This window comes from Diadema setosum, chromosome 8, assembly GCF_964275005.1.
Source record: "Diadema setosum chromosome 8, eeDiaSeto1, whole genome shotgun sequence".
In the NCBI taxonomy this organism is placed as follows: domain Eukaryota; kingdom Metazoa; phylum Echinodermata; class Echinoidea; order Diadematoida; family Diadematidae; genus Diadema; species Diadema setosum.
Genome location: NC_092692.1, coordinates 12,009,028 through 12,123,008, shown reverse-complemented (window position 1 = coordinate 12,123,008; position 113,981 = coordinate 12,009,028). Strand labels below are relative to the sequence as shown.

Here is a 113,981-nt window from a genome sequence, read left to right as displayed (position 1 = left end):
TAAAGACAAAGGAGACTCGGAAATGCAGGACCAATACAATTCATATTGTTTCCTCATTTTCTTCCAACTATGTATATATGTTTTTTTCGGAACTATAACCAGGTACTGTAAAAGTGGAAATTTTCGCGGAGTTGAAATTTTCGCGCATTTCACGCAACCAGACACTAGCGCGAAAATAAAAGCACGCAAGTATTTTTGCTTGCTATATGTTCCTGTGCGTGATGTCTTGATCCGCGGAATTAAAAACACACGAAACTCTTCTGACCCGGCCAAGCGCGAAAAATTAGTCGCGCGAAAATATCCACTTTTACAGTAGCTATTGCAGCTAAATGTCTTCCACCAGATTATTTCAATATCAGACCAAGCTTTGTTGTCTCCCACTCTTACTTCTCAGTAATTTCTTATACTCTTTTATGGAAGTAACAATGCATAGGGTGATGAATGTAGACCTCTAGTCGGACTGTATGTGGGTAAAGAGTCACATAGGTATACTGGGAGAAAAGGGTTAAGAGAAGACTTTATGGTAATCAGATGATCAGTATGGACCAGCAGTCTGTGTAGATGAATCTATGTGGGAAAAATAAACATAGTCATCCTTTTTGTTATGTGTATTGACACATATTGTTTTATGTTTTGGTTATTTTCTGTGTATATTCAGCATATCTACTTAAAATTTGAGTATGCATATTTCAGTGTATGTTCAACATGTTTTATGTCTCTTTCTCAATATATATCTACATGTGTCTGCCTTGTTCATATAAGTTGGCACTGTGTCTTTGTCTATGAAATGGGAATTAATGCAATACACAGGGCGTTTGTGTTAGTAGCATTGTAGTGATGTTGTTGAAAATAGAATTGATGGTGTATACAGTCAGCCTTGCTTAAGTCAACCTCGCATAAGTTGAATAATCACCTACGTCGAAGGTCTTTTCAAATCCTCTTCTCTTTATGTTCTATTGATTTTAATCCCTCGTAAGTCAAATTTTCTCTAAGTCGAAGCTATTTCTCCAGTCCAAAGAGATTCGACTTGGGCAAGGAGAAAAGGTATAAAACCAAGTTCACAAGTTTGTCTGTTTTGTTATGTTATGTTTTGTTTTGTTTTGTGTTCATTCCAGACTTTGTGTTAAATGTATTTCATTCATTTAGGGATGTGACATAATGTCATAGTTTTGTCTTCCATTAAATACTGGTAAATGCTTTATATGAGGTCACAAAAGGTACATATGCAAGGTAATGATCTGAAATAATAGTATGAAATGCATAGATAAAGTACTTTGTCAACCAATGTCACTGTTCATAGGGTAGAGGTGCAGGGTGACAATTTCAAAGATAATTTTGAACATTAGTTATGTATTCTGTATGTTAATACTCACATCCTCAATTGGTTGCAAAGCATGTCATGGTGAAGCACTTTGGAGGGGCAGGATTGAGGTGGGCCAGAAGGGAAAAGTTTTATTACAATTTATAACTACTGTATACGGCAAATATTTCGTGAGTCTACATTTTCACGAATCGGGAATTCCCGACGATTTTGCGAGTGGTTAAAGTCGTGATGTGGAGTCCTGTACTTAACGGAGAAATGTACATGCATACGTCACATCCACATCAGGATCAGAGTCAATATTTTCGCACGTCTTTTATTTCGCAAATAGCACCTGGCCCGCGCAATTCACGAAAATAAAAACCTCGTGAAATATTCACTGTATACAGTATGTGTTTGTGATTCACAACAGAACACACATGGAGTGTAGGAACCTTAAAAAAAAAAAAGGCTTCTTGGACTGCTGCAGATCAGTGGAAGGAAATTAACATGTTGTTGCCAGAACTATTCAAATGATGCAGTGCCGGCAGTATTTATTTTTTTTTTCTTGGATAGATTCGATAGTACAATTTATTTATATTTTCACAGGTACCCGAGTTAGATGTGCTAGCCCATTGGGATAGGAGAAGATTTTTTTGTTTCTCCATTTTAGATAAGGGATGAAGAAAAGAATATAAATATGCAATACCTTCTGAATTTGATAGTAGTCCCACCCATACACATTTATGATGCAATTATACCTCTTGTGTCAAGACAAATAAGGGGTAGTCAGAAAATATTACCACGATGATCCATTATGGTGGATGATTAGGCATATGGAAATGCAGAACTATGGTTAAAGATAATTATCATGTCAACAGATGTGTTAGTCATGTAACACAAGTTTGTGTAATACATTGTTTGGTATTATCTTACTGTTTCCACTTACAGTGGCTGCAAAAAAAAAAATAAATAGATAAATAAAACTCTCTTTTTTAATTCATGTCACATACTTCAGCTTGTGTCCTTTAAGGTGGAAAGCTCATTGTAATTAGAAGAAAAAGAAAGAAAATCAGAAAAAAAAAGAACAAAAAGAGCTGATAAATGCAACTCTGTTTTTGTTGATTATTTATTGCAGTGATATTTTGAGGACAATTTCATTTGATGATATAACAGAGCAAGGCAACTGTTTATTTGGATTAGTCATGTTGCTTGATTTTACTGGCATAATATGCTCTAGATTAGGGCAATTTGTCAAATCAATTGCAATAATATGCTCTTGTTTGATAGTATCCTCAGGGCCCCACATTGTTGATATTAACATATCAGGGTCTCAGTGATCTTAGCTTTGTTCTGAACAGTTGATTATTTACATTTTTTTTCTTTTTTTTCTGGAGGGTGTATAAAACATGCAGGTATATCAGAACGGGTTCTGCGGCTGGAAGCCATGTACTGTAAATGCTTCTAACTTAGTTATGAGAATGTGGTTGAGGGCAGAATAGCTCAGTATGACGACTGCACTTTTTGGTCACAAAAATGTTTCTGTCAATAATGTCTTATCAAATATTTGATGTATATTTTCTGTGTATGAAGTCCACTGTAATGAGTGTAATGTCATCTGTCCTCCCTCTATTGGCTTATCAAATAAGCACAAGAATCATTAAATGTTATATGTTTTGTTTAATACAATCTTATTTACCATAATGTGTTTTACTCTTTTGACTCTGTCACTTTCAAAAAGGGGCCATTTTGCAAACAGCATTCAGTCAAGAGCTGCATAAAATGTACTGTAAAAGCTGTTATTTTCACATACAGATATTTTCGCGAGTGAGGTTGTCATAGACATTTTTGCAAAATGTTTTTGCGATTTTGACTCCATGGCTATTGTAAGTTTCTGCAGCCTCTGCAAATGCAGTTTGTTTGATACTCCTTGTCGTCACATTAGATATATGCAGGCATTTTTGCCAGTTATAATTTTGAAGTAACTGGTGGTTCAGATAAATTTGAAAATCAACTAGAATTATCACTGAAGGGGATTAATAGCCCCGCCCCTAGTGTTGCTTTATATAGTATGTGATGTCATGAGGGCAATGATGTTAATACCAAGTAAATTGCAAAAGGAAAAAAAAGAAGATGTAGGGAGCCTATACCTGGCATTGCATCAAAAATAGAAATAAGACAATTTTGTTAACCAATTACTTTTTACACTTGAATAAAGAAATTTATTAAGACTACTGTAATAAATAAAATATGAATTCCATTTTCACTTGTTATTTCATAATAGTAATGTTTGAATGTGTGAAAATATGCTGTACAACTGTGGTTCATTTTTATCTTTTTAAATCTTTTTTTTTCAATAATTATTATTAATGGTTTAAAAGACAACTACCATGACAGCGTATAGGCAAAATTGAGGTGGTGCCATAGGTCATATTGAGGTGGTGTACACAGTGACAATCATATCATTATCCAATAATTGTTTATCAAAAATAAGTGACATATGTAGAACAACATATAATTTGCTAAGTTTGCATTACATGTTGATAATGACATCTGATACTGATTTTTGATGATCGCATCAAGTAATGACTGATCACAATATCATTATCAGTTTTGTTAAAAATTATTAGCAGCAATATTGCCATCATTAGGCCCTGTTATACGCCTAAATATAATCTATGTCTTCACCATTTTTACTTTTATAAATCAGTGTTAATATATTGAAAAGAATACAGGAAATAGATTAATTTGCAGAGGCTCTTTTGAACACATGTAGTTAAAAAAAAAATAATAAAGCCAGAAGCTAAATACAGGTCTACCATTAATAGGCCTATACATGTACATGTATTACACTTTGGTCCATTGCACATCTGTGCAAGCTAGGTGAGAGAGAAAGAGGGGGGGGGGGGGATAATAAAGGAGAGATACAGATCGGAGAGAGAGAGAGGGAGGGAGGGAGGGACAGAAAATGGACTTGAGAGTATTGTTGAATTGGAATGTTGAAGGTGAACTGGGGTGGATTGTGTTTTGAGGTCACTGAACCGCAAGGATAAGGCTCTTTGGGCTGGGATACGGTAGGATGGGATCGGCATTCAGCTGATAAAAAATGTTGACACCAAGAAATGGTATACAGTCATGGGTACAATCATGGAAATACACTACACAGTAGCTCCATGGTACAATTCACCATGGAATGCTGAATAGTGTGGCTTTTTTTTTTGGGGGGGGGGGGGAGGGGATCGCAATCATACATCACATAACTCTTGCTTGGATAGGCTACTATAGTCTATAAAATAGGCCTACGAAAAAGCATAATTGGTATATTCCAGGCCTCTACAGCTCTCCGAGGGCATAGCATCATAAATTACACTTAATATTTTTTTTTTCTTTAGTTTGGATATTAACGAATTGCTTTGGCATGTGCTTTTGCAGTATATCACAGTCAGAAAAGAAGAAGATATGATAAAAGCCGCACCCCCAAAAGCCATACACAAATAGCAACGACACCTATAAAAGAGCGCATCCTTGAATCGTCATGGTTGGGTGCACCGACTCAGTAGCTTCTCCAATCAAATAGTTCACATTGATTCATCCGGCCTGTTTATCATGTGTGGGACGAATAACAATAGTGGGCTGAATTCGCTAACCACCTTGTGTATGGGTTTATTGAATGGTAGCCTTCGAATGCACGTTGGTGATTGCCGCTGACTGAATATGGCCTCTAAAATTAGGAAAGCTGGATGAGTGGGTAGTGGTAATAACCCCTCCAAGCTAGTCACTCGGAGTTCCTCAAAGGCCTTTAATAGGTGTGGGTACGGTACGTACACCAAAGACTGGTACCACCGGGTGCGGGTGGCGCCGTGCGCGCTGGTTTGGTTGTACTGCCACTGGTATGTGTTCTGCATTTTGCCGTTGGTGCGTGAGTTGTCTGCTAGCAAGCTTCTGGCTCATCCTGCGAAGGAGCGAGCCTAGCGAGGGACTTTTTTTTTCGATCATCGGGATGACAGCTGATTTTAACGATAGACGTGGAAACTTGTCCGACTTCAGCTGGTTGCGGCACTGAGAGTTTCAAAGTTTAAAGAAGCTGAAATGCCGTCTTTCTGGCGAAGCCTGAATGCAGGAGGGAGCAGCCAGCCGTGAACAGTCGTACCATGGCCATGTAACTCACTGAAACTTATTGTATTTGTAGGAGATTTCTGACTTTCGACGCATAACTTCTACACTGAACGACAACAACGTCCACAAGGTTCTTCATCTTGTCGCCAAAATTAAACGAACCTGCTCAGTTGCGTGCCACCCACTACCGCAGTTATGTTGATGTTGAAAGCCCTTCTTTTTGTTACGTCCGTGCTACCAGCTATATCACTGGTATGTGTTCAAACGAATGTGCAACAGTTGTTTACTGAAATCCTTATACTACAGACACTACTTAGTACTAATTGACATCCATGACCAAGTGTTTGTAACAGTTTCATAATGTGTGCATATGCCATGGTCAACAGTGTGTCTTTACTTTAGTTTAATATTAGATATGGTATGTAACCTAAGTTATATGGCTAGTTGTGATTAATTTTCAGTATAAATGTCTGCACAAGTTTGAATACAACTTTTTGTCCGTTTTAAAAAGAGAGACTGGTAGAAATTTCACAATTCAGAAATTTTCATATATTCTTCCATATGGAAACCATGAATATATTATTCAGAACTGTACAATAGTGTTTACATATTCTTTTTTCCGGGTGCTGTTCGTTATTCCGGAGGTTCGCTATTCCGAAGGTTCGTTAATCCGAAACACACAAATTCCCTATACCCAGAAGTTCGTTAATCTGAAAATGAAAAAGGGTTCGTTAATCCGAAAATGAAAAAGGGTTCATTAATCCGAACATTTGTGGCATTATTCCGAAGGTTCATCATTCCGTAGATTCGTTAATTCGAAAGTGAAATTCAGAATAACGAATCTTCGGACTAAAGAGCCTTCGGAATGACGATCGAACCTTCGGAATAACGAGCTGTAACCCTTTTTTTCCAGTTCTATATAAATTGATGTCCATCTAAGAATTGCAATTGGAACGTACTTGGAGAAGTCGTTCTAAAATCATATAGTTGTGTTATGTAGGGTGTGAGTTTGTATTTGTATTGCAATGCACATGTACATTGATGGAATGACTAGGCCTACGCCGTGCCCCCGCGAAGTTCAATTCATGCTGAATTATTGATATTCAGAACTGTTGCCTTAACAAATGAAGATTCAAAAATAATATCCTGCATAAAAGTTTTTTGAAGGTCAGTCTACATCATGGAGGTCAAATTCGACAAAAATATATGACAGACTTTAGTATGTCCTGTTATAAACTTGTATCTCAACATTACAATGTATGTTATCATGTTCACACGTACATGCTCAACTTCTGACATATTATGAAGGAGATGTTCATATGAGTCACTATTCGTGGAGCTAAATGGAAACCATGCATTGTTCTACCAATCAGGACACAGCCTGCAGTCATGTGACAGACAAGAACACCACTGTCTCCGTGACCCAGATTATGTACGACAACAATAAGTTCTTTGTGACGTGCGCCCTCGCCAGCAGATACCAGTACAGGGAAGAGCTTGAGGATGCCTTATCAGCACAATTTGCCACCACGGCCGGGATGGTAAAAACAGAGGTACAAATCATCTCTGAGCGTGGGGATTTTCTTGTGAAAAACAGATTGGAGAACTATTAATTATAAATGTACTACTTCTCTGGCAACAAATGAAATGCGTACAGCTATTGGCTGTTCTCTTACTATTTCTCAGGTAATTGCAAAAATATTAAAAGTTCCAAAATGTGTTGCAATTTTACCATGAGATTATGTATGGAAGTATTGTGTACAAGTTTTAGATTAGGGGATGTGTTCTAGTCATCTGACTAGGGCAGATACAGTGTATCATTGGATGTTGCTGGATAAGTGCTAAATGCTCCTTCTGAAATGTTTACATTGTTCTCAGAAAAATTCCATTTAAATGTCATTGCCATCCACTAAAGAACAGTTGCTGTAAGTAATGGCAGAGTTATCAGGTATGTCAGTCTTAAAGAGGTGGTATGGTATTGGTATTGATGAGGATTAAGCTTTCAACTTTTTGTGAGATACCAAGAAACCACTTGTGAAATGTTACAGAGCATATTACCATTCCTAGAGGAATTAAGCTTATTCAATGAAAATCTGTCTTGAAATGACAAAGATATAAAAAAAAAAAAAAAACCAGAGTAAAACAAACAATCCTAACAAAACGTGGGTCCCGCCTTTTTATGAGGATCTCTTTGGTTTTTTTTATATCTCAGCCATTTCAAAACCAATTTTCATCAAATAAACTTTTTTTTTTTTTTTTTATTTATTTATGTTTTATTGAAAAATTATTCAGAATCACAATATTTACAACAATCAACTTGATTAGAATTACGCAATCACTGAACAACGTAGAGGAATTGTAAAAAAGAACAAAAAAAAGGCAGAACATTAAGTTACCATATACAAATTAGATCTTGTTCAAGAGCGATAAGAAACTTTGAATTCCTCTTTGAATTTACATGCTCTTTCATATTTCTTGAGAGGTTTGTCATTATCTCACCAAAAAAGTTGAAAACCTGAAGCCAGGTCTCGAGCAAAATTTTATACTATCCCCTTAAGCTATGTTCACGCAAACAATATTTGTTCCTTTCTAGATTGAAACTCGGCTGATGAATACCAGGGAAGGAAGGACAAGATTATATGATGTGGTCATCGTCCAGTTCCAGAGCATCTCATCGCGCCCTTCGTTGCCGACGGCCAACCTCCCGCTGGGTTCGTCTCTCCTTGCTGACCTCATCATCAGCACAAGCTCAAACAACGAGGACCCCCTATCACTCCAGGGTGTTCTGGCAGAAGCTGCCGTTCTCCCCGATGCCTCCATTTTGTTCTCTGTGCTCACTATGCCTAGTACAGGTAAAAGACATGAGGAAAAACAGCAGAGCAAAACAAAACAGAACAAAGCAGGACAAAACTTGTGAATCTAATGATTTTTGTTTCCTGTATGAATTTTAAATGCCAATATTTGTTTGTGAAATTAATGTGCAAAATTTTTTTGCTGCTTTTTGAAAAGCAAGTGCAGTGTAATGAGTATGTAATTTCCAAGGTGGGAAATCCTAAATAGAGCATCTTGAGGCTTTAAGGATAATCTTATGTCTCAGTTTGTGGCTGTGGTTCTGACTAACATGTTTTAGCCCTGGACAAATTTATGGGATATAAAGTATTTGTTCAGAGCATAAAGTGTGACATGGTCTATTGAGCTGAATAAAGAATAAGGAAAAAGAGAAAAGAAAAAGAAGTGAATTTTGGTTACAATAATAAGCTTTTCTCAACACCAGATTATATACCGAGTATTTATTAATCTTTCTTGTGATGGAATACATGTTTGATGCACAGAGGTCACCTGTGGGTCATCTCGCTTGCGTTTACTTTGTGGTGCCTGACAAAACTTGTGGGGAATTCATACCTCATTCTTACAATTAAATATGTATCCAAGAAATCAAACATTCAAATATGTAGACAATTTAAGCAGAGTATTGTAACGACTTTATAGCAACTTAAGTGGATTGTGGAGCTTTGCAAGGCACAGTTGCATTGACATTAACTTGTGCATCAGCAAAAGTAACGCTTAAAGGTAGGGGATACCTTTTACAGACCTCCCAAAATGCAGCAAAACATTAAATATGAACCTCAGGGGACTTGTTTAGGCCACTGCTGAGAAATTTGGAAGTCAACAGTTATCTACAATTTGAATAATGCACAAAACTCAACTACTCAGTAGTTCTGTGTGTCAGCCACACTTAAGCCTTTTTGTTGCAGTCTTCTGTATTTTTTTTATCTATAAACACAAATCTAAAAGTATAAGAGCTGATGTAATCACATATAGAGTGTGTGGCAAGAATGTATATGGAAATGTTTGTAAGTTTTGATGAACTTTATTCACAAAATATACATGATGGACACACATGCAGTGCATGGGTCTGCAAAGGTAGCCTAGTAATGTACTGGAATTTACGGTGAGCCCCGAAAAAATTCAATTCAAAATCTAACGGTCAAAAAATGTACTAAATGTTACCTTCCACTTTCAATACTTTATGGGAGTTTCTAAAATAATACTCTCTTCAACATACCACTGTATTTATACAACTCTTCATTTAAGGCATGCAAATGGGATTCCCTACCTTTAACATGTTGAGGATGAGTCCCAAGTATACTCGGTCAAGCGTCTGTGGGAAATTATGCATGTTGTAGCAAAATCAAACTATCCTCAACAGGTTAAAAGACACCATGTATTTGTGCATGATGTATCAAGTTTTAGAGAACATCTTTTTCAAGATGTTTTTACCCTGGCATTAGTATTTCTTCCACCTGTTCCCTTTTGTAGTCAATGTATGCCTTCTGGAGGTCATTTATACATCCCAAGGCCGCCTGACCTGGCCCATCACAGAGGTGGACACCACCACCGGATCAGTGGAACTCTGCCCCTTGGGATTTGAGAGAGGTAAGTGACTAGGGGGCATAGCGGGCAGAGCTCATATTGCTCTACAAGGTCTTGTAGAGCAATATACAAGGCCTTATGGTTTTTATTCACAATGTATAAATTCTTTGTTTTTTTACTCAACTGCCCTATTGAAATCTATCTGGCATCAATCAATTTAAATAGGTCATACTGGTGTATGATTTTAGCATTTGGGAAAGTTAACCATTCTTACAGTGTTAGAGCAGAGTCAGTAGGTATGTGCATTTGATTTTCAAATATCGTCCACCTGATTATTTGACAGTATGGAAATTTTTGATGGCACTTGAAAGTGATATGAGTCACAGCTTTCATGGAGACTTATTTTCCTACTTTTACTGTTCCTAGCAAGTGAATTTATGACTGACATGTTCAGAGATGACTTGAAAATGCAGTGAGTCATGCTGGGTATCTGCTTTCTGTCCTTTTCCCTGGTAGCCGGTGAGTTTGGGATAGCTACCAGGTCTTGTGTCAGGGACTCTGCTGGGCATGCAGCCTGGGCTCAATTTGTGTGTGCAAACTGTGGGGAGGTGACAGAGGAAGGGGAGCTCCTGCAACTCAGTGATCAGGTTGGTTACCAGTCTCTTGTAGATCTTCCTTTCACACCCTGTCCACTTTGTCTAAGCATACTATGTCCTTTATCTGGATGCAGATCAACTCTGTGCAAGCGCTTTGAAGCACATTTTGAAAGCCTAATATCCCAATTATTTCAAGGTTGACTACTGTAAACACCATGGCCCGAATTCACGAAGGCGGTTTAAACTTAGACCATGGTACAAATTTAAACCATGGTCTAAAATAAGCGTTAAATGGGCGTACCAATACATGCGCGCATAAATGCACGTTTTTTTACTGGATGCCTGTTAGCGTACGCAATCTGTCAATCATATCTACGCAGAAGAAATTTACATAAACCATGGTTTAAATTTAGACCACCTTTGTGAATTCGGGCCCATATATTTAGCCAGTGTAATTTTTTTTTTTTGGAAATAGCAACTTCCTGACAATTTTGCATGTGGTTTGATTTGCAGTTGTGGAGTACAGTACTGAACAGAGAAATGTATGAATGCATGTCACATTTATGTCAGAATTAGAGTTAATATTTTTGCATGTCTTTAAATGCATGAATAGCACATGATTCATCAAATTCATGAAAATAAAAATCTCACAAAAATATTTGGTGTACACAGTACTTTCAGAATGTGGAATGTGACAGGAAAATTAAGGTTTTACTCTCTTTTATTTCCCTTTTCCACTAATCTCTGTTAACCCTATTCTAACTGGGCTATTTGAGACCAAGTTTTTACTGGGGGGGGGTCAATTTGACCCCCCCTTCAGATCTCGGCCGCCGATCGCGCGATCGCCGCAAAATTTTGCCTGAACATAGAGCCGGATGTCAACTACAAGATTACATGATCATACAATAAAAAAATTTTGATTTCATATTTTTTAATAAATTAATTATGCAAATTAACGCATGAAATCATATTTTCACCTATAACTCCATCAAAAAGACTGAAGGATTATTAAATTTATGTGTCAGAGTTCCTCAAGACACATCAAACAATTTTCTTGTAAAAAAATTGCGCAAATCAAAATCATTTTCTTTTGTTTTTATTGTTTAGTTAATTTCTTATGTATTTTATTGTTTTTTCGATCTTATGATTTCTATTGTTTTTTTGCCAAAATTTGTTGGAGGCACTTTTTCAAGCTTATCTACATTAGAATTGATTTATTTCAATGGTTAAAAGTTGAAATAATCTAATTTATATCAATTAAACAAAAAACCACAGTTTGCATTGGATTTGCACATGAAATCATGAATTTGAGCGGTTTTCGGGTTGACATGCATATGCAAAACATTGCATAACTTCAGAACGGTGTACCCGGACGTCGCAAATTTGGTCTCAAAATATGCGGGAGACTCAAATGAAAAAAGTCATGAAACGACGCGGCAAAATCTTTGCGCGTTGCGGAATCGTGGCGCGAAACGTCGAGGGGGGGGTCAATTTGACCCCCCCCCCAGTTAGAATAGGGTTAAGGTGGTATTGGTACATGTCAAGTGAGAAAAAAATACATTTCCTTTATTTAGTCATGTCATGTCAAATTTTGACAAAGTTTACCTCTGGTTTTTATGTGAAAAGTTGTCAGAAATTGATTTGCAGAGACGAACATTGCAGTTATCTCTATGGTCCATGCATGATTCGTAGTTCAAATGAATTACTTAAAGCCACTACTTGAGTGCTGATTCATTTCTGTGGTCTCTGCAGCCCTGTTCTAATTCAGCCTTCTTTGTGGCTGGAATGTAATCTGAGTATGAAAAGTATGAAAATGTACATTATGGAGAACCTGGTATCCGGCAGTAATCTCTGATACAAAGTTTTTTAGTCTGTATAGAAGTGAAATGATTGGTTCTGTGTATCAGTTTTGTTTTTAATGTTTTGCTCCCATTTCATGCAACAGCAATCATGTCATATGTATCGACACTTTTTTTTGTGTTACTCAGTTATCAATGATCAATCTTGGTTTTTTTTTTTTTGTCTGTGTGTATGTTTTGGATGGGCAGTTTTATTTCTAGTATGGTGTAACTCTGTACAGTACTTCTGACACCTATACTTGTTACTCAAATAAATGTACTTTTGATAATATGGGAGAAAGACTAGTACGAAACAGTATGCCAGCATTTATTTTTGTTTCCCTCTTTGTCGTTTTCAGATTACCTCCGGTGGCTCTGATGATGAGTCGGATCCCAACCTAGACATAGTGACCAGTGCCATCGCTCTGTTCAGCTCCTCTCCAGACATCTCCAGCATTGGAATCCTGGCAGTGACCAGGATTCTAGAGTCCCTGGCGAGGCTCAACAGTGTTTCTGCAGAGGTAATGGTCCGACAATGAGCCCTGTCTGTCCTGAGCGAAAGAACACATTGTGTAGTCCTTATTTAACGCACACACATGAAAAAAAAAAGAGAAAAGAAACAAAATGAAGCAAAAACTGGTGTTTTGGCTCAGTCGGTAGTGCATCTGCCTCCAGATGCAGAGAACCCGGTTCGATTCCTGAGTCTAACTGAGCAATGTTGTGTTTAATCTTACTGTCCCCTCTAGTCTCAAAGAGGCAAAACACTCTGTCCCTTGTGTAGGACATACATGTATGTAGAATGGAGGTCCCATGTGTGAGAGAGTCACAATTCATGCATGCAAAAGATCCCACTTCATTCATTCATTCATCACAAAGAGCAGGGTGCATAACTGGGTGAAGTGGTCCCGTCTCACGTCAAACTGGACCCCATGGAAGACTAGCTAGTGCAGATGAATATGAGCTATCTAGCCAAAGTTTCTAGTGAGAATTCAATGCTGTCAACCATAAATTACATTGTAAAAGTTTGTTAAAGTTTTATTTTCATTTCTTAGTGTGAAAACTGATAACACAAAATGATATATTTGTACAATTAATGCATACATGTAGGTGACGACCGAGGTTGGAACACTTGTGGATCTCACTCTTGACATTGACCTCGAGGTCATCGTGGAGGCCGAGAGCGAGTACAGGACCTCTTCCCGCATAAACAGTGCCCTCCGGGGCATCCTGGCAATAACAGCGCTGGAGGACAACCAGCAGAACTTCACAGTTTCAAACACAAATGTCGTCTTCGGAATTCAAAGGTTGAATGTGGACCGACTTCTGGAGTACCACTGGTACGGCACGAGTGTGTATCCCCCTTCGGTTGGCAATACGAGGACTCCCCCGGTGTTCCATGAAACGCCTACGCTTGACTATGATACCAGTGCTGAGGCATCACTGCACTTCCAATTTGATGAGTTACCCCCATCAGGTTAGTCTCACATCTCCATGTCCTGTCTCACATTAAAACTTTTAATTTGTTGTGCACATGAGAAGACCACAGCTTTGCACGTAGGAAGAAGTGTCAATCATTATCCTATACTTTGAACATAATTTAACTTATGGAATGTTCAGTGTGTAACAGTTGCATGTTTTCAGGAAACATTGATACTCAGTAAAATAAATACAAATTAGACAACCTCCATTTTGAAAAAAAGTGATTTTTCTTTCTTTTTTTTTTGGCATTTTTTGTTGTTGTCCAAAGCGAAGACAAGATTCAGCACAATGGCCCTGTCGAGTTGCCCATTGACACTCCAGCTTGAATTTCCAAATGGTCAACAACTTCTTTGATACAGTATCTGCTTCATTGTGCCACGGTCTTCTCTAGTCTGTGACATTCATATCAGGTTCATTTTTTTTTTTTTGGGGGGGGGATTTTCTCCATGAATAGAGTGACAGATAAACAGGTGTGGAGAATGGAGACAGTGCTTCAATTAGTTGAACATTGAAAGAGTAATCATAAGGATAAGATGCATGTGCATGTGGGGCAGCAGTAGGAGCAGATAGGATGGAGTAAAACAAGGATGAGATAGGGAGATTACTTGGGGAATGATGCTTGAGCAGGGGCAAACAGGATTATACAAATGTCTGTTTAAAATGGAGGGTGGGTGAGAGGAGTAATATTGATATGGCAGTTGCCTCTTTAACATAAACAGTACCAGTTATTGGAGAATAAAGAAAAAATACTGTGGACAAATGCCATATGACTCTTTAAATAACAATGCCTACTACGAGCAACCCAGTGTTACTTTATGTTGATGTAATGACTGAAATTTTCATTTTCTCCAATAAAGTTCTTGGTAATCCTCGCCTGACCTACATCTTCCATCCTGGTGACAAATTGTACCAGTCTTTTGGTGACCCAGCAACAGAGGGGGGCCAGTTCAGCGCCAACGGATGGATAACGTCTGTCGCCGTCGCGGGGATCCAGGGTTTACCGAGGGGTACTATAACAACCACAGGCAGACAAGTAAGTTGGATAGTCGTGTATCTTCCCTCTTGTGCCCACAAGTCATCCGTGCAGGGACTCTGGAACATGTATTTAGATTGGTGTAGGAGAGAAAGAAAGAACTGCATTACGAAGGTTTTCCCCCCGAAAGGATGTGAAGTTGTCATGGATACAGAGACCTCTGAAATAAGATAATCTCAAGCCGATTCAACTACAGCTCTCATCGTAGATCAGAAAGATGAACTTCAGCATTGCTTCGCTTTCTGTGTGGTTGCTCATTACATATTTTCAGCTATGCTTCTACTACTCAGTTTGTTTTATCTTTTTTTTTTTTTTTTCGATAATGTTGCCATATAAATACTTCAAATAAGTTTGTTGGTCTGGTTGCCTGTGTTGTGATTCATGAAATTAAATCTTGACATAACTACTGACAGACATATTATGTGGGCTGTATTCTTTCCTGTGCAGTGGTCCTTAAAGACTTAATAAAAGAAGTTTTCATTCTCTTTTTTAAGTCTCGTACTCTGATGCAAAGGTATGCAATGTGTTGTTGACCTCTCTTTCCAAATATACAGTATCATTCACCATCATATGCGATAGTCAAAAGTGCATTGTGATGCCTATTGGCAGATCTGCCAATGATGACTAGATATTTGTCCAAATTCATATATGCTAAATTCAGAGTTTGCCCATATGAAACTGTCACATACTAATATTCTTCCTTTATGCCTACATTTCTTGTATAACCTGACCATTGTGATTTTTGTTATGTTTATTGTGTGAGTTGTGGAGATCAGATCAGTTAGATTAGATTGAATTAGATTAAGTTAATCAAATGAGTTAAATTGAATTGAATTAAACCGAATTAAATTGAATTGAATTAAGTTAAATGAAATGAAATGAAATCATCCAATTGTTCACTCATCCAATCATCTAATCACCTAATCACTTGATCATTTTATGCTGTCATCAAATAATCAAGTCAAATACCCCTATGTACCTCACCAGAATGTACTGACTGTTGATGGCCCTGTATGCGGCACCTGGAATGCGACCTCCTATGAAGACCACGGCAGCTGGTCAGACACAGGCTGCCAGCAGCTCCCCCATGATCTCCCCCGAGGACTGGTAGTGTGCCAGTGTGACCATCTTGGTGCAGTTGCATTGGTCAGGGTAAGAACAACAGTGAATGCAGAGTATTTCTCAGCCTGGAAAAAAAAAAAAAAAAAAAAAAAAAAAAAAAAAAAAAAAAAAAAAAAAAAAAAAATTAATTAATAAAAAAAACCCCATACACACGCAAAAAAACACACACAAAGAAGACAGTCTATGCACTTTGCATGACATGTAATTGACCTCCAAATCAATGCATGCTCATTATTGTTTCATTTTAAGTATTTCGTCGCATACTGTATACGCCATATATTTCGCGAGTCTAAATTTTCACGAATCGGGACTTTCCGACAATTTTGCGAGTGGTTAGATTCGCGATCATGGAGTCCTGTACTGAACAGAGAAATGTATATGCGTACATCACATTCATATCAGCATTAGAGTCAATATTTTCGTGTGTTTTTAATTTCGCGAATAGCAGCTGACTCGCGAAATTCGCAAAAATAAAAACCTCGCAAAATATTCGGCGTATGCAGTATTTAAGATAAATTTTGAATGTCTCTTGGTTTTACAGGATGTGTCCGCTGACTTGATTACCCCACACCCTATCAGTGCCATCGTTTTCATTGGAGCTGCCTTGGCATTCTTGTCGGCATTTGGGTGCTCTGTGATATTCATCGCATGCAAGTGAGTATGTGATGAAAAACAAACAAGAGATGCCTAACAGCATTCCATCCAGCATTCTGTCCATTCCATCAGTTGTGTGCACTTACAGTATCAATTTTAGGCTTTAGTAACTTTAACTGCTGTAAACATTTGTTAGACATATCACAGCTTTTGGATCCAATGTGTGAAATTAGGTTGAAGCAAGATATGCATTATATTACTACCATTTTGACCATTCATATGTGTGTGATTGTGTGTGTTTGTATGTGTGCTTTTCATTTTCATTTGTTTGACTTATGACTGATACTTTTTTTTCCTCATATTAGTCAGATAAATCTGATATTTTTCTTTTTGATAACTATTGACTTCAAACACAAATTTGACATAGAGTGATATCATTGATATGTATGTATTTATTTCACATTTATGATAGCAACAAATTCCTTGATAGCTTTGATGTTTTGTTTTGTTTTTCAAAACAGACATTAAATTTTCACCCAATTAACAAGTTATATGCTTCTTTTTACTCTAGTCTGAGAAAATTGCTGAAATAGTATGAAATGAAATTCAACTGCATTGTGCAGTGTTCAGTTGTAGTTTAATGTAATCCTGCGACATCATTGTAATTGGTCACTGGAAAATCACTACTTGATGTAAAGATTGGTAAACTTCTGTATAAAAAACAGTTATCAGGTCTTGACTATGAGGTTTCTTCATGATACAACCCCTTTTCTGCGATAGAACAAGGCCATCAAGTGTCAACGTGCATGCTAACTGTAACTTTTTTTTTTTTTATTTCTTATTTTGATTTGTTCAGTAATGGTCCAGCTGAACCCTATTGTTTGAAGTAGTGTACTGTATTTGTATGTTTGAAGATAAACTGATTGGTCAGCATGAATGTAAAATTGAGTGCGAAGTTGTAGAATTTGAAATGTGGCAAACCTAAAAGAAGGACTGCCATAGGGGGATGGGTAGATTTGTTAAGATTTATGGATATTTTTTCTAGTTCATAGTGGTAAGAATCTCACCACATTTCACAGAAATTGCTTTTCACATGGTTGCTACATTGTTTGCTGAACATTATACTTCTGTCAATCCATTTAATCACATTGTTAGCAAAATGATAAATCCACAGGCAGTGTAGTCTAAATTGATGATCTGTTCAGAAATGCATAACCAATAATGAAGTTATAATGAGGTATCGTAATGCATATCATGTTATTAACCTTTTGAGGACGGTTTGATTGTGCTACAACACACATTTCCCGTAGACGCTTGCCCGAGTATACTCGGGACTCGTCCTCAACCGGTTAATATGGATTGAATTTACTTTGTTACAGGAAGCAATATTAGTAATAACATTTCATTAGATAATAAAATGAATTGAATTCATGTTTTCACAGGAAGCAATGATAATACATTTGTAGTACAGTTGAACCTCTCGTATCCGGACAAGTCGGGACCGGGGCTCATCCGGATAAGGGATTTGGCCAGATAGGGAGACTCAATGCTTTATACATGTACATATACATACACATGTACTGATGTAGCCCATTGTAGTACCGCATGTAGTAATGTGTATACTGCAACCTTTTCATTGTTACATTTGGGGATGTTTGGGGATGTTGAAATGTCTGGAGGTAAGCAATTTGGAAGGAAATTTGATGTAATATATGTTAATCATGTTGGAAGTAATATGTAATTCATGTGTGTTTGGGTAGGAGTTGTCAAGGAGTTGGGAATCCCCCTTTCCTCCCGTAATTATTTAAAAAAAATCACGGCGAGATTGCGTCCGTATAATAGAGAGATCTGGATAAAGGGAGGCCGGATAAGAGAGGTTCAACTGTATACGAAAATATGGACTGAATTTACTTTGCTACAGGAAGCAATGATAGTAATAGCATAAAATAATATGATAATAATATGGATTGAATTCATGTTTTTACAAGAAGCAATGATGACTGCATATTATTATGATAGGGTCGGTCAAATTTACTTTGTCACAGGAAACTACGCAGGAAACAGCTGTACCGCATAGAAGCTTCCTTCTGTCTGGCTGTGGCCCTTTTCTACCTGGTCTTTGCGGCTGGTGTGAGTGTGCCCTCTATGTCGTTGGGTTGCCTCATCGTCGCCGTCTTCCTCCACTACCTCTTGCTCGTGGCGGCGTGCTCCATGATTGCCGTGGCCTGGAAGTTCTACGACACGTCGTGGCAGAAGGCAGCCGAGTCAAAGTGGTTCGCCTTAAATCGGCTGTTATTGGCATGGGGTGAGCAAAGAAACAATGTTTGTATTTGTAGGTTATAGACTGATCCCATCTGTAAAATCTGCCATGACTGTGGTGTCCCATGCAGGCATGCATATGCAAATGCATGATATATATTGCAACTGGCTCACACTTGCTGCTATATAATGATGATAATATACACATTTGTATATAATGTATTCAGCATACGTGTGTGCGCTTGGGACACTGCAATAATGGCAGACTTTCTACCAGGTCAGATTGGTCTATAAGCTATAGTCCAGATCACGCTTTTAAGTGGTCTCATAAAGATAACTGCTGGTTTTTGGTTGTCACCCATGCCTACTAGAGCTCTCTCTCTCTCTCTCTCTCTCTCTGAAAAGGCTTCTCTTTTTCCTTGGGGAATTGTGGTCAACCTTTTTGATAGGAGCATTGACAGGGTACAATTCTTTGTTGACGTCGATCAAAACTTATCTCAATCTCTTTAATAGTAAAAAATCTGACTGTGCTAAAGTTTCTGGATTAGAAATTTGCTCAGCTGTTGTCAGTTCCTGTATTTACTTTTATAACCCTTTCTCTGCCAGGTACTTTGGGCAGTGTGTATTCTGCTACAGGTTTGCACTGTGCCAATGGGTACTCAGACTAATTAAGGGTTAAAAATTCGGTTTAGATGCTAGGTAATCAGAAAGAAAAAAAAGTAGAGAGAAGTTTTACCTACTAGAGAGAAGTACTACAACTCCCCCCCCCCCCACCAAATAAAAAGAAGAAAAAAGGAATGATAATGATAATGATGATTTCTTGGACAGTAAAGCAGATTAGTGCACAGATGTTTGTTGTTTTGAGAGTATGTAGTGTGTTTGTTTTAAAACCAGTCCTAGTGCACCAAGAGTTCAACTGCTCACTAATTTTTGCGACTGTGATCTGTTGATATAGATCAAAATGATGAATATGAATCACCACTTCAGACCACAGAAAATAAACTGGACAGCTCTCTTTGTTATTTAATGATAGGATGCAAGAAATAGCCGGCCAACATTCCTCCTCACTGTTCTCTTTTAAAGGTAGGAGATACCTTTTACAGAACTCCCAAAATGCAGCAAAATATTAAATATGAACCTCAGGGGACTTGTTTAGGCCACTGCTTAGAAATTTGGAAGTCAACAGTTATCTACAATTTGAATAATGCACAAAACTCAACTACTCAGTAGTTCTGTGTGTCAGCCACACTTAAGCCTTTCTGTTGCAGTCTTCTGTACTTTTTATCTATAAACACAAATCTAAAAGTATAAGAGCTGATGTAATAACATATAGAGTGTGTGGCAAGAATGTAATGTTTGTAAGTTTTGATGAACTTTATTCACAAAATATATATGATGGACACACATGCAGTGTATGTGTCTGCAAAGGTAGCCTAGTAATGTACGGGAATTTACGGTGAGCCCCGGAAAAAATTCAATTCAAAATCTAACGGTCAATAAAAATGTACTAAATGTTACCTTCCACTTTCAATACTTTATGGGAGTTTCTAAAATGATACTCTCTTTAACATACCACTGTGTTTATACAACTCTTCATTTAAGGCATGCAAATGGGATTCCCTACCTTTAAATGAATCATGTTGAAATGCCATTGTACTCGAAATAGTTTCTCTTTTTCTTGTCTTCATATTGTCAGGTGTGCCAATTTTCATTGTGGTAGTGTCAGCGGCCCCAAACCCTGAAGTCTATCACAATTCTATTCCACGGTATGTATTCTTTCAAGCAGGCAAGCTTTGTCTTCATTGGTAATGAAGTATAAAATAACTTTAGGCTTTTGATACACTAAAAATGTATTTCAGTTCCTTGTCCGTAGATATCAAAATATTGTATAGCTCAGAGTGAGTGCTTGTTAAAGATCTCCAATGTAACCAAAGGTTAATTTTGTTTTAATCATTTTTTCAGTCATAAATACAAAGCATAGAAATTTTTACTGAAATCATGCCGTTAAAGGAGAATACTATGAGAACAGAGATTCTGTTTGAATAGTGTTATAATTATTACGTAGCAAAATAGAGATGCAGCCACCTGTGAATATTTGGTTTCAAAGGATGAGATTCGAGGATATACAAATAAGCGGGTTCACCTTCACTCGATCAGAAAAATAGTTTTTACATTTAGACATTGTTTTACTGAAAAAGTAAACACAGAAAATCATATGTTACTTGGCTGTGAGACATTCAATACTATACATTCTTAACAGACTTCATATGAGGTTTTTCTGTTTTAAGCATACCTATGCAGTTTTACATGAGATTGTCTCCCTGGTTTTGCATCATCAAATAATGCATGTTGGTGGTCTGGTTCAAATCCATATACATGTATTGTCATCATCTCCCTTTTCTCATTTCCTTATGTCTCTTTTTCTGCCATTTTGACCATTATAGGTGCTTTTTAAGTTCAGAGCTGCCCTATGCTCTAGTGTTCTCCCTGACGCTGCCCGTGGTAGCCTGCCTGGTGATAACGGCAGTCCTTCTCTCCCTCACGAATCGGAATGTAGTGAAGCAGACGGGGGAAGCTAGTTCGGCGACAAGGGAGGGCGGTGCAAAGCCGCCGTGGGCATGGCTGACTACGAGCCGCATCGTGCACGTCACAGCGCTGTTCATCGTCTGCTACGTCACTTGGCTCTTCCTTCTCGCCGTCGTCTACAGCACGCCGCCCGGACTGCAGTACGTGTTCGGAATCGCCGCGATCGTGCAGGCTGTCGCGTTTCTGCTCGTACTCTGCATCTTAGATGAGGATGTGAGGCTAGCGGTTATGGCCGTCTCCGGTAAGGGCAGGCAGAGCTCGAGGTCCTTCCAGCCGTACTTCTCCGCGTCGCAGTGGCACCCGAACCCCGACATTGTCCCCGAGAACGCACCAAAGCAGTTCCTCGACGACACGCAGGCCAACAGCACACTCACAAGGCAGAATTTCAACCCGAAAAACATCCCGCTGTCCAACGTGGAAAAGCGCAGGATTGGAGAGGAGAATGGGCACATAAACCCATCGGCCGAAATCCAGAATGAGAATGAGGAACATGCGCTTTGAGGAATATTACATTCTTTTTCTTTTTTTTTCAAAGAAAGGGAAAGTTATCTATGCATTTATCCATTGGTGCTCTGGTTATTTTACTGCTTGGTCGATGAAAAATGAATTTATAACAGTACTCATGGGAATAAGATGATTTGTAGATAGTTACTGCAAGTAAAAAACAAACAAACAGACAAACCAATCATGTGATAAAAAGTTAGGGATCATGATCCTTTTTTTTTTGTGTGTGTGAAAATGGTTTTGTGATAATCATGATAATCATGTTGATGAACCTGCTGTTACAAGCGTATATTGTGGTGAATAGTGTGCTCTCAATCACTGATATCTTTGAACAACTTCTGGTTCCTGTAGTCGGCGAGTGGAGTGTTTGGAACAAACATCTTTGGACATCTGGGGCTTTTGAGCAAGTTCTACATGTAGCTGACTGGTATTGACCCATAAAGGTACATGAAAAATGCCATTATACAAATGATGCACAGGATAGAGTGCGTTAGTGGAGATGTAGCGCACTCGAGGGTATTTACAATTGTGAAACATGCATGAGGCGAAGCCGAGTGCATGTTGCACTACATTGTAAATACCCGAGAGTGAGCTGCATCTCCACTAACGCCATGAAATAATCCTGTGCATCATTTGTTGTATAAAATGGGTCGAAAACTAACAGCATTTTTCATGTACCTTTGTGGGTCAATACCAGTCAGCTACATGTAGCACTCGCTCAAGAGTCAAGATGTCCGAAGATGTTCGTCTTAAACATCCCGCACATATAAGTACTGTACGTATAAGAGTATACGTACGCCACACATGTTATGCACACAAGAAAGGCCGGCCGGCAGCCCGAACTAGAAGTTGTTTACAGGATTGACAGCGCATATAGTAGCGCGTGACGCACTTGTAACAACTGATTGAGTGCGCACTGCTAGTGTAAACATTGTGACATCAGGCCGTGCATGTTAGTGAGAAAGTAATACACGCACACGTGACTCATTTCAGCGCTTCCAATTGGCTACATTCTTGAACCCATTTTATAAAACAAATAATGCACAGGTTTGAATTTGTGATGTTAGTGGAGATGCAGCTCACTCTTGTGTTTACAGTGTTGAGCAACATGCACTCAGCTGTGCCTGATGAATGTTTCACCATTGTAAATATCCTCAAGTGCGCTGCATCTCCACTAACACCCTCTCATCTGTGCATTACTTGTGTATTGCTGCAGTGGTATCAACACAGCACTGATTTAGGGTTATATTGCCTGATGTAGTGCACACAGGTTATTGTTTGACAGGAGGTTGAATAAAAAGAGTTATTTTTTGGAAGAAGGCTGAATAAAATGTGTGCATACAATTTTGACAATCCCCTCTTTAATATATAGAAATATGCAAAAATTTATGTAACGACATGTTGCTGCCATGAGTAAACCTGAATTTTTGTACACTTGCATTTTGAGCTGAAATTTGTTCGGAAATATTTCTCCATAAATGAAATCATGAGGTGCCATACTTAGTGTAGATGTTTGTACAATTTTTAAAGTGTAGGTGAGATAATGCAAGTTTAAGACAAGGTAAGAAGTTTGAGAGGTTCTTATCAAAAAGCTAATATTCTTCTTTGAGAGTATTCAAAACTTCAAGTAAAAATTGAACTGCCTGCGGGGCAAAACACATTGTGAGATTTTTGGGAATCTGCAAGAAGTTATTTGCTCTACTTGGAGGCTGTATTAAGGAGGTGCAGTTATAGTTGTGTAATTATTTGACACCAAGAAACAAGACAAAGAAGTCGGATTGACTACACTGAAGTGAAGCTGAGTTTTATGTCTGTAAGATATATTTATGCTAAAGCCACTTCTTTGCAGTATTTTGAGCTGAGCTTTCACGTAATGAAAATAAAAATATGCTGTTGCTTGAATTATCAAAATCAGACTGCAGTAGACCTCCAACCTTTTCATCTTTTTCTTCAGTTTTGGCAGAAATACTTGTGAATGTGTTACGTCAAAGAAGGATTGCTAATACAAGCCTTAGCATGTATTAATCACAAGATTGTCATTTTTGCCCATTGTCTTTCCATTTTTGTACTATGGAACAGTCATGTGCTATATATTATGCAGCTGCAATGTCAGTGTATAACTGGAGTTTCAAATAAAACAGTATATAATTACATTCACAAGTGGATGTTTTGGCTTCATTGAGTTCATTGTATTTTATTTTGGAGCTATGAGCTGAGACATCAAAAAACGTTACAAGAGAAATTTTCACTGTGGTCGATTTTGTGTACGTTTTTTTCAAAAAAAGCACTGCCACTCCCTCTGTCAACACAATTCAAAGAAAACATGAGAGAACAACAGTAGTTGCATGCAGTCCCACATCTCAAAAGCATTGGTTTGGTGATTATCTGGATCCCGAGTTTTACATTGTGTGAACTAATTTCATGTCGTTTGTTTTGCTTTAGAGATTAGAAAGAAAAAAAATCCTCGATGACAGATTGCATATTAACATGGTTCTGAAGATTGACTGTAGTTCAAGTATTTCTGATGAACTGCAAAAAACACCGAAGACTTCACTGAACTTGTTTGAAAAATTATGAGGTTATTACATCCTGCTACACTCATTTAAATTTCAGCAAACATCACTTTCCAAGACAAAGCTGTACCACCCAGAAGGACAAAATGTTTACACATCACGACACAGTTAACACTAACTGTTTTGATCTTTACAGTCATTTATAGACCATTCTTTATTTGGTAGAAATAAAAACATTCTAGGAATACAGTATCCACACCACATTATAGATGTATTGACATTTATTATAAGATCTATAAGTCTGAAAATACAATTGTGACCCACTACAACAAAGGGATCCTAAAGTCGCTGACGGGTGAGCCGAGAAAATCGAGTTTGAAGTCAGATCACCAAAATCTGTCAAAACGTTCGGATTTCTGTTTTAAACATAATTTTGTAGTCTAATGTATCTTCTATCATCTGCCGAAATTTCGAAGCTAAATGATCAAAAGAAAGGCCTGAAAATAGCATTTTTCTGGGCCATGCTTGGCTCGCCCGTCAGCGACTTTAGGATCCTTTTGTTGTAGCGGGTCACAATTGATTTACATAACAGCTGACTGATGCAGTCAGCAGGTACCATTGTCTCACATTGTAAGATATGCCTATTCCCCATATTACAGTGCACTCCCATTATAACGAACACGGTTATAACAAAATTCCAGTTACAAGAAGTATTGATTAGGGCCGCAACGTTATCCACTCTTTGTATTTTCATTGTTTTCTTGTTCGGTTATAACGAAATTTAGATATAACAATAGAGAACTGCTGGTCCTGAGGACTTCATTATAACGGGAGTCCACTGTACAATCAACTGTGTTTAAGTTCTTCTTTTTTTTCTTTCCAGAGGGGCCTTTTGATTTTAATCCCTCATAAGTTGAAGCTATTTCTGCAGTCCAAATAAATTCGACTTAGGCAAGGTTGACTCTTATCTTATTTTCTTTTTCTTTAAAGTGTAGGCTAAGATGCATTAAACATTAGATAGCAATTTCAAAATGACATCCAAGACTTTGCCATGCTTTGCTCTACAATTACATGTATCCCTGATGTGCCTAATGTGCAACTTTGAACAAACAGTGAATGTTTATGTATTACACCTACTTGTTTTTGTTTTTTTGCTTTGTTTTTGTTTTAGTATTCTTTTTACTGTACACAGCAATGTGTATGGATCCAGTGAAAACACCCTAAACAAGACAAAAACAAAAAAACACAATGAAATGATGAACAAACAATGAATACATTACAAATAAAGAATTATTTTCCAGTATCTTAGATGAATGCCACACACGAACCACTTAACAGGATGACTCAGCTGCTTCAGATATGTTCGTATCGCACTGGAAATTGGCCACTGCGACTACTGCACAGACAATAAACCTCATTAAAACTTACAATCTGGCTGGACTAGAGTGGCTGGTACTCGCCATGTTATGTCAAACACGATTTTCAAGTGCAGACACTACTGTAGTAGGGCTCTGGAAGAATAATATCAATGATAGTCATTGTTTCTTATATACCATCCTTCCACCATGTCACAATATTCAAAGTGAATTACAGCACATTGTTGCCATGGTTACTGGAAATCACACCCACAACCACGGCACACTCGGTCCACTCCCTAAGGAGAATTCCAGCTCCCACTATAAGAGGCACACAAATGCTAAATCCAACTGAAAGTTGCATTCAGCTTCCACAGGTCTAGTGCAATTTGAGGTTGAACATACATCGCACAGGCATCACTCTACATACTTAAGAGCACGCCTCCACTTGACCCCCTCCGATACTCATTTGCAAAAATAAATTAGCAGTATAGCAAACTTAAATAGAAATATTTCCGCAAACTGAGATCATGACATAGCCAGCAATCATATATACAACATACATACAAGCATACATACATACACATATTATGTAGAGTTGTGCCCCCTCATTTTTTCAACTTTTTTTCTCAACATTTTCTCAGCTACCACCATAGCATAGTATTTAAAAATGGCAATATCAGAAACAAGCCCTTCATTGCACCTCCTGGTTTAAACATCTAAGTAATGAGCAAAAGCAGCCCCAAAACAAATCAATTTTGTAGACCTGAAACATTGTCAAACACAACACAAGGGCTGCAAAGGGCTTCATTCACAATTCTGGAAGCTTCCACATCGATTTTGTTCATGGCTTCTCATAGAGAAGTACTACCATTTCATGTGTGAAAATCAATCCAGTTCGTCATTTGTCTCAGCCCAGGTCAGTTAACAGTGTCCTAAATAAATCAAACAACTCTACTGGAGAATTAAGTGTTAACATTTTGCACACACAGTTTTTTGGTTTTTTTTTGAACTAGAGACAGGCCACATGTAACTCCACAATGTCTGCCATTCCCCAACAAGTGAAGTGAAGTGAACACAACTTTTTGACATTTCTGTGAACCAAGGAAGGAAACATCACAAACACGCAATTTGCTTCAACAACTTGGCAACATGTCAGCAACTTTACCACTGACAGAGCTATGAATACCAACAGGTGATTAACTGTTGCTGTTAATATAAATGTGATTTTGGTGGCTGATCACACTGGACTGCATTGTATGCATGACTTCATTCCATCGTTTAGGTAGTCAGCAACGTTACCAATCCTGATATGTTTGCCTGAGTCAACTGACTGTTGTGTGCCTGGGTTTTCCAAGTACACGTCATTGGGTGATTGCTCTATGGCAATCACTGTCAACTCAATAGGTGTATTGTATTTAAGGTTTTAATTACATTTTATTACATTTCACTAGCACATCACACGCTGTAGACGACAGCTTACGAGCAATTGCTGGTGCATAGCTCTGCTGTACATGCATACCTCAGTGCTGTGTTTCACAGCATGCTAGAATGCAACATTTGATCATCATTGTGTGTATATTACACACAGTGCTTTGAAGTATGCAACATCAGTACATTCAAATTAACACACACTAACATTCTTGGCATACCACCTGTGTGAGTGTGTGTGTGTGTGTGTGGGGGGGGGGGGGGTTGTGTGTGTATCATGCTCACTGGAGCATTTGAGTATATAGCAATAGGTGGCTCAAAATTGCAATTACACGTACTATAATCATTTCATGCTCGTGTATGGCATAATGCATACACAGACCTTAATATTCACCCATTAAAAAGCCCTTTATCAACAGAAGATGAGAACAGGAATACATTTTTTTTTTTTCATTTGATCTCTAAACACACATACATAAATGTAAATATCACACATTTGAAACTATGCTGGTTAGTTAAAATTTTCCCAAATACGTATATTTTGCACATCTAGGTCAACAAAAATCCCCTACACAGTCATTACTGGTACAGTGTAAGATACTTCACCATGTAACTATATCCCAACGCATAATATTTTCAATATTTTCACACTATGTTTACGCCAAAATTTCATCATCCAATACTAATCTACAAGGCATTTTAACATATTATATCATATGTGCATATCATAAGAGCATATTTATATAAATCTAATATACCTTTATGGATGTATTTCATCCTATCTACTCAAACCAGACCCCAATATCATGGGCTTGTTCAGAATAGGGGTGGTTGCTGGAGTTCTCCATATCGCGTTAGACAGCGACCCACTCTGATATAAAGAGCAAACCCACTTAAACATGAATTCTCATGATCATTAATGTCATGCCTACCAGCGCGCCACAAAGACAAACAACTTTATCATAGAATATAGCCCCAAACTCCATTTCCTGCCTTAGGAGGTGTATACCTAACCACATTTGCGAGTAAATACCAGTATTTAGATGTTACCGAAGGATATCATCACGATATATGTAATACTGACTGCCTCTCATTTTCCATTGTTTAATTTTTTGTTTTTGGTTCTGCTAAGGGTGTGGTGGGGGAGGGGAGGAAATGAGGAATTAAATATGATCGCCCTCTTTGAGGCCACAGACGTCTTGCTGAAATCTTGCGATGCAGGCGTAGCTCCAAAGCAGTATCTTCTTTTCTACTGTGTGCATCACGGTTAGCTAATACTACACAAATACTGCCAAAGTACTGCTCCGCCTCAAACTACTTCGCACTAGATTCTAGTGAACCTCATCAAACAGTCGGCCATATTGCCACATTTCCAATATTGTTCTTAAAAGCGTTTAGCCGGCAGAGAGCTTGCAAAAAACAAAACAAAAAAATCCTGATTTTGATCAATTTTGCAGTCTACCCGACTCAAATCGCTACAGATAAGGTCAAAGGTCAGTAGTTGTGCACCAGTATATCTTCATAATATCTGTAAGCTCTGTTCTACACTCTCCTACACAGGTGGACAATATAATACTATTACACCCTTTTATCAACATTGCACAAGCCAAGTCATAACTATAAATACGACTTTATTTAATCTAAAGAAGATAGAATATTCAGATCTACATTCGTTCAATAAATTCTTCATTCCCATTAACCATATTACATGACAATTTGTCAGTGAGTTCCTGCTATTTTCACAGAGGACTCAACCTGATGTGGTTAGATTCAAAAGAAAATAAAGTGGGAAATATTTAGGAATAAAACAGTTGAAGGACTGCATCTATGCATAGAAAAGAACATTTCTATAACAGCCACTTTCTCTGCATAACACTTCATATTACACATACAGGTGCACGTGAACTTTGTAGGAATAAACTTTACATTCTAAAAATCCTGCAGCAGAAAGGAGTGATGAATGTGAGACTGTCCGTGGCTGGTGATCATGTGACTTTTAGTGGCCCATAACAATGATCCTGCTGTTTACGGTCTGTGATCACGACACCAATGCGCGATCGATGACTACGGGCGACTGACGACCACAGGGATGTACAGTACAAGCAGCGGATGAACGCGGGCTCTGTTAGTGGCCGATGGCGATTGGAGGGTTGGGCGTCTCCGGGGAGCGCGTCTGCGGAGAGGGCGTCTCCTCCCCCGAGCTGCTCTGCGACTGTCTCCGCCTCTCCTCGATGAGTCGGATGTTGCGGAGCTCCTTGGCCTCCTTGTCTTTGTTCCGCTTCTGGAATCGGATCCTGCGACAGAAGCGGACAGGAAATTTTTGTTTTCATTGCACAAAAATCGTTACATATAATATCAAAGAATAGAAAAGCTGAAGGCAGTTGTTCAGTAAGTCCTTCTAGTTTCTAGTAAGTTTTGTCTTGGATATGTCCATGGAATTTACTTCAGCTCAAGCATTCCGTGGCTTTGCAAGAAAGAATTGAACAGTTTACCTTTTGCTTTCCTTCAGTTTGTTTGGCACGTTCAAGGTGAATAGATAAAGATGTCTTTTTAGGAGGTGTAATATTGGGATAAATGGAAAGTTGTGGCCATATCTAGCAACTTGAGATCACAGCTTATTTTTTTGAGTTACATAGAAGCTTTCTTTGAAATCCCTCCCCACCCCCCCCCCAAAAAAAATTAAGGTAATCTTATTGTTTCTCCTCCCCACTCCCTCTACAATGTATCTATCCACATATCTATTTTCATTCTATCTGTCTATCTCTATCTATCTATCAATCTATTTGTCTATCCATCCATCTATCTATCTATCTATCTATCTATCTATCTATCTATCTATCTATCTATCTATCTATCTATCTCAATTAAAACTACTGATCAAGTTCACAGTCTCATTTGATATTTGTTCATTTACCCTCACATGCCAAAACTAGAACTCGCAATTCTCACTTCGGAAATATAAGGCCTCATTTTCAAAAACCACAAAACAAGAATGATACATGTATCAACTAACTTTCAATAGCTCTGTCATATGCCTTCATGTTCATGTTAACACAATACAATACACATACACATGCACATACATGAGACTGTCTAGCATGATCGCATGGTCAGGAGAAGAAATCTGATAGCATGATGGATTTGTTTGAAAGAGAACTATTAAAGCAGAAACACAATAAATTGCAACCTACCTGTTTGCGATTATCCTTTCCACAATCTTTGAGGAGGACATGTTATTCTTGGAGTTGACCTGCTGGAAAATGTCCCTGCTCTTTGGTTCCTAGTGATGCAAAACAATGTTTAAAAGAGGAGTTAACCATCCTCAGTTGCATCAAGTCTTAGCAATTGTGTTTCACTTGAATGTGACTTGCCACCACAAAAGTCATAGAAAATCAATATTGTATACTTTGTAATGACATACGAGATTGCCATGTTACATCTAAAGTCCTACACCACAAAGACAGTAGGAATGGCAGTTGTAACAGAAAATGTTTCAAGTAAATTGGCCTTTAAACTATGGATGTGTTAACGCATGCAGGCCTCCAATAGTAAGACAATTACATTCTATAAATCAAGTCAAACCACTTGAGAAGCATGCTCCTGGTTAGTCAACAAGTTTTGAATATCAACACCCTCTTAGGCTATGAAATTCGAAACAGGGTAGTGAAAATATCAAACATTCAATCAATTTTCGATGAAAATGAAATTCCTAATTTTTGGCCAAATCACCTCATTTTACCATTTTCTAAGCTGCATCGTTATCAGGGTATCATGGTGTTGGGTCACATTAAATCATAATTTTGTATGCAAGGTTGCATGCGATATAAGTTGAATGTCCTTCTGGTATACAGCATGAAATCCCTGCCCAGTAGACACTCAGCAGGGATGTGAGTTTTTCCAGAAATGTTGTACTTGCCTTTTTGTCAGTGTTGACATTAACCCTTTATGTACCCAGACACTTAAGTATACCTTGCCAAGCTCTTTCAGCATTATTCAGTAATATTCATAGAAAACTTTACCTAGTTGATGATTAGCAAACCCACTCGGGTGTACAAAAGAGTGTAGTAACATGCCTCAGTCCTACAGGAAGGCGGCGACGAGAAAATATAGATAACGGGGATTAGGTAATCTCCATTCATTGACAATTAGCTTCCAGACATCTGTGCTGGCGATGAAAGTGCTCCAGTGAGTGTGTCAACTGGGAAACAAAGCACATTAACCCGTTGAGGAAGAGTCCCGAGTATACTCGGGCAAGTGTCTATGGGAAATGCGTGTTGTAGCAAAATCAGTCCATCCTCAACAGGTTAAGGGTTAATGTGTTGAATTAGATGAAGAGTGACTATAACTTGTTGACTCACTAGGTATGGATCTGTCCCGTCTGGGCAAGGGTAGACTGTGGTCCTCCCCTGTACCACCACGTCCACCTTGAAGTGATCCAACAACTCCGCCGTCACTTTGTAGGGGGCGCCGATCACTACCTCGGACACATACTGTAAATTTCATAATAACAGGAATGATAAATACAATACACAAGTAATGACAATTACAACAACAATTATAACAGGGCTGCAAATCTCTGCAAATGAAATAGCAAACTGATGCACAGTAAAAAACATACTTTCAAGGAAAATATCATATTCTGGTTTAAAAATAGACAAAATGCATGTACATGTACTAAGCATATTAGATCAAGTTTCTTGAAAACATATTTTCTCGATTAAGTTAAAGAAAAAATTGAATAACAATATTAAGATATTCTGAATAAAAAAATATATAAATAAAATATGAAAATATTAGACGCCCGATTTCCCCATGTAGAAGCCTTTGTTTTGTCATAAACCCTCAACTGCACGGCGCGCCTTGCCCTAGCAGAAACTAGAGCACGAACTCTAGTGCGCGCATGCAAACCTTAAATACGCGCAGCCTGAACTCCCAAGTTCATTGACCCTACCTTCCAAAATATCAAAAATCCTTCATAAATTCCCAAAAAATTTTCGGATCACTACCAAAAGTTAATCATTTGTTACTTGTGTCATTCTCAAACTTTCCTGCAAGTTTCATCCAAATCCGTTAACTACTTTTTGAGTTATTTTGCACACAGACAAACTAACTAACTAACTAACTAACTAAATAACGAACAAACAAACAAACCAACGGTAACGAAAACAATAACCTTCTCCCTTGGCGGAGGTAAAAATTTGTAAAAATAGACTACATGACAGCTGTGTAATGACGTTTCACATGTCCACATTAGCCTGTTGAAGACTCCCAAGAATACTCGGACACGCCTCTAAGGCGTGTTGTAACAAAATCAGCCCGTCTTCAATGGGTCAAGCAGTTTGCAAAAGGTGGTTTCACTGTCCAACTGAAATTTTCACAGATTCATAGCAGAGTTAAGACTCAGATGAGGTCAGTGCACCCACCTTGCAAGCCAAGACACTGAGCGTCCTCTCATGCAGGTTCATGATGGGATAGTTGCTGCCATGGTAACGGTTCACCTCCTGGAATGCAAACACACAAAGAAACCCATCACATTATGTTAAGACATTTCTCCTTCAGCAAATGCATATATTGTCATTCAAATTAATGATTCTTCCGTCTAGATGTTTTCATTGCAACTGATTGACAAATTGCCCTACATCGACGTAAATAAGCACTGAATTGATCAGTGTTTTAGTAGTAGCCATGATAAAAAATCATGGGCGTACATACTCTAGCAGGATTCGAACCTACGACCTCCTGATCACCGGACAGGCGTCATCTCCACTAGACCATCGAGCTTTCGCCCGAGAGCAAGTGTTGGTTCTAATCCTTATAGCATGCAGCGGGTACTGCTTTGTTATTCAAATTAATGATTCTTCCGTCTAGATGTTTTCATTGCAACTGATTGACAAATTGCCCTACATCGACGTAAATCAGTTGCAATGAAAACATCTAGACGGAAGAATCATTAATTTGAATAACAAAGCAGTACCCGCTGCATGCTATAAGGATTAGAACCAACACTTGCTCTCGGGCGAAAGCTCGATGGTCTAGTGGAGATGACGCCTGTCCGGTGATCAGGAGGTCGTAGGTTCGAATCCTGCTAGAGTATGTACGCCCATGATTTTTTATCATGGCTACTACTAAAACACTGATCAATTCAGTGCTTATTTACGTCGATGTAGGGCAATTTGTCAATCAGTTGCAATGAAAACATCTAGACGGAAGAATCATTAATTTGAATATATTGTCATTGTTGAAAACTTATCTGTTTACTCAATCTTAATGCTGTTGTTGTTGTTGTTGTTGCTGTCGTCGTATCATATGTACATAACACTGTATTTTACCTTTATGTCATATTTTTATTTTTTTTTTTTTTCTGGATTGATGCGCTTAGAAACATCTGTATTAAAGGGGATGGCTAGTAACTGATCAGTGGGAATCAGTGGGAATGCTGGGGGATGATTGTTCCAATCCTTGTTGGATTCATTTAAGAGTACATTATATATCTATTGTTGTGTGAAAATTATTTGCTTCAGAATGGTCTCATATTCAAGTAATGTGCAGTTTAATGTTTCCAGGTTAGCATGCCTGTACAGTGACAGGGCGATCGTTAACGATTAACTGCACATTACTTGAATATGAGGCCATTCTGAAGCAAATAATTTTCACACAACAATAGATATATAATGTACTCTTAAATTAATCCCACAAGGATTGGAACAATCATCCCCCAGCATTCCCACTGATTCCCATTGATCAGTTACTAGTGATCCCCTTTAAGCGCTATGTAAATGTTATTCATTATCATTATCATTTATCCTCAAGATGTGTTGTTTTTTGAGCCGAAATGCAACATTATGATAAAACACAAAAAAACTGATTACTTTCGATCTTTGTTCTTTTGCCCCACTTGGAACCTATTCCCAATATTTTTAGGTGACTCGATCTACAACAGATTTAATTTTTCCTTGGTGCTATGATCATTTCATTCAAGTCTAATTTCGATGCACTGCTATTGATACTGCTCAGTCTAATAGCATCAAATGGCTCCCTTGCAAGGAGCGTACCAGGCTTTGGTAAACTTGCTTCCACAACATGATAATGGTGGGGGGGGGGGGGGGGAGGGAGGGATACGGGTGGCTGTAGGGAATGTGCAAAGCCTGCTGGCTGCAACTGGCTAGGATGGGCTCTGCTGAGCTGGGCAGGAGAGTTGTGGGGGGGGGGGGGGCGGATGCCACCACCTACCTGATCATCATGCAGGCCCACTATGATGTAGTTGCCAAGTTTCCTAGCCTGCTCCAGGAAGTCTACATGCCCAACATCTGGATGGTGGTGAGTGACCATGGTTAAAGGAAAGACTCACGTTGGCATGTTTACTTTATCATACAAACCTTGAAAGTTTCTGTGCACACATGGTAAATGAAAAAAAAAAAAAATTAACCCAAACCAAACAAACCCCCCCCCCCCCAAAAAAAAAAGCAAAACAAAAATAACAACAACAAAAAAGAAACAAAATGTTCAACAATCACAACAACAAAACAGATTTGGTACTGTAAGTATTCTGTCAATGTCAAATGAAAGGCTACTGAAGAAATTAGACATCATCTAAAGACACTTCTACAAAAGTGCATGCATTTAAACAGCTTAATTGGATCCAAATGATATGGAAATACAACTTTGAATAGAGTTTCATCTGATTTGTCTGGAAAAATAAATATACTCACTTGAGTACTATCACTTGGCATTAGGCATGAGTATCAGGTAATAAGATTAATACCAATTGTCAGCCCCCAATTATCCACACATCCATTAATCTCTGGATCTTCCTACTTACATATCAGTCAAAGGCTTCCTTTCAATATATGCACAAGTGTATCTATAGATAGATACTATCTATTTATCTATCTATCCATCTATCTTTAATGTACAGTGTTTCTATTTGTCTATCTATTTCTTTATTTCTTTCTATCTCTATCTCTATATCTATCCATGAATCTATCTCTCTATTTATCCATCTAAATAAAATTTTCTATGAATCTATAAATCTATATCTATCTTAGCTCTCTCCTTCTACATACCTACAATCCTACTCAAGGATCTCTTTATCTACTGGTCAATCTGCCATGCATTTTCTTGTGCCACAGTTAATAGATCAACTATGAGTATTAACGACAGATATACTGAAAATAAAAGAAGGAGAGAGTAATTTCTTATCAGTATTGTCTCTCAATTTGATTGATGTTTTCCATGATAAAAGAGGATACGGAAGAGATCAAACGCTCCTGGGCAGTAGACAATGCGGTCCCCAGGCTTGGGTTCCCGGCCCTCGGCAAACTGGATAATCTTCTGTGTGGTCGGCAGAAACTGTGATATACCAGTGTACGGACTGCTCATTGTTGAACACTAGCAGGAGAAAAAGAAGAAGCAAAGTTTGTGCAGAAGCACACGAAAGACTTAAATTGAGCTCATAATATAATGGACTTGGGGAAGATGTAAAAAAAAACACTATGATCCTTTCGCAAACCTCTGTAATGTTTACAGTCTTGTGCAGACTTGGTACACGCGTATTTTGTAGCATGTACTTCGCAACTTCATGAAATTTAAACTATAAGAGAGCGAACATTACACTCTACTGAGCAAATATCCCAATCCATCTGAGAAAAGAGAGAGAGAGAGAGAAAGATATGCAGCATATGAAACAGACGTGTCATATGCTTGATTTGTAAGTACAGCATATCACCTTGGGGATTTCTTATGGTCACTTTTTTATTCCTGCCTTTTCATCATGAGTAAAGGAGAAAAAGACTCTCCAGAATTGAAGCATTAATCTAGTGTGGAGACACTGAGACAGAATGCCAAAAATATAATGAATTATAACATGTTAGTCCAGCACCAGTACATAGAAAAAACAAATATTGCATGTATACAAGCAGATTCTGTCCCGGAGTAATCATATGAGGTTAGCAGTGGAAAAGATGGTACATGTACATCATGGAAAATTTACCCTACAGAGCAAGCTGCTTCGGGCAAATATAACTATTACTGTATACGCCGAATATTTCGCAAGGCTTTTATTTTCGTGAATTTCGCGAGTCAGGTGCTATTTGTGAAATTAAAGACACGCGAAATATTGACTCTTCTCCCGATGTAAATGTGACGTACGCGTGTACACTTCTCCATTCAGTACAGGACTCTACGATCGCGAATCTAACCACTCGTGAAATCGTTGGGAATTCCCGATTCGCGAAAATTTAGACTTGCAAAATATATGGCGTATACAGTACATTTCTCTCCATCTGGACACAGAATACACATGAATTACCACTACAAAAGCAATGTTACAGGTTTTTTTTTTTTTTTTTTTTTTTTTTTTTTTTTTTTTTTTTTTTTACTTTGACTGACATTATGACTGATGACTTGCAGACTTATTGTAAGGGTCACAACTTCCTGGATACATGTCTATAGCTATCTCTGTCTGCAGCTGCATATAAACCTTGTCAAAAGGGGTATTCATGTAGAATTTTGATGGATGAACAAGCTGTCACTCTGACTGCTCAAACAGACAGTAACAGTCGCCCTACCAGCTGTGACTCCCAAAACTGCGAGACATATATCATGACCAATTTATTCATGTTTTTGTCATAAAACTATGTTTGCCCAGATGACCATTTTCCTGTTGTACTTGCTCGAGAGGAAATTCACACAATTTGATGAAACAATCACTTATACATGAAACATGAGAATGCAGGATTTCAGCGGTGGAGTTTTGATGTAACAGATTTCAGATCAAGTTTTGATCTCGGACTTATGCCAGTTGCTTGTTTGCCATCCCCCTCCCCAAGCTCCAAGTTTAAACAGTCCGTTGTAAATGACCTTGTTGCACAAAACCATGTAGCATTCCTTTTCTTCTGATCATGACAATCTCTACCAAAGACTGTACAAATAACCTTTACTTTCAGTCTGTTTCAGTTAAGATAAACGTAGAAAAGACAAAAAAGCAAGCAAACAACAAAGCAAATTCTTATATGCCAAAGCATAGATCAAAAGATCATATTCAGAAAGGCTGCTTTTCAAAATAGTATGAATGTTGTTATACATCAAAAGTGAAAATGTATAACATGAGCATAGCAAAAGCGACAGGACAAAAAAAAAATGACAATAAATAGTGCGCTGATATAAAGCACATATAGATACATAGTGATAGATGACATGAATTTGTCATCATGAATGCTATTCCACACTTCAATGCTCAAAGCTCATTTTTCAAATCTGTGTAAAGTTTATAGGTTGTTGTTATTCTGGACACGTAGTGACTGAAGTTGTAGAGAAAATGCCGAGCTTTGCTTTGACGTAAATTATATGTCAAATCTACGACTGTTTTCTTTCAAATGACTAGAGCTACATTATTGTAGAGCCATGACTTCTGCATAAAAAAGAATGAGAGAAACTTAGAATTTACATGCCAATCCAGTAGGGAACACCGCTTGATATTCAACCACCACATAAAATGGAAGCTATATGTGACAGGAACGGAATTGCAAGAAACGCTTTCATTGCAGTGTAACATTTGGCGACATATCGATCGGTTTGGGCGGGTCTGTGCATTTGAGCAGAATATACGAACTTGGCACGCCGTCGACTGAGTTGGGAGTGCGAACACGGCACATAAACAGTTAATAATGAGTACAGGAATTTTAGCAGAACATATTCAGTGAAGTTCAAAGGAGATTTAGGTAAATCAGTCCACTATATGTGCTTTCATTGTTTGGATAAGAAAGCTACAATTATAGCACTACATCAAATGTGATAGCCTTTCCTTTACGTGCTGTGATGGCTTATTTTTGAGGTAAGACAGCTAGGATTCAGACAGAACATCACTTAACCAATTATCTGACAATTAATTAAAAAAAAAGGCTTTTTCATGAAAATTTGTGATACAAGGTCTTGTCACCTAAGAGACGGATATGCAATTTACAGTGTTATACATCACCAAAACACTGAATTTGAGGGAATGTTTTCATAATACACTCCAATGCACTAATACATGTATATCTCATTGTGCTATGTAGGCTAATGTGACATGCTACTCTACCTTTCAGCTGAATGAATCTTAAACAGAGATGAACTGAAACCCATTGAATTGAACAAAAATTTAGGAAATTATCATATTTCAAAGTCTTCTCTAATATGTTTTCAAAGATATTGGTCAAAATTATATACAAATACAATTCAATGAGATTGTTGCTCAATCAGCTCCTCATAAGTTTCCAACTAGACTGCTCTCAAGTCCACATTAAAATTTCTGATTTGAAATTGAATAAGCAAGAACAAGTTGTATCCTTTGCATCTAATTTTTGAAGCATTACTAAGAATTGTGACATTTATATGGAGGAGGGGATTGTAGTTTCTACATTATTAACCAAAAGTTGGATTAGTTATTTTGTGAACAAACCAAGTGAAATTTGTGAGGAAATGACATCGTAACTAACATATACCCATATATTTATTACAGTTAACTTCACCATGGATTCATGATTACCATGTACCACAAAATGTCTTTTGATTAGGAATGAAACTAGTTATTGCACTGTTGGTAAGTCAACCCTCTCATCCCAGAAACCGTATTACTGTGGTTTAGGTCCTAGTACTGGTATTCACTGGTAGAATTTTATAAGGTTGTCAAAAAATCCTATCTTTCATTTCAGTGCTATTTTGCTCAAATACCATTGTTTAGAAATCATCAAAAGCCTCAAAATCACTAAATCTTATCTAGTCCTCAAAGTGGCAAACACAATGAAGAATACTACAGTGAAGTATTTTTTTACTCAAATTGGCAAATTTTCATACGTTTTTGTTTCTAATTTGTGCAGATTATATAAATGAGTGCAATTTGATCTAACCATCCAACATATGATGTACTATGTGTGGTAAAAAACAAATTTGCCAGTCTAATATAGGACATTTCTCCCCACCCACCCCACCTTTTTTTTTGCTCCTTTTTTTTTTTCCAGCATATAGCCATGACAGCTGCAGTATTCAAAGATAGAAATAACAAAAGAGAATGGCCTTGGTTCTTGTGATTCCACATTCTTAACAAAGGCTTCATGTATACCTTCTGAAGTAGTTGCTAAACTTGAATGCCTTCACCCATTTTTAAATTTTTTTTTTTAAATCTTTACTTTTATTTTTTTATTTTTTTGAATGCCATGTTCAAAATTAATATTGCTCTCAAGGCTTGCACGGTCTATTTAAGTGACAATTCAAACATCATCATGACTGCACATTGTTTCTGTGCTATATGAGGGAGGTTACACTGTGTAAATAATGTCCCAATTTTTACAACAGGAAAGACATGACAAGACAAGAACAAAACAAAAAATGTATGAATTGATTTTTGTGGGCGTTTGGCTTCATTTACCGATCCATTGGTGAGCGTTCTCTGTGTTCTCTGAAACATATCAAGACAGACACATAAACACACAACAGGGGGAGCACAGTTGCCAATGCTGGCAAGAATAGAAGTGACTCAGTAGTTGGGGGGGGGGGGGGAGGGAGAGATTAGGAAACTCTTGTTCCTCTGATATTTATGTTGCACATACATGCATGTGTGCACACTGCAATTTTTTGCACAGAGAAATCAAATATCATAACCAATAGCCCACAGGACACTGTCCACAAGTATATGTGGATTTTGAAAGTTTGAAGGGAACAAACGGGTAAGTTGAACATGGTGCAGTGCATATAAGTATAGTGTACAGTACTGTAGAAATGTGCTGGAGGAAATGAGGACATCAGAGTCCTAATGCATACAGTTCTTGAAGCTGGTCTCTGAAGAATATCATCATTTAAACAAGATCCTTTACCTATGACCTTTTAAAGTGCATTCTCCCAAACAGTAAACTTGCAACTGTTCCTTTGACAGTGCATTGCTTGCAACGAAGTGGTAAGAACTTTCGTCACATCACAGAGAAATTGACGTATGGATGTATGGCTACACTATTTCAAGATACAGAATGGAAACTTCAGACAAAGGGTCAGGCCTCATTTGAATATAAACTGCTCACATGGCAATTACATACCAGGCATTAAAATTTAAATCTTTTTTTTTTTTTTACCTAAAAACATATTGAGTCAGAAGTGCATGTAGTAGTCACTCTTTTCCATGATTCAGACATGCAGCTGCTGAGGGGAGTTCATGCTCTTTTGGACCGTTAAAACAAATCATCCTTCAGACAAAATTGACTACGGATTGAAGAACGGACAACCTGAAAACATAATGCCATTGGGGACACTTCAATGGAGAGGCATAAATGCAAAAAAAAAAAAAAAAAAAAAAAAAAACCTACACAAATTTCCACCATTCTCATGGTCTTAGGAACACACCAGTGAAAATCTAGGCAGTGGTATCTCATAAAATTTGATTTTCTAACCTCAAAGTCTGGCATCCTTCACAAGCACTTTATAGAGGATTACGAAAGGAGAAGTTATGAAAACTCCAAAACACAAAGAAGATAATAAAATGTCCTCACCTTCAGTCATCAATGTTAATCTCATAGTTGAATGAACTTTCTATGATACACTACTGCTGGATTCACTTGGCATTGTTGGATCATTCAACAGGGTACGACACTAACAAATTGAATCTTTTTGAGATTTTCTCAACCACAGAATGACACAGCCTTCATATCCTGTGAGAAGCGCGACTTCTGAAAATGCAGCGATTTGCGCAGTAACGCAAGCGATCACTTGGACGGATTTCCGGCATCCTCCGGTCATCAACTTACTGATGCTTGCAATGTCTTGGACTTTGGGCTCACGTTCCCTTCCGTCTCGATCTTCTCCCCGCCCATGTGGTGTTCTTTGGTCATCAGCAGCATCCTACGTTAAGCAGGGATATGATGTGACTAGTGAGCCATGACTAATGGTTATGAGGGAAGCCATTCAAATATCGATACAGTAAACAACCTTACAGCTCCCTACACCTTTCCAGCGACCCTCCCTATCACTACCAAAGCTGCCAGTGGACTTGAACCAGAGATCTCAAGGCTGAGAGTATATGGTCTTGTCAACAGAGCTCTAACAGCTTTTAATTTGCTTACCGGTAATCCAGATCACATTACCTTCTGAAATGTTATTCAATGCCATATACAATTGTAAAGGTGGCACATTTTTGGTTTATAAGTACATATGAACATGAATAATGTAGGTATTCAACTTCCCCCTCCTGTTTTTAGGAAAATTACAACTTTACTGCACTGCTTTATGAAGTATTCATGTGTAAAATTAACAACAGCAATGGCTGTGCTGGTTTGTTGGTTTTTTTTCTTTTGCTCTTCAGTCTTCATTATACCTGACAATAGCTGATTTATGTCCTGACATAGCAATGCACCTGAACCCACCACTGAATCATCTTTTCTTCCTATTTTGGGAGTCCTCAGCTATGGCCAAGGTAAGTTACAGTGTTTTGAAAAAAAAAAGAAATAAAAAAAAAAAGGTCCATATTACTTGGTCCTCCGAGGAAAAACATCCATAAATTGTAAACCGGCCTGCTTATCCCAATATTATAAGCACAAAGATAGTGACTTTACCTGCCGACAATGTTGGTTGTTGACACACCCGCCGTCCTCTGACATTCCCTGCATATTGGAAAGAGAAAGGGAGTTTTTGTTGTTGCGTTCTTTGTTTTGAAAATCAATGACGCAAAAAAATGAACAACAACAAAAAATTCCTTTAGAATAGAGAAATTTTTTTTAGACAAATAGATACTATGTCTGGGAGGAGATATAAAGACTTTGGAATGCAAAACATATTCGTCTCTTTGGTATATATATTTTTTTTTTCTCTCTCTCTCTCTTTTCTATTCGTTTCAAGGCGAGCAACAGCAATCAACAGGAAAATCAACATCTACTGTAAAAGTGGATATTTTCGCGCGACTAATTTTTCGCGCTAGGCTGGGTCAGAAGAGTTTCGAGTGTTTTTAATTCCGCGGAATCAAGACATCACGCACAGGAACGTATGGCAAGCCAAAATATTCGCGTGTTTTTATTTTCGCGCTAGTTTCTGGTTGCGCGAAAATTTCAACACCGCGAAAATTTCCACTTTTACAGTAATCTATTCATTGCCTCAAGAGAATGAATATACAGTTTTCATTTCTAAATTCCATTGCTTATTCTTTTATTTCATGGCTACATGACTGGTTTTACTTAAAAGCTGCAGTCCAATTGGGCTTGTTGCCTTGTGTGATATTCAATGTTAAATTTCACAAGTATCTTCATGCCATACTCTTGTGTTAACCATGGTACTGGATGGATTGCTATGATTATCAGGGGTTAAAATGTTGAGCATGACCGACTGCCGATTTAAAATGCATGCCTATAAGGAGAAATTTCACCAAGTTCTGAAGACCCAGCACCTGCTACAAAAACCACTTTCCCACCAGATCCAGGGCCAAACCAATACTTGTGTGGACCAATACCAATACTTGCATGTAAATGTGGCCTGCATGACAGCAATCTTTGCCTGTCCCTTAAAAAACAACTACTTTGAAGCTTGATTTTAGGTTTGTACCCATTCTAATCACATAAAAGTAGCCCAACAGGCCATCAATTAATACCCTATGATAATGCCAATAAAAGAACACACAAAAAGATATATGGAAGGATGATATAAAACCCCAGCTTTCTTCACTTCCCGGCCAAATGACAAGAATCAGTTACTGCACAACCCTCAACAACAATGATCTCTCAAATACTTATACAATTAAATCCATACGAGAAAACAATAACAGGCTATGGTGATCGCAATCAAGTCACATAAAATTGCTTGGCAAAGTACGAAGCTGTATCAACTTGGGAGGTACATATTTGTATGGGGGGGGGGGAAGGGTTCAATACGAACGCAGAAGTAAAATTTACTCACTTATATCGACCAGCTTCTTTGACGATGCGATACGTATCCTGGCCATCTGAATCAAGCGTTATGTCATCTGAAATGATTGAAGCGCAAGACAAGAGTAATAAATATCATCACATACAGTTGTAGGTCTCCATGGCACGACAATGACATGAAACAATGTTAGCCCTGTTTGTGCAGGGTTTCTGGACAGTGATTGCAACGTTGTAGGTGTTTTCATGCTTAACGGCACTCAACGCACACAAAGTAGATGCACATCGTGTTATAGTATACTTTTAAGTAAATCAAGCTAAATCAAACAAAGAAAACACTGAAAACCTCTCAATTGCTGGCACACAAATCTTCACAAAAACAAATGTCATATTGTAATTTTCACAGAGAAGAAATTATGTCCTTTGGCTGAAATTGTTTCAGAGCTATAAGGAATAAGCAATGCTGATAGAATAGAGGGGTGATAGGTTCACGCATAACTCAGAAAAGACTAACTAGTATCATAACATTTCTATGTACATGTATAAACCGTTTGAAAAGATGTATGACTATGACATAATCACCTTGTATTATTTTCATACATATTTACAGAAGAAATCACTGTGTCATAACAGCAAAAACTAGCGTCACTCTTTTCCTTTCTGTATTGTGCAAGTGCAAAAATGTATTCAATATTGTGATAACGACTGCCTGGAGACTTCGATCCAAGAGGGCAAACACAATACATACTGCCATGGACGCAGAAGTCACAGTCGTGCTCATCCAGCGTCTCTAGCCGCGTGACGTATGGGGCGCCCTCTATGACCTCGTCCACCCACTTGATGGCACGGACCATCTTGTAGCGCTCCTGCTCGTTCATGACTGGCGGTCCTTTGTGCTCCTTAATGTCAGCTTCACAGACACACAGAAGAAAAAAAAAAATAGCACTATGAATACAAAATGGTAGCGTAATAAAATTAATCTAGCCTACCAAGTTCAAGAAACTACTTGGTTATCAAAGGCCTCTATATGATGTATTTGTAACTGATTAAATTCATAACTGATCCTTGAATTGGCTACATACTTTACATTTGAATCAAAGTTGATATTTGCCCCTCACACAACATATCTTTGTCCTTTTTTTTACTGACTTTACGCAGATTTAATTCATTTGAGAAGGTCTGTATAGTCTTTCTGCATTATATGATATGCAGTAGAATACAAGTTGCCAATTTAATGAGCAAAGATGCTTATTTCTGCACAAAATGCCCCACGGACTTGATGGGTTAAACAATGGTAATGACAGTACTCCTGGGGGAGCTTCCAGCTTGTGGATCCACATCTGAAAGACCGGTACCTCTAAAAACATATTACTTCTACACTGCATAACAGTAAGAACGTCACAGCAAAATCATCTTCATTATTTTGCATGTCCGACACCTGAATTGGCAAAATGTGATTGCAAAATATATGATGTGTACCTTAAATGTGATTTCTACAGTATATCTAGGATGTACACAAGAGCTCTTTTGAGGTTGGGCAAATTATATTCAAGGACAGGGGTGGGGGGGGGAGGGAGGGAGGGGTTGCTGCAGACATTTCGGGTGTAGCGTCAATGTAAAAGGAAAAAAGCTATTCAAAATTTAACTAACGGTACACATTTCAAGCTCACCTATGCATCAATAATCTATGCTTTATGGGATATGGTCTATGATTTTTAGTGAAAAAAGTCCAGTTTAGTGATGAATGAATTTAAATACAGCTCTAATATACACGTTACAAAGTAATCAAATTGCTATAAGAATTGATGGATGAATGAACAGCATTTATGTGTAAACTGACCTGTTCATAATTATAGGCTATAGCATCACTTTTTCATATTTGCCTGCAAGCACTATGGTCAGTTGCACACTTGCAGAATTCATACATATTTGCGCTAAGTTGATAAAAGGGCAAAGAAAAAAAAAACCACCCCAAACAGGTCCAACACTGATAAGTACAATTGTATTTGAATAGCAATAATTACCACACACAAAAAAAGACCAGAAAGAACGGATGGATCAACGAACAGTACTTATTTATAGGTTGATCTGTTAAAAATATTGTTTTTTATATTTGCCTGCAACTAGTCAGTGGCACACATGTATATTTGTTTGTATATTTCACACATTTCTACTGTTGACATATGGACAGACTCAAAAATATAAAGAAAAGAAATAGAATAAATAGATAGATAAAAAAAATAATCATGTATGTGGAAGACTTTTGTAAAATCAGAAGACCCAACATTTATAAAATTGTGACAGTTTGCAGTACTATGGCTCTGGGCCCCATTTCATAAAAAAGTTGCCTTGATTGTAACTTTTGTTGCCATGACAAGTGCCATGGTAATGACAAAAATCCTGCTTCCTGATAGGCTGTTGCTACAAGATGTTGCAATTCTCACAGGAGATGCTATCCTAACATCTTTTATGAAATGGGACCAAGATCACTTTGGCGGTGTGGTATCACTAGCTCCTTGCATTTAATGTGTTGAAGACGAGTCTCATGAATACTCCGGCAGGTTTCTATAGATGGGAAATGTGTTTTGTAGCAAAATCAGTCCATCCTCTACGGGTTAATAAACAGATCATCAATTGGTACTGTGATCCACAGTTCCCTGACCTACTGTAAGCAGTATACGGGTCATTCAGTAGATTACTTGTACATTGGATCCACATCTGCACAAGACTCCAAACATTGAAAGCTCAGTGCAAGTTGTTGCAACACTGATACAGTTTTATAAGGTAAAAAAATATACCTTTCCGGTTCAAAATAGAAAAAAAAAAAGTGCATGTCATAGATACGCTTGTAAATCGATGCTGGTTATGATAACAAGGCATCAACCTGTAAAGCATAGCAATAACAGTGTTCTGTATGTAAATAAAGTTTCAACTGTTACCCTACCATCTAACTGCTTGGAGAACACTTCTTTCCTGTCTGTTTGCTGGAAATAATGTATCTGACATGAATCTGATTCTGATAAAGGCTGTTCTCACTCCTCTCGAAACTTATAAGCACTGCTTGGGGGCGCGAAAGCTCCCAAATAAACAAACCATTGCAGGGGCGGATTCAGGAATTCTGTAAAGGGGGAGGGGCGCAACTAATATTTCTGGTGCCACTTCCGGGTTTCATTTCATTTTTTTTTTTTCATTTTTATTTCTTTTGTTTTCGACGTAAAATAAATGGGGGGGGGGGGGGGCGTGCGCCGGCTGCACCGCCCTCTGGATCCGCCACTGCCATTGTTTGTTTGTTCCCACATATAAGAATCATGGTTGTAACAGTTTTGAAAGTATAATGGTTAAAGTGATATTCTGAATTAAACAACACAAGTTGCAGGACACACCATGATTGTCAGATTCAAGTGTGAGCCAGACGCATTTCACGGATGCAAGGAACTGGAGAGAAAAGCTTGGAGATTCTTACCATCTGAGTGAACCCCGACGATCAGATAATCTCCCATCTGCTTGGCTTGCCGCAAAGAGTTGGCATGACCAAAGTGAACCATATCGTAGCTGAGGAGAGAATTAAGACAGAGAAAGGGTACAAGAGTTAAAGGACAAGTTCACCTTCATTAACACAAGGATTGAGAGAATGCAGCAATATTAGCAGAACACATCAGTGAAAGTTTGAGGAAAATTGGACAATCGATGCAAAAGTTATGAATTTTTAAAACTTTGGATGAGGAGACTACTAAGGCTCGTGATGTCATATGAGTACAACAGTATAAAGAAAATGTAAAGAAAATTCAACATATTTTCACTTTTTTCGCATAATAAAAGAGCACTTGACTTGCCTCTTTCCAAAGGCAATGGGAATAATATTACCCATAACATATGTCAGTAACGAGTCAAGGGAATGTGTACTTTTTTCAAAAGATGAAATTTTGTGAAATTCTCTTAACATTTTCCTTATATTGTTGTACGCATATGGCATCATACACTGCAGTAGTCTTCTCATTCAGCGGTGACTGCACAAAAACTTCAAAAATTCATAACTTTTGAACAGATTATCTGATTTTCCTCAAACTTTCAATGATGTGTTCTGCTAATATTGCTACATTCTCTCAATCCTTATGTTAATGAAGGTGAACTTGTCCTTTAATTACAGATAGTCACATCTCACTCGGACTGCAAAAGATCTCCTCCCTGTACACATTGGGATTGCATGATTGCACATGGATTGTTTTCACCGCAAATTATGAATTTTGCTCTATTTCCCTTTTGATGTTGCAAAGGGGAACTTTTCCATCACTGACAGTTCGAGGTGTACAGAACATATTAAAGGGACTGTACAGTACTGGTTGAAGTGGGGATTCATGTTTTGAACATTCCTAAGTGAGATAATGAAAAGCCTCTTATGAAATATGAAAGAGCATGTAATTTTAAGAAGGATTCAACGTTTATTTGATAAAAATTTGTTTTCAAATGGCTGAGATATCCAAAAAAGTGCTAATAATAAAAGGCGACATGCCACAACTTTATTAGGATCTCTTTGTTTCACATTGTTTTTGGATATCTCAGCCATTTCAAAACCGATTTTCATCGAATAAACTTTTGATACCCCTTAGAACTGCATGCTCTTTGACATCTCATAGAGTGGTTTCTGAATATCTCGCAAAACGTTAAAAGCTAAATCCTCACCTCGACCAGAACTGTACACACCCTTTAAAGCACTGGTATAGTTTTTTGGTGGGATGAGAATATTGAGCTTTTAACTTTTTGCAAGATACTGAGAAACCACTCATGAAATGTTACAGAGCATACCATTCTACGAGGAATTCAAAGTCTACTTGATGAAAATCGGTTTTAAAATGTCTGAGATTTCCGAAAACAAAGTAAAACTAAGAGATTTCGATAGAAATAGGGACCCACATTTTATTAGTATCCCTTGTTTTGGATATCTCAGCCAATTTTCAAAACCAATTTTTATCAAATAAATTGATGTTGAATTCCTCTTGGAATTACACGCTCTTTCATATTTCATAAGAGGCTTTTCATTATCTCAATATAAAACTTCAGAAACCTGAAGTCAGGTCTCAACCAAAACTATACCATCCCTTTAATCCTTTGAGTATATTTTGAGCTGTAAAGAAATTCCCTGTTGTGAACAGACTAACTCAGACGTTGGTAAGAAAAATCATTCAAGCATAGTTCAGTTCAGCAGTCCAAACTCCACTGAAATAGTAACTACTGTAGAATGCCAGCACAATATGTGTGCATTGGACTTCCATGAAGTCTGTTTGTTACCAGATTTTGACCTGTGATTCCTTTACTGTCAAACTTGGCAAGCAATAATAATGCATACATTCATCATCAACTTCGGTCAAATATAAATAATATCCACCTTAGAGATTTGATTTTGGTAGGACGGTGTGTTACATTGGTAAGAACAGGGATTCTCGTTGAAAAAAAAAGCCAAAAACAAATAACAATGATATGAATTCTCAAGCAGCAAGAATGGCCTGATGTTGTTATCAACTAACCTTTGACCTCATAAGTCATAACTATGCCATCACCCTCTCACTAATCTATGACACAAAAGACAGGACTATCAGCCCCTCCTCCTAAGAAGAGTTTGAACAAACTCAGATTCTTATCTTTAATTTAGAAGGTCAGTACGACACTTGTCAATGCTCTGTCAAACGTCGGGCTAGTCCAGGTTGTTTTTATTTGTTTTTATGCTAGTAAAATGTACAACCCTGCAATACACACAAGTACACACACACACACACACACACACACACACACACACACACACACAGACACATGACTCATTCATATACAATTACAAAACGCATAAAAGCAGTACAATGTAAGAGGTCAATGCAAATACATGTAAGTTTTCTTAACACTCACAAGACACAGTAAGCAAGGATGCAGATGTGAAGGGAAATACACAAATGTACTTAACTGATGTTTAACCTTCATTTTAGTTTAGATGTGTTAGTGGAAGGAAGTGATAGGGCCAGTCATGAACAATAAATAAGTACATGAATAAAAAAGAATGTGACAAAAAGCCAATCAGGGGATGCTTGGATATAATCTAAAACTGGAAATTTGTTCTGTTTAAGGGCATGCAGAAGATGGATACCCAGGATGAACAAGTCTACACTTTCTTTTTCTTTCTTTTTTTTTTCAAAACTGAACAAAGCCAATTATATAATCAAATTATCATCATTTAATGCTGGAATTTGAAAACAGCATGAATTAATTTTTGCTTATAGGGAATGTACTTAAGTTTCTAAATGTTAGCTACAATGCATATCAATTTTAACCACTAAAACCCAGGAGAGCCAAATGGGATACCTTGAGAAGTATGATTCATGAACATAATGAATGTGTAGGGCAATTTGTCAATTAGTTGTAATGAGAACACAATGAAGTCAGTACTTACTAATTCTAGACTAGCTAGACTTTACAACTCACTAATACAAGCATTAACAAAATTAAGACAATAAAATGTGATAACCCAATACCATTGCAACAAAAGTTAATGTATTGATTCCAGGAAAATTCCATGAAGTATCAATGACCTACAGACCATGGTCACGGACGGTGACAGAACAGCTAGTGTAGTACTAAATGAGCACAGTGCCATTTTGGAAATGCAAGCCAATAGTTCTGTGCTTTGTCTTTGCTTTGGAGTAGACCTGCTGTAGGCTGTGTTGTGGCTTTTCACTGCCATTGCATTTGCATTTTTATAGCAAAGAACCTTTGGACTCTGCAATCATTCACTCACTCAGCTCAGCTCAGCTTTGACCGAAAGATCGGTCTGTATCTGGTCGTCGGGAATATGTTCTGCTGAGACTGTGTCTGGCTTCACAGATCCCCTCCTGGAGGAGAGCGATAATGTCAAAAAAAAAATAATAATAATAAAAGACTCCTCCGGACAGACAGATCTTTCCGACTATAAAGCTCAGCTTAACCCTAGCATGGGGCACTGTAACTAGTAACACGGTATATTACGTGTTGGGGTCGCTGGTGCGGTTAAGCTCAGCTCAGCTCTCATTATGCATCACTGCACTTCATTATTAACATTAGTCAGACATAGAATTAAGCTAGCTAATCATAGACATGTCACATAGACATCTAGTGACAGTAGTCAGTAGAACGTCTGTTCTGGCAATAACTGCGACCAGCCCCAACACGAAAGAGTTGGGGCTGCGCATTGTAGGATTTTGGATCTGGAAAGGCCTAGTAGTATCGCGGCTAAATATCCCCCTAAATACTACAAAATGCGTCAATTTGAATAATTACTGATGTATTCCAATTATTGACAAGAGGATACACAGAACGTAATGGTCCGCATATAGTCCATTTCTGTCCAATTAAATGATTCAGTCAGGAGGGATCTGCGAGATAGACAGCTGCCCAGATACTTACGTTTTATAGTAAACGAGATTTGAAACCTCTGCGCTTACATGGAACGGTAGCAGTGTAGCCTTTTGCATTGCAAAAAAGCGTGGAGACTCCTTATAAGGGGTGCCCCGGGGGTTACTTATAAGGGGGACGGGGTTACTTATAAGGGGGACCGGTTACTTATAAGGAGGGGCCCCCCTTGTGAGTGGGTTTCCCGAACTGATGTAGGGGCCTATATTATAAAAGTGAGCTTTTTGCTTGTAAAATACGAAGCTTATATGTCTACTATAGTTGCACGAAAATTTGTGATTCTTTTACAACATACAGAGATGGCACTGTTTTGACTCAGGGCGCTCCCACAGCTAGCCTACAACAGTAAACAACAAGGAGCGCCCCGGCCCCGCCCCGGGGTTATTCTGAATCTGACAAAGACCGATCAGGATCTGTATCCTGGTGGGACAAACTGTCACAGTTAAGCTATTCATTGTGTTTACAAATGCACTCAAGACTAAAGTGGGAGTAGTGTCCACTTCACAGCGTAAAATACTTACTTGACTACGCCAGGCTGACGATGGGCTTGATTCAGGTGGATTTATACAGGTGTATGCCTTGTAGTCCTTTCCTTTCCCAAACCGTGAGTCCATCAGCCTCGAGTCAAGGTCATGGGGGTCAATTGTCACCTGATATGGAGTTGGATGTGTCAGTCAGGTGACCCCCTAGTCAGGTTAAAGTCACAGTCCGGGTCTGGTTAAGGTCGTGAGGTACAGTAGATAAGAGGGGAAGTTAAAACCAACCATCCCCCAAAACCAAATCCCACTACAAGACCTTCTGGACCTCAATGTGCTTGCTTGGTAGACTTTTTAAAGCATGCATTAGAATTTATAACCACACAGCTCACACTGTCACAGGAAAGCTCACAACATTCATCGCCGGGCGGGGCCGGGCCGCGCGGGGAGGGGACGTACACACGCACACGGCCCGGCTGACTTACCATCCATCACACCACACCCTCACGATCTTGCGCTGTCTCTTGGCCGGAAAATCATTCTCTAAATTTGACTGCTGCGATTCAGTTTCCCTTGAGATATGACCGTTTCCATTCTTGCAGCCTGATGCCATTATTAAGTGACTTTCTTGATGAGCACACACAATTGCAGAATGCAGACTGATTGGAAGTACACTAGTCTTTAATTTGAGAAATCCGTTCAACTTGTTATCATTCACTTCACATGTGCCGGTACCGGTTTTCTACGCGATCTTGTATACACACGAGCGTTTACAGCTACGCAAAAAGTAGGTGTACCGTAGTAGTAGGCGTGTGTACGTTTCGTCGTACCAGGGTCAGTCATTCGTGAAAGGATTGTCCCCGCCCTCAAATGCCAATTTGATTACTATGTTTAAACATTTTATTGTCAAAAATTGTATTTGAAATAGTTTTTACATTTCTAAATATTTTTAATATATCTAAAACTGACAAAAATTAATCTTATTGTATTTAAAAGTCATTGAAAAAAATGAATGGAGTAATTGGATGTACCATAATTCCAACTTCGCAACAGAATGACTTCGGGATTAAAACGGATACAAATCTTGACGTGTCTGCTTGCCCATGTACTGTATGCTACGGCACACACAAGATGCTTCCTCATGCTTGTTCTCATGAGATTTAAATTTTCTATAGGGCTGACCTGAGATTATGAGCTAGAAGGGCGATTAAAGTTGAAAATATCTAAAAGAATGCCACAAACTGATTCTCTTTGAATAAGTGTCTTATATGTCCCATGGCGAAAAGGATGTGCGTATTCGGTAAATAATAGGCCTAATTACCATTGCTCAAAAACAAAAAAGCAAAATGAAAAAAAGCGAAGTACATGTATCTAAACACAAACAATGATTTGAGCATATGAACATGTTTGTCTTGTCTTTCTTCTCAAGAAAGTACTGAAACTACCAAGTAATGGTCGAACAAGATGTGTGCTGATTCTTTCTGAACTTCTATAGCTGTCCTAAATGTACAATCATAAGAAATTACCAGTAATATCTATGCTGTTGTAAAGTCCAAGTCTTCAACAAATATATTTTATTATTTATGTCTTTATTGATTTCCATAACAATTGCAAAACAAAAATAAATACGATATGTTATGTTTTAAGTTTTTATTTTGGAGTGTATATGCTCCCTCTTTTTGAACGAAATTAATGGAGACAATTCATCACCTATAAGTAACTAGCGTATCATGACACCTTTCTTCCACTAACCTATACTTTTACTGATATGAATATATTTATTAAAAAAACTGCAACGGCATAGATAGATGTACCTTGAATGTTTTATCTAATTCAAATAGATATTAAGAAAGATAAAAAGTTTATAGGGCCTATAGTTAGTTTCCCAGAACAATGTTATTGGTTACTGTCATGATGCAAATAACATCGGGTGAATACATTCGAAAATTATATTTGCAAACAAACCAGGTCTAGTTTCTTGATATAAATTTGAGTGCAAGAGCTTTAATTTCTTTACATCAAATTGCCTCTACATACAGCATTGAAACAATTTGGCCTATAATAGGCCTATTATACTTTTTTTTTTTAACATGGAAATTATAGTTCGGTTTCAAGTTGCTGCATATCATTGACAGAAGGAATTATTTTATATTTTTGTATAGGCCTATAGATCCCCCCCCCCCACACACACACACACACGCACCAACAGATAGGAGAGTTATAATGAGCATAGGGCATGGCCGGCGGAACCATTGGAGCCGTGGGTGCTCGGGCCCCCACACTTTTTGTGCACCATACAAAGCAATATAAGGTGTCATCACTTTGTATGGGCCCCCACACTTTTTTTCTTTTTTTTTTTTAACCCTGAAGTACATAAGTGGTACCAAATAGAAATAGATAGAGATCTTGAAGTGTGAGCGCGGTAACGGGTTATGTTTGTCCACCTAAGACTTTTTTTTTTCCTTTTCAGTTGAAAAAACCCTGAAATGCAAGGGGAGAGATGAGCTGAGAACCTTTGGTTTTTTGTTTGTTTTTTTTTTTTTTTGTTTTTTTTTTTTTTTTTTGCTTGTCAGCTGAAGAAACCCGGAAATTGAAGGGGAGAGATGAGATGAGATGAGGACTTTTTTTTTTGTTTTGTTTTTTTGTTAGCTCATGACACCCGGAAGTGCCCCCCCACACTTTTGAAAACGCTCCGTCGGCCCTGTAGGCAACAATTGAATATCATCTTACCTGGCTTGCATTTGATAGGACTCACAATTTCCGTTTCATGAATAAACTGTTGGAACCTAATTCTATAAGATTTTCTTCTTTTTCTCTTTTTTCGACTTCTGATTTCAACGAACGCTTGAACTTCTGTTTGGTTCCAGTAATAAAAGTCAACTTTAATTTGGTGTCAAAATGTATTACTTTCAGGAGGGAAAAAAAAAAATGATGTCCTTGGATCTCCTATAAAATTTAGAACGCATGCATGTGAGAGAGCGCGTATACATTATAGATTCCCGGCATGTTCTGTCTCTGCTCAGAGCCCGACAACTGGCGGGACAGTGCGAGATGAACCTTGGTGCGTTTGCACGTAGGAGGAGAACTGCACACTGCTGGGTTTTTCTATAACCTATTATTCTCACATTCTGGGTGAAAAAAAAAACCTATGAACGCGAATACACAATCTGTGTGTACTTCTATTTGTTTATTCATTTATTTGTTTGTTCAGTAGTGTTTCGTTATTCGTTTATTTGAAACCATGATGTACCGAGTAGATGACTAGAACTGTTCTGTTTTGATGTTATTTGTATCCGATGTAGTAATCCAATCGCCTCGCAACGGGATGGTGTGATTTTCTCTCTTTGCGCCAAGTCCATAGTCTTTTAGGGAGGAAAGAAAAATCATAACAAAATAAGAGAATACACAAGAAGCTGTTTTTACAATATTTATTTCAAATGCTTGATTTTTTACTTTTTTCACCTTAGAATGATATGTATATATCTCATATTGTCAAATTCGTGTTTTATCAGTTCGTAGCTTTACAAGGTCACCCATATAGATAATTGATGCGTCCAAAAGTGCGATGATCCCGAAGTGACGAGGGAGGTTTCCCCGGTCCATCGTCGCGCGCGAAATTCAGAACGCGCGCCACAGAGAATCAATGCACAATCCAACGAACAAGCGCTGATTGACGGCAACATCCGTGCAGCCAGCATGCATTGCGGAAGAGTTGTCCACAGCATGCATGCATGCACCACCGACCGGATCCGGAGTGGATCGCCCTGTAGATCGGCCGTCCCTTCAGCTGCACATGGTGCTCAGCTCAGCTAGCTCTCTAACGTTAGCTCTGTCTAACAGTTAGTTTTGCTGCCCTGTCTCCGGCCGGCTCCGGCCCCGCGAAGTAAACGCGAACGAGCCCGGCACCCAGGTGTGTTACAGCATCTCTCTATCATCCATATATCCAGCCATGTCCACATGCCCTCTACCAAACGAACTCGTCTCTTTTGATCCTCAGCTCCGTCTGTCCCTGCAAACTGGCTGTGAGTGTTAGAAACCTGGATGTACACGAAGTACCATGCTGAATTGTCCATACTGAGGGACTTACAGCTAGGCACACTAACCGGTGATCGCGAGAAGTCAATCTGAGAGCCTGGTGCAGTGGTGGGATACGGGTTCTCTCACGGTGACCCAATTTCACTCATCAGTTTACACGTTAGTTGGGGTGATACTAGGCCTACTGATAGATCTCCAAAGACAATCTGAATCAGAAGTAAAATGGCAGCTTCATCACACCAAAATCCAGGACCAAGTGCAAGTGCGACCTTTAAGCAGGTAACTGAGCATGCTGAGTAGAGATTTATAGAGATAGATCTAGATAGTACAGAAAATCTATGTCTCGATAAAGTGCAAGGACCATGGGGGGGGGGGGGGGAGTGGAATTGGATTCAATAAGAAGAGTTCAACTTCAAGTAGAAGCTAGAAAATAAGATGTCACTTACACAGACAGGTGCCTGCGTAATGTTGTGTGTGTGTGTGCATGTGGTACCTAAGTGATTTTAGGAAGAATTGGTGTTGTTGTAATTGTGTGAGTGCTTGTTATTGTTTTGCTTACGTTGCATGCGCAAGGGTCAATAACCAATTCCCCTATTTTTTCTTTTTTGTTATTGTTTACGAGACAACGAGGTTAAAGCAAACACATGTGACTTTTAATTGTGAGACAATTCAGTTTACATTTGCAATGGCCTTCTTAATTGAACGGACTTTATTTACAATCGATCAGGATCATACCTGTATCGACACTCTGTCATTATATAGCGTTGCCGTGACAGACAAAAATCTTATATTATTCTGGCGTTCAGAATAATGCTAACAACTAAGTATAAATTGAACAGACGTACATTACCCCTCTTGACTTGTTCAACATCAAGCTCAATAATGTGGATCCACAGATATTATCCGAATTAGGAAATTCCAAATATGGATATAAACATTCACCACCAATAATCTGACACCGTGTATCAGGGCGCGAAATCTCCAGTTTATGTTCGGAATGTTCCGCGAAAATCCATTGAATAGCTTGCGTCACTTCGGGAGGACAGCGTCGTCGAAGATGAGCGCGAAGGACGAGATCGGGGCGAAAAACTCGAACGCGACGGGTCCAGAACGAGATGAAACGGGAACGGGATGACGGTCGACTGGATGCTCGGCATGAATGAGGCAAGGAGCAAAGAGTCAGATTTGCCTGAAACGATGTAGATGCCGCATTGTGACAGGCATCGGAAAAGATTGAGCGGACATTATCCTCTTATACACGTGTATACAGAGTCGACAGTTTCTAATTGCCGGTTGTATTAGACTGATTGTGGGCTGCGGTGCTGTTCTCCTCCCAGGAAAAGATGTTTATTTCCAGGCTGTCGAGGCATAGGCAGAAAAGCAAGGACTGCCAGGCGAAACAAAGTCCTCTCAAAATTTTCAGCCAAGTATCGTGGAGAAATAAGTACTGCCTGGCGAAACAAAGTCCTTTCACAGTTTTCAGCCAAAAGTCATGAAGTTGAGGAGAAAAATCAGCTAGACGAGCTGATCTCGGGCAGCATAATCAACAGTCAATGGCAATTTCAATGTCCTTGCTATTTCTGAGTGTTCAGGGTTTTTATATGGCTCGATCATGACAGCGAAGTGGAGGTCGTGGTCAACCTCACTTCCTCTTCAGGGGTCAAAGATGCACACGAACTCTCCGTCCAGTCTGGGGTCAGATTTTGTTTTTAGCTGCCTGGCATTAGGACGCGTCAATCAGACAGCAACTGGTATATTTCCCTGTCATCTTATTCATGCACACAATGAGATCTATTTGCCCTGAACTTGGGAGAAAAACGACCCCGGAAACACTAAAGAGTGAGGGGTCAGTGGCGGTGTTCTTCCCTAAGGCTGCGTTCACATAGAAGTATACTATTCGGGTATTCGGGCTCGTTTTTCGAGGGCACGCAAATAGCTTGAATCGAACGATAGGATTTCCTCACACCGGTTCACATAGGAGGGCACTATTCGAAAGTACCGAATAGCTGCGAAAAGTATAGCAAAGTGGGAATCGAACTAGTTCGATTTTCTTGCAGCGTATACCGTCTCTCGTTTATGAAATAATGACAATTTTGGTCTGGATTTGCCCTTTAGCAAAAATAAGCATGTAGACTGACATTCTGATGCAGTTTAGAAATTGTTAATAAGATTTGCTAGGATGTAGGAGGAAGAAATCCTCACTGCATGGGATGGTGAGTTGACGGTGCGGGTGATGGTGTATTCAGGGCCGGAATAGTGAATACCGAATAGCGAATACCGAATACTTCTATGTGAACGCAGCCTAAGAGGTGGTGATTTGTTATGGTCAGTGATAATGAGGCTTTGGGCCAAGGGGTACTTTATCAAAAGGTCAGGCAGAGCGGTCAACTGTCAGCTGTGGTGCTGTGCTGCAGTGTGACATTTTGCAGTGCCCACTTCTACTGCCTATATCACAATAAGAAACTGTACAAATACAATATCAGGCACCCGTCCTAGTTTTAAATAGCCTTTCCTTCTCTTTCCCTAAATCAATGTAAATACAAGATGCAAGAGGGTTTTGCACATTTTTCACTTTCAGGACAGCGCAGTGCACTGTGGTCACCATGGTAACGCAGTACAGTGCTGCTACATGATCTTTAAGTTTGTTAAAATTAGTGAATAGTGTAAGAGCTTGTTATGACAGAAGAAGGACAGTTGGAACAAAATCAGAGAATGAGAATTCTTTGACTGACACGGCATACATTCTTGGTGGAGTGTTTATTCATCTAATTCCAGGGCTGCCAACTCTCACGCATTGAGTGTGAGACTCGCACATTTTGGTCCTTTCTCACTCTAAAACTTTATTTCATTTGCATGCATTTCTATTGATCTCACTCATTTTGACTCCTAAATTATAGCATTGGCCTATGGGAGTCTCACTCTCAACTAGTTTCCAGTGTTGGCAGCCCTGTAATACACAGAAATTATCCCTTTTTGTGTCTGGGTGCCTATTTTTTGCAGGGACAGTTTCATTCATTGATCACACATGGCTAAGTTACAGAGCGTCAAGTGTGCTTAGCCCCACTTAGACTACAACAAAAGCAGGAGTTTAAATATTCGTGCATGTTACATGTTACATGTATGAGGAATTGAGGGTAATCTCGCACCTAATGATTGGGTTTCATGAACAAATGAAACTACCCCTGCCACAAAATTATAGACTAGGCGTCCTGTCACAAACAGAGATTATTTTGAATTTTAGACTCTGACCTGTTCACTCAGGAGTTTGATAAAGGAATTTTTTTCTACATCTCAACTCTCTAAATGGAAACATGGACAATTGATTGTTTACTCTTCATGTGCTTTAGGTCAATAGCACAATCAGGGTATGCAATTGTGTAACAGGGCAAAAATGGAAAAACTTGGTGAAAATGCTTTTTTTGTTGTTTGTTGTAGCAGAGTGTTCAAATTTTCATTTCATGTAAAGAACGAGTCAAAATTTTGCATTAAACTGCGCATAAATTAGCATTTAAATTAGGGGTGTCGAATTACATTGAAATGACTAATATATTGGAAAAATTCATTAAAAAAAAGGGGAATGTTTTTTTCATCTGATAATGCTATTAGATATTCCTGATAAATATCTCTTTCATTCACCACCAGCACATAGCCATGACATGTCACAAAATATGAATGAATTTCATATTTTCACTTTTCGAAATGGATGATCAATTTTGTAGCCATTATTTTGAATTCAAATAAAACCACTTTTACATATTTTATCATATTTCACTTTTGCCAAAGAGTGAAGAGGCGAAACTTTCAGGAATAGGTAACAGACATATAGTGGCCATTATTACAAATTTTTATGAAATTAGGGCTGGTACTTTGGAAGATATTATATTTTTCATCAAAAAATTATCTGTACAGTTTGACCTTGAATGTGCGCACAGTGTTTGGATCAATTCTCATATTTGTAAACACAGATAGAAGAATGAATGTGAGATTTATGATGACTTGAGTTGATATCCAAGCTGTGACAGTCAAACAATGACATATTAAGCCAAAATAATATGTTTTTGCTTATGATATCTTTAGAAATTGAACAAGCATTGAAATATGAACACTGAACACTTATCATATGACCTTCATGCAGTATAACATGGGCATGTATCGCACTTATTTATGCTCAGCAATTTGTAAAAATAAAAAAAAAATAAGTTCCTATTGCTCAAATTTGCTAAAATTTTCACACAATAGATTTCTACATATGTACAATTCATGGTTAAAAAAACAAGGATATTCAATAAGGGGAAAAGAGTCTTTAAAGTAGTCAAATTAGGATATACTCCGAGTACCTCACTGAAAATACTGAAAAACGGCTGCACTTATTTTACTCAGCATTTGAAAATGGTTCAAAACTCGAAACTGGCTGAACATTTATTGGCAAACAGCGCACCATATTGTAGTGTGTCTTCAGTACTTTCAGGAAAAGCAGAAAAATAAGCTGTTTCTCCATGTATAGCTGTACAGCATGGGTTAAAAGGTCACAATGTCACAAAAATAAGCTAGCATTACACTCCTACCAGGATGGGACTTCAGACCTTATAACTTTCTCCAGCTGAAAGAACCACTGTTTTTTATTGCATGCATGCAATGCCAGGAAAAAATCCATTAATTTGATACCAAACACATAGGGGTAGACTTAAAATATGGACCTCAAATCTTGATTTTACGTAAGTTGTAAAACGCTTTTTTTGACGCATTACATGGGTTTTGGGGGACTTTTTGGTAATTAACCTTTAATAATTAACAGTAAATGAGAAGAAATTACCTATTGTCTTACCACATGTGATTACTGATGTCTTAGCATGCTGCATGTGAATTTTTAAGTCAGTTGGTGCATTCTTTTAGAAGTTACAATTTTTTAAAGTGAGAAAGTCATGATTGCATACCCTGATTGTGCTTATCACCTTTAGTGAATTTGTGTCCTCTGACTTTATACTTGAAGTGCACAAAGATTGAGCAAGAAATATTAAACTTTGTTGCTCTTTATGCACTTCAAGTTTTTGATATACATTTGTAGCTGTTGGCTACTTGACTATTTCGTAGTTAAATATTGTAAACTGCAGCTTCCCTCTCAGATGAATCAATCAAATGGTTAATCATAGATAGATCAATTCCAAGTGAATTGTTTGTTTTGTTTGTCTCATTTCCATCTGAGAAGATGGCTTGATAGCCCATATTCAGCTGCAATGGCTGGTCTTCCATGGGGTCCGGTTGGCTGTAAAGGGAGGACCACTTCACCGGGTTAAACACCCTGCTCTTTGCGGTGAATGAATGAAGCTTGATCTTTTATGTGCATGAGTCGGGACTCTTTCACACACAGGACCTCCATTTTATGTCCTATGCGAGGGACAGAGTGTTGTGCCTCTTTAGTAGAGGGGATGGTATGATTCTTGTACACACAACATTGCTCAGTGGGACCCAAGAATCGAATTGGGGTCCTTTGGAGCATGGGCAGACGCGCTTCTGACTGAGCTAACTCACTGCCCTTTTAAACCATTGCACTTGCATTATCACTTTTTAAAAATCAAAATTGATAGTAATTACTTCATTTGTACTTCATTTGTGTATCATTTGTGTATAGTTGGGTATGTAGATGGACCAAGTATTTTGTGAATTTTACTTATAGTTTAAACAATCTATTGTACAGTAGAACTTGTGACTTGTGGCTATTTTTGTGATATTGCAGTATCTTTTATTATTTCCCCATAGGGCACTATTCAACGATTGCTGCAGACTCACTTCAAGGAAGAGAAAACAAAAAGTAAGTGCTCTGTGTTCCTTTTCCTATGGATACTTATGGATGATACTAAATGCAGCTGGCTTTAGTTTAAGCCTCTGTATTTAGGTCCAGATTTTGTCATGCTTTAAAGTAGACTGGGTCATGACCAGGTGGAATGGTGTACAACTTGAACTTGATTGGTTCACTCTTCCAAAGCTTGTCAAGACCAATTTCAAAACCGTTTTCTTTTTCTTCTTCTTTTTTTATGGTGGCCAAAAACAAAACAAAACAAAACAAAAACTTTACTGTAGGTGCCCTTAATTATTATCAGAGTTAGGTCATTTAACTGTACAAATGTATGTATATGTGTATGATATGCACTTGTATGATACCATTGTTTATATCAAGTGCTGCACAAAACCATGATACAATGTACCAGTGTTCCTTGCTTAATATCATTTGTATTCTATCAGAGTTGAATTATGCATGTTATTTGAGTGGAGTACATGTTCTTCAGACTTACCAATGATTTCTCCTTCTGCAGTTAATAAGGATGCATTGGTACTGATAACTGAACTAGCCCGCATCTTTGTTAGTGGTGAGTACGATTTATCATCTGACTGTATGATGGATAGATAGGCCATTAGGGGGTTTAGTGTGTCACAGTAACATGAGGAATTATTTTATTATTTTTTATTTTTTGCATGACATCTGTAATGCAGTACATATTTCAGTACAAGTGCAGGGCTAGATATTGATGATGTGCAGAATATGACAAACTTATAGATTAATCAAAGGCGTCTGCAAACGTACGGAAATCTGGCAAGAGTTTTATCTTTTAATGCAGTACATGTACTGTTTTTAAATGTTTAAAAATTTTGCTTCAATAGCTCCAGATAACATCTGAAATCCTAGATTTGATAGGCCTTTGAGCAGGCCCTGGACATTCTTTTTTTTTTTTTTTTTTTTCAAGTGATATGCATGAAGCTGCAAAGGATGCATGCATCATAGTACAGTTGAACCTCTCTTATCCGGCCTCCCTTTATCCGGATCTCTCTATTATACGGACGCAATCTCGCCGTGATTTTTTTTTTTTTTATAATTACAGGAGGAAAGGGGGATTCCCAACTCAATCTAACAATGGCAACCTACAGTCGACTTTGCCGAGTACGGTTTATTTTCAAGATCTACTCGATACATTTCTTAATAATTATTTAGGTAAATCATTCCAAGAATTTATAAAAGAAAAGGATTTCATTCTTGCAAACACGAACCTCTATTTTGGGTTCTGTTACTGAGTGTAACAAAGGTTGCAGTATACACATTACTACATGTGGTACTACAATGGGCTACATCAGTACATGTGTATGTATATGTACATGTATAAAGCATTGAGTCTCCCGTATCCGGCCAAATCCCTTATGCGGATGAGCCCCGGTCCCGACTTGTCCGGATACGAGAGGTTCAACTGCACTACACCTTTTAACCCACTAAGGACAAGTTTATTTTGCTATAACACACATTTCCTGTTGACACCTGCCCAAGTATACTCAGGACTGGTCGTCAACAGGTTAAACAAGTACTGTATACGCTGTTATTTTCGCGTACAGATATTTTCGCGAATGACGAGGCCACAGACATTTTCGCGAGATGTTGTTTTCGCGAATGGACGCTGAGGCTTATATTACTGTAAAAGTGGAAATTTTCGCAGTGTTGAAATTTTCGCGCATTTCGCGCAACCAGAAACTAGCACGAAAATAAAAACATGCGAATATTTTTGCTTGCCATACGTTCCTGTGCGTGATGTCTTGATTCCGCGGAATTAAAAACACGCGAAACTCTTCTGACCCGGCCTAGCGCGAAAAATTAGTCGCGCGAAAATATCCACTTTTACAGTAGTGCACTATTAACAGGGGCGCATGGAGACATTTTTTGCGTGTTGTTAAATTCGCGATCCAACTGTGATTCGCGAAATTCGCGAAAATAACAGCTTATACAGTATTTGAAATGCATGTAGAAATAATCTTTGTACAGACTAATTCGAAGTGGACCTGAAGTGGACGGTTCACATTAATGTTGCCTGCTGATGCTTGAGATATCATCTTACATTGCACTCTTGACACACAGAAGGGGCCCACAGAGCAGCGCAGCAAGCAAAGTCAGAGTCGGCCCTGGTGGTGGAACCAAGACACCTTGAGAAAATCCTTCCACAGCTGGTAGGTTACCCTCGTTGACTAGCTAATTAGCTTCTCAAGTTTGTGTTGTTTTTTCTTTTTTTATGATGATTGGCGTTTAATAGATACAGTGTAGGTCCAGGGTTGTTATTTTGGTACCGTTATTTTTATGGTGATGATGATAATGATAATATTATTATTATTATTATTATTATTATTATTATTATTATTATTATTATTATTATTATTATTATTATTATTATTATTATTATTATTATTATTATTATTATTATTATTATTATTATTATTATTATTATTATTATTATTATTATTATTATTATTATTATTATTATTATTATTATTATTATTATTATTATTATTATTATTATTATTATTATTATTATTATTATTATTATTATTATTATTATTATCATCATCATCATCATTATTATTATTGGGGTTAGGGGTGATGACAATAGATCTTTATATAAATGTATGATTAGATATACATGTTTGAAATCCTCATTGTATTTTACTGACATAATGTCCCTTGATTTTTAAGTAAATGTAGCTGATGATGTAGAAAGTTGTGAACAATTTTCAGACCAACCAGATATAAAAAAGGAACTGCAATGCTTATCTTGTATTCATCATCTTCATAGTCAATCATAGTTTTGATGATATGGCATACTTGTTTCAAGTTGCATGAGTTTCTTTTTACACTTCAGTCACTTTCATGAATGACCTGGCACATGGGTGCCAAGCGAGATGCAATGTTATGTCTTTATTTTTTGGTTTTTGATCAGTAAAATGTGTCAAACTTTAAGATCAAAGCAAAAAATCAAAACAAAAATACTTTCAAGATTTCAGTGTGTGCCGTGACTGTTTGTTAGAAGGCCATCTGTAATATTTTCTTTATTTCTTGTCACATTTGCCCTCACACTCATCTAGCTCCTGGACTTTTGAAAGTCTAAAGGTTGTGCAGCACAGGAACAAAAGGACAACACTAGTTGATGATGAACACTGGGCCACTATGTGGAGTGAGGTCTCACAACTTCAAGCCATGCACCCTTGTCACTTGAAGACTGCATTCAGATTGACCTTGCATACTGCTCCAGATTAGAGCCCTGCAGAGAAACTATTCTGTGTAGTGATTTTACCCGTAGAAAGGGGAACTGTCTTTAACAACCAGAGCGTAATGATTGCCATTTCGCTTTTGGATCTTTAATTCTATGGCATATTATTTAGGATTTTTGAATCCTAGATTTTATTATCTCCCTTCCCAGATTGTGGAAAATTTGATATGCCTTTTGTCTCCATGCCAATGCCTAACATAGATCAACCTCATAGCTTCTTGTAAATTCACAAATAGACACCAGTCACCAACAACACCAAGCATCCTTCCACATTCTTTATACATGGACACTTTCTGTCCTTTCAGTGGTAGAAGTCATTTGCTTGTTACATGTAGTTGTTTGCAGGGTCATTTCCGTTCTCATTGGTAGTCGCAATTGTGCTGGGCTGTACGTAGGTAAAGCCCATCAGTGTTGTTTCTTAAGTTCAGAAAGGCCACATATGGATGTGCTTTATCTTTCTTTGCTCTCCCCCCCCCCCCCCCCACCAACCTTATATTATAGCAAGTTGAACAAACTTGCTTTTAAAAGTTCAATGAGGAGAGTGAGGTAGAGATATGACACACATAAATTGTTACTGAAGAACAAACCCTTTGAACTGTTCCCTGATGAATTGTGTGCCAATATCTGATTGATACATCTCTGGTATACCACATTGTGTAAAGTGTTGTGTGCAAACTTTTCCTTCACTTGACTCTGCACTCAGTTGATTGATTATTATTAAATCAACCATAGGTATGTAAGTGTTGCTGTCAATAACACGTATATTGCCACTTTTTACTGTGGATGTTCTGGTTTTTGAATGCCCTAGTGGTAGCCCACTTTGTTGCTTTAGTCAAATTCTACACAGATTTTGCAGTTTACCACCATTGCTTTGATTTGTTTCTTTATTCCAGGCCAAACACGTTGTCTTCAGCAATCATATGTACGTCATGGTTTCTTGAAATTGAAAATGAAAAATAACCGATTTGCTGCTATCAGCTCTTCTCTCACTGTTCAGTTCTTGATTTTTGGCTCTTTACCATATTTGTACGGGCAGCCATTTTTTGAATGGTTCTTTTCAAGATTTGGAGTTATCCATTTTTCTATCCATTGTCTTATTTAATTGATATGCCATGTATCGAACGTCATTACTGGTATACATCCTGAAACATCTATCTCTCTTTTGTTAGTTCTGTCGCAGTCACATAGTTTGTAGCATCTGCTACACATGCAAGTGTGCAGCCTTGACATAACACAGCATTCAAGTTGTACAGGTGTATTTCTGTAGTTGCAACATCTTTGGTAGTCGCAGTCGAGGTGTATAGAGAGGATTTTTGAAGACTGCCTCAGGATTGGCAATGATCTGTTGTTCTAGGACCTGAAATTGGTCATGGAATTTTGTACATTAAAGAAAAAAAAATAGCTTCAGGTTCTTTCTAATTTCCATCCCTATTCTTTGGTGTTTGAGTGACAGCATTTGAAGTGAGATTGTTTTGTAGGAGCCCTGCTTCAGTTCCTGATTGGGAAGTACTGTATTATATTATATATACATATATATATATATATATATATATATATATATATATATATATATATATTTCGAAACAAGGAACAGAAAACTGACCAGAAACAAATAATAAATAGCGAAAACTTTGAGCAAAGAAAATGGGTTTTCATCGGGATGAAAACCCATTTTCTTTGCTCAAAGTTTTCGCTACATATATATATATATATATATATATATATATATACTGTACATGTATGATACATATATATATATATATATATATATATATACATTGTATATACTGTACATGTATGATACATATATATATATATATATATATAATATACTGTACATGTATAATACATAACATTATATCCCCTTCCTTCTGCAACCTCCCTCCCCACCCAAAAAAAAAAAAGAAAAAAAAAAGACCATACCACACATGTACATGAAGCATGACTTCGAACACAAATACTCTGTTGATAAGATCAAATTTATTGATTTGAAAATAAAACTCTGCATCAACTAAAATGTTATATACAATGTACATGTACACAGTTCTATCAATATTTAGATTTTTTATTATAATTAGCTATGATATTGAGCATTTCCTTCAAATTTGTAAAAAGTGAGAAAATTTGAAATTATAAGAAATATGACACATTGTGTATAAAAATCTCTGAGTATCTAGTGAGATGCTACATCTACATGCTTTAGTTGGGCACCAAGCTAATAGAAAAGTGAGGTAGGGAAAATGTTCATAGAGTAATAATCCGTTTGTGACAGGGTGCCTATTTGCGGCAGGGGCAGTTTCATTCATTGATGAAAAGGCCCAATCAAGTGTGAGAGTACTCTCACTTCCCATAACACTTGTGAGTATCTCCCGCTTTTATTCTAAAGTTGGACTAAGCACCCTTGACGCTCTTTAGCTGCTTTATCAAATGAAACTGCCCCTGCCACATATAGGCACCCTGTGGCAAAAGAGGGATGATTACTCTCGTGGTATGCATGTACAGGCAAAGATGCATTCTTTGCCCTCACCATTATTCTTGAAAATCTGTGGAATCATTAGATTTCTCAAGACTGAAGAGCACTCTTAATCCACACAAAATTTACAACTACCATGAACTAATTTACAGTAACGTACAATATATGCAAACAGGCAAATTCTACAGGATTGCATTAGGGATAGAATAGAAGCCTAACATGTATGCACACATATTACTACATTTGTGCATGTGAAAGTAGAAGCCAACATGTATGCACACATATTACTACATTACTTTGTGCATTTGAAAGATTTTACCACAAATATGTAATTCCATTGTGTGTAAACACATCAGAACGTGATAATGATATCTCTTGACTGTAACACAAACACACTATTGTTACATCACATACATTTATATACCCTATCATGGTTTCACCTGACTTGGCTTCATTTGACTAGATGCATATACATTCTACTGTCCTATAAAGTATCATAAGGTGAAATTGATACATCTCGACTGTAACACAAACACGCACACACTAATTTCACACCATATATGTATGTACAGTCAATATACACTCAATCATGGTTTCACCAGACCATGTGTAGCTCCATTTGACAATATCGATCTTTCAGTGATAAGAAGTGTAAGTCTAACAATAATTTCTAAAGCTTGGAGAGATACAGTGTACATTCCCAACTCTGCCTGTGATGGCACGATACGACTGACAACTTACATGCTTTATGTGTTCCTGAACAGATTATTAGCCACACCAACACTGGGTTGTTGTTTTTTTTCTCAAACAGGACATTTGCTCTAAGGCAACACTTCAAGACATTTAAAATTTGAAATAACGGAACACTCTAAAATGTGAGTTATACCAGCACCAATCGAACGATAAGTACCTGTAATATCTAAAGCTATCTTTCATCAAGTGCCTGACACTCTACATGTGTGGTCGTACAATGTCAGAGCTGTCAAGGCTTCCTAATCCTGCAGGTCTCCTGAAACCTTTAACCTTTTGACTCGCGATATGTGCTATTTGAAACAGGGCTCACTTGAAAAGCAGGCCCTTGGGCCCTGAATGTGACTACCCTGTTCTTTTTTTTTATGAAACTGAATGAATAAAATAAATAAATACCTATCTTCCCATGTCCAGATCGAAATATAAAAATCTCCCTGATTCAGAACTTATTTTTACCCATTGAGATGCATGCAACATACAAGTTTCTTCCCAACTGCTCTTCGGAATCTCCCTGATTTTGATGGATGAATGCTGGCAGCCCTGCAATAAACAGTATACGTTCGGTTCGGCTAAGAACACAACTATAAAAATCAACAGTACAGTGCACTCCCGTTACAACGAACACGGTTATAACGAAATTTCGTTATAACGAAGTAAAACTTCTGGTCCCAAAATTATCACCATTAAAGTCTATGGTACAAAATTCGCTTATAACGAACACGGTTATAGCGAAATTTCCGTTATAACGAAGTCTTTTCCGAGCGCCACAGACAAAGAAAAACAAGAGAAATGTGCTCCGTTATAACGAAATGCGAATTGCTTTCGAAAATACGTAGCGGAACAAGCATTTACAGCGTCTCTGCATGGCCAAATGCTTCACATCACTACGTGTTCGCTCCTTGTGTCACGCACAGTTTCTGAAGGGAGCGTTTAATATAGTAATACAATAATCCCAAGGCACATTTTACATAGCTTTCCAGTGTATGCTAAGGATTCAGCAAACAGAATATGATATATATGCATGGTTTCCTTGTTTTCGTTATATATTGTATTGTTCGGTTATAACGAAATTTCGTTATAACGAAAGAAAACTGCCGGTCCCGAGCATTTCGTTATAACGGGAGTGCACTGTACCTGGTAGTTTTGGTATTGAGAGGTGACATACTTTATGTTGCATGACCACCAAGCTGTTCATGGATACAGAAATTCACCAAGTGACAATGGGTAATTTCATGTTCCCATAGAGATAGTGAAACAAGCAGCATTTCATTCAGGTAACTAATGAGTTGCTTAACGTGATAGAATCACATAATAGAGACAAATGTTCTTGAGCGTGTCACCTGGCACCATACTAAAAGGTGATTAATAGAGCCTCTTTGTTCTGTCATATGTTCCAACTTACTTGTCAAAAGCGTTTTACAATTCACATTGCCTTTTTATGTGCAAGCCTTTGGACACACAGAAGGGTTACTTTCTGTAGATGCCAAGAACTTTTTCATGGATATCTCAGAATTCATGAAGAACATTTTACTGGAATTGAATAATGTACAAGAGTATTTTTTTTTTTCATGATGAACATGTCAGCTTGGACACCATAAATGCTAGCATCCTTTCCAAATGACAACCTTCATAGTATGACTTTTTAATCACAACAAAATACATGTACATGTCATTGAAACAATTATCTGAAAGCACGATACAATGTATGTGCGGCAGAAATGTCCTCATTGTAAACACAGGATTAAAGCCAAACCATACGTGGACTCCTTTTCCAATAAGATATACATTGTACTTCAGTTGAAGATAAAAACATAGTGCAAAATTTGTTCTCACTGATACTATATGGTGAACCCTGCAATGGTTACTTATAAAAACAAAACAAAACAATAATATAATCTGATTTGATGGGTCAGCCATAAGTACCATAATGAAGACACAAACTTGGTGGAAGAAAACTTACATTAAACAAATATAAAAGTGGAATGAGTAAACAGGATCATAAATTAACAGTAAGATTTTTTTTTTTTTCATTTGTTTAAACATGGCATGTTACTAAATCAACATTTTCTTCTCTGAGTGAATGTGTCAACACTCATTTTGATGGACCATCCTTATAGTCATTTGAAACAAGGAAAATTTTGCATTGGCATGTTTCAGGACAGTAAATTGCTTTAGACATTAATAAGACTATATTCCAGAAAAATACCCATTGTGTTTTGAAGAAGACAGAGTAAAGTCTGAGTTTTTTGCTTAGCTATGGACCAAATTTGTCATTGTTGAAGCTAGTGTTCAAGAAGAATGCAACCAGTAAAAACCTTTTAACTGGGCAAATGATGTTTACCCTCCCCCCCCCCCAAAAAAAAGTTTGTTCTTATCACAATCATGAGCTGATAATTGAACCATGCACTTCACACAAATGTGAGTTGTGTTTTAGCTGTAGTTGAGTGTCACATTAATGTAGCTCTACAAATAACACTCCGTGGCTTTCAATTACGATGTACAGTCCCTGGCATTAGACTAAAAAACTCTCATAAAAAGTCTATCCAATCTGCTGACTATCAAATCAGTGTGTAGGCATTTGACGTATTGGAAATGATAAGAAAGGAGGCTGGAATGGAAGATGTATTTCAAGGCACTGTGAGGTCATAGTTGGGCCTGCCCACCTCGGCGTCCCAGCTGCAGTTGTTCCAGAGGTGGTAGGTCAGGTAGACGGCGTAGCGACGGCAGTTGTTGTCGTCCACACAGATGCCGCTGCACTGCTCACCCCACCACGAGTTGAAGGTGAGGACATTCTCTGTGGTGCACGTGGAGAAGCCATCTCTTGTCCACGATACGTTCGCGAACGAATCCTTTGAAGCAGACTGTCGCCCTGAGAGTAAAGCAAATGTATCCAAAAAGTTCATGACACTAGTATTATATACAGGTACTGTGTACTCCATGCAACTTGTAAGGCAATTTCATGAGTGGTTAAATTAAATTGAGAAACACATTGATGGAATAAAAAAAAAAGAAATACAGTTTTATCCCTTTCAAGGGCAAGGTTTAGAATGTTCCTCCTGGAAATGATATACTGCACATATGCGCTGCAAGAGGTACTTCATTTTCTTTTTGCTTCTGTGAACATTGGTCTACTTGCAATAATAGAATCACTGCGAAAGACATTGAATACATTTTACAATGTATATACAGCTGTCTACATTTATATCGCATGGTGTAATGCAGCGGAAACTCCTGATGAATTAAAACATGATACATGTAATAATATGGAACAAATTCCTTTGTGTATGGGCCTATGCATTGTTTTTTGCGACTATTATATCACAATACCCCATGTAGTAACCCAAATTTCTCGGCCAAAAGAACTCCTTTCTTCTAGATATAGAGTTTCCACTCAGTCAGTTTCATTTCAGTCGACGATGCAAAGGTGGATACTCCATTAAAGGTTTACAGTGTATATGACATGTGCCCTGATTCAGTTCTTATTATTGCATTGAAGCCTTCCATTCCTTTCTAATGAATATGTCATAATGTAAACATATCTACGCATGGATCCTGCATAATATACATAAAAGCACAACTGAATATATTTTGTCAAGTTTATCGAACTCTGTCAGAGAACACACACTTTATGCTGACCGTTTATCTTTGTCATCTAGCCTTGCAAAACAAAGTAATCATCAATTTACAATGTGCTTTGTGAACTGAAATTTAGTCATTCAAAAACTGAAGGGAAAAACTTTGTCAAAATGTATCGTCTTTCAAGTTAATTTGTACAAGTGTATATCTTGTATACACAGATTTAGACCAAGACATTCAATCCTTAAACTGTTGACTCACACATCAAATACAAAAACAATTCACACTGATTAACCCTTCCATAATCACTTGTGATACTATACATATGACTCCTCAAAACAAAGTTCTCAGGACCAGCAGTTTTCTTTCATTATATCAAAATTTTGTTAAAGCCAATCCATAAAATATATAAAGATATATATAGAAAATAACAGCAGGACCTGGATTTACTTTGTTGTAACAAGAGTTTTGTTATACAGTGTTCATCATAACAGGAGTGCACAGTACAAACATGTTGCTCACAGGATTGACAAAGTTGGTAAAGTTTGACATGCATCAACTGTTTGACATGCATCAACAGAGCAACGCCGTTACTCACTTATGGCACAGTTTGTCGAGCTGACGTCATTGTAGTCGTAGATGTAATCCTCGTAGCGCACCCAGATGTGTTCGACCAGATCTCCACCCCCTATGGCCGAGGCATAGCCGTCATTATACCTAAAGAAGCTGCTGAGGCAGGACGTGTCGTCTGGATCTACCACGACGCATGAAGGGTAGTGCCACTCATTTGCTGCAGCTTCATACACAAACAAGAAATATGTACTGATTAGTCATACCCATGCATGATTACTCTTTCCACAACAAAAGGGGCTCCTATTCCTATTAATTTTCCTTGTGCAGTTATTAATAATGTGAGATAGTTATTTTGATATTCTATGAAGTAAAAGTAGGGTAGTAATATCAGTGGAGTAGATTAAGATTATAAGCTACTTAAATACTTAGTAGTACATTGTACTGCACAGTCTCTTTTTTGTTTACCCACAAATATTAAGAAAGTCTTCCTAATACATGTATCACCCCCACTAATTTTGCCATACCACACTACATTACCCCACCCTCGATGTTGTCTTAGCACGGATGCATGCAAGCACCTACATTTAGGAAGTGGTGGACTGGTATCCATCCGACAACAATGTCAGTGTATATTTCCTATAAAGACTCCTCCCTCCCCTTTACTACCACTAGTTTCTAGTCTACTACCAATGTTGTTATATCCCTGAAGCTTTTTTTTTTTTGGCATTAAAGATTTCACAATATCCTCATAATGTGAAGTCTGGAGATCCACATTATTTACAGTAGGCAAGACTTTCATGATAGATCTATAAACAGGATTCCCCCCTTACCCCACCACTCCGTCAAAGCACTTGCCAAATGTGTGTGTCGCATACGTGCATGCATTCATGCCTACACTCTGTAAGCAAACAAGGGTAGAGTAGTGTAGAGTGCTAGGACAAAATGGGGGGGGGGGGGGGGGAGGGGGGATAAGGAAGTCTTCCTGAACTTTATTTGCCAGTTGTCATGTGAGATAATGAAAGAAAGAACAAACTTTCATGTACGTGATTACACGCAGTGGTTCTGCATTTTTCATCATGTTCACTGGGGATTTGAAGATGTCCAAATATTACTGAAAAACCTGATAATAAACATGATCAACAGCAAAACAATGATACAGTAGAGTATAAATGCACATAGGAAAAGCATTACATGCATTTCACACGTATTGTCTATAGAGGGTAGGGGTGCTGGTTTAAAAATATTAAACTGAGCGCATCAAAATAACAACACACACATTGTTAGAATCTATTTCTAGGGTTAGGGGTGTGTACCGCAAATCACATTTTTAATGAACGCTTGTGAATTAAGAGTATTTACATGCGAGTAAAATTTCAGGCAAATTGTGACATATCTAAAGTATCTATTGATATGAAAAACATTAACACTGTTAGGTCAGGGTGTCGATGTGTTGGACACCCACAACCATTATGCTACCAATCAGTGCAGACCATGGACCACTGCACCACCACAAACTGCACTCTCCCTTGCTTGCGGGCACCACTAACGAGATAGGACTACGACGTTGCACGCACACGGACGGCTACTCGAGGAAGAAGAGACGACCTATACAAATGTATGTCGCAGTTTATCTTCTTATCATTTATTATCATCTGGGCAATATGTTAGGGTACGTGAGTTTGCCAGTTAAAGAGACGTGGAACAGAATATAAATACTGTTACATACCGATAAACAGGATAAACAGGAAGCTGAGTACACCGCCATAGAAACGAGACGCCACATCCTTCGCCATGTCCTTTTTATCAATATTACAAGCATTTCCTCGAAGATGGCGCTATAACAAAACTTCACAGTGGCTTCAGACGCGTATGCAACACTGACAGGCTTACAGCTATTGTCTGATATCATCGAAATTATTTCCATTCCAACATTTTACTTACAATAGTTATCTAAATTTTTTTTTTATTTTATTCCTCAGCATGGAATTTATGTAAAATATTTTTTCTTCAAATTAATACATTAGGGATCTTTGCTGTTTCTAGATTCTATGGAGTTCCAATTAAAATGTGATTTTATATCTTTGTGATAGAATCATGTATTTTTATTCTGCCTTACAAATTCCATCTGTTATTCATTCGAGGTTATGAGAGGTGAAAACATACAACTGGGCTTGCATCATTCATCTAATTTTTTTTTTTATTGCCAGCTGAGGAAAAAAATAGATCATCACAATATTATTCATTTGGATTTAAAAAATTCTAAACTTTATCGCCTCATTTCTTTTTTCATGTTCCAAAAACAACCCCCAAAAATCCTAAAACAAAACAGATATTCATCATGTCCTTTCTTTTTCAAAAAGTATAAAAAAACATTCCAAGACTTATAAACTGTTCCCTGCCTTCTTCCATAATGCTTAACAAACAATAAGATAAACAATTGACGGAATCTTCTCCTTCTGTCGCACTCCTGTGACATCAAGAACAGTTGCGAACTTCAAAGATGTTAAGAAGAGTACCATACTTATTGCTTCCGGAGAACAATTAATTATTTCAGAGTAATATGCAGCAGCATTTTTGTACATTTTGAAAAATTCCCCCAATTAAAAAAAAAAAATGATAAAACTAGCAAGAACCAGATAATGTGTAACAAGTTTATAATAAACTGTTTGTTGCGGGAATTCTGTGACATTATGGACCTCTACAGGTAATATTTTATTAGCGGGTGGGGTGGTTTGAAATCAATGCTACGACTTGAAGCACAAGTGCGGAAGTTTATACAAGTACATGGTTTAAGGGGCCGTTGTAAGTGAAAGAGCTATCAACAATGCCTCGAACAGCAGGACATGCAAAAGTTGCGGATTATGCAGTTAGGTAAAAGGAGGCACTGATCTCACACGGGTTCTATGACATTATTGCTCCTGCGACAAAGAATATTGCTCCCATGAAACCCCACGAAATTTCTGCACGCATTATAAGTTCTACCCAAAAACGTGAACGCTAACCTCAATCCTAATCCTTGCATCAAACTAAACTAGAAACCCTATATCACAACCCTAACCCTAACCCGGGCCCTAACCCTAAGTCCTTGGAGAAAAAATATAAGATCGGAGCAATAATGTCGCATGCAGGAGCAGCGGCGTGTCGGGTCACCTCTCACACGATAACTTCCCTTGGTTAGGCGTATCAAAAATAATGGATTCTGATTGGACGGTTGGCTATGCGCGCGTTTAAAGAAGTTCTGACCAATCAGAATACGAGGTATGGCTAAGCAATGGAAAAGTTGCAGACTAGAGTACTAGTATCACACGCAACTGGTCATGCGTCATTTTTCAGCGTTAAGCCAAAGGGTTCCATCGCTATATAGGCATAGGACAAGAGAAAATGGACCTGGGAATATACTTATTTCACATAATTAACACACATCATGATAACCATTAACCATACACTTAAAAAAATAATCATCTGCTAATGTCTTAACGCATCCTGAGGGTCATTTCAGCTGGAGGTCATTCGCAAATTATGAATACCACAAGAAGTCATTAAAATTTCAAATGTCAAATTTCACCTGCCTGACCCTACCTCTGAGAATTAGTCCCTTAACCCGTTCCGAACGGGAGCTTGGTCTCAATCTCCTATAGGGCTACAGTTCTGTATAGGACATTCTATCACACTTTCAACTTTTGCACAGTTTGACTGAAGAATTCCGATCAAGATCCCGAGACTGTTTGTTTGTTTGTTTATTTATTCTCCATTTCACAGCACAATACATAAATCAAATCATGCATCAAATAAAGATTAAAAAATGGATGGATTACCAATTTCAGCTTCATTTATTATAATTGTTCTTCCATAGGGTCCAATTAACTATTTCGATTTTGATTGCTATATTGCTACTGTTGGTTGATTGTTAATTCAAATCCACCATTGTGCAATTCAGTAGATTAATCAAAGCAAAAGCAAACCTAATATCATGTCATGTACGTATAGTGATCACTGAATAGATTATTGCAAATTACATCAACCGAAATTTCTCGCTAGAAATTTGTTGTCTGTGGTTATCATGTCGTAGCTAGATATTTTTTTTTTGCCAAAAAAAAAGTTAAAAAAATAGAAACAAAGGTAATTATACTTTACTGTCCCTGCTAGGTAACAATATGTGAATGATTCACCCCGTCTTGATTACGACGAAAGAGAAAAGGGTACTAGTATATTAAAAAACAAACAAACTGTAAGGCGCGTGTGATTTTTGCACGTAGTGTTCAACTTTGTTTTGCTGATGAACGGAAATGATTCAATTATTGACAATTAAAAAAAAAGAAAAAGAAAAGAAAAAATACACCATGATGGATCCGACAAATTTTATCGTGTCTGAGCAATAATTTTCAGGAGGATATAACTGCTTGCGGTTTCTCACGTCATAATTAATATAAATATTTAAGAATGCTCTCACGGTGCGTTTTGGGATGTGGGAAATGGTGCAAGGACAATCATTGTGCATCCGGCCGTATGCCTTCCGTCTGTTGACTTTTACCATAGGGTTTTAATAGCTCTTTTGGCTTACACTGCTTGCATTCCGCTGCACGGTTACTTGACGGTAAGACGCAGGCACATAACAGCCAGTAATACTTCAGTGCAATCGCAATCGTTCCTTCTCGTGGTAAGTCGATCAGAACGCATATCATGTTATCATTCGTAATGAGAAGAGAGAGAGAGAGGTATGGCTTTTGTAAATGTGCTGTTTTCAATGACCTACAGGTCAACGATCGAATACCAGCAGTTGAGGTTCACAGCAATGCCAACTACTACTAGCCTAGGTCTATTAAAATCAATGGGCGGCAGGGAACGGTCGTGACAGGCATTACCCTGCCTATGTATCCCCCGCATCCTGCCGGTGTATTTTGATGGCTCTGCTACCTAACTGCGGCGCGTCGCACCATGTCGACCTCTTGTCACACAGCACAGGAAAGCTGAAAAGCCAATTTCAGTGATGTGACAGCTATATCTAGCTCTCATGCATGGTGAAACCATGACCATGGAGCTCTATGGTAAAGTTCACTCAGTCTCACTGATCAGTTTGATATACATTGTATACGTATTTACGTCGAATGTCGTCGATTTTCTGATGCATTGGTATTCACCCTCTGCCCCCCCTCCCCCCCCCCCGTCCGTCACATTGACCGATGAAGGGTGGGCGCGTCTGTGGCGCTCTCTGTCGTTTGTTTGTCTGGTGTGTGTGTGTGTGTGTGTGTTTACATGTTCTCGTCCATTAAAAGGAATAAATGAGTGGCATACATTGTCTGAATGGAAAGACTACGTATTTGATATGTTTAGCAAAACTCTGAAAACCATAAGATTACAATTAGATATCAACTGAGCATTTTGTTAAAGTATTATGGTTACAGGACTTTGTTTCAAGCAGCTGACAGATACCTACTCTACTTGATATGTACATTAATTGTTTACACATTTAGTAGCCTGACCAGACCGCTGTGCAAAGCAAGACAGCGGCTGCGTGTTATAGGGTGTGTTTATCAACTCCTTTTCTCGGTAGAAACAGGTTATCCAAACAGCTTTCAAGGAATTTTTACGAGTTGATAAACGCAAAGCTGTTTTGAAAGCCCTTTAGGAAAGCCTTTACGAAAGGGTGCGTTTATCAACTCTCCTTTCTCGGCAGAAACAGGTTATCCAAACAGCTTTCAAGGAATTTTAACGAGTTGATAAACGCAAAGCTCTTTTGAAAGCCCTTTAGGAAAGCCTTTTCGAAAGCCCCAAATTTGTGGCGATCCAAACAGCTTTCCTAAACAGGTTTTCAGAAACCTGTTTGTAAAAGCCTTTTGGAAGTTGATAAATGCAAAGCTGTTTTGAAACGGCTTTGTAGTCTTGTACTTCAGGCACGCCTTATGACCTCTTCTCCTCTGGTCGAATTGCGCAATGCAGCTGTGCAGTGACAGGCCAGTTAAAAAAATCGTGTTCGCGAAGAGAGTTGATAAACGCAACTATTTTGAAAGCCGTTTCTAAAGGGCTTTGGAAAGGGCTATTGAAAGCCGTTTAAACAGGGGAGAGTTGATAAACGCAGCCAAAGTCGCATGCCGCCACTCAGAAATATTTGAAGTATGTGCTATTAAAACTGGAGCTGCCTCACAGATAGGAAGACAATTGATTCATGTGGCATTGCATCATGACTCGTCACTCTCAAAGGAAGATATGTCTTTATTATGGTAATTGTTTTTCGCCGTCCCTTCTTAGAAAACAAGCGGCACATTAATAGTACAGGCAGTCAGGGCTTTGGAAAGGGCTCTCGAAAGGGCTACGGAAAGGGCTATCGAAAGGGCTATCGAAAGCCGTTTAAACAGGGGAAAGTTGATAAACGCAGCCTTTATAGTTACACATGTAGATATATTTATATCTTTTATGTATTTGTACGCCTATATGTACTATAATGTTACATGTCTAAAATTTATTTTCAACTTAAGGACAAAACATTATTTACTCATCAATATCAAATTCATTGTGAAATTTATGGTATTAAGCATTTATACTTTGCCATAGTGGTATGTGTATCTTTTAGCTTTGGAATGAGCATGAATTCCAAACATATGTTAGATTTTGGATCAAAAATATATCCTCTAGTGATTTGTTGAAAAAGCTTCACATAATTTATATAGATATCTTCCAAATATTATTTCTACAGTATTTGTAAAATGATGTCATAAAGCATGCTTGTGACATCGTACAACTAAAGCAAATCTGAAATCGTTTGCTGCATTGTACCACCACTCTGTGAAATGTAACAATTTCTAATTTAACAATTGTAACATCACAATTAAAAGCAATTCTGACATTGTGTGGTGCTTTGTCCTGTCAATGCAAGATCCCTGCACAACATCGCATCCAGGACATGAGTTCTCGCCTCACATTTTCCAATATTCTTTTATTTAAATTTTTGATCCAAAATATAAAACAGTCATACTGTGCCTAATTTTGAGTTATTGGTTAAAACTATAGGCCTCAGAGCCTCCAATAGTACTTCTCAGTGAATAGTATTTTGGAGTTATCTCTGCCCATAGTTTTAACCAGAAACTTTCAAGGAAAAGTATATTTGAAGAGTTTTATTGCAAAACGAGACAACGAGCTGACTCCACTTTTTGTTGAGTTATTTGTGATTAAAACTGCTAAAAACAAAGAAAATAATAAGAAAATGCAGGATTCTTTATCATAACTTCTGGAATATTTATATAATATTGACTGGCCTCGAGGGAGATACCAGAAAATATTGCCTAAACTGAAAGTGTGGGCAATATTTATCTTGTATCTCCCTCAAGGCCAGTCAATATCGTAATTATTACCTATCCCCTAGGTAAATTAAGAAAATGTGTGAATACGGCTATACACTATGATATAGATCAAGCCACATTTGACTACCTGTAGATCATCAACATGTCGAATAATTGAAAAATAACATTGTTCATCAATGTATATCATTCAACTCCAACTTCAAAGATACATATGTAGTTGTAACAGGCGAACTTTAAACATCTGAACGTTTTTACACTTTATTTTTTACTTCTGTTTAAATTTGGAGAGTTGTAAAACTGATGGTCACTGTGCAATTATTGAGCACAAATGGACTAGTCATTGCTTGACGCGTAGTGCTGCTGTAAGTGGTCGAGCTTGTATGAGTTGATTTATCAGCGTTCCTCTGCGGTGCGTGTAACCAACACCCAGCGACGTCCTGGAATGTTTTCTTTTCGTGGTCGATCAGAATGTTCACATTTAAAGCAGGGAGGTGGGGAGAGAGATCCCACTCTTTCTCTTCCCACCTCCCTGTGTAAAGTGAATGGCGAAAACCGGAAGATTGCACTGTTTGCACACATTGTTTTGTGTACGGTACAGTGTGTGTAACCGACATGCAGCGACATGGCGAAACGAATATTGACTGCTAACCTTTACCCTGCAAAATAACAACTGCAATTGCCTCGCTAAACTACCTCGTATAGGTAATAATCATTATTATGTTACAAGTGAGATATTATGTTACAAGTGAGATATTATGAGAAAAGTTTAATTTTACTTTATTTGATGATGGACTTACTTTGAAATGTTTAAAAATATTGCAAATATCTGTTGTATTCTGCCTACAGAAGTACTGGTATTAATAGCTTGTACATCTTTATGCACTCTATGATGGTATATGTATCATTATACACTCTATGATGGCATCTATGTCCTAAAATCAGTGTACTATTAATCCACAAAGTTAGCTCTATTTACAACCAATTTTTTCATGCACTAAAAGGTCAATGACATGAAAGGAAAACATGTATTTTTTTTTTGTTAGTTGCTTGAAGCTACCAAAGAGTGACATAATTTTTGTGCTGTTATTTCTGTTTTAATGATCTAGTTTAATTCTGTAAGTGTTCGTGTGACTGATTGCTCCCCATTTGTCTTTGTTCTTTTTTAACATTCTACAGCTCCTAAAGACAGATTATTTTCCATCATGCCGAAGAAAGAATTGATAGGTCACGATGTGATCACAGTGAAAACTCAGGAGGGCGACTGCCAAATTCAGCTCTGCTTGGGGGACATTACAAAGCTCCAGAAGAAAGAACAAGTGGATGTCATCTTTGTGTCATCATTTGGAGGTGAGCTGGCAGTAGAGTTTGTTCCTTTCCTTCCAAACTATGCAACCTTGAGTCTTGATATTGTACAACTGTAAGTTAAAAGATGACCATGATTAGCACGCTTGATTCTTGACATGTACCCCTTATCTGATCACATAAACCAGCCTTTATACTTCAGGTTTGAATTCCTAAAGTTAGATTAGGTTTAAAACTTTGATTGTTTGGAACATAATGATAATTTCAAGTTGACATAGGGATTCGGTGTGCATCAAAATTCTTTATCATACTCATTACCTGTGGAACTGTATTTTGTGATTCAAGGGCTGTCATATACTAAAAGCCAACTGAATGAGAGGGTATTTATTCATCAACACGTAGGATCATAATGTTTGAGCAAGTTTGTGATTTGTCAGTAATACAGTAATATTCACACATGTTGTAACTCACTGACTAGTAGTGTACATGCAACAAACTTTACGATCAGTTGCAACCCAATTTGAAATGGTTGCACATGACAGATCTATACACCTTCTGTAATTATTATTCATCTCATAAAGAGCAAGGTTGACTTCCTACACACCCTTTGATCATTCCGTACCCCTATACACCAGATTTTCTTACCAGTAAACTCATTTCTCTGACACACTATTCTTCTCCCAGGCAACTATGAGAAGATCCCAGGGACGGTCATCGGGGCCCTGTACGAGAATCTGGGCATTGACGTCTCCAAGCTAGCGGAGGACAAAGAGGAGGACCTGAGGGTGCTCTACTCCTGCTGGTGGTCAAAGCCCCTCCCATCCAATCTGCCTTACAGGAGGGTGCTCTGCTTTGAAAGCAGGAGGTACTGTTTACGCCGAATATTTCGCAAGGTTTTTATTTTCACGAATTTCGCAAGTCAGGTGCTATTCGCGAAATTAAAGACACTCGAAAATAATGACTTTGATCCCGATATGAATGTGACACACGCGTATACGATTCAATACAGTACTCCACGATCGCGAATTTAACCATTCATGAAATTGTTGGGAAATCCTGATTCGCAAAGATTTAAACTCGCTAAATATATGGTGTAAACAGTAAGCTAGAGATTGCTTCCGAAGGTCAAAGGTCAGGTCAGGCCAGGAAAAAGGTCAGGCCATGTCTGCCATCTTGAGCAGAAAGTATTAGCAATCATGCTTGTTTGTTTTTGTTTTCCTGTTTTCCATTGCATGCATTTGTCTGTGTACTTTTTTTTTTTTTGGTGGGGAAGGGGGAAGGGGTCCCTTATGTTCAGTGCCAATGATTATAATGAAACTTGACACATCTACATACTGACTATTATGACATGCAGATATTAGATTGTAGGTCTTTTGGTCAATGCTGATTGGCCATGACAAATATTGTGGTAGTCAGTTTAACACCTCAAGCAATAACTTTACAAGAAACACCAAGGGATGTTATTGTTTCAGTATTTCCTAATTTTGTTCTCCTGAAACTACACAGGGATTCAGTGTTTTAAATGCTTTCATCCAAACAACATCCACAAGGCACTGCAAGAGCTGTGAATTTTCTTCTAATTTCCCTTCCTAATCATCAAGAACAAGAGCAAAGCACACATTGTGTTTTTGTACTGAAACAGTGGCCACAGGCCTATCATGCATCCTAGAGATAGACACATACAGGCAATCTGCAAGAACACACATACACATGCACTCACACACTCTATTATTTTCCCCAAATCTTTATTTGATTTCAATAATATAACATGAGTTTTGTCTTGAATGTATGTATACAACAAAAACAAAAACAAAACATATATTTACACACACATATACATCAAGGCTGCACTCTGGCACTGGTCCAACAGTCCCTGACCAGTAAAAATCACTGTCAGACCAGTATAATTTTTTCAGGAATTTACCAGTAAAAAAATGGAAAAAATAGGTACCTACATGTATGTACTGGACTGACGTAACGGTCGGACCAGTAGAAGAAACGGGTTAGTGTGCAACCCTGTATACATGTACACACACCCACACATACAAGAATATAATATGGGTGCTACTTCATGCAATCTTGCCTGCTGTACACAGTGCTATGTGAGTCATAATTATAATAGAGGGCTTTTTTGTTGGTCTTAAATCTGATGTTTGACATGGCTGTGCCCAAGGTGAATTGCATGAGTCATTCCATGGAGCATAACTTTGGGAAAATAGATTAGTGATTTGATGGGATGTCCGGTAATTTGGCTTCCTGCACTTCTCCACACGCACGCGCACACACAGACACGCACACACACACGCACACACACACACACACACTCGCATATATGTATATATATATTATATACACATATATAGAGAGGAAAAAAAGAGAGATGATAGGTAGATAGATTTATTGGTTAATTGTTGTAGTACGTGAGTGAATGATTAATGTATTGATAGATAGATATATAGACAGATAGATAAAGAGGTAGAGAAAGGGACATATTATGCAGGTAAATAGGGTTATCCTGTATTCAACGTGCACTCATATAGAGCATTTTATTTTCTTTCTTTAGTTATATGTGTTGTATTTCATGCCTATTTTCTGTATATGTTTAGAAAAGTATATGAAGCATACATTTCTGAGTGTGTCATCCACATAATATGTTTTAGATCCATTCCACCTTGATTGTTTTTATTTGTTTTACACTGTCAGTGTTCTGTCCTCTTTGAAAGGCTCCCCCCCCCCCAAAAAAAAAACAAAACAAAACCAAAGAACAGAAAAAAAAAAAGAGAAATGAATCATCCTCATCTTGAAGCAAGCCAGTACTCCAATTCCTAAGAGAATTACATTTTTTGATGTCTGTTTTAGATTTCGAGCAGGGCGCCCCCAAGAGCTCGTCGGTCACGCCTTTCGGTGTCTTGTACCCATCTTGAAGAACAAGGATGCCAGTGTGATCACACCACTTCTCAGCACAGGGAATCAGGTAAAATTCTATATGACATTGGAGCAATTTTTTTTTTTTCTGGGAAAGTAGGCCAGTAATTTTGGGGTTGCACTTGAAATTATTAAAAAGGAAAAAAAAATATCTCCATTTCTTTTAAATGGATTGTCCACTTTTCCTCCAACTTTCATTGAGTACAGGGATATTTCTGTCTGTACATACATGTTTAGGGAAACTCTCCTTTAAGGGGCCCTGAAATCCAAATTCATGTTGATTTATGATACCCTCAACATCACTTTTGCGGTGAAACTAATATCTACAAACATTCCATATATTTTAACAATTTTTTCTTCTATTTTTCTTCAGATTACTTGGGAACGCCCACAAAAAATCCTTCCAAACTAATATTCCTCAGATGACCTCATCTGTCAATCATTGCTAAAGGACTGAAATGTTTAACAAAAGACATTGGAATGCACCTTTCCCTCAACTCAGCATAACTTGCATGTTTCTGTGATATTAGCCGGGTTCACACGTACAAATTAGCGGGATGACGATCGCGATGCTCATCCCGAGTTTTTTTGCGAGCGTCCACACGTACCAAATTAGCGAGATAGCGATCGCGATCGGTATCCCGCTAATTTGGCGAGCGTCCACACGTACCGAATTATCCCGCTAATTGCCGATAGAGATAACAGCAAAGCCTGCAAACTGAGTCACACAGCGCCCTTCTCTATCACTGCCTGCGCGCACTTACCTTTGTCCATTGTCTTTTACGCGTCAGTGGTGTGGTTCGCGCGCTGTTGTTGTTGTGCTCCAAAGAGGTGAAGGACCTCTTCGCAGAGGCCTCGCTGTTGTGATGTGCATATTGCATGATGGGATGTAAAAACTCGAGATTCTAATCCCGACCGTTCACACGTACCAGCGCGGGGCCAATTATCCCGCTAATTGACGAACCAGCTCAAGATTTCTTGGGATTAGCATCGCGATGCTTATCCCGCTAATTTTCGGGTTTTTTCTGTCCACACGTGCAAAAAACTCGGGATGACGATCGCGATGCAAATCTCGAGATTTGTATCCCGCTAATTGGTGTACGTGTGAACCCGGCTAGCAATGTGACTAACAAAAGACATGGCGAGGGAACATGCAAATTATGCTGAGTCAAGGGGAAGGTGCATTCCAATGTCTTTTGTTAAACATTTCAGTACTTTAGCAATGATTGACTGATGATGTCATCTGAGGAATATTGGTTTGGAAGGATTTTTTTGTGGGCGTTCCCAAGTAATCTGAAGAAAAATAGAAGAAAAAATGTTCAAAATATATGGAATGTTTCTAGATATTTGTTTTACTGCAAAAGTGATGTTGAGGGTATCATAAATCAACACAAATCAACATCCATTTGGATTAAGTAGGCAGTGTCTGATGTAGAGGTTTGCCTATAGTGTCAATACGGATGAGGGCTACAGATGATAGGGATGTCCTTCCTCTACATGACCTCAGACCTTACTATCCTATCCTGTAAGAAGATTAGTGTTGGGTTGCCATTTGTGGCAGGAAGCTACCTTGATTGATGACAAAAAAAAAATGTATCTTTGTGCTTTTAGTAGTCTCATACCCAGACGCGTGAGTTCTATACGGATGAAATATCATTTGTGTGTGCGTGTGTGTGTGTGTGGGTGTTGGGGGGGGGGGGATTGTTCTGTGATCTTGGTGTATGTTTGATTTCTTTAAAGGGATTTCATAGTTTTTGTTGAGATGGGAATACAGATTTTAACTTTTTTGCGAGATAATTAGAAACCACTTATGAAATATTAAAGTGCAAGTGACTCAAAGACAAATTCAAAAACGAAGTAAAACAAAATGATCCTAATAAATGGTGGGTCTCACCTTTTATGAAGACCTCTTTGTTTCTGCATAATGCTTTTTCAAAACCAATTTTCATCAAATAAATGTTGAATTCCTCTTAAAATTGTATGCTCTTTCATATTTTATCTCAACCAAAACTGTACCATCCCTTTAAGTTTTCTCATTTCAAAAAAAAAAAAAACTTTTAATGTGTTTCCTTTTTAAAAAACAAATAACTTTTAATCTGTTTTGATTACTTTTAGTTGTTAAATGGTTGCTCCTTTCTTCAATTTAAATATGACAGTAATTTACACCTGTGAATTCTTCTTCAAAATGTAACTTAAAGGTTTAAGTGGGTCTGCAGCTTAGCCTATGCCTAAATCAGATTGCAGAAAAAAAAAATGGATCAGGGGATAGCAACGGAATGTCCGTGCATGATGTCAGGCACAGAAGCCATTCCCAAGGAACAAGAAGAGTTACTGTTCGTTCGTGGCTCATGTGAACTAAGTGTGTGATATCTGCCTGGGAACTTTTCTCACAGGAAAGAGAGTTATGCTGTGAACTACTCGGTAGCATAATCAGGATTTATCCTTGATCACATTTTACCTGCTTGTCAGTATGAATTGTCTAAAAAATGGTCTACTCTGCTGTAAATTGTTCAGCAACATGTTTCTGTGATAAATAATGTCCCAGTGTAATAAAACATGTGGGTTTTCTTCTGTACAACTACAAGGGAGTAAAATGATGGGGGGACTTGTGTATTATTATGCCTCCGCCACGAAGTGGTGCCGGAGGCATTATGTTTTCGGGTTGTCCGTCCGTCCGTCCGTCCGTCCGTCCGTCCGTCCGTCCGTACGTCCGTACGTACGTCCGTCCGCTTTCGTTTACGCGATAACTTGAGTAATATTTACTGGAATTTTACCAAACTTGGTCCAAGTATGAAGTATGATGGGGCAATGATTTGATTAGATTTTGGGCGAAATCGGCTAAAGGTCAAAGGTCAAAGGTCAAGGTCAAATCATGAAATTGTATCCATTTACGCGATAACTCAAGACTAGATGGAGCAAATTTCACCAAACTTTCTTGGAGGATGATGTATGATGGGACAATTACTTGATTAGTTTTTCAGTGAAATCAGACAGAGGTCAAAGGTCAAAGATCAAGGTCAAATCCTAAAATTTATCTGTTTACGTGATAACTCAAAACTGGATGAAGCAGCTTTCACCAAACTTGGTCCAAGGATGATGTATGATGGGACAATTAGTTGAGTAGATTTCAGTGACATTGGCAAGAGGTCAAAGGTCAAAAGGTCAAGGTCAAATGCAAAAAATGTTGCTATTTCCCCCATATCTGTGCAATGCAGTTATTTTCTTGAAACTTTGTGTAGACATGTACTACTGCGTAAAGATTATCCAGAGAGAGTTTCATGTCATAAGGTCAAAGGTCAAAGGTTAGGTGAAAATGTTGCAATATCACTTTTCTCGCAAATAGTTCAATGTATCTTCATGGAACTTGTACATATGCATGTACTGATTGGCAGGGATTATATAGGGAATTTAGGGGTCATGGGTCAATAGTCATGGGGTCAAAGGTCAAGGTCAACTCCTCAAAATGTTACTATTTTCCTCATATACTAGTATATGCAATGATTGCATTATTAGTTTTAAAATTTGATATATGTACATGTATTACTTAATGGAGATTCTCTTGGAAATTTTCAGCCAGAAGGTCGAAGGTCAAATGTTAAGGGTCAAAGGTCATGTTTAAATGCAAAAAAAAAAGATATATTTTGTACTGTAATTACACTCTTTCTTCATACCTTGAAAATTATACTCAATGCATAAACTTATAATAAGATCGGTCAGAAGTCAAGTAAAAATTTTCAATTCCCCAAATATGCGTACCTGCACTCTTTAATAGACAATTATAGCAAACCCAGTTCGTGGAAAGTGAACATTCAAGATATTTCTGCCAGTTATGTGAAACTGTCATCACACATTGTGAAGACATTGTACTGTACACCTATTGGGAGAATGATGCATTATGGCGGAGGCATCAGTCGCCATAGCGACATTTCTAGTCACTTCTTATTTGAGTTGTACTTGGTTTCATCAATCATCCCCTCCAAGCTGGAGATTTGAAGCCTTATTTACCTTAAAGGCATTATTTACCATTTGCAGATGAAACAAAAACCTAGATTTAGTGCTTCAAAATAGTTCTAGAATTATGAGTTATGGACAGAAATAACCAATGTAAAAATGTTAAACAGTGTGATCAGTGTTAAGCCTTGTTGAAATACAAAATTCGAACAATAGTCATATTAAGTAAAATTGTTTCTAGACTAAATGGTCTACAGTTATGGTTTAGTGAAAAAAAAATGGTAATATCTCCTTATAAATGTGGCTTTATTGCAAATTTTTATATGGTAGGATGTTTTGTGATACAACTGACCTACATATATGCATCAAATGTGATAACTTGAACATATTTTCAAATCACTGTTCCCAATAGTAAACAATACCTTTAACTCAGTGACGTATTGTCTCGCAAATTTGGTAGAAATTCATGTTCAAGGAATATGGTTCACCATACAGCTTCAAACAGGGCTGGGTTCCAGTTCTCTCCTTACAGTGTTAATCTCTTTGATTGCAATGAAATGATCTAGTGAAACCATCAAAAGAGTAAAACATAACAGACAATGGCAAAGTAGGCCTACTTCACAACCATTACAAAAAAATCCAGTATGCATTATTATGTACACCATTTAACTAACTGTGCTAAAAAAAAAAGAGATAAAGAAAGTTGAAGTCTATTTATGACTCTGCTGAAAGAGAAAAATACAATGTCACATTGATTATTGCTACCAGGGCTACGACCCTTGTGTCATGTTGGACGGCATGGTCCAGGCAGCGGTCAGCTGGGTCAAGGCAGGTCTGGCCATGAAGCTGCTGAAGATTGTTGTCTATGCCAAGCTAGATGGCAGCACGCCCAAGTTCATGAGAGGCTGCAATGAGGACATCTTGAAAAAGTTCCAGGAACTCAAAGAGCACTACGAGTCTGCCAACCTCATTCCCGCGGTGAGTTGAAGTAATGGTTGAATGCCCTTCAGTCAATCTTTCTTTGACCCTCACCATGTGACCAAGGGGTGCTAGTCTAGTGTAAAGTCCAGGCCAAACTCAAAGTACTAGTGTTGTTTGGAGGACAGCAAAGAAGAGCATTTATTGATGATCAATAGAGTCTGACCTCTTCTATCCAGCATCCCTTTTCCGGATCTCTCTATTATCCAGGTACAATCTCAGCAGGATTTTTTTTTTTTCAATCTAATAATTAGGGGGAAAAGGGGGATTTCAAACTCAAACAAAATTCCCACACAAACTCACATGAATTACATATTATTCCCAGCATAATTAATATACAGTCACATGTAATTTTCATCTAAGTAACATACATTCAGACATTGCTAACCCCAAATCACCGCAAGAACATGGAAACTTTTTATGAAATCAGGGCATGGTACAGGCAATTGTTCATTGAGCAAATCATTTAAGAAAAAAAAAAGACCCTGCTTATAATTTGGCGCTGATAGCAAAGAAAGAGTTTCAATGTATGCTACCTTCAATAGGTTACATGTACAATGACAGTGTACATGTGCAGCTACCAGTGGATAGGAATCTGCATGTATTTAACAATGGGTCTACCATATCCGGCCAAATCCCTTATCCGGCCGAGCGCAGGTCCCGATATGTCGGGCCAGGAGAGGTTGGACTGTATTCAGATCCCTCTTTATCTTTATTTGGCTGCAGTATAGGGTACTACCCCTTTATAGCACAGTTCCGCAGCATACTGGTATATATTGAAACCGATCTATGGATGCAATATTTGTATATAAATGATATAATATTTGAAGTCCCAGCCTGTAAGTAGTTCCCTTTGGCAAGGCATTTTACCCCCATTGACAAGTCCCTCCTTAGGCTTAGGCTGTTGTTCCCATATGTAGGAGTGCCATACCCTATGCACATTATAAAAGAACTTTACTTTTCTCATAAAGAGTTGGGAGAATTCCAGGTGAAGTGGTCAAACATACAAACACCTACTGCCCCCCAAAATTAGTAATGATAATGATAATAAATAATCATTTAGTCCATGGTTTGAGTCCCCCAGCTGCAGTGGTCGTTCTTACCATTTCTGTGAATTTCTTTGTTCCCCAATATATAGTTGAAAAAAAAATATTACTTGTCACTGGAAATATTTGAGGTCTTGAGTACTTAAAAAAAAAAAAAAGAAGAAGTCAAAGTCAAGAAATTCATGTTGTTGTTTTTTAATGACCCTTCAATTGTTGTTGTTGTTTTTTTTTTTGACTGGACACACATACACTCAATGATGGAAGTTGAGGTCTGGTAAAATTGACTGGTTTTCATACAGCAGACTAGACAAAAGCATATTTCTTTTGTGTCAATGTAAAAATTGACCTGAGTTTTACAGGTATATGAAATGTGAGAAAACACAAGTGTACAATTAAGAGTGCTTTCATTGAGAGGTGATATCTAAGCTGGCCACCAGTGACATGTGAGAACATATGTACTCTGTAGTGCTGGTAGAGGCATGTATTCTTTCATACAGCAAGCCACTTGACAATTGGTATAGTGTCAACCATGTTGTTAAGGTAAATGCATCAGTAGGCTTTGCAATCTTAAAGTCAAAATTGACTTTTTCGGTCAAAATGGATGTGATTTGAAATGCAGCAGCACAGATAAGGATGTATTAATAGACATCCTGTAGTTGCTTGTCAGTTTGTTTGTTTGTTTGTTTGTTTGTTTGTTTTTACTGTTTTCAAGTCCCTATTAGGATGTTTCCTTGTAGGTCTATGTTTTCTCTGTTTGTAACAACTGAAACTCTTGTCTGTTGACATGTCAGTGTCTTATTTGACTTCTCATTAACTATTAAAAAGAGCCAGAGGATGCTTGCAAGAGTACGATGTTGATATTATCAGGGAAGTTTCTGTCTCAATATTTGTTAGTAACAAATAGCTGGTTTCTGGTTTTCATCATCTTTATGGTGACTCATACGCACTGATCATATGATACAAGGTGTACATAAAGCTGGCAGTACTCCACGATTTATGTCTTTTGTTGACAAAGGTTAAACATCCTTATACACACACACACACACACACTCACACACAAACACGCATTGAGTAATTTTGTGCTGTAATTATTTTTATGTCATATGTAATGGGTGTATCTACCTCTCGAGCCTCATATTCTTTTCCTGATACATCCTATTTCATTTTTTTTTTATTGTTATAATGTACTCTGTTTGTTCTACTGCATTTGTTTGCTGAAATATTTTTAAAATCATTTTTATACCTGTATATATTGTGTATATATATGAATGTTTGATATTTTACTATTTGTATCTGAAGAATGAAATAAAAAGAATGAATGAATGAATGAATTTCAGTCATTAAACCAGGCACTCAAACTCTATATTCATAGTGATTGCTATTAGGACTTGGCTGGCAAACCAAACCAATGAGGAATTTCCCAAATCAGCCTCGATTTATTTGGGTCGATTTTCATTTATTTCATGCAGTTAAAGCAGAATACAACTTAAATAATATATATATATATATATATATGATATAAAGAATGTATCTGACAGTAGACAATCTTGAGTCTCTTCATGGTTGAAGCTTCAGTGGGAGGTGGATTTGTTGTATGGCATTAACCTGTCAAGTAATACATGAGAAAGGTCTTTGACCCTAGTGTGGTACAACACATACATGTCAAACATTTCAGTGGCATACCGGTATCTGTAAAATTTGCATGTACATTTAATTGATATAAAAATAAAAAAAATTACGCCCCCAGGAGGTGACCCTTGAGTACGATGTGTACCTGTCCTACAGCGAGAAGGACCAGGAGGTCGCGGACAGGATCCAGGCATGCCTCTTGGAAGAGAAGCCGGACGTACGCATCTACAACTCGCGACAGAAACTCGACGCCGAGTCTTTCTGGCAGGACCAGATGTACGAGCTGATGACCAAGTCGGCCCGCGTCTTGACAGGTGATTCGTGGATTGCGAGACAAATCTGTTTCCTTTAACCCGTTGAGGATGAGTCCCGAGCATTATACTTGGGCAGGTGTCTATGGGAAATGCGTGTTATAGCAAAATCAGCCCGTCCTCAACGGGTTAATCACAGCCTGTGCTGGTTATACTTGTGTCTCCTTTAAGTTACCTGTACCCAGCCCTTGTTATATTGGTGGAGATTTATTGATTGCTGCTATTGCTCACTTACGAATTGTCATCTTTTTTTCTTCTTACAATTAAAGTACAATTATAGCTATGAGTGCAATACTATGAGATAGAAATGGGAATGATAGGGTTACATCACACTGAGTTGTGAAATTGATTTATTTGTTGTTGTTGAGTAGTTTTACATAGGTTGCAGTGGATTATTTATGAACATAGAACTGTGAGCATTAATGTTCAAAATTCAGAAGTGTTTATTTTACTTTTAATAAAGTTGTGTCAGGACAGCCCCAGCAACCAAGATGACACTATTTTATAAAGAAAGTGTACCACATGCCATGAAACTCCTTTGGATTTCTTTCAGTCGATAGAATGAATAAATCAATAATCTGATGTTTAATCCATAAATTTGACCAGTAGAAGTGTGAACTGTCATTTTTTTATTTCAGCTTGTGAAAGTCTACTTTGTCATATTCAAATGTTCAAACTTTCCACACCGTACTCAAATACTTATGAGAACAGACAGATTTCTTTCGAAGAAGCTTACACACTATGCCTAAAAAATCTTCGGTGTGTTTCTCTTGTTATATTTGGTTTTATGAAGAATGAGGATCTATTGTTGCTCACTGGACAGAATAACAAATTCCCAGTTTTGAGGACTGCAGATTTAGTATCACGACCTCAGTGCTAGTGCTCTTAACCTGTGGACGATGGTTTGATTTTGCTACAACACGCTTTTCCCATAGACACCTGCCCGGGTATACTCGGACTCATCCTCAACGGGTTCATAGGCCAGAAACTTTATTCTCATTGTTTAATCCTTCAGATGGGACTCATAAAAGCAACTTGGATTGTGGCTTTCTGACTTTTAGCATTCAATGGCTCTCTTAGCAGCTATTTAACATTATTCCAAATTCAAGAACTCATGTGCATGGCTTTAATGCAGGCTTTTAGCTTCATCTCCTTCATTACCCATTTGCACTGCTGTAAAAGTGGAAATTTGTTTGTGGTGTGGAAATTTTTGCCATTTCGTGCAACCTGAAACTAGGGCAAAAATAAAAGTATGTGAATATTTTTGCCTGTTATATGTACCACTTTGTAATGTCTGGAATTAGAAACATATACAAAATTCATGTTTTGAATACTTGGCAGAGTGCGAAAAATTACTTGCGCAAAAATATCCACTTTTACAGAAGGGTTTCCTGCTTGTTTTTGCTGCTCTAGATACCCCATATTTGCATGAACAACCACATTAATTATATTTTTGTTTTTCGCTTTATTGATGCTGTGAGTGCATATGACAGAGAAATATATAATCTTAGGCAGAAAATGATCAAAAGTGGGACAAATCCATAGTTAAGCAAAATTGTGCTTCTACACCCCATGTGATGAAAACACTTGTATATTCAGTGCATACTCACATACATTTGTACTTAAATTCAATTCAGTTCAATAGAACATTTATTTTTAGATCAATTCGTGTAGATATGTACATATGCAAACATACAACATACATGCATGCATACATTTGTACACGCATATACATATACATACAGATACTGCAGAAGTGGAAATTTTCATGGTGTTGAAATTTTTGCACATTTCGCGTGACCAGAAACTAGCGCGAAAATAAAAGCATGCAAATATTTTTGCTTGCCATATGTTCCAGTAGTTGATGTCTTCTGTGGAATTAAAAGCATGCAAAACTCTTCTTATCCGGCCGAGCGCAAAAAAAAAAATTAGTCGTGCGAAAATATTCCCTTTTACAATATACAAACATATACTATAGTGAGCACATAATCCATTTACATTTAATTAACAGAAACTTGGTTCAATTCAATTTGACTCAATTCATTTTCTCTGTATAAAAGCTTCCACAATTGCACACATTACAAGAAAATGTGAAATATAGAGGCCTACATAAGAACAAGAACACACTGACATGATCTAATGAAGTGGGTTTCTTATGTATCAAGTTTATGGGAAATCAGCATATTTTTATCGCTAGAGTATGATTCGTGCTACCCATAAGGCTGGAGTGCTTGTATTATACACACTCCAGCATTATGTTACCCGGCAGAAAACTGGTATACCGTGGCATTTCAAATACCCAGTATATGCCAGCTGCATGGTATATTTTTCATCAAATGGTGTACTGAACGTTAACTCCATCTCCTTTCCCCGATTCCCGTAACTATCTAAGTCTTGACTCCCAGCTACCTGTCGTCCGAGGCCTGCATGGAACAGTACAACATCGCCCTCTGCTGCAACAGACAGGCGCATCGAAACATCTTGGCTCCGTTCTTTGTGGAGACAGTGTCCCTGCCGACGTACATGGGCCTCGTGCAGTATGCAGACTGCAGGTACCTAAATCGTGTTATCATAGCAGCTTCGTTTCTCTACCAACCTAGCTCCTCCATTCATCTTTCCTCACTTTTTTTCTGTTTTGTGAAGGTTCCTGTCATCTCACACAAAGGTGATCATCTGTGCCAACCCTGAATGATAGCAAACATATTTCTATTATAGCTAAATCCAACTTCAAAGCACTGTAACTTATGGCTTCCAAAGAAGAACAAAAGCACTTCCAATGGGTTATGCAATGAGTCAGGTGCGCTGCTATGTCAGTGCATAAATTATCTTTTGTTAGGCATACTTGAAGCCCCCAGTTAAGAATTACCATAAAAAACCAGTACCGAAACCGAATTGGTAAATACCCCTTGATACTTAAATGATTATTGTAGCTTTGGAAGTGTCAATTATTTCTGATTATGTACATGGTACCTTCTTGTTGTTGAATATATCCAGGAAGTTCGCCGATGCCACAGGCATATTGGTAACCTACACTTTTGTCAATACAGACAGACATTAGCAGTGGCCTGGTGGCCCGGGGCTACCAAAATTTGAAGTTGAGCCACAATATTTCCAAAAGTGCTATCTTTTAAGGGTCCAATGGGACAACTATCACATGGATTGTTATTTTTCCTTTGCATATTTCTTCGGGCCAATATTTTTTACATGGCCACCAAAATTTGAAATTTTATATGTGGCCCGAACAGGCCACCGGAGAAAAATGTCGGTGTTCCAGTATAAGTGTGATAGGAAATATTTTGGTTGCTTTAATCATTGCTTGTTGAAAAGTCATAATGAGTATACTCTCTTTGTCCTACAAAGGAAGACCATTTGAAGCCCTTAAAGGAAATGAAAGGATTCTGTAGTATTTTGTGACTGTCCCAAGACTGTTAAAATTGCCTGAAATGTCTTATGAAACTAAAATTTTGAGAACTTGATGGCAGCTTTTAAAGATAGCGTCTGCAATGATCGAGCCACATTGGTTTCCAGATCTCCCATAGAATAGAACAAAGTATTTTGTCACATCCACACAGTTTTATTGGCACTTGCACTGTATGGTTTGATCATACACACACATATACACAAATGCTTTGAAACTTTTAGATGGTGCTGATCAGGCCTTTGCAATCAAAAGGGACTACTGTTGGAGCACATGAATAGTGAATGTTTAACATTCTTGAATTCATGTTATGTGACAGTGATTTAAACTTTCCTTCCAACAGAGTTGTTGTTTGTCTGATTGGCTTTAATAGGTGTAATAATATTGTGGGGGGGGGGGGACTTCAGTCTACAGTAGAGTAAATGTTTAATGTGTTTGACAGTGACAAATCATCAGGTCTTCATGTGTCTCAAAACATCAACAAGAGTGTTCTGATTCACTTTTTATTTTAATTCCAAATTCTAGAAAGCATTGTAAAACAATGGCAACTCACACCGGTCTCTTCCTAATACCGTTCTTTCTTGTGTTGTAGAAATCAAGAAAATGTAAGTGATCACTACTGCAAGTGCTAGTGCTTTGAGCTGCACATGTCTCCGCTCTTTCTTATCATTATCATTTCAAGTAATGGAATTCCATTCGATGCCTTTTCCCCAAAAAGATGTGCAGAGCAATCAATTATACCTTGTTGTGTTCCTCCTTCCATTCATTTGTATGTTTATTCATTTCTGTGTGAGCTTCCAATTTAACAACCTCCTTTTATGTGTGTGTGTCAGTCTTTAAAGCCAAAACAAAGTTCTGGTACACCTGCAAAAGTTGTCAAATTTCGCTCCCAAATGTGAACGTATGCCTAGGAAATGTGTGGAATAACGCTGTAATAACAAGATATTCGATGGGTAACGACGAAAATGCGAAATATTAACCAAAAAGGTTCAGTCTCAGAACTTACCCGAACGGGGTCAGGCTAAACTCGGACTCGGGAATAAGTTGGCCTTGCTTTGACGGCGGGCTGAGTTGTATTGGTTGTCCCTCTGGATTGTACAGTGTTGTAGTATGGGAGCGGCCTGTATAAACTAGCGCTTCGCGTTCTGGCTACTCGCAGTAGACTCTAATGGTCCAAGTTGTTACAACGTGCGCATCAAAAAACCTCTTTGGCGTGCATGCAAAATTAGTGTGCGCCTATCAAGCTAAAACCAATCAAAGACGCTTGATAAACAACAACAAAAACTTCAAAGACAGCGCGTCTCAGCAACTGAGGTGATGTGCGTATAGGCTTGAGGACCGCGCGCTGTCCATTTGTTTTGTACAGGATTAGCACGCACTTTCCTGTCTGTTCAGTTAGGCCTTGTTTGGTATTAGTACAGTAGAATATGGCGATCACGAACTGCGTGTAAATTGACTGAAATAGGGTCGAGTTTTCCCTGAGACTGAGTTAGTCTGGATCCTTCTGGAATAAAAGTCGGTGCCAGACGGGTTCTCAAACCCTTACTAAAACAATGTTTTCACTTTAAATTTATAACTCTTTTTTAAAAGAAATTACCCTAATTCTACGAAGTTTAAGCCAAAGATGTACCCAGACTTGGCATTTTAGGAATTTTAGCGATACCTGACTGTGTGTGTGTAACATGCAATGACCATTGAGATGATCTTCAAGGACCATTAGCCCATATTAAAAGATGTTGAGCAGCAAGCTGGATCTTATAGATCATAATCTATGAAGACCGGTGTTTGTGCTGGGCAGGGTTGAATTTGAAGGGTCAAGTCGGAGCTCAATTTAGAAATGAAAATGTATACTACTCATTCTTCATGTAACCTGACGATGAAAAAGTTATGCTTTGTTGCTAGCGTCGAATAAAGAATTGCTCATGCAAAAGTTTTATTTAATTTGAAAGTAATATCATACGAGTGAAAGGACCATCAGAAGTCTTTTAGGACACATTTACAAAAGACTCTGTAGAGAGTTTTTGTGTTCCGCCATTATGTCCTGCTTTTGTTTTAATCAAAGCAACTGCAGTCGTTTCGTTTGCTGTTAAATTTTGTTGAAATCATTGTCGAAAGCCCTTTGCAAGCATGTCCTTGTGGCAATATATTCGTGTTATTGTGAATGAGATTATGCTGGTTGCTATACCTGAGAAATTATGAATATTCCATAGGCGGTTTCTTTCATGAAGATTCAGTTCCACACAATTTTTGTATTTAGATGATTGGATAAAAAGTTTTTTTTTAATGTTATTGCATGTGAAAGTGTGTTTTTTTTTGTGTATGCATTCTGTTATGCACCTTTCTAAAATTATTTTGATGATTTACTTCTTTGTTATCACAAAGCACTTTGCTGAGGATACATTGTTTGAGCATAACTTTGTTTTCAAATTGCATTTATTTTGTTGTGGAAAATCATGCTTTGTGTGAAATGTGAACCATATCCGATATACAATGAACTGCACTTTGGCCTAAAATTTGTAAGTACATCTTGGCTCTTCCGTTGGAAATCACAGAGGATATATATATATTTTTTTCTTTATGATTGTTTTTCATTTAAATTTTATTTGTGGGATATATACTGCTTTAAATTGCATGTGGACCAAATAACAGACCACACTGATGGCAGGGTTTAAACGATTGAGGTAAATAGACAATGGTTGTGATAATTTGTTACTTTTATGATTGCTCCATGTTCTTGTATGTTGCACGAATTGCATTTGTTTGAATACCTAGAATTCAAATCGAGCCAGATACCAAAAACATTTGTAGCAAGGAGATCTAATTTGTAAATGGGCAGGGTTAGTACTTAGTGGTAGTGTGTGTCTTGAAAGTAAACATGCTAGTTAGGAGTAATATGTCACCCACCCACCCCCCCCCCCGCAAAAAAAAAGAAACAACAGAAATATAGGAGACATGCTTAATTTTCCAACCTCATCACTTGAGCAAAGACTGTCCTGACAAGCTTCCACCAAACTAATCTTGTTTCTTTCCATCAATAACACATGACAACTGTCACTCATGGTGTGAATGCAGGGAGGACCTTGAGAATGACATAGCCAGTGCCTGTGGCCAGCTGGTCAAATCACTGACAGCCACAGACAAAGTGGTCAAAGTTGCCACCACTGACCCAAACCTCTACGACATCTTCATCTCCTACTGCCACGCTGACTCCGACCAGGCCACGCCCTTCGTCAACAAGTTCAAGCGTCTTAACCCGGGCCAGAAGATCTTTTATGATATACAGGAGCTAAAGACTGGTGAGAGCCACATCTCAAGTTTGCTAGCTTTCACATGTGTATGTACCCTTCTGTTTCAATGTGACATGCCACCACTCTGACCTTTGTCCTGTTCATGTCGCTGTCTGTGTAATAATGGATATGTTCTTCTTTCATTACATAGGTGACGTGAAGTGAATGAATGTCTTGTGAGTGTGCATGCCCTACAATTCAAAGTGCTGATTAAGACCTCTTATCATAAGTGTTCTCATTGATTGATTCCTAATGACTTTTTGGGCATCCAGTGAAATTTCTGTTCTGGAGACATTAACAATTATGTTTTCACCTTGATGCACTATTAACAAATATCAGACTCGAACATTGCCCAGATTAATTTGTTGTTGTTGTTGTTGTTGTCCAGTCCTTTTTCTTCAGTTCTAGGGTCTCATATTGGAAATGACGTCTTTGCTGATCTGTGTCTGCATCTGTGGAATCATGGCCATTGTCTTCACACAACTTCCACATTTGCATCACCTTGATGATTCTAAAATATTAAATCACAATTCTTATTCTCTGTTTAAAGGCACAGGTCTCATTTACCATCATTTTTGGAATCTTTTGAATATCTTTTTCTTGGATTTCTGTGTGCACAGAATGTTGAGTCATTAGAATAGTGGAATATGTCTGCAAAATGTCAAATGAAAACTCAAGAAATTAGAGCACTCCTAGTATTTCTGTTTTGCTTGAATGTTAATTTATCCTCTAATTGTCTTTATATTGCCTTAAGCAGTCAGGTGACCAAGATGCTGTTCATCATAATATTTGCAGCATATTTTTTTCTTTCAATGTTAAAATTGATTTTGTCAGATATATTTACTTTCAGATGAAAAACTACTGTGGACTATGGACATTCTTTCTATTTTTCCCATTTAGATTTTTTTTTTTTCTGTGTGTCACCGGAAAATAAAAAATGTTTGCTATCATTTCATCAAGTTCAGCCCAATTTATCTATGAGATTCATATTTGTTTATATTTGCAGTGTTTTTTTTTTTTATTAGTTGAGTGAAACTTTTATGCTCTTCATGCTACAATATGTATCTCTGTTTTTGTATGGCTGCTGTATCAGCTTTACTGAAATGAATGAGCCTATTCTGTTACTTCGCACTCATGCTAACAATACACATATACATGTAAATATATACATACACACATGCTGTATGTCAATCTGCCATTGCACTATTATACAGCAATCTATTCAGCATAATGCATGTGTGTCTAAATCATCTCTAATTTTGTATGCAAATGCCTGTGATTTTACTTTTATTGTAATAGAAATTCCCTAATTGTTGTAGGTATAGATCAAAGGCTCAAATAATAAATGGATGAATTAATGTATGCATATATATATATATATATATACTGTATGTCCACCCAAAAATTACAACGGTACCCTCTGCAATGATATCTTTAAAAATAGTGAATCAATCTAAATAAAAATTCAGGGTATGAAACTATAACTCATTGCCCACATCTTACAGAAAACTTCATTCGATTTGCTTCAGTGGTCAAAGAGAAATGAGGAATTTTTAGAGGATATTAGGAGTCTCTTCCCTCCAAGTTCTGCCTATTGTATTCACACACAAGAACATCAAAGTGCTAAACTTGGAAGAATCAGACTCGTGACATGCTTTACAACAATCCACATTTCTCTGTGACTGCTTAACCAAATTGAATGTGGTTTTATGCAAAATAGATCTAAGATGTTATATTTTATGACCCTGAAGTAGCATTTAAAGGGGATGGCTAGTAACTGATCAGTGGGAATCAGTGGGAATGATGGGGATGATTGTTCCAGTCCTTGTTTGTTGTGTGAAAATTATTTGCTTCAGAATGGTCTCATATTCAAGTAATGTGCAGTTTAATGTTTCCAAGTTAGCATGCCTGTACAGTGACGGGGCAATTGTTAACGGGCCGTTAACGATCGCTTGAATACAAGACCATTACTTGAATATGAGACCATTCTGAAACAAATAATTTTCACACAACAATAGATATATAATGTACTCTTAAATGAATCTCACAAGGATTGGAAAAATCATCCCCCAGCATTCCCACTGATCAGTTACTAGCCATCCCCTTTAAGACAGTTTACTCACATTTGGTGTTATCAATGCAAAAATCTGATTATAATTTTTTTGGGGGGACATACTGTATATATATATTCTTTCAACATTCATGTTTCATTTCCCTCATTGAAATAACATAATAACTATAAATAAAACTTTTAATTTTACTAGCTCTTGTACATTTCAATGTTATGTTTTAGACAGTTTAAAAAAATAATAAATAGTTCACATATTACATACCATTTCTTCACATTGGTATACCAAATTTCAGCTTAGTGCCATCTTTTTATCTTTTAAACCATATTTCCATTTAAGTCAGACATAACTCTTGTGCATCTCAGGTGTTTATTTTTCATTCTATGTATGAAAGTGCTCTCTGACCAATGTTTATTGGTATTATACAAATAGGCAAAGTTTATAAAAGCATCAAAAAGTTAATATATATATATTTTTTTATAGAAAAAATGTCATTTCTGAAAATCAAAGATGTTAGGCATTTCCAGGCAGGTGATAAGAATAATTGTTTATATCCCCTTCAAACAGAGATTGCCAAAATGGAATTGTCGTTACCTCCATAAGCTTTACTTTTCATAAATGCCTACTAAATTAATGATCTTGAGTTTGTTATTATGGCTATTGGCAAGTTCGTTGTTTGTTTTGAGTAGGGGGGTTGTGGCTGGTTTAGCACACACATGTATCTAATTGTAACCGTTTATCTTCTAACTTTGTACTTTTGTTTGTACTTTTTTTTTACAGGACACGAGTGGCAGCGCACCCTGTACCACTCCATCGACGGAACATCCTGCATGATAGCCCTGATTTCTCCCAAGTACCTCAAGTCAGCTGTCTGTATGGAGGAGTACAGTCTGGCCCAGATGAAGCACCTGGCTGGGGTAAGGAATACAGTGCACTCTCGTTATAGCGAACACAGTTATAACAAAATTCTGGTTACAATGAAATAGAAATTCAGGCCGCAACATTATTGGCTCTATGTTCTGTATTGTTTTCTTGTTCGGTTATAGTGAAATTTCGATATAACAAAAGAAAATGCCGGTCCGGAGGACTGCGTTTTAACGGGCGTCCACTGTAAATGAGGGTATAGGTTTTGATTTTTTTTTTTTCACAAGATTTTGATAGTGGAAAAAAATGAAAATAGGAATCAGGGATATATTGATGATGAAACATATGTACTTTTAGATTTACACTACTGTAGTTAATAAAACAGAAGTTGCAATTTTGATTGGGGGTGATTTTGCTGGCCAGAATTTGCTGGAAAGAAGATAAGACATTATGTCAACTGATTGAAAAATTGCCCTACATCGACGTAAATTTTGTCAATCAGTTGCAATGAAAACATCTTGACGGAAGAATTTCATGAATTTGAATAAACATGTCTTCTCATGTATTTTTCATCTTATCAGAGTAAGTCTTGCATGGAAAGAAAAGGGACTGAAGAGTAGAGATGGAATGTAGACTAGTGAATGGGAAAGCAATAAAAAAATGATTTCATGGATAAAGTTCGTCTCCTTTCCAGGACAATCTGCATCTGGTGCCGGTCTGCATTGCCGATGGTCAGGAGGTTGAATTCGCCAAGATATCCTGCATCCCGATGCTGGATGCTCGCCCGCAGGTCTACGAGAAGTCGGTCAGCAGCATCTGCTCGGCTGTTGTGTCCTGGCTGGAGATGGGCTCCTTCAATCACTTGTCAGATCTGCTCAAAAAAAATGCAAGTTTAAACTGGAGTCCCCATAATGGTGCTCAAACTTTCCCCTCGGAGTAAGAAGTTTTGATACATAAAACCTTACGAAATATTGATGAAACCAGATGAAAATCTTTAGAAAGATCCTTGCTGTTACATCAATGCAACCAAATGTAAAGGAGGTGTCAGTTGTGTGCATGCAGAGAGAATCAGAAACTGCTTTGAAATTGGTGTTTTGATAGAAACCATTCAGATTTTACAAATGGCTGGCGCCACGTTTTGCGTTGCAATTGACCATCCAACCTATCATATGTACCTGTTGATTCCTTTTAATGTGCATTGTCTATAAACATATATCACTTATAATGTTTTGTTGATGCCTATTCATGCGATTCAGAAAGCATGGAACTCTGTATTATCAAATAGTCAGAGCAAGTTGTAGATGTCTTAAACAGTGAAAGGAAAATGATTCATTACTAAAACTGGCATCATGGCCTTTCACATGTGCTACACATCCATGCACATTGTTGTGCAAAGAATGAATGCAGAGCTAGTTCGTGTGCAGATTCTTAATTGCCAAATGCAAACTGTAACCAAAGCACAATACCGAGAGAGATAGAGAGAGACTTTTTTTCATGAAATGCATTTTTTTTTTCTCTGTAGGCAAAAGAATTTAATGTCCAAGGCTTGATGGAGGAGGTGAGGAATGCCCGATTCATGGCAGAATATCGGGACAGTTTGAAGAGCCAGAAAATATTCCCACCAACCCTGGACAAACTCACCGATGTCGAAGACGGAGATGATGGAAAGAAGGAAGAGAGTAATGAAGGCAAGCAGGAAAAGGGACAAATTGAAGAAACTTCTGAGACCAAGGGAAAGGACAAAGCAGATGAGGTGGAGAAAGGCGTGGAGGCAGAGGTGGAAGGTAAAGCTGAAGAAGGGGAAACAAGTTCAGTGACAAAGAAAGAAGGTGCAGAACAGGAGAATGAGGAGAAAAAGGAGGCAAGTGAGGAGGGGAAAACTGAGGTGGATGATGGACAGGAAGAAGCAGAAAAGAGTGATGCGGTAGATGCTGGAAGTGACAAGAAAGGAAGTGCAGTTGCATCTTCAGATGCTGGGGACATGCCGGAGCAATCCAGCTCAAAGAAGCGCACGACTACTGTGGTTTTCAGCTATCACGAGTCAGATATCAAGTTTGTGTACCACCTGCGTGACCTCGTCAAAGAGTTTGCCCCGAACGTGGCCTTGAGGTGGCAGTTTGCCAGCGACCAAGAGCGACTGGACAGCCTGGAGGCGGCCGACAGCATTGTGGCGCTGCTCTCACCGAGCTACATCGAGTCACCCCAGCATGTGGAGGAGTTCCACATTGGTCTCTGGAGGCAGAGGGTCAGCCCCGCCCAGGCACCTCTCCTCATACCAGTCCAGGTGGCCATGCTGCCGAAGCGCCCCTCCTACTTCCAGCTGGTTGGGAGCATGGTGAATACCTGGGATGCCTTCTGGGCCAACCTGACTGGCGTCCAGCGGATAGAGTCGGCAGGGAAGATCATGGAGATCCGGCATGCTCTCGGGAGGCAGGACCTCCCAAAGTTGTCCCCGGACGAGCTGCTTCCGATGACAGAAGCGGCACAGGTTCTCATGATGGCCATCAAAGCAAGAAGGTTTGTACAGATGCATTGGCATTTACTGTAAAGTCATGATGGTGATGCAGTTTGTGAGAGAGGGAAAACACCTTACCTAACGATGCAGTCATTGTTTGTATTTTGATTTGATTTGCTAATTTTTGTAAATACCTTGATGACTTAAGTACCAAAGACATAACGATAATAAAATTTAACAACATTTATATAGTGTATGACATAAAGTGTATTATATCCCAATGTAATCAAGAAAAGGAACTACTGTAATGAAATGTGCAAGTGTAATTGCTATCGTACCGAGTTTTGTATTTGCCTAGACTGTAAAAACATGTATTTTCAAGGCAGATTTGAATTGATTGATGTTGGTAATTCATCTTAAGTTTTCAAGTTTCAAGTTTCAAGTTTATTTCATATTTCCATTTCTCAGTGATGGGATTACAAAATGATTGACAATAAAACAAAAGTACAAAACATATACAACCATATCTTATGTTTGAAGAAAAAAAAAAGACAAACAAACATTACACACAAATATAAATGGTCATTTTCATCTGAGGATATCACAAATAAATGTCAGAAAAATGATTGACAATAAAACAAAAGTACAAAACATATACAACCATATCTTATGTTTGAAGAAAAAAAAAAAGACAAACATTACACACAAATATAAATGGTCATTTTCATCTGAGGATATCACAAATAAATGTCAGAAATATGATGGGGCCTACATAAAAGCAATGACGCTTGTAAAAACTGTAGGTTCCCGAGTTTATAGGCGTGAAATTATACGGAGAACGGACATGTTTATCTCGACCAACTCAAATTGTACCAGTGCAAAATCAGTATTAAAAACGAACTATCGAACCACATGAATACTTTAGTATCGCTTAAACGAGACTGTACATATTTCGCCATGTTTACACACACACACACACACAAAAAAAAAAAGTGCTATAACGGTATCATCAAATAACTTGGAGCTGCAGACAAAGACAAAAGACTGGGGGTATAAAAAAAAAAAAAAAATGTTGCTAAGAGCCGGGTAGTGTGTATCCACTAAGTAATAGCCGTTTTAGTTTGCGTTTGAAGGTGAATAAGGATAAGGAAGAAGTAATATCTTGAGGGAGGTCACTCCAGTATCTGGGTCCAGTAAACATAATTGTTTTCTTTGCAAAATTAGTGCGAGTACGGGGAAGGTGATAAGCGTCACTCTGACGAGTGGGGTAGCAATGAATAGAGCGATTTCTTTTGAACATGTGAATAAAAACGGATGGTAACTCATTAGTTGTTAGTTTATACATGAAAATTCCAAGATTATAATGAAATAGGTCTGGAATTTTCAGAATTCTGTTTTGATGAAAAAAACAGTTGGTATGAGCAAAATATCCGGCGTGGTTTATAATTCTTATTGCACGCTTTTGAATACAAAGAAGGGAATCTAATAGTAAATTGATTGCATTTCCCCACGCCAAAATTCCATAATTAAAGTGTGGAGATATTAAAGAAGAATATATACTCTGCAAAATATAAACAGGGAACAAATGTTTAAGCTTGTTTAAAATTCCAATATTTCTGGACAAAATTTTACTTACGAAATTAATATGAGTTTTCCAGGATAATTCTCGATCAATCCAAAGCCCTAAAAACTTTGCGTTATTGACCTGCGTTAAACATATATCATTTATTTTGATCTCATGTGGGACAACATTCAAAGAATTACTGAATACCATATAATAAGTTTTTTCTATATTCAGGGATAATTTGTTGGCATAAATCCAGGATTGCACAGACCTAAGCTCAGTATTCATCATATCAATTAATGTATTAGGGTCTTCTATTCTGGGGTAAATTCTGGTCTTAAATTCTGGGGTAGATTATATATAGTAATAACTCTGGCAGACAGACAGTCAAAAGGAAGGAAAATAAGTTGCAGACAAATTGTTTTTTGCTCCTTATAACAAGATTTTGCTAGCACTGTTCCACACCAAGAGGTGCAAATCCGTGCAATGCTGGTACGTTGTATGTGCTTGCATTACCAATAACCTCAATATGCCTTCCACCCTGTACAGGACCATCCCAGTGGAGGATCCACCTAAAGTCCGCCCAGCCCTGGTCAACACGGTCAAGCTACAGGCGGAGCTTGACACTCTGAAAGGCCAGAAATCACCATCCTTGGCTAAGGTGGGGGTACTCTTATTGCAATTCAAGGGCAATCGGGAGGGGACACAATGAGTGTTTGAGGACCTTCCTAAATTCACTCTTTCCCAAATTATCTGATTTGTTTATGTAATTGGTGGTGGATCATGTATATATTTGCTCATTGTCCCTAATTGGTTGGGGTGACTTTTTGTGTGCATGAGTTTTTAACCCTCTGTTGAGCTTGGATGAGACAGCTAGTACTCATTCAATGTGAATTCTCCTCAACAGTGCAGATTTGAATATATAGGATGATTCAAAGACCCATCATCTATTAAAAACTCATATTTGCAGATGACTCTAATTATAATGAAGTCCTCGAGACTGGCAGTTTTCTTTCGTTTTGTCGACATTTCGTTATAGCCAAATAGTGAAGTATATGAATACATGTACATGATAAGTTTGGGAAATGGATTGTTTATTTCATTGTAACAAGAATTTCATTATAACTGTGTGTATTATAACGGAAGTGCAATATAGCTAGTAACCCCCAGGGTACTTCTCAAATACCAAAGTTTATGTAAGGGTGTATTATCTCTTCTGTATATTTACCAGTGTCTATCACATTCCTGATTTTTCTTTTGCCATTAACATCTCCAAATTCTGTGAGAAAAAAAAAAATCCTTCATGAATGTCTAAATCCTATAACCAAATGATTGTACAACATTTCCTCTTCTTTCTGAGCAGTACCTACTGGAGGTTCCAGCTCAGTCTGCATCCAAGGAAGGGAGCAAATCTTGTGCTATTATGTAAGATGGGAGAACACTTGCAGCTTGCGCAGGACTTCAGCCAGAAGATAGACAGACATCGGGGGAGATGTATGCCCCTAAGGAGATGAATGGTTGCTGGGAGTGTTCCTGAATACTGGTTTGGAAGACTTTGATGTTGGCTGACCTGAATGTGTTTTGATGTTGACTGGAGTAAACATAGTGATATTGACCTATGAGAATCTTTGTATGTGTAATGATTGTCTGTTTGCTCTCATTTTGCATCTGACAAGATGGCTGGATAACACATGTTTATATGCAGCTGCACTAGCTGGTCTTCCATTGGGTTCAACTTTATGTAGGGGGAGGGGGAGGGAAGGGAGCACTTCAGGGTTATGCAGCTTGCTCTTTGGAATGAATGAATGAGGCAGGATTTTTTTTTTTTCATTCATGGATTGTGACTCTCGTGCACCAGGAAACCTCCACTTTATGTCCTACAGTAATACTCTACAATGTGAATGGCTTTTGATATACACTAGTGCAACTTGCCTCACATTGACTGATGTGATTCTTTTTATTTTTCATTACTTATGTTAATGACTCTATAGTGACTGAAGGGATGATATATGATACTTAGTGGTTTGGTGTTGATGTAGACAATTACTTTATGTTGAATGATGGGGATTATCTAATAATTTTAATCAGTACTTGGTATTGACTGATGAGCCTATCTTTATTGTGACTGAAAGAAATATGATCAATTTGTCTGTGAACAAGTGTAAAATTAACAAGATGTGAGTAACATATTTTTTATTCATGTTTTTTCACATACAGTCTTAGTTATAGAGGCGATCAGTTTAGGACTTGCATGTTGGAATAACATTTCAGAATTGGGTTTCTTCATGGTGGGGCATGTCGACAAACCCAAGAGCACACTCATTGTTGTAAGTTTCTTTGTCCATCAGCTTATGTGATTGTTTCCTTATTGTTGTGTTTGTGTGTGTGTGTGTCATTTGAAATTTCAGGGAAGTAACACATACTCTGTATTTCAGTTGCATGGGAATGACCACCATGATATGTTTTTACTGTGATGGAGCAAATGACTTACCTGTGTGTACATTATCTTTCCAAACTGCCAAAATAACCTGCACTGCCAAGAAGTGGGAAATGTCCCAGACTTTCCTGGTGCATTATCTTTCTTGTCTTTCTGGAATTATTTCAATTAAAATAATGAAGGCAGGGAGGGTAATTTGCAATGAACCAAAAGAAGAAAAAAAAATCATCTGTTTATCAGGATGTACCATACTTGCAGAGAAAATATATTGTCTATCATTTCTGGGAATGAAGCAATACAAATATACACAAATTGGTTACAACAAGTGCAGTTATGTGTTTTCAGGTAAAGAAGAAACTCAGGATCTAAAGTACTTTATCAACTACTTATGAAGGCATGTGGGTACTCTTTATTTTCTGTCAAAGAAGTTATGCAGGGACTTACACATGAAGTCAGAGCAATAAGCCATGATACTCGTACATATACCTTCTGAAAGGCTGATAGAAGTATATTTTGGGAAATATATTCTGTACACCCAGTTTGGATATGATGGAGTGTACAGGGGGACTACCCATTTTTCTTGGCAATAGTTCTTCTTTGCCATGTGGGCTGTGGCTTGGGGAACTTACCAAGCTAAATGAAGTAGATGGTGCAAATTTTGTGTGCAGGTGAGTTAAACCAGGTAAAGAATTGAAGAAACAAAAAAGAGTCTTTTCGAAATGTATCATTATTTTCTCAGTGTTTGTAACTGCTTGGGTATTTGCAAGTTTTGCAGATTTTATTAGTAATATTCTCTCTAGTTTTTGTAGGTTTGTGCAATCTATAATACTGTATATTGGTATGTGTATGTGGTCTTACAAGATTATATGATAAAGCATAAGAATTCTTCCATATTTCATATAGTGGACTACCGTTATAACAAAGTCCTCGGGACTGGCAGTTTTTTTTTTTTTTGAAATTTTGTTATAGCTGAACAAATAAACAATAAAAAAGCACAGAGTGGATAATGTTGCAGCCCAAATTTTTACTTTGTTGTAACCAGAATTTTGTTATATCATGTGTGTTATGACTGGAGTACACTGTACTACATTAAAAAACAAAAACAAAAAAACATCATTACAGAACTCATAAATCATGTATACTGTATTGTATCCACTGTGAGAGTTTTGAATGTATCCAAAGAGAAATTAAACACTAATTTCATTCGAATGCTCTATTTCTTTTTCATTTCCTGTAGCATATGCTTGAGACCATACTAGTTAATATGTCTAAATGAAATAATATTAACATTCTCTTTCAACATCTTCAGTGGAGATTCACAAAACTGATGTACGTATATAAGTTCCACTTGTGACCCAGTCCTGTCGAGAATATCTGAAATATGTACGAAATAGCTTGTTATTAACATTTACCGACAATTCCCATGGGAAAGGATGTTAGAATGTCCACAATTCTCTGCATCAATACCCTTGATATTTTCTACTGATGTTTCCATATATTTGCATTATCGATTATGGAAAATTGTAGTTTTGTCTTGCTGATTAAGAAGCCCCTATTTGGATTGTCTGTGATTAGGTAGTGGTGGTGTGCGTACTATGGATTGATATATTTCTGTTAGCAGCATACATAGGTTCGTAGTGCAATAGAACTGTTAATACTTGGTCATATATCATAGGTTTCTGATGGGCCCATACAAAGATATGTTGAAGGTGGAGCTGATGCTTGATCAGGGCTGCTTCAGTAATTTCACCCGATGTTCAAGATGGCCGTGAAAAACAGACAAATAAATTAATATATGAGTTGCATTAGAATCGGACCTACAAGTTATGTGAACTTTTCTTGTGCTGCCACAAAAGAGTAATATTGGTCACCAAGACATACTAAGTGAATTGGGGTATAGGTGAGGATACTGTCACTTCATGCACAAGGTGCCTTGTGTCATGAACATAAATCTTTATTAGATTCCTCTACTGGCCTGAAGTGCAATAGAGCAAGCAGTCTTGAACCTTACATCAAATTATTGAAGTCTTTATATTACAACCTGGCAAAGGGGAAAGAGTTTTTTTTTTTTTTTTTTTTTTTAGTTACAACCTCATCAATAAAAATATTCATTGTTATAATATGAATGATGATGATAATAATATTATTATTAATGTTCATGAATAGAAAAAATTAATGAAAGAATTAAGCACCTTATGTAAGTGCATTGTATTATTATTATTATTATTATTAAAGAATAATGAGGTGATAGCACCATCACCAGGGGTGGATCCAGGAATTTCGTAAAGGGGAGGCGCCTTTACAAAATTTAAAAGGAGGGCGCACGCCGCCATTTTTTCCTCTTCATTTCTTTTGTTTCAACAAAAAAATAAAGAGGGGGCGCGCGCCCAATGTGCCCCCCTCTAGACTGGATCCGCCACTGATCACACTGCACCTGTACTTATAGATTCCACTGAGATCATCAGAGGGAGGCACGAAGTTGACCCTCTCTGCTGGAGGTCATTATAAATTATCAATGTAATTCAAAGCTGTTGCTGAGTGCATTTTCGTTTCTCTTACACTCCTATAGATTGGCACAAATGTAAAGCCACCGACGTGAACTAAACTTTATCTTTTTTTTTTTTTAAAGGATGGTGTATATACAGTATTGGTTGAGGTGAGAATTCAGCTCAATTCATTTTCCTTGGAGAAGTTCTAGCAGTGTTCTCCGGAGTTACTCAACAGTGAGAGACAAACTTGAAGTACAACAAGAGTTAAATGTAAATGTAGATACTTTTATTCGAGTTCCAACAATTTTATGCATATGAAATATATTTTAGTGAAAGTGATATATATGTTTATATTAAAAATTAAATGTTTTGTTTGTCTTGTTTTTATATATAGGTAGACAATAAACAAGTTAGTCATTGTGATATTTTATGAATGTTATTCAGATACGGGACTGTTTTTTCTTTAGAAGGAAATAAAGATCTTGCTGAGAGGCTGTAAGATAATGAAATGATGAGCGTGGCAAACACTGCAAATTCTTAGATGGCGTTAAATGTGCAACTGCATAGCAATTCACATTTGGCGCTGTACAAGTATTTGTAATCTAAAGAGGATAGATCCATGGGATCAGTTTTTATTCTTAGTTGAAATTAGCATTGTGCATTTTTATTTCGTGAAACGTCGTTGGTACATTGAAGGTTGTGCAGATTTACCTCAATGAGCATCACAGTCATAGTGAGCAAAACACATTGTCCGTGCATACCGTGGGATGTTCAACAATTTCACATACACAATGCCATAGATTGTGCAAAGATCGTCACATAGCAGCAGTTAATTGCGAGGCAGAAGTGCATTAAGTATATTATATTTACATACATATTTTTCACTTATGACCTTTTCTTTCTCATTAGTGATATGTGCTTGTGCCCTGCGTTTTTAAGTAACTTTGATGGGTACTTAGTTTGTATACATATTCGTACTGTTCGCAACAGTACTTTAAGGCTTCGTTCTGTGACTATTTGTAAAATTTGGGAACAATCTAATATAAAAGTTATGAAAACAAATACATGTATGAAGAATAATCTTACACAATCATAACAAAAAGTAACAAAGGATTTCCTGTTATTGCACAAGCAAGGGAAAAGAAGTCTTATTAATCTGTATTAGCTATTATATTAAACCTCGCCAACTATTACAACTGGATTAGGTATCTCCCGGAATGATTCGTACAGTGTAGTAAATGAAGCCGCTTCTCTTCAAATACCACGATTTCATATAAACACTTTGTAGAATACCATTCTGAATTCCATGGATCATCATTACATTTTCTTTCTAGATCAAATGGGAAGCCAAGACATACAAAAGGCACATTAACTCCTAGAGTACCATTATCTTTCGCAAAAAAGTCACCCGTTGCTCATAGTATAGACACAAAATACTGATATTAGGTTAATAATCATGTACAAGTGTATTTCCATATTGCTATAAACTTTCCAGATTCATGCGCAGTTTCTACACAGATTGCGTACTTATTACGTTTAACCTAATGATCGTATACCCTCCCACAAACGTGATTAGCGACCAAAGAATTTAAAAAGCTGTGAACATTTATGAAGTAGGTCAGCTAATGGTAACTACGGAATATGGTTTGAAGTGATATGAAGAAGTACAGTCAACCTCGCAGACAAATCCAAAGGGAACGGTGAAAATCCACTGACTTTCGATTAACACGATAGAATTTAAACAATGTTTATTCCACCTCACCTCAAGGTAGAATTTTCCTTGGTCTTAGCCAATTTTTCGACTCGTGAAGGTTGACTGTATATTTTGAAGAAAACGATTCGCCGCCCAAAACCAACCTACATCACTATAAAAATCTTGAAAAAGCATGATATTCACAGGAATTAACCAAAAATATATGAATATGTAAGTATATAGGCTGCTTAGACATTCTCTAGGGAATGGAGCACAAACTTGTATTTCAAAATATAAATATAACATAATTGTAATGTACATAACTACCATTCTTTTGCCCAAATAAGAATAATTATAACATAATATAACATTACAATTCATGTCATCATTTTGTATATCATCACAATATCATGAAACCGTAATCTATATCATAGTGCCACTCACTATAGGCCTAACTAAAGAGTACATACTCATAATTAATTACACTATGTATACACACCCATAGTGTACCAAATATACAAACCCATGATGCACCAACTCTTTAAATAACTCTACAACCTTGCAAGCAACCATCACCATAGTCCAGGCAATCTCCCGTAATTTCAAACAATTGCGCATTCGCATAATACTTAGTATACGTGTATATAATGATTTTATCATGCATTTCAGCTTACGCCGTTGATCCCAAGCATAAATTGGCGATAAAGTAGTTAAGAAATACAGTATGATCATAAAATAAGTAAAAGTTTGGTGTTAAAGTGAATGCTGTGTTACGGTACGTGTGAAATATAACCTATAAATAAATGATACAGTAATTAGGGGTCAACCGTAATTGCTCGTAAACCTAGAATAATTGTCTATGGGCAGGGTCTTGAATTACTTTGCAATGTTCGAGGTACTTATGGAAGTTTGTAGCAAGTGGGTGCGTTTCCATAGAGTTTTGTGATTTGTGTACACGCAGTCCATTTAAAATCAGCAAGCAATGATGAACACTCCAAAACCACACACACACACCGGGGTGTTCATTTTGTACTGCATGCGTGTTCCCAATTTTTCGGGAAAAGGGGTATATACCTCTCTAAAGAAAAAAATCGAGTGAAAATATTCTCTCTTAAAGGAGTGAATACAAAAAAAAGAGTGAATTTTGAGTGAATTTTGAGTGAAAATGTTCATTTTCACTCGTATTAGAGTGACCTCAGGGATCACTCTAAAATCTTCGAGTGATACTCTTTTTTTGTAATCACTCCTTTAAGAGTGAATATTTTCACTCGATTTCTTTTTTAGAGAGTATTCTAGGGGCACAATTTGTGAAAAAAAAATCCTGCAATAATGGTTGAAATACGGGGTCTTTGATTTTTTTTTCTTCCAGAAATCTCTTTAATTAGGGGTGGCTTCATATACCTTTCCGAAACAATCCTGACATAGGGTCCAGATTACCTGAATAAGGTTAGTTTGAAACCCCCGAAATATTCCGAAATTGGGGTAGTTCGGCTTCTTGGTGTTTGCTGCGATTCTCCTGAATGTGCTTTGTACATGTTTTGCTACAAAGCATGCCCAGCCCACTTAGCCTTCTTTTCACAGGACATTTTGCCATAATTATATGCACATGCATGTTCGTCAGGCTTTGCTATTCACAACTTCACTTCCAAAAACCTGTGATACAGGGTAATTTTGCTGGCTTCCCTTCCAAAAGCCCGTGATATAGGGGGTCAATAATCTAACTCATTTCCGTCTTTATAGGGAACATCTCTAAGAATCTGGAACAAGCATGTGTGTATGGTTGGCCGCCTGAATTTAGATTTTGGGGTGGGGGGGGGGGGGGGACTCCCAAAAAGTGTTGCACTCGATGATGGTGCGGACCCAACATGACGCATGCAAACACGCGTTTGGTTCGAAAGTACCATTGCATTGTATATGCATTTATTGTTCATTTTTCATATAGATATTACACCCATGCTGACATGGGTGACCATAGAATTCATGCAATCACACTTTATAAAACTGACAATCGCGTTGATGGACATCCAAAGTGCGACGTAGTATCAGTAGAACAAGTATGTATACGAGCGCAAAATAAGCTAAAATAATTTGTTCGGATTTGTCTAATTTATGTTCCCATGACTGCGGTAGCAGAATTTGAAACTTCAAAGTAACAGCTTGAACCAAAATAATTATGTAGCGTACATCTTCATAAGCTGCGTAACTCTTTCATGTCGAATTTCGTTACTTGATTATAATTATGTTGAGCAAGATTAGCGTAACATTGACAACCTGATATTGATGCTCAGATGAATACAAAAAACAAAACATCACCAATTTCACAAAAATATATAATGAAGTGTTTGAAACATAATATCACACAAAACGTCCCCATATTTCAAAATTTTTCATGTCAGTAAAGTAACAAATACCTGGAACGATTGATTACAATCTGTATATAATAGATCAACAGTATATCGTTAGTGCCAGAGAGGCGCATGAGCCAATAGGTACAACAATCGCTAGGTGAAATGTTTGTACAAACGTGGAACTGACATCAAAAGAGAATAATATACATTTTTCATCCACTAATATCTACAAAACGTGCCTACTTAGCAGTTTCATTATTGAAGAGCACGAAACGTAATTTGTTTTTTTTTTTTCTCTCTTAATGGCTTCTTTTGGGGGAAGTAAAACGGCTTGCAATGCGTTGTAGCCTGAGAGTATGAATACATCATGATATGGCATTTTAATTCTTTAATCACAAATTAATATCAACAGTGGATATTTTATTTAAACGGAAGAATTGAGATGTTATGAGCGGTGAAGGAATTTTTGTTTTTATAGAAAAGTAAAGCAAGTGGCAATGGCGTTTCAGGAATCAAAAGGTTAGGCCTATATCCTAGTTTTATTTCTATTTTCTTCTTAAAGA

General features: G+C 37.7%; 5 protein-coding genes across 5 annotated transcripts; 3 read left to right on the top strand and 2 right to left on the bottom strand.

The window, feature by feature from the left end:
• Window positions 1-5,611: 5,611 nt before the first annotated feature.
• Window positions 5,612-22,037, top strand: LOC140231824 (uncharacterized). Its single transcript, XM_072311975.1, has 13 exons — window positions 5,612-5,668; window positions 6,790-6,969; window positions 8,010-8,268; window positions 9,737-9,853; window positions 10,307-10,437; window positions 12,584-12,745; window positions 13,332-13,698; window positions 14,561-14,736; window positions 15,724-15,888; window positions 16,400-16,512; window positions 18,498-18,757; window positions 20,408-20,477; window positions 21,156-22,037. Exons 1-13 carry the CDS (start codon window positions 5,612-5,614, stop codon window positions 21,796-21,798), a joined length of 2,700 nt encoding a protein of 899 aa, XP_072168076.1. The 3' UTR covers window positions 21,799-22,037.
• Window positions 22,038-29,192: 7,155 nt separating this feature from the next.
• LOC140232401 (ethanolamine-phosphate cytidylyltransferase-like) lies at window positions 29,193-51,486 on the bottom strand. Its single transcript, XM_072312529.1, has 12 exons — window positions 51,359-51,486; window positions 46,433-46,521; window positions 43,718-43,879; window positions 43,004-43,070; window positions 41,674-41,721; window positions 40,870-40,963; window positions 35,350-35,488; window positions 34,331-34,407; window positions 32,524-32,601; window positions 31,459-31,590; window positions 30,292-30,380; window positions 29,193-29,394 (listed from the first exon to the last, which is right to left on the bottom strand). The coding sequence occupies exons 1-12, from the start codon at window positions 51,484-51,486 to the stop codon at window positions 29,226-29,228; spliced, it is 1,272 nt and encodes a 423-aa protein (XP_072168630.1). The 3' UTR covers window positions 29,193-29,225.
• Window positions 51,487-54,585: 3,099 nt separating this feature from the next.
• Window positions 54,586-65,392, top strand: LOC140232402 (centromere protein X-like). The gene is made up of 5 exons (XM_072312530.1): window positions 54,586-55,187; window positions 60,666-60,717; window positions 61,220-61,273; window positions 62,803-62,891; window positions 63,801-65,392. Exons 1-5 carry the CDS (start codon window positions 55,131-55,133, stop codon window positions 63,813-63,815), a joined length of 267 nt encoding a protein of 88 aa, XP_072168631.1. The 5' UTR covers window positions 54,586-55,130; the 3' UTR covers window positions 63,816-65,392.
• Window positions 65,393-69,652: 4,260 nt separating this feature from the next.
• LOC140232309 (uncharacterized) lies at window positions 69,653-73,155 on the bottom strand. Its single transcript, XM_072312439.1, has 3 exons — window positions 73,084-73,155; window positions 71,383-71,580; window positions 69,653-70,077 (listed from the first exon to the last, which is right to left on the bottom strand). The coding sequence occupies exons 1-3, from the start codon at window positions 73,148-73,150 to the stop codon at window positions 69,836-69,838; spliced, it is 507 nt and encodes a 168-aa protein (XP_072168540.1). The 5' UTR covers window positions 73,151-73,155; the 3' UTR covers window positions 69,653-69,835.
• A 2,784-nt stretch (window positions 73,156-75,939) lies between these two features.
• LOC140231844 (uncharacterized) lies at window positions 75,940-106,131 on the top strand. Its single transcript, XM_072311996.1, has 13 exons — window positions 75,940-76,014; window positions 79,829-79,999; window positions 80,639-80,819; window positions 82,814-82,928; window positions 87,599-87,808; window positions 90,602-90,797; window positions 93,187-93,346; window positions 97,285-97,508; window positions 100,349-100,485; window positions 101,127-101,346; window positions 101,962-102,949; window positions 105,001-105,112; window positions 105,815-106,131. Exons 2-13 carry the CDS (start codon window positions 79,855-79,857, stop codon window positions 105,878-105,880), a joined length of 2,754 nt encoding a protein of 917 aa, XP_072168097.1. The 5' UTR covers window positions 75,940-76,014; window positions 79,829-79,854; the 3' UTR covers window positions 105,881-106,131.
• The last annotated feature ends 7,850 nt before the right edge of the window (window positions 106,132-113,981 follow it).

Excerpts from the sequence above, each read along its gene's own strand:
- LOC140231844 (XM_072311996.1), top strand. The coding sequence starts at position 79,855 with ATGCCGAAGAAAGAATTGATAGGTCACGATGTGATCACAGTGAAAACT. Across the intron at positions 82,929-87,598 it reads TTCTCAGCACAGGGAATCAG|GGCTACGACCCTTGTGTCAT; the intron begins GTAAAATTCTAT and ends TATTGCTACCAG. Across the intron at positions 101,347-101,961 it reads AAACTGGAGTCCCCATAATG|AATTTAATGTCCAAGGCTTG; the intron begins GTGCTCAAACTT and ends TGTAGGCAAAAG.
- LOC140232309 (XM_072312439.1), bottom strand. The coding sequence starts at position 73,150 with ATGGCGAAGGATGTGGCGTCTCGTTTCTATGGCGGTGTACTCAGCTTC. Across the intron at positions 71,581-73,083 it reads CCTGTTTATCCTGTTTATCG|CTGCAGCAAATGAGTGGCAC; the intron begins GTATGTAACAGT and ends TTGTGTATGAAG. Across the intron at positions 70,078-71,382 it reads CTCGACAAACTGTGCCATAA|GGCGACAGTCTGCTTCAAAG; the intron begins GTGAGTAACGGC and ends CTTTACTCTCAG.
- LOC140232401 (XM_072312529.1), bottom strand. The coding sequence starts at position 51,486 with ATGGCATCAGGCTGCAAGAATGGAAACGGTCATATCTCAAGGGAAACT. Across the intron at positions 41,722-43,003 it reads AAAGAAGCTGGTCGATATAA|GGAATGTCAGAGGACGGCGG; the intron begins GTGAGTAAATTT and ends TCCAATATGCAG. Across the intron at positions 31,591-32,523 it reads TCAGTGTCTTGGCTTGCAAG|TATGTGTCCGAGGTAGTGAT; the intron begins GTGGGTGCACTG and ends TGAAATTTACAG.
- LOC140232402 (XM_072312530.1), top strand. The coding sequence starts at position 55,131 with ATGGCAGCTTCATCACACCAAAATCCAGGACCAAGTGCAAGTGCGACC. Across the intron at positions 55,188-60,665 it reads CAAGTGCGACCTTTAAGCAG|GGCACTATTCAACGATTGCT; the intron begins GTAACTGAGCAT and ends ATTTCCCCATAG. Across the intron at positions 60,718-61,219 it reads CAAGGAAGAGAAAACAAAAA|TTAATAAGGATGCATTGGTA; the intron begins GTAAGTGCTCTG and ends CTCCTTCTGCAG.
- LOC140231824 (XM_072311975.1), top strand. The coding sequence starts at position 5,612 with ATGTTGATGTTGAAAGCCCTTCTTTTTGTTACGTCCGTGCTACCAGCT. Across the intron at positions 5,669-6,789 it reads TGCTACCAGCTATATCACTG|GACACAGCCTGCAGTCATGT; the intron begins GTATGTGTTCAA and ends TCTACCAATCAG. Across the intron at positions 20,478-21,155 it reads TATCACAATTCTATTCCACG|GTGCTTTTTAAGTTCAGAGC; the intron begins GTATGTATTCTT and ends TGACCATTATAG.